This window comes from Pseudopipra pipra, chromosome 6 (assembly GCF_036250125.1).
Source record: "Pseudopipra pipra isolate bDixPip1 chromosome 6, bDixPip1.hap1, whole genome shotgun sequence".
In the NCBI taxonomy this organism is placed as follows: Eukaryota; Metazoa; Chordata; class Aves; order Passeriformes; family Pipridae; genus Pseudopipra; species Pseudopipra pipra.
This window is the reverse complement of record NC_087554.1, coordinates 61,002,227-61,144,432: the sequence shown is the minus strand read 5'-3', so window position 1 is coordinate 61,144,432 and position 142,206 is coordinate 61,002,227. Positions and strand designations below refer to the sequence as shown.

Here is a 142,206-nt window from a genome sequence, read left to right as displayed (position 1 = left end):
CTCAGTGCCTGGAGGTGGAGGGCACAAAGCCTTACATGGTCAAAGAGTGTCCGGAGCGCCTCAGCCAGCTTGGGGGCAGTGGAGATGAATGCCCGAATATCTTCATCCCGGAGCACACTCTCAAACACAGAGAGGGTCATCACGACCAGCTCTCCATCTGCATCAGGCAGCAGCTCCAGGAGGTGTTGGGACAGGCTGCAGATGCTTTCGGCCTGTGTGGAACACAGTGCTGTGCTGTCAAGCCCTGAACAGCTGCCCCACCAAGAACCCTCTGGCAGTGCAACCCCACGCTGCTGCCACAGGGCCCAGAGGCCAAAGGCCTGTCCCACAGGGCCTGGGCAGCTGGAGAGGGAGGCAGGAGAGCTGGGAGCAGCTGTCAGAGCTCCCAAAGCACAGTCAAACCCAAGCGCCTCCCTTCCCCAGCCCCAGGTTACCCATGTGGCTTCAGCCAGGTGTCCCCTTCTCACCATTGAGGGATCCACAGCAAGCACCAGGAGGCCTCTGAGTGCCAGGCGCTGCCTCTCTGGACACTGGCTCTGCAGGTTCCTCGACAGGATGGGCAGGACCCTGTCACGACATTTACTCCCATCCAGAAAGTCCAGGACCTGGAAGGCAGAGAGCAGTGACGGGGTGCCTGGGCAGCAGGAGCCCGGAGCTGCCCAGGGCTGGGCCCAGGCAGCAGCACAGAGGGCAGAGAGGGGGAGGCAGGCAGGCCAGGCAGCGCTGGCCATCACGCTCACCTCCACAAGGAAGGCCAGGGCAGGCAGCTCCCAACGAGGGTGTTCAGTGCTGAGCAGCCCCAGCAGGTGGATTGCCATGAGGGAATAGAAAGGGACCAAGACGTGGCGCATCTCCCTGTCAGGGGGAAAGAAGGAACCATGGAGCCTGAGCAGGGTGGGCAAAGCTCCCCCAGCAGGCTGTGTGGGGTGCCCCGTGCCCAGGGCAGAGATGCCGGGGGCAGTGGGGACGAGGGTGTGTCACCTGGCCAGCAGCCCCACTGCATAGTGCTGGGTGTCAGCACAGAGGAGCGTGTCCCAGCCACACCTGCGCTCCACTGACACCACCTCATTGTCCCACTGCAGCCGGCACAGCAGGGCCTTGATGGTCTGGACCAAAAACCTGTGTGCAGAGCAAAGGCCAGGTCATGCTGGGAGAACTGGCCCCAGCCCCAAGGGCATGGCAGGGAGAGAGGACTGGGATGGAGCACCTGTTGGGCTGGGTGGGGAGGCGGTGTTGCTCCAGGCATCCCCTCCAGAAGCTGTTCACCTCTTCTGGCACCTGCTCTGTGCTCATGGACACTTGGAACAGCAGAGCCATGAGCAGGCGGGGGATGTAATTCATCACTGCATCCTGGCACTTGGGCTCCTGGATGATCAGCCACAGTGCCAGGGTTGCCTGCAATCAAAGCACGTGGAGACAGCGCTCAGTGCGAGAGGTCCATGTGTCAGGGCCTGAATGTGGGAGGGAGAGGCCAGGGGAGAGGCAGGGGGAGCAGCCTGCCTGGTGCCCCTGAACCTGCCCCTCAGCCACATTTGTAGCCCAAGGCCTGAGGCAGGGAGATGCAGGGGTGGGGGAGGTGACGTGGGAAGGAGCAGAGGCCACTTCTAGAAACTCACAGTCACGGCAAAGACATCTCTGCTGTCACCATCGGAGGTGGACATTCCATGCACTGGCCAATCCTCCATCACTTGGAGCAGTACTGGCAGCACCTTCTCCACTGTTGTTCCCGAGGAGCCGATGCTTCTCCACATCATAGCAGCAGCTCTGTGGAGCCAGAGCTCTGGGTCAGGGGGGTCTCAGGCCCAGCACCATGGCTTGGGGAGCTGTGGGGGCCCATGTGACAGAGCCACAGTGCCTCTAGGAGCAGGGAGGGCACATGGCAGTAGGATTGGGGGCTGACAGGCCAAGGCTGGGAAATGGAGGGGCCTGAGCATCCTGGAAGCCTCCATCTGTCTGGCAGACCACACGGGACAGGCTCTCCAGGGTGAGGGGTTGTAAGGGTTGGTGATCCCTGAGGCAGCAAGGCAGCTGGGCCCTGTACCTGTCACACTCTGGGGCACAGCGCAGGAGAGTCATCACCACGTCACGTGGGTGTGCCTCAGCGAGCCTGCAGATGTTGGTGTGCATCGTGACCCCTGGAGCCATGTGGGAGGTGAGGCACTGGTGCATGGCTCTCACGATGGTCGGCACCTGGAGAGGCAGTGGGGGACAGCTGAAGAGGTGCCAGAGGGAGCAGGTTGCCCAGCTTCCCCAAGAAGTGCTTCCCTTCCCACCACACAGTGTGGCCTCAAAGGCTTAGGGGCCAGCAGACCTGGCATGAGAGGCCACGAGACCCCTGGGGCACTTGAGCCCTGGCCACAGGCTGCTTACTTACAGACACACTTCCCCTCTATAAATATCTGTAATGGCAGCTGTCTTGAGTTTCTGTGGCCAGGTCTTTGTCCCTGGGCAGGAGGAGGCTGGACCCCACAAAACCCCAGGGCAGAAGGCAGCCCAGGCCCTGCCACGGGGACCCCAGAGCCCACAAGTGCTCACCTCTGCCACGCATTGGTGCTCATCATAGTGCAGGAAGAACCACAGCACCAGGGTCTGATGCATCTGCATCTCCAAGGGCCTTGTTCCCCCTTCCACCAGTACCTCCATCACAGTTTGGAAGAAGCGAAAGGAGGACAGCTACAAATGGGTGCAGAGGAGAAAAAGAGGAGAAAAAGACCTCAGCACTGGATGCTCCAGACCCACCGGGAACAGGTACAGGCCTGAACATCCACAGAGCACAAAGTTTCCTGGCAACAGCCAGTGCCCGTGGCTGGGGGGTACAGAGCCTTACGTTGTCAAAGAGTGGTTGGAGCGCCTCAGCCAGCTTGGGGGCAGTGGAGATGAGTGCCTGCATGTCTTTGTTCCGGAGCATATTCACAAACACAGAGAGGGTCATCACGACCAGCTCTCCATCTTCATCAGGCAGCAGCTCCAGGAGGTGTTGGGACAGGCTGCAGATGCTTTGGGCCTGTGTGGAACACAGTGCTGTGCTGTCAAGCCCTGAACAGCTGCCCCACCAAGAGCTCTCTGGCAGTGCAACCCCACGCTGCTGCCCCGGGCCCAGAGGCCAAAGGGCTGTCCCACAGGGCCTGTGCAGCAGAACAGGGAGGCAGGAGAGCTGGGAGCAGCTGCCACAGCTGCCAAAGCCCAGCCAAGCCCAAGGGACTGCCTTCCCCAGCCCCAGGCTGCCCATGTGGCTTCAGCTGTGTGTCCCCTTCTCACCATTGACAGATCCATCCAGAGCACCATGCGGCCTCGGAGAGCCAGGCGACGTCTCTCTGGGCACTCACTCTGCAGGTGCCTTGACAGGATCTGCTCAACACTGCTCTGACGTCTCCTTGCGTCCAGATAGTCCAGGACCTGGAAGGCAGAGAGCAGTGACGGGGTGCCCGGGCAGCAGGAGCCCGGAGCTGCCCAGGGCTGGGCCCAGGCAGCAGCACAGGGCGCAGGCACCGTCCCGGGCAGCTGCGGCTGTGAGAGGGCAGAGAGGGGGAGGCAGCAGGGCCAGGCAGTGCTCGCCATCGGGCTCACCTCCACAAGGAACTCCAGGGCAGGCAGCTCCCAACGGGGGTCCTCAGTGCTGAGCAGCCCCAGCAGGTGGATTGCCAGTGGGGAATGGGAGGGGGTCAATTGGCGGCGCATCTCCCTGTCAGGGGGAAAAGCATGGAGCCTGAGCAGGGTGGGCAAAGCTCTCCCAGCACTGACTCACAGAGTCCTGGTCTTTCTCCAGCAGCTCAGGATGGGATGTGAGCACTACGGCAGGTGGCTCCTCCTGTGCACCCACCTCCTGCAGCCTCTTCCAAGCTGCTCGGCCATCCCTTGGGGCCAAGGCCCTCTGCCCTACACCCATGGGGGCTGTGTGGGGTGCCCCGTGCCCTGGGTAGAGATGATGGGGGCAGCGAGATCAAGGTTGTCTCACCTGACATGCCGACCCACTGCATAGTGATGGGTGTCAGAACTCACGAGTGGGTCCCAGGCAAGCCTGCGCTTCCTTGCCATCCAAATATTCTCCCATGGCAGATGGCAGAGCACGACCTTGATAGTCTGTACCAGAAAGCTGTTTGCAGAGTAAAGATCAGGTCATGCTGGGAACACTGGCCCCAGCCCCGAGGGCATGGCAGGGAGACAGGACAGGGATGGAGCACCTGTTGGGCTGGGTGGGAAGGTGATGTTGCTCCAGGCATCCCCTCCAGAAGGTGTTCACCTCTTCTGGCACCTGCTCTGTGCTCATGGACACTTGGAACAGCAGAGCCACGAGCAGGCGGGGGACGTAATTCATGAGTGCATCCTGGCACTTGGGCTCCTGGATGATCAGCCACAGTGCCAGGGTTGCCTGCAATCAAAGCACGTGGAGACAGGGCTCAGTGCGAGAGGTCCATGTGTCAGGGCCTGAATGTGGGAGGGAAAGGCCAGGGGAGAGGCAGGGGGAGCAGCCTGCCTGTTGCCCCTGAACCTGCCCCTCAGCTACATTTGTAGCTCAAGGCCTGAGGCTCCCCCTGTGGTGGGGGAGGATGGACAGTCAATGTGGGGAAGAGAAAAGACCACTTCTAGATACTCACAGCCAGAGCAAAGACATCTCTGTTGTCGCCATCGGAGGTGGACATTCCATGCACTGGCCAATCCTCCATCACGTGGAGCAGTACTGGCAGCACCTTCTCCACTGCTCTTCCTGAGGAGCCGATGCTTCTCCACATCATTGCAGCAGCTCTGTGGAGCCAGAATATGGGTCATGGGCGTCTCAGCCCCAGGGCCGTGGCATGGGCAGCTGTGGGAGCCCATGTGACAGAACCACAGTGCCTTGAAAGGCAGGGAAGGCACGTGGCAGTAGGAATGGGGGCTGAAAGGCGACAGCTGGGAAATGGAGAGTCCTGAGAGTCCTAGAAGTCTCCATCTGTGTGGCAGACCATATGGGACAGGCTCTCCAGGATGAGGGGTTGTAAGGGTTGGTGATCCTTGAGCCAGCAAGGCAGCTGGGCCCTGTACCTGTCACACTCTGGGGCACAGCGCAGGAGAGTCATCACCACATCACGTGGGTGTGCCTCAGCGAGCCTGCAGATGTCAGTGCGCGGAGACATGTGGAACGTGAGGTCGTGGTGGATGGACCAAACGATGGCCGGCACCTGGAGAGGCAGTGGAGGAGAGTTGGGGAGCTGCCAGGGGGAGCAGGTTGCCCAGCTTCCCCGAGAAGTGCTTCCCTTCCCACCACACTCTACTGGCCTCAAAGGCTTAGGGGGCCAGCGGACCCAGCTTCAGAGGCCACGAGACCCCTGGGGGACTTAAACCGAGGCCACAGGCTGCTTACTGGCTTCCAACTGGAGACACCTTTGCCCTCCAAAAACTGCACATTGGGAGCATCAGTCACACTCTCAGCTGGCGTGGTGTCAGTGTTTCCGATGCCCTCACTTGTGGCATCACCCTCTGCCATGAAATCACTTGTTGTGGTTTCGGTGTCGGTCATGGCAGTCTCAGGGTTTGCTGCGTCATCTATCGGTGCCTCATCAGAGCTTGCTGTGCCCTCAGTCGGCATCGGGGTGATGTCAGCCTGTGCCACGAGATCAGTGTTGGAGCCGGTTGTGTCACCAGGCAAAGCGGTGTCAGGCTTTGCTGTGCCGTCCTTCGGTGCCCCGTCAGAATGTGATGTGCCATCAATGGCCATTGGGGCCATGTCAGCCTTGGCCATGATATCAGTGGCTGCGGTGTCAGAGCTGGTTGTATCTTCAGCCAAAGCGGTGTCAGGCTTTGCTGTGCAATCAGTGGGTTCAGTGATATCCTTCGCAATGAGATCGGCCAGTGCGGTGTCAGGGTTGGCCGTGTCCTCGGTCACAGCGGTGTCAGAGGTTGCCATGCGATCGATCGGCTCGGTGCTGCCCTCAGGCTTTTCCTTGAGCTCAGCTGGCCTGGTGTCAGGCTCTGCCATGAGCTCGGGTGGTGTGCTCCTGGGTGTTCTACGCCGAATGCGCATGATTTTCAGCAACCTCTGCAGGAGAAGAAAGGGCAGGGAAGAGAGGGAAGCCCGAGGGAGCGTTCCACCAGCAGTGCCAGGCTGAGCAGGGACAGCAGGCCCAGCCCAGGGGGGGATGGCTGCAGGTACCTGAACTGCTCTGCGGAAGCGGCCATGGGGGCGGTCCTGCTCCTCTGTCCGGTCCTGGCCTGGATCTGTCAAAGAGGGAGCGCAGGCAGAGCTGAGGGGCTGCAGGAGAGGCCAGGGAACACAGCCCAGCCCTGCGCTCCAGAGGCAGGGCCGGCCCTGGGGTGCCCAGTGGATGGAGCAGGGATGTTGAGGAGGGTGGCCTTGGCCCCTCTTCCCCCCTCCTTTTTCCCTGAGCGTGTCCACAGGGGACAGGAAGGGGCCAAGCTGGCTGCAGCCACCAGCCCTGTGGCCCAGCTCCAGCACTCACCCTGCTGCAGGGGCTCCTCAGCTTGCTGTGCTGGGGCCGCCCCAGGGCCTCTCCCGTTCCTCTTCCTCCTGAACAGCCTGAACAGGCTGAAGCGTCTCCCTGCCATCCCACAGTGTGGTCTCAAGGGAACTTGCACGAGAGACGCCTTAGAAAAAACCCTGGTGGGCAAATGTCAAAAAATTGCCGCGAGGGCACCTTCCACAGGGACTGCAGGTGACCAAGTCCCGTGGTCTGGCCTCGAGAACACCTTCCACGGGGACTGCAGGTGACCAAGTCCCGTGGTCCGGCCTCGAGGGCACCTTCCACAGGCACTGGTGATGCCCAGAAAAGCTCCGGGTCACCAAGGCCCGTGGCCTGGCCTCGAGGGCCACTCCCACAGGGAGTGTGGATGCCTCGGAAAAACCTCCGGGTCACCAACTCCTGGGGTCTGGCCTCGAGGGAACTTGCGCAAAAAAGAGCTCTCGGAATTGCTTCGGGTCAGCAACGAACGAGTTGGCTGCGAGGAGACTCCTCACAGCACCGCTCAGTCCCGTCCTGACCAGACGCGTGCTCCGAGCACTGTGGCGCGGCCGCGTTGCCGCCCAACACCTATATCAGGATGTGTCACAAAGGGCCCTTGGACACCCTGCCCTGTCCCATCCCATTGACGATGGTCACTGTGTCACAAAAGGCCCTGTGACACACAGACACGGGCCCTGAGGCCTCCCCCAACCTTGGCCAACTTGCCCCAGGTTGGAAGGAATGCATTCCCTAAAGCATCTGAGGCAGCTGGATGTGAACTTTAGGAATGGCTCCAAAAAGGAGCAAACACTCCCCTCCTGCACCTGCTCATGGCAGCAGAAGGAGCCCCCTCGGGAGAAGTCCTGGCTGGTGGCCATCTGAACAGGGGGCTGTGACACAGACGAGCAACGTGTGGGCAAGGGCACGAATGCTGCTCTGACCCCTTTGGCCACAGCTGCACTGAAATCAGCAGCAACTCATTTGCCTTCAGATGGTCCATTGAGAGTCAATCTCAAAAACTAAACAGAAGCAAAAGAACCTGGCATTGTTTGGTTTGCAAAGGGTGTTTTATTAAGGGATAAGAATTGAATAATTCTGGCAAGGGATAAAAACCCTCAAGGAGCAAAAGTCCCCTCAGTCTTCCAAAAGCACCCCAAACAAGAGAGGATATTGCAAAAACACTGATCCTTCCTCTGCTGCAGAGTGGGGACGGGCCAGGAAAGTTTTGAAGGGCTCAAAAATAAAAAGTCAACTTGGATGATTTGGAATTGAGAGAGCAAGTGCTCCAGCCTTTCTAAGGCTTTCCAACTCATCCTAGGGACACTCGGGTGAGGTGCTTTAAAGTTCAGGCTGTCTTGAAATCTTGCCTGCAGCCATGAGGGAGTCCTGGTGAAGTCTTCTAAGAACTGTGGGTTACCCCTGGTGGTCAGGGTGGGTTCTGCCCTGGTTCCTGTGGACTCCAAGGGACAGCTCTAAGTAAGGAGGAGAGAGAGGACAAAAGTGCCAAGTGACAACTAGTGATGCTCTTGAGAAGGGAGATGAGGGGCTTTTTCTTTTGAGGGTGTCATGATAGCAGAGGAGTGACAACACACAGAAGTGAGAGCAGATCCGCAGAGGATAAAGAGAAATTTTTCTTTTGGACAAGCTCACTGCTGTGGGATGAAGGAAGCCAAGAAGGCAGGAATATTCAAACCAGGGCAAAATAAAACTACCCACAATGATCACAGCTCGTGCTAAAATGCATTTCAGAAGAAACATCAACCCCTCTCCCTCCCAACCCCCAGCACCTCCCTCATCCAAAAGCCCCCAAAGAACTAAATCCTCAACTCTTTGATGAGAAAGGAGGACTCTGTGTTTACTTGGCCATAACTGTTGTTTAAAGGTCTAGAGCTGGTCACTGCTGGACACAAGATCCCCGAGCGTGTGGTGGCTGGATTTTGTATGTTTTGGCAATTTCTAAGGTGAAGCCTGTGTTCCTCCCCAGGCTGACCTGTCCCATCGGAGCTCCAAAAAATCTTCCACACTTCTTTTTTTAGGCTAATAGGGACTGATCAAGGAAACTTAAAAGCCTTGGAAGGAGCCCTCTCAGAAGTCTGCTAAAGGACTCTACAAGTTTTTCTGGCAGAAGGGTTGCTTCCCTGTGAGGAATGATAACATTGCTGAAGCTGTTCCACCTGCTCTCTCCAGAGGAGGCAGTGGGAAGCCCCCTGCTCTGTCTGAGGCTGGAAGGAGCCTTGGCTTGGTGCTCCTGCAAAACTTGGAGCTCTGGAAGAAGAAAAGAGCATGGGCAAGGGGGCAAGGAGGAAAAGGGGGGGCAAACCAGGGGCACTCTGCTCTGGCCTGGGTAGAATAGGAAAGATGAAGGGTTGAGGTGAGAAGAGTGGTCTGGAAAAGGACAAGAAAAGAAAAAAAGAAAAGAAACACATGCCCAGAAAAGGCTGCAAGCTCTTAGCCAGCCTCGGCACCATCCAGCTGCAGTGGGGACATTCAAAAGACCACATCTTAGGCAGAGCAACCTCACTGGGACTATGTCAGCTAAACAGTGCCACAGGGAAAGCAGGACTTCCTTGTTCCCTACCCAGTTCACCCCATCTTGCTGTGAACTTTGCAAAGCAGTTCCAGCTCTTTTCATTCCAACTTTATTAGGTGCCATCAAAGCCCCCAAGAAACGCGCCCCAAAACAAAACCTGCACGCCGAGTGCCAAAATCGTTAATCAGCTGCCATTAATGCCCAACCGGCAGAGCTGTTCCAAGAAGTTTTCAGCGGCCGAGCCAGCCCATCCCGATGTGCTCCTCCCTGCGGGCGGCTGGGGCAGCGCTGCCCTGGGTCACCGCTCTGGCCGTGCAGGCGCCGAGATGCCGCAGGTCGGAGCAGGGGCAGGCTCAGCCCTGGCCGGGAGATGCGGAGCGGCGGGGTTGGAGCCCGGCGGGCGGGGCGGAGGTTTGTCCCGGCCTTGGCAGCGGCTGTGTGTCCCCGCCGCGCTTCTCGGGGCCGGGCAGCGGCTCCTCCCGGCGGCAGCTCCCGGCTCCTGCCGGCCGGGCCTGGGCTAAAGCGGGGCGGGACGGCAGCGAGCCGAGCCGGGCGCCCGCCCGTCCCCAGCCCGGGCCCGTCCCCGCGGCTCCTCCTCTCCCGGCACCGCCCCACACCCGGCCCGCTCCGCCGGCCCCCGGGACAGCTTCGAAGCCGCTTGTTCCGGGGGAGAAACTGAGCCGGGCTCCTCTCGCAATGAATGAAGGCGCCCGAAGGGGACGGGCAGAGCAGGGGCTTGTCCTCTCCTTAGCCCTTTTGGTAAGGGAGAAAAAGAGTACAGGCTCTAAAGTTGGGCCTTTGTTTCCAGGACTGTAAAGGAGGAGCAAATGATTCCATTGATCCAAACAGTAGTTTGCTTGTAGGAGTTAGGCGGAAAAAAAAAAAAAAAAAGATAAACCGAAAACAACCCCATATTTCTTCTGAGTAGAGAAGGTGCAGAGGAGATGAGAATTTTTGAGGCCGAGATAGTTATAAACATTTGGAGGCCAAGAAGCTCAGTGTGTGCAGTCAGGTAATGAGCACAATAAAATCAGGTGAGGAGGAAGGAGAGCTGAGTGTGTAGAGAACAGATCGACATCCTGATCCTATGGCAAGGAGATGGCTGGTGCTTTCTGCTGTCAGCCAGGGTGTGTGGCTGAGGTGTGATGCTTGTGCTTTGGGGTGCTTGCAGGGGTTGATGAATAGGTGTCGAGCAGATTGGTGGTCTTTTTGTTGTTGTTGGGGAGTACTCAGGTACCCTTGGGATAGGCTTGAGGTTGATGCCCTGAAGGTGTTGTCTCTGAGACAGTCAGTGCTGGGAGTGAGTGTGGGACAGAAGGGCCCCAGCCCAGCTGCAGTGATTGAGCTGAGGTGTTGCCTGAGGCAGAGCAGAGTTGGTGGGGGTTTGCTGAGTGGGTGTGTGCCCAGCTTGCCAGGCTCCCGTGGCACTGGAGAGCAAGTGCTGGTGGGACTTGTGCTAAAGCAGTTTTAAATGTGTCCCAGAGCCCCAGGGACAGGGGCAGCCTGAAGTGCCCTTGTCCCTGTGTGTGTGTGCCCACGGGGCAAGGGGCAAAAGCAAGGCAGGAGCGGGCCCGTGAGCTGCAGGGCTGAGGTTTGTGGCGATTGAGTTGCACAAAGATGCAGGTCAGGGGGAGAAAGGTGATGTTTATTAATGTAAGGGGAAGGGGAGGGCTGAAGCTTGTTAAGGTAATGGGAAAGGGAGGGATGAAGTGTAGGTAGAAGAAGGGAAGGGGAGGGGAGGGAAGAGAAGGTTTGGGAAGGGAAGGTTTGGGAAGGGGAGGGGAGAGAAGGAAGGTTTGGGAAGGTACGTGGAGGGGAGGGGAGGGCAGGGGAAGGGAGGGGAAGGGAGGGTGGAGGGGAGGGGAGGGCGGAGGGGAGGGAAAGGGAGGGAAGGTTTGGGAAGGGAAGGTTAGGGAAGGGAAGAGAAGGATTGGAAAGGGAAGGATTGGAAAGGGAAGGGGAGGGAAGAGAAGGTTTGGGGAAGGGAGGGGAGGTTTGGGAAGGTTTGGGGCAGTAAGGGAAGGGAAGGGAAGGGAAGGATTAGAAAGGGAAGGATTGGAAAGGGAAGGGAAGGTTTGGGAAGGGGAGGGAAGAGAAGGTTTGGGGGGAAGAGGAGAGGGGAGTGGAGGGGAGGTTTGGGAAGGATTGGGGCGGTAAGGGAAGGGGAGAGGGGAGAAGGGAAGGGGTGGAGGGGAAGAGAAGGGGTGGAGGGGAGCTGATATTTATTAATCCAAGGGAAAAGGAAGGGATGAAGTGTGGGCAGGAGTAGGTTTGGGAAGGAAAGGGAGGGTTTGGGAATGTTTGGGATGGTTTGGGAAGGGAAGAGAAGGTTTGGGAAGGGGAGGGAAGAGAAGGTTTGGGGGGAAGAGAAGAGGGGAGTGGAGGGGAGGTTTGGGAAGGTTTGGGGCAGGAAGGGAAGGGGTGGAGGGGAAGGGAAGGGGTGGAGGGGAGCTGATATTTATTAATCTAAGGGGAAAGGAAGGGATGAAGTGTGGGCAGGAGTAGGTTTGGGAAGGAAAGGGAAGGTTTGGGAATGTTTAGGATGGTTTGGGAAGGGAAGAGAAGGTTTGGGAATGTTTGAGATGGTTTGGGAAGGGAAGAGAAGGTTTGGGAAGGTTTGGGATGGTTTGGGAAGGGAAGGGAAGGTTTGGGAAGGGAAAGGAAAGGAAGGGGAGGGGAGGTTTGGGAAGTGAAGAGAAGGTTTGGGAATGTTTGGGATGGTTTGGGAAGGGAAGAGAAGGTTTAGGAAGGTTTGGGATGGTTTGGGAAGGGAAGGGAAGGTTTGGGAAGGTTTGGGAAGGGAAGGGGCTGTCCGTAGAGATGGGCAGGCCAGGAGCTGCCTGGCCTTGCCGGCTGGCTCAGTTGGGCCCAGCATCAGCTGAATCTCCAGCTCCGCTGAGAAGTGGTCTCGTCCCTTGGTCTTCCGGTGCTGTTGGAGGGACGCAGGTTGTCTGGCTGGAGATTACTTTGTTACTGCCCGTCTGAAAGCGGACAAGAATTCAGTCCGCATGGTGCAGTAGGACGGGCAGTCGTCTTGGCTGATGGCTTCAAAGGCTGGAAGAGAGAGGAACGGAGCCACGGTCAGAGCCTGGATGTGCGGGAACCCAAGGAGACCCTCCTGTCGGGGCCATCCCAGCCAGTTCTTGCCGTGGCCAGGAGGGAGCAGGGGTCAACAGGATGAGCGGGAAGGTGCTGGCCCCCAGTCCTCCCCCTGCCCCTGAAATGTGTCCCTGCTCTGCCCACAGCACCCCTTGTCCGTGCAGGGAGCAGAGCCCCGCGCAGGCAGGGCAGGGATTGCAGCTCCCTGCCCAGGGTCTGTGCTCCCCCCTGCCAGCCCCCAGTGAGAGCCCACTGTCCTCACTCACCCCTCATGAGGAGCTGCAGGTCTTGCATGTGCCAGGCAGCAATCCCTGGGAACAGAGAGCGTGTCAGGGCCCCAGCAGCACAGCTACCCCCCCACGGCCTCCTGGCCTGGCAGGGCTGAGCCCGGGGCCTTCCCGCATCGGGACACCCAAGGGTGTGGCTGGCACAGGGCGGCAGCAGCCGCCAGGGCACTCGGGGCTCCCCAGCACATCCCTGGGCCACATCCTGCTGCCTCTGGAGCAGCTGGGGCTGGGGCCGAGCTGCAGTGGGGAGGGAGGGACCGCGGGCTTGTGGCTCACCCATGAACCTGACGGCCGCCTCTCGCAGGGGCTGCTGTGGGCTCTGGAGGTAGGGCAGGGCCTGGTGCAGGTGCTCGTCCCTTAGGCTCACGTCCTTGTCCATCTGCAGAGAGTGGGGAGGTGTCTGTGGCTGCAGCAGTGGCAGGGGCACAGGGCCAGCCCCGCACACTGGGTATTGGGGCCTGGGGGCTTGTCCAGCCTGGGGCTGGATCTTTGGGGTCATCCTTACCAGGCAATCGCAGAACTTGAAGTGCTGCTCTTTCCTCAGCAGCTTCTCCAGGTCCCTTCTCTTGAGGAACCTGGCAGCGCAGAGCAGCACTTCCCGAGAGGCCTGCAGAGCAGCAGAGAGCGGGACATGGCACCACAGCCCAGGGCACAGCCCCTGTGTCCCTGCTCCAAGGCCAGGAGGAGGCTGGAGCCCTTGAGGCCCCAGGGCAGAAGGCAGCCCAGCCTTGTGCACAGGGACACCAGAGCCCACGAGTGCTCACCTCTGCCACGCACTGGTTCTCGTCATGCCCATGGATGAAGAGTGGGACCAGGCTCTGGTGCACCTGAGTCTCCAAGAGCTGTGTTCCCTCTTCTGCCAGCACCTCCATCAGCTCTCGGAAGAGGCGAATGGAGAGCAGCTGCACGTTGGTGTTGTCCTGGGGCAAGAGAGGAGAAAAAGACCTCAGCACTGGCTGCTCCAGGCCCACCAGGTACAGGCACAGGCCTGAACATCCACAGGGCAAAGTTTCCTGGCAGCACTCAGTGCCTGGAGGTGGAGGGCCCAAAGCCTTACATGGTCAAAGAGTGTCCGGAGCGCCTCAGCCAGCTTGGGGGCAGTGAAGATGAATGCCCGAATATCTTCATCCCGGAGCACACTCTCAAACACAGAGAGGGTCATCACGACCAGCTCTCCATCTGCATCAGGCAGCAGCTCCAGGAGGTGTTGGGACAGGTTGCAGATGCTTTCGGCCTGTGTGGAACACAGTGCTGTGCTGTCAAGCCCTGAACAGCTGCCCCACCAACAGCTCTCTGGCAGTGCAACCCCACGCTGCTGCCCCAGGGTCCAGAGGCCAAAGGCCTGTCCCACAGGGCCTGGGCAGCTGGAGAGGGAGGTAGGAGAGCTGGGAGCAGCTGTCAGAGCTCCCAAAGCACAGTCAAACCCAAGCGCCTCCCTTCCCCAGCCCCAGGTTACCCATGTGGCTTCAGCCAGGTGTCCCCTTCTCACCATTGAGGGATCCACAGCAAGCACCAGGAGGCCTCTGAGTGCCAGGCGCTGCCTCTCTGGGCACTGGCTCTGCAGGTTTCTCGACAGGATGGGCAGGACCCTGTCACGACATTTACTCCCATCCAGAAAGTCCAGGACCTGGAAGGCAGAGAGCAGTGATGGGGTGCCTGGGCAGCAGGAGCCCGGAGCTGCCCAGGGCTGGGCCCAGGCAGCAGCACAGAGAGCAGAGAGGGGGAGGCAGGCAGGCCAGGCAGCGCTGGCCATCAGGCTCACCTCCACAAGGAAGGCCAGGGCAGGCAGCTCCCAACGAGGGTGTTCAGTGCTGAGCAGCCCCAGCAGGTGGATTGCCATGAGGGAATAGAAAGGGACCAAGACGTGGCGCATCTCCCTGTCAGGGGGAAAGAAGGAACCATGGAGCCTGAGCAGGGTGGGCAAAGCTCCCCCAGCAGGCTGTGTGGGGTGCCCCGTGCCCAGGGCAGAGATGCCGGGGGCAGTGGGGATGCGGGTGTCTCACCTGGCCAGCAGCCCCACTGCATAGTGCTGGGTGTCAGCACAGAGGAGCGTGTCCCAGCCACACCTGCGCTCCACTGACACCACCTCATTGTCCCACTGCAGCCGGCACAGCAGGGCCTTGATGGTCTGGACCAAAAACCTGTGTGCAGAGCAAAGGCCAGGTCATGCTGGGAGCCCTGGCCCCAGCCCCAAGGGCATGGCAGGGAGAGAGGACAGGGATGGAACACCTGTTGGGCTGGGTGGGGAGGTGGTGTTGCTCCAGGCATCCCCTCCAGAAGCTGTTCACCTCTTCTGGCACCTGCTCTGTGCTCATGGACACTTGGAACAGCAGAGCCATGAGCAGGCGGGGGATGTAATTCATGAGTGCATCCTGGCACTTGGGCTCCTGGATGATCAGCCACAGTGCCAGGGTTGCCTGCAATCAAAGCACGTGGAGACAGCGCTCAGTGTGAGAGGTCCATGTGTCAGGGCCTGAATGTGGGAGGGAGAGGCCAGGGGAGAGGCAGGGGGAGCAGCCTGCCTGGTGTCCCTGAACCTGCCCCTCAGCTACATTTGTAGCCCAAGGCCTGAGGCAGGGAGATGCAGGGGTGGGGGAGGTGACTTGGGGAGGAGCAGAGGCCACTTCTAGAAACTCACAGTCACGGCAAAGACATCTCTGCTGTCACCATCGGAGGTGGGCATTCCATGCACTGGCCAATCCTCCATCACTTGGAGCAGTACTGGCAGCACCTTCTCCACTGCTCTTGCTGAGGAGCCGATGCTTCTCCACATCATAGCAGCAGCTCTGTGGAGCCAGAGCTCTGGGTCAGGGGGGTCTCAGCTCGGCACCATGGCTTGGGGAGCTGTGGGGGCCCATGTGACAGAGCCACAGTGCCTCTAGGAGCAGGGAGGGCACATGGCAGTAGGATTGGGGGCTGACAGGCCAAGGCTGGGAAATGGAGGGGCCTGAGCGTCCTGGAAGTCTCCATCTGTCTGGCAGACCACACGGGACAGGCTCTCCAGGGTGAGGGGTTGGTGATCCCTGAGGCAGCAAGGCAGCTGGGCCCTGTACCTGTCACACTCTGGGGCACAGCGCAGGAGAGTCATCACCACATCACGTGGGTGTGCCTCAGCGAGCCTGCAGATGTTGGTGTGCATCGTGACCCCTGGAACCATGTGGGAGGTGAGGCACTGGTGCATGGATCTCACGATGGTCGGCACCTGGAGAGGCAGTGGGGGACAGCTGAAGAGGTGCCAGAGGGAGCAGGTTGCCCAGCTTCCCCAAGAAGTGCTTCCCTTCCCACCATACAATGTGGCCTCAAAGGCTTAGGGGCCAGCAGACCTGGCATGAGAGGCCACGAGACCCCTGGGGCACTTGAGCCCTGGCCACAGGCTGCTTACTTACAGACACACTTCCCCTCTATAAATATCTGTAATGGCAGCTGTCTTGAGTTTCTGTGACCAGGTCTTTGTCCCTGGCCAGGAGGAGGCTGGACCCTACAAAACCCTAGGGCAGGAGGCAGCCCAGGCCCTGCCACGGGGACCCCAGAGCCCACAAGTGCTCACCTCTGCCACGCACTGGTGCTCATCATACTGCAGGAAGAACCACAGCACCAGGGTCTGATGCATCTGCATCTCCAAGGGCCTTGTTCCCCCTTCCACCAGTACCTCCATCACCGTTTGGAAGAAGCGAAAGGAGGACAGCTACAAATGGGTGCAGAGGAGAAAAAGACCTCAGCACTGGATGCTCCAGACCCACCGGGAACAGGTACAGGCCTGAACATCCACAGAGCACAAAGTTTCCTGGCAGCAGCCAGTGCCCGTGGCTGGGGACACAAAGGCTTACGTTGTCAAAGAGTGGTTGGAGCGCCTCAGCCAGCTTGGGGGCAGTGGAGATGAATGCCTGCATGTCTTTGTCCCGGAGCATATTCACAAACACAGAGAGGGTCATCACGACCAGCTCTCCATCTTCATCAGGCAGCAGCTCCAGGAGGTGTTGAGACAGGCTGCAGATGCTTTGGGCCTGTGTGGAACACAGTGCTGTGCTGTCAAGCCCTGAACAGCTGCCCCACCAAGAGCTCTCTGGCAGTGCAACCCCACGCTGCTGCCCCGGGGCCCAGAGGCCAAAGGCCTGTCCCACAGGGCCTGGGCAGCAGAAGAGGGAGGCAGGAGAGCTGGGAGCAGCTGCCACAGCTGCCAAAGCCCAGCCAAGCCCAAGGGACTGCCTTCCCCAGCCCCAGGCTGCCCATGTGGCTTCAGCTGTGTGTCCCCTTCTCACCATTGACAGATCCATCCAGAGCACCATGCGGCCTCGGAGAGCCAGGCGACGTCTCTCTGGGCACTGGCTCTGCAGGTGCCTTGACAGGATCTGCTCAACACTGCTCTGACATCTCCTTGTGTCCAGATAGTCCAGGACCTGGAAGGCAGAGAGCAGTGACGGGGTGCCCGGGCAGCAGGAGCCCGGAGCTGCCCAGGGCTGGGCCCAGGCAGCAGCACAGGGCACAGGCACCGTCCCGGGCAGCTGCGGCTGTGAGAGGGCAGAGAGGGGGAGGCAGCAGGGCCAGGCAGCGCTGGCCATCGGGCTCACCTCCACAAGGAACTCCAGGGCAGGCAGCTCCCAACGGGGGTCCTCAGTGCTGAGCAGCCCCAGCAGGTGGATTGCCAGTGGGGAATGGGAGGGGGTCAATTGGCGGCGCATCTCCCTGTCAGGGGGAAAAGCATGGAGCCTGAGCAGGGTGGGCAAAGCTCTCCCAGCACTGACTCACAGTCATGGTCTTTCCCCAGCAGCCCAGAATGGGATGTGGGCACTATGGCAGGTGGCTCCTTCTGTGAACCCGTCTCCCACAGTCTTTTCCGAGCTGCTCGGCCATCCCTTGGGGCCAAGGCCCTCTGCCCTACACCCATGGGGGCTGTGTGGGGTGCCCCGTGCCTTGGGTAGAGATGATGGGGGCAGCGGTATCAAGGTTGTCTCACCTGACATGCCGACCCACTGCATAGTGATGAGTGTCGGAATTCACAAGTGGGTCCCAGGCAAGCCTGCGCTTCCTTGCCATCCATATATCCTCCCATGGCAGATGGCAGAGCACGACCTTGATAGTCTGTACCAGAAAGCTGTTTGCAGAGTAAAGATCAGGTCATGCTGGGAACACTGGCCCCAGCCCCGAGGGCATGGCAGGGAGAGAGGACAGGGATGGAGCACCTGTTGGGCTGGGTGGGAAGGTGATGTTGCTCCAGGCATCCCCTCCAGAAGCTGTTCACCTCTTCTGGCACCTGCTCTGTGCTCATGGACACTTGGAACAGCAGAGCCACGAGCAGGTGGGGGACGTAATTCATGAGTGCATCCTGGCACTTGGGCTCCTGGATGATCAGCCACAGTGCCAGGGTTGCCTGCAATCAAAGCACGTGGAGACAGCGCTCAGTGCGAGAGGTCCATGTGTCAGGGCCTGAATGTGGGAGGGAAAGGCCAGGGGAGAGGCAGGGGGAGCAGCCTGCCTGTTGCCCCTGAACCTGCCCCTCAGCTACATTTGTAGCTCAAGGCCTGAGGCTACCCCTGTGGTGGGGGAGGATGGACAGTCGATGTGGGGAAGAGAAAAGGCCAGTTCTAGATACTCACAGCCAGAGCAAAGACATCTCTGTTGTCGCCATCGGAGGTGGACATTCCATGCACTGGCCAATCCTCCATCACGTGGAGCAGTACTGGCAGCACCTTCTCCACTGCTCTTCCTGAGGAGCCGATGCTTCTCCACATCATTGCAGCAGCTCTGTGGAGCCAGAATATGGGTCATGGGGGTCTCAGCCCCAGGGCCGTGGCATGGGCAGCTGTGGGAGCCCATGTGACAGAACCACAGTGCCTTGAAAGGCAGGGAAGGCTCGTGGCAGTAGGACTGGGGGCTGAAAGGCGACAGCTGGGAAATGGAGAGTCCTGAGAGTCCTAGAAGTCTCCATCTGTGTGGCAGACCATATGGGACAGGCTCTCCAGGATGAGGGGTTGTAAGGGTTGGTGATCCCTGAGGCAGCAAGGCAGCTGGGCCCTGTACCTGTCACACTCTGGGGCACAGCGCAGGAGAGTCATCACCACATCACGTGGGTGTGCCTCAGCGAGCCTGCAGATGTCAGTGTGAGGAGACATGTGGAACGTGAGGTCGTGGTGGATGGACCAAACGATGGCCGGCACCTGGAGAGGCAGTGGAGGAGAGTTGGGGAGCTGCAGAGAGGGAGCAGGTTGCCCAGCTTCCCCGAGAAGTTCTTCCCTTCCCACCACACTCTACTGGCCTCAAAGGCTTAGGGGGCCAGTGGACCCAGCTTGAGAGGCCACGAGACCCCTGGGGGACTTAAACCGAGGCCACAGGCTGCTTACTGGCTTCCAACTGGAGACACCTTTGCCCTCCAAAAACTGCACATTGGGAGCATCGGTCACACTCTCAGCTGGCGTGGTGTCAGTGTTTCCGATGCCCTCACTCGTGGTGTCACCCTCTGCCATGAGATCACTTGTTGTGGTTTCAGCGTCGGTCATGGCAGTCTCAGGGTTTGCTGCGTCATCTATCGGTGCCTCATCAGAGCTTGCTGTGCCCTCAGTTGGCATCGGGGTGATGTCAGCCTGTGCCACGAGATCGGTGTTGGAGCCGGTTGTGTCACCAGGCAATGCGGTGTCAGGCTTTGCTGTGCCGTCCATCGGTGCCCCGTCAGAATGTGATGTGCCATCAATGGCCATCGGGGCCATGTCGGCCTTGGCCATGACATCAGTGGCTGCGGTGTCAGAGCTGGTTGTATCTTCAGCCAAAGCGGTGTCAGGCTTTGCTGTGCAATCAGTGGGTCCTGTGATGTCCTTTGCAATGAGGTCGGCCAGTGTGGTGTCAGGGTTGGCCGTGTCCTCGGTCACAGTGGTGTCAGAGGTTGCCATGCGATTGATCGGCTCGGTGCTGCCCTCAGGCTTTTCCTTGAGCTCAGCTGGCCTGGTGTCAGGCTCTGCCATGAGCTCGGGTGGTGTGCTCCTGGGTGTTCTACGCCGAATGCGCATGATTTTCAGCAACCTCTGCAGGAGAAGAAAGGGCAGGGAAGAGAGGGAAGCCCGAGGGAGCGCTCCACCAGCAGTGCCAGGCTGAGCAGGGACAGCAGGCCCAGCCCAGGGGGGGATGGCTGCAGGTACCTGAACTGCTCTGCGGAAGCGGCCATGGGGGCGGTCCTGCTCCTCTGTCCGGTCCTGGCCTGGATCTGTCAAAGAGGGAGCACAGGCAGAGCTGAGGGTCTGCAGGAGAGACCAGGGAACACAGCCCAGCCCTGCGCTCCAGAGGCAGGGCCGGCCCTGAGGTGCCCAGTGGATGGAGCAGGGATGTTGAGGAGGGTGGCCTTGGCCCCTCTTCCCCCCTCCTTTTTCCCTGAGCGTGTTCACAGGGGACAGGAAGGGGCCAAGCTGGCTGCAGCCACCAGCCCTGTGGCCCAGCTCCAGCACTCACCCTGCTGCAGGGGCTCCTCAGCTTGCTGTGCTGGGGCCGCCCCAGGGCCTCTCCCGTTCCTCTTCCTCCTGAACAGCCTGAACAGGCTGAAGCGTCTCCCTGCCATCCCACAGTGTGGTCTCAAGGGAACTTGCACGAGAGACGCCTTAGAAAAAACCCTGGTGGGCAAATGTCAAAAAATTGCCGCGAGGGCACCTTCCACAGGGACTGCAGGTGACCAAGTCCCGTGGTCTGGCCTCGAGAACACCTTCCACAGGGACTGCAGGTGACCAAGTCCCGTGGTCCGGCCTCGAGGGCACCTTCCACAGGCACTGGTGATGCCCAGAAAAGCTCTGGGTCACCAAGGCCCGTGGCCTGGCCTCGAGGGCCACTCCCACAGGGAGTGTGGATGCCTCGGAAAAACCTCCGGGTCACCAACTCCTGGGGTCTGGCCTCGAGGGAACTTGCGCAAAAAAGAGCTCTCGGAATTGCTTCGGGTCAGCAACGAACGAGTTGGCTGCGAGGAGACTCCTCACAGCACCGCTCAGTCTCGTCCTGACCAGACGCGTGCTCCGAGCACTGTGGCGCGGTCGCGTTGACGCCCAACACCTATATCAGGATGTGTCACAAAGGGCCCTTGGACACCCTGCCCTGTCCCATCCCATTGACGACGGTCACCGTGTCACAAAAGGCCCTGTGACACACTGCCACGGGCCCTGAGGCCTCCCCCAACCTTGGCCAACTTGCCCCAGGTTGGAAGGAATGCATTCCCTAAAGCATCTGAGACAGCTGGATGTGAACTTTAGGAATGGCTCCAAAAAGGAGCAAACACTCCCCTCTTGCACCTGCTCATGGCAGCAGAAGGAGCCTCCTCGGGAGAAGTCCTGGCTGGTGGCCATCTGAACAGGGGGCTGTGACACAGAGGAGCAACGTGTGGGCAAGGGCACGAATGCTGCTCTGACCCCTTTGGCCACGGCTGCACTGAAATCAGCAGCAACTCATTTGCCTTCAGATGGTCCTTTGAGAGTCAATCTCAAAAACTAAACAGAAGCAAAAGAACCTGGCATTGTTTGGTTTGCAAAGGGTGTTTTATTAAGGGATAAGAATAGAATAATTCTGGCAAGGGATAAAAACCCTCAAGGAACAAAAGTTCCCTCAGTCTTCCAAAAGCACCCCAAACAAGGGAGGATATTGCAAAAACACTGATCCTCCCTCTGGTGCAGAGAGCTGACTGGCCAGGAAAGCTTTGAAGGGCTCAAAAATGCAAAGTCAAATCTGCATTGGATGATTTGGAGTTGAGAGAGCAAGTGCTCCAGCCTTTCTAAGGCCTTTCCTCTCATCCTAGGGACACTCAGGCAGGTGCTTTAAAGTTCAGTGAGGTTCCTTGAAGGATCCAGTCGTGTGCCTGAAGACGCTTCCATGAGTCTGCTTGCCAAAAAATCCTCACCAATGCATACTGAATGAAAGTTTTGGTTTTCCCATGTGTTCAGTTTGGCAGGAGCTAAAATTTCAGTAAAACACATCCCCTAATCTAGTAATGTAAATGAATATATCAACTCCAAAACCTACTTGAGGTGGTGTCCAAGCTGCCATATGCTGTGTGCTCTCAGCCCATCGGTGGTGTTTCACCAGTATCTCCTGTTCTATAGACTTCGCTTTTTTAGGATATTTTTCTATGTCTTGCTCCTTTCAAAAGCAGCAGACAAGGAGCTGTAAAATGTACTCAGACCTTACACTTCTGAGTTTAATGCGCAGAGAACAGTTGGTTTGGGTTGGTTTCTACAGCCCTAATTCTTCAGCCATGTGATAAAGGAGTCCAATTGTGGATTTTTTAAATATACGCCAGTATTTTATCAGCTCTGCTCGTTGCAAGGAACAGTTTGGACACGAACGTTAAAGGATAAAATAAAAACCTCAAAGGGAAGAATAAAATCTAAAAGTGCCTTTGTTATTATTTACATGACTATTTTTTCCTGGCAGAAATATTATCTATATAAAAAAAAAATACCCACAAGCAAAAAAACTCCTTCTAGCTGCTAATCAAACTTACAAACTGTGGGTGGTAGAGCCAGCAGAGCTCAGCAACCTGTGATGCTTTCTGGTTGTTTCTATTCTCCCTTAAAAAATAAAAAAGAAAAGGGAAAGAAATGCTTGTCTGTATATCAAGTGCTCTCAAATAAAGACAGTCTTGCATGGTCAGTCCTAGGAATGCTGTAAGCCAGCCTAAATTACACAGCAACAGGCTTAGGGAAGAGACTGGAAGGTTGGTTGATTTGTTTTGGCTTTTGAAAGACTTTTCCACAGTGGAGGTTAAGAAAAATATTAGTTTGTTCCAAAGCCCTAGAAAATAGGAAGTGAAAATAGGAATTTCCCAGGGATGCTGGCAGTCTGGGGTTTTCCATCTCTCCTGAGAAGCTTGTTGTGTAGCTGGGAGTGCAGCTTTTCTGCAAAAAAAGAGATGAATAAAACCATTTTTGGCTTTACCAAAGGCATCCAAATCCCAGCACCAATTCTAGAAAGGTGGTGTTAGAAAGAGGCACAGCTCAGCATGGTTTGGGATGGAGGCTTCATGTTTTGCTGATATTTTCTGATAATAATTCCAAATGTAAACGAGAACATCAGGGTCTTTCACAAATGAATTCTCAAAAATGCCAGGAGAGGTTTGAAATGGTTTTCCAAACCTAGTACTTTGATGAAAAGCCACCTTATTAAAGGCAAGTCGAGATGTTCAATTCTGAGATTTGGCTGGAAATATCCAAGATTTGTATCCTTGAGAATGCCTCTCCTTTGGCAAGCAAAAGGAGATAAATGATGTAAACTTGATCCACATTTTAAACCCACCACTTCACTGAGACGCCAGCAGAGATGTCTTTTTTATTACAAAACATTTTATTGTAGTTATTTACACCCGTTCCTCGATAAGTGTATAAATGTAAACATTTATTATAGATGTATTTCTCTTATCTTACAGTCCATCCCTTGTTCAGGTTAAATGTCATTTTTTTTTAAGCATACAGGTGGTGAGGGGATTTCAGCTATATTCACAGAATATACATCTGCGTGCAGGGGAGGTCCACCAGCCCTAAGCCAGTGGTATAGACACTGTCCCGTTAGCTCTGCTCCTGCTCCTCGTGTGTACGCTGGACTCTGTGATCTCGTCGGCGTGATCCTCACTCTTCTTCTCCTTCAGGCTGTTGATGAACCTCAGGGTTATCTCATCCCATTCCTCGGGGAGCAGCATGAGCAGGAACCCGATGCAGATGATGATGGTGGCTCCCAACCTCACCACGCTGAAGATCATTTTGTGCTTCACCAGATCCACGGCTGCGGGGAAGGAAACAACAACAACAACAACATCAAACCAGCAGTGGGATGTGTCACCAAAACCAGGATAAATCAAACTCTGTAGCTATTTTTTTTAGTATTGGAAAGCAGGCATTACTTTATTACCTTGTTATTTCTATACGTTTATATACTTCAATAATAATCTATTACTATTATTATCGAGGTGCTTGTGGGGTCACTCCACCAGACACACACACCCACTTTCAATACTTTTCACTATTTTATGCATTTTTAGCAAACAAAGGAATTAATGTTCATTGGCCATAAATTTCATAATTCTCTTCATCAATTAGTATTCTATCTTCTATTGGTTATTGATTGCTCGCTTCACATGGTAATTAATCCGCATTTTCAGTCTTTTTGTTATCTTTTTTCCCAGACAGAGAGTTTCAGCACAATTGCTGAATTGTCTTTGTTAGTTTTTTCCTTGTCTCTGATTTCCAACAGATGGATGATGGCATCAGAGCAGCCTGGCACGTCTCTGTGACCCGTGTGCTGCACTCTGGCTGTGACAGTGGCCGTGTAGCTCTCAGATCTTCAGAATGAGCAGCTCCCTCAGTTCAGAGAACATCTTTGACCTGACAGCACAGTACTGGAAGTGCCATATCTCTTCCATCCCTCACCACCTCATGCAGGCTCTGAGGAAGCCTTGTGGGATCCAAGCCTCAAGGTTTCCATGTGAAAGGGTCTATGAGGAGCAGCTGAGGGAGCCGGGGGGGCTCAGCCTGGAGAAGAGGAGGCTCAGGGTGACCTTCTCACTCTCTAGGACTCCCTGAGAGGAGGTTGTAGGCAGGTGGGTGTTTGCCTCTCAGGTAACGAGTGACAGAACAAGTGGAAATGGCCTCAGGTTGGATATTAGGAAATATCTATTAATTGAAAGAATGGTTAAGGACTGAAACAGGCTCCCCAGGGAAGTGGTGGAGTCACCATCCCTGAAAGTGTTCAAAAAGTGAGTAGACGTGGCACTTCACTATATGGTTAAGTGGCCATGGGGGTATTTTTTTTAAGGTTTGACTTGGAAGTCCAACCTCCAATCTCCTTGGAGATTTTGGAGGTCTTTTCCAACCTTAATGAATCTATGATTCTGTGACTTCTTCTCTGAGAGGGAAGGGACTTTATGGTAACTCTTTATCTTCAACAGTTTGCACCAGCAGAATGTTTCCTTGGGCTGCACAGACCAGGGACTGGGAGAGAGCAGCACGTGGGTCAGAGAGCTGGAGTCGGTGCCTCCCAGACCTACAACCAGCACCAAGAGGGCACCTGAGCCCTTGGGCAGCCTCCTTCAGGTACTGACTGTTCTGCAGCTCTGACCTGCATCCCCCTAAAAATAGATGTTTCTTTGAAAACATGCTCAAATCCCAGGAGCAGCGAGGCTGAGAGGGTGGAAGAGCAGAGGCAGAGGCTGTTCAACAAGACAGGACTCTGGAATAAATTTCCACGTATACCCCCTGCCCTGATGACAACAGATTTCAAGTATTTGGACAATAAACTGCTTGTGCTATCTGTGTGCCTGTGGGCTTATTTTTCCACCACCAGCCATGGTACCTGCATTTCCAGGGACGCTGAGCACTGTGCCGATGGAGATCAGGATGGGGTATGTGAGCACGACACCAACGTTAACCAGGATATTGAAAGCTAGGGAAAAACAGAGCAAATCATACATGATTACAGGGAAAAACACTAGAGTGAGGTATTTCTCTTCCACTTGACCCTACAAGTGTGATATCAGTATCCACACCACAATTACGTAGTTGTCACAAAGTGAGTGATTTTGGTTTTTTTTTTTAGGAGTGTGAAATGAAGGGAAGTTCTGAATGGTGTAATGGGAAGGGCTGGATGGCCTTTCACAAACTGTAATACCAAGGTTATCACACTCATATTTCATGGCTTTTCCCAAGCTTTAATCAGATACAAACAACCTGTTTTTGCTGCCAGAAACCTTCATTTGTTCCCCTACCAGAAGGGTGGTGATCCCAGCTTGCCCTCTTGGCTGAGGCTGTGATGTCCTTGTCTCAGTGGGACATTTCCCTGACAAAAGGCTGCACACCCTCCACCTGGACCACACCCTGAAGGTGACAGCAGCAGGAACTCATACTCTAAAGGACACTAAACACAATTAGCTGATGAATTTAACTGCAAACTAAGCAGACTGGGGCAAGACCAAGGCCTTGATGCCGTGTTGAAGGCAAAATGAAATCTGACAGAAATACAAATATTCAACATCTTAAACTTATGGATTAGTTTTGTTTTTTTTTTACATGACAGCATTACCAGCCAGCTACAATTTCCTTGGGAGATCAAAAGCAAGCTGCAGAAACTTCCAAAAATTTTCTTCTGGTCACTCAGTCCTGCTGCTGAGTCCCCTACATAAAAGGAGCACAGGGTTGCTCCTCCTTGTCTGCTCCATGAGGTTGTTCCCTCATGGCTGGGTTTATACACTTTGGTAGATTGATGGGTGATAAATTAGCCCCGCTTTTTGTCCCTCAGGTGCTCACAGAGGAGCTGAAATTCTGGTTCAAGGCGCTCACAGAGCTCAGCTGTCAGCCCAACCATGTCTCAGGACGGGCGGTGTACCAGGCATTCTCTTTGCTTCCATTTGATAAACGTGTAGTGGAGACAGAAACCTCTTCAATTATGAAATAACAGAGACTTTACTAAAGGAAAGGATGTTGTTATATCTGGAAATTAAAACACCCCCAGGCTGAATCCAACAGATACTGTGCCTGGCTGGAGAATGGCAATTGTGGCTCAGGAAGAGGGAGAGTTATGGAAGGGCTGTGTGAGCCTTGCCCAGCACCTGCAGCACCCACAGAAAGGTGCCCCAGCACTGGGGATCCATGTGTCAGTGCACAAACACCCCACAGAGTGTGCCAGGAAGACACTGAGAACACACAGCCCTTTGAAATGTGATTTAGAGCAGTCAGGTTATTCCAGAGACAGGGGAATTGGTGTGGGACTACAGTAGGGATGAAAAAGTGAACCATTAGTGTGGCTGCTTCATGTTTACTCCCTGCTATTATTATCACTATTAATTATTAATTATAATTATAGCTTATATCTTAATTATTAATTATATATTAATTGTTAGTATTATTTAATTAAGAATAATGAAAAATATAAATCATTTCCAAGGAGTACCAATTTGCACTGGGACCAGACTTAATCTGTGAGAGAGCTCTGATGTTTAGGAGGACAGGGGGGAATTGTTTGTGCCAGAGGCTAATTTTGTATTGGTGGGGAGAAAAGAGCTGGAAAAATGAGTATTTTTTTTTATCACATACCTAACCAGAGGCCAGCTACTCCACACAGGTAACCCCAGGGCACAGCAGAGAAAGGGTACCAGTACTCCACTTTTGTAAAATACAGTATGATTGGAGTGACAGAGATGAAGATGAAATTGAAAAAGCCCAGGGTAGACACAAAATGAGCTGCTTCCCCGAAGTTTGCACTTCCAAGGAACATTTTGAACAAAACCTGCAAAGGAGAGGAGAGAGGAGGGGTTTAGAAGTCATGACAGTTCATGGGAGCAAAGTTCTCCTGCACAAATTCATTACCGACGTGAGCAAACTCTGTAGCTGGGAGGCAAATTCTGATCCCACTACAACAAACTCCAAAATTTACACCCACTTCACCCTCCTCAAGCCGAAAATAAACACAGCCACGCTCAGCCCAACCTGTTTCTGAGACATGGCTCTGCCTTTTCCATCCCTCACTTCCAGAGCAGCCACTGCTTCCAAGCATTCTCAAATGTGCTGAGCTCACACCAGGGCTCCAAGCCCAGCAGGAGCCCAGCATGTGCAGTGCAGGGGTGAGCCCTGAATTCCCACTTGGGGAAAACAGCACATCCCACATCCAGGCTCTCCATTCTGCACGTGGAAAGTCCCTTTGGAACAGTGTTTTTAAATGGCATTGGCATGATTAAAAAATTATCTTAAACTCCTTATAGCATAGCAATGAAGATTTCATTAAAGACTCATAAAGCAAAGCCACCCCGAATATTTGGCAGGTGACAACTAATTACTCTCATGGTGGATTTCCTGACGTGGTGACATCACCTGTTCACAACATGAATGATGCAGGAAATAAAACATTTATTTTACAGCCACACTCTTTGTACTTGTGCATATCTAACAGCTGATAATAGTGAATATAAGAACCCAAACGAACAGTCGTGACCTACCTTATACAAGGCAGATGTGGAGGCTGATCCCACAGCATATGCCACCCCAATGATTGAATCTCCCTGGAAACCATCTGCATATGCCATCATCACAATTCCTGTGATTGCCATGATTGCTGCAACTATCTGCACAGACAAAGCAAAGCAGTGTAAAGCTCAGAGCTACTTCAGCCTGTGGGAAGAGATCCTCACTGCGTGGGGGTCTCATGAGTGTCACTGGCTAATTTCTCTGACTTGGAGCTTTCTTGTTTTCCCTTAAATGGGAAAAATTATGGGAGAGATGTGAAGCATAATGAAAAGTGTGAGCACTGGTAGTGGTATGGATCTATAGCATTGCAAATTCTGCTGGGACCTACTGACAGGACCTGCACCATTACCTGTTTTATCAGCTAAACATTCCCTTTGGAGAGATGGCTCCAAGATCAAGAAATTCTAAGACATTGTGTTCCATTATGCAACAAGAGAAGTATTTAGCAACACCCCAAATTTGACTTCAAATACAAGCATTAGATGGCCAAACTTCCTGGACATTAGTCCAGGGGAATGACTCCTGTCTTGTGGAATGCCAGAGTACCACCGGGAGCTTTTCCAGCCTGTTCTGGCCAGCTTTCTTGGACAGACATGACCTAGTTTCTCCATGAAGCCTTTACCTTTGTGCTTAGGTTTCTGGCCTCATTTGGAAATCTCAGACAGGGCATCTAAGAGGCTTCAGAGAAAAAGAACAGGAATAATTAACTACACCATGTCTGAAACCCTGAGTCCTGACTCTAAGGACCTTAAGGAAGTGATAGCGAGCCCAACATGTTTTATTCTTTGGAAAACTCCCCCTCTCCACCTAATTGCCCTCAGCATGTAAATAAGGAGTGGGAATTTCAAACACAATGAAGACCCAACTTCCAGGGAGTGCAGAGGAAAAGGTGTTTCCTGAGCCAGTGTATAATTCCTGAACCAACACCAAAGGGAGATGGGCACTTGCTTCTTGGAAAACATCACTGAACTCCAATTAAGAAATATTTGGTACTAGACAAACCTAAGCTTCACATGCTTCAGCCCACAGACTTTAAAGGCATCTTGATCCAATCATGTGCCCTTCTGCAGAGAAGCTTGACTTTCAGAGCTCACAGTTTGACCAAGAGTCCCAGAAAACCCATTGATACTCCTACCAAGCACTTGTGAGCCAGACTGAGGCAGTGAACACAAAAATCCCACAAAACAATTTCAGCAGAGCCAGTCCCATGATTCAAGGGACACACAGGACAGGGACAAACACCTGACCCAGGTAAAAGTGTCCATACATGGGGAGACAATGGGAAACTCCCAGAGTAGAGACTACAGGTAGAAATGTTAGGGCTCCTAAATTCATAGGTACCCAGGCCAACATCTTCCCAGAGGAACTCATCTCCTGGTTGCAGCTTTAATTACTTCCCCCTCACCATTATCCCTGTTTTACCAGTACCTGAGGCACACTGTTACCCCCCTGGCATTGCAGTGGCTGTGCCAAAGGCAGTCAAAAACCACACTGCATGTCTGTGTTCCACCTTACTTCCATTTAAAACATCCAAGCTCCAAGATACAGGTCCACAAAGCTGCCATCTAAGCCTGAAGATATCACTGATACCTCCAAATTCATCATGAAATGGCACCTGAAACCCAAGTCCCCCAGCTTAATGATGTGGGCTGGAGTCACTTGTGTAATCACAGTCTCTCAGTGGTTTGATGAGATCTGAAAGGGCTTTAGCAAGAGGGGACCAAGGCAGCTTCCCTCCTCTCCTTCCCAGGATAACACATCCCAGCAGTCAGGCCATCCTGAGAGACTCCACAGAAGTCTCAGCTTTGAAGCAATGCTGAATTACACCGAGGACACCTCAGACATCCATGGCCTCTCCTCTCAGTTTCCAGAAGCCCCCCTTTCCCTACTCCACTGCCTGGCTGGGTTCCTTGCAGGCTGCACTAAACACCTTGCCTTGCACATAATTCAGATGCAGCATTTCAGCTGTCAGCTGGAATATTTCAGCTGGAATGTTTCATGCAGTGTGTCTCACAAGGCAAACCAGAAGAGTCCAGTGCAGTTAACCCCTCCGTCCAAGGGAAAGGATCAAGATCTAATTCTTAGAACACCCATCTCTCAGTTCTTTCCTTGTGTTAGTGAAAATTAGTAGATCCATCATCTCCAACAGCAGAGTCTTCCTATTGGGAAAAAACTCCTTCCCAGTCTGACTACACCGAATTTAGAGAGCCAGTTTCCTAATTTAATCAAATATTTAGAAAGCCAAGAATGCTTTTTTCCCATTTATTTTTCCTGAAACAACTAAAATGATGGACACATATGGGGTAAAACCACCCCATGAGACATCCAATAAGTAAGACCTGACACTGAAAACAGCAAGAACAATGTTTAAGTTCCATGTTCAGAGCTCCTCCTGCACTTCACCCACCACAGCATCAGCAGAGCTGACCTCTGTCTGGCAACCCTCAGGTGTTTGCTTTAGAAACCTGAGAGCATATCCTGTGCTGCTCCACACTGACAAGCAGCAGCAAGGTCACAGGGAAGCAAAGATGGTTGTTGCAGCTGCCAGCTCATTAAACAGGGCTTTTAATTAATGGAGGAGTGTAGTAACTTGCTTTTGAAGCCTCCTAGGTACAGAATGAAATTAGCTTCCCTCTTTTTTTCCTGGGAGAGAGCAAGGCCAACCAACATTTTACTCAGAAACACTTTTTTTCCCCCCATGTAGAGCACAGCAGAAAACGAGGTGTACTTAAGAATCACAGAATCACAGAATGGTTTGGGTTGGAAGGGACCTTAAAAATCACCTAGTTCCAATTCCCCTTCCACAGCCAGGGACACCTCCCACTAGACCAGGTTCCTCCAAGCCCCATCCAATCTGGCCTTGAACACCTTCAGGGACATGGAAGAAACCTGCCCCCAGGGTAAAGTCAATATTTTCAAGGGAGAAAAATGTCCACAAATCTCTCTGTACCTACCTAATAAACACTGATTACACTTCACAGATGAAACCCAACCAAGGGCTCAAACATGCAAACATATGAGCATATGGCTAAATCTGAGCAACACAGGCCAAGAACTACTCAAATATGCAAAGTCTTTAAAATATTTGTGCTTGTTCTGAGCCAAAGCTTAACACTTAGCCTGACATGGTCCACCACTAAACCATGTCCCTAAGCACCACTCTACATGTTTTTTGAACACTTCCATGGATGGTGACTCCATCACTTCCCTGGGCAGCCTGTTAAATGCCTGAACATCCTTTCTGTGAAGAAATTATTCCTAATATGCGTTCTAAACCTTCCCTGGCACAACTTGAGGCCATTAGCTATGTAGTCATGGCTGTATCTGTCCTTCCCAGCTGAATACTCTTTCTCCAGCTGGTGTTTCTCTCTCGTGGTTTGAGTGCTACAACTTCTCCAGTGAGGGCACAAGGCTCTAATTGCAGAACACACACTCCAGGTAACTCAAACACAGCCAGAGCAGCCTTTCTGCAGCCATTAAATGCTTCCATGGGTGGGATTAAGCCATACCATAAGGTGGCCATCAAGTCAGGTTTGTCTTTAGACAGCATATCTAAAAATCCAGCCCCGCAGCCTGGCCAGGGGCTGCTTTCCAGCCGTGCAGGAGCGCTGTGCCACGGGATAGGAGAGATCCAAATGCCTGTGGGCATCCATGGGCAGTCTGGACACTGCCTGCAGCCACACCAGCTGGGCAGGGAGCTGGGAATCTGCTGCAGAGCCACTGAGGCTGCTGGTTCTCTTTCAGGCAGATGAAAGTGGTCTCAGGTGAGACACAGACGTGCCTGATGGCTCCAAAGCTCTGGGAGAGTTGGTAGGAGCTGAGTTCCTTTGAAAAGCTGGCTGAGCTCCCGGGTGCTGAGTGCTTCTACAAAAAATGGCTCAGAGGATATGATTAAGCCCTTATTTCTTTCTGTCTCCTTATTGTCCAAATAACTCAATTACCCTTGCTCTGAGAGGCTGTGGTGAGAGCAGAGGAGGCATTCAAAGCACAAAAGGCTGGGGCTGTGCTGCTTTGTTGTATTTTAGCTCTCAAACAGTCTCCTGTGTGGTTATTAACATCATTAAGTGTTACTCTGGCTGCTGGAAAAATGCTGTGATTTACCTTTGCAGCAATGGGTATCCAGAATCTGCCTCAGCAAAACTCAGTTTCTTTTATGTGCAGAATTTGCTGCTCACTTTTCCTGCTGGGTTTTTCTTGTGTGAACCCCACGGTGTTTTACAGCATTAATACTAATGCATAATTGTAGCAACCTTTTTTTAGGCAGTGAAAAACAAGTAATAACTGAAAATAGCTTTTATTTCTAGGTTTCTTTAAGAGGGCAGGCTAAGAAAACACAAGAGCTATGCTTGCTCTTCTAGGAAGATGTTGCTTTGAGACAAAAATTACCTCAAAGGGTACAAAATTTCCTATTTTTTCAGCTGGGACCTGAGATGACCGAGGGGCAGAGGAGGGAATTACTGTTCCTGTTATTTCTGTAGAGAAGAACTGAGGATTTTAAACCTTGCTTATTCTTTGAATTAGTCATCAGTAGTCTGAGGGGAGGTTACATTCATCCTATGCTTCTGTATGTTAAGTTTTATATGAAACAGGCTTTAGCACTGCAAGGTGGAATGTCCATGTCCTTACCTTCAAGGGCACCGTGGTTGAGGGTGAAACACAGGTTCACCTCCTCAACTTGGCAAGCACAGTGCTCTGCTCAGTGTGCTGGTGGCTGCTCCAAGAGCCAGATGAGATGCCTGTACACCAGAATGCCTTTTCCTTTCATTTCTGAACCCTTCTATCAGACTATTTGTTAAAAAAAAAAAAAAGCTGCTGTGCTCATTTAAAAAAAAAAAAAAGTTTACTTAGACGAGGTCCTGATCCATCACACTTTCCATGGATCTTAAATCCAACAGCTGGTGGCATTTTCTGATCACAGGCATCACACCTGGCCACAAACAATCCCTAAGGAATTTCAAGGCTCCTGATGGTTCACTCAGAATCATCAGGCCTTGAACCATTTCAGAGGAGGAATCTATATCAGCAGAACTGTTGGAAATCCTCATTACTCCTTATCCAATGTTTAACCCAGCTGTATGTCAGGAGTTCTGTGTGTGCAAAATTACAGGGAACACGCTGCTTTCCCCAGATCCAGGCACACAGCATTTTGTTTGAGTTCTCTTTTTCCCAATTTTTGCAGGGTCCATATTACTGCCAGTGAGTCCTGTAACACTTTAGTGCAAAATACAACGTCACACTAAACAGTTGTGCTCCTTTTAAACCAATTTTGGCACATGCACGTGGATATGAGTGTGTAAAAAGTACTAGGGTAGCATAAGAAAAATAGGTAAGACAGTGAAAACAGCTGCCTAGCCAACAAGGAATAAAACTGCTTTGGTCAGAACCTAAGCATTCATCACTAAGTTTAAAATAAAAGTAACTAAACTTCAGCATTGTAAGCCAAGACAGAGTGGGTTTATGTGAAAGTGGAAGTCTTTCTGTTTTAATTTATCATGTTACGCTTTAGCTGTAATAGCTTCTTGAAATTCCCCACCTCTGGAGTCTGAGATCTCTAGGTGATCTTAAGGCTTAGATCTCCATAATAAAAATAAAATGAGAAATGGTTTCATGGCATATCTATACCACAATGCAGCAGTGCTATGGCAGCACAATGGCTTATGGATTTAAGTGCAATCTTACGAAAACAAGAGAGAGTGGAAAACAAGGCACATCATTACCCTTGCTCCCATGAACCTGTCTTTCAGCACAATCCAAGAAAGCAAGAAGACAAAAGCTTTGTTACAACAGAAGAGGGCAGAGACATCTGTGGCTGTCAGCTTCTTTAAAGCCAGTAAATACAGGTAGTTAGTCAAAGTCCACAGAATAGAAAAGGGAGCAGTCCTTTTAAGAAAGAGTTTCAGCGTCAGACCATCTTCACCAAAAATCCGACTGCATTCCCTACGAAAAGAAAAGAGTTTCAGTCTCAGCCAGGATTTTCCTGAGCGTTCACTCCAGCACAACAAACATTCATTAGACTTTTATCGCATTCAATTAAGTGCTTTTCCTACCTACTCCTTTGCACCCATGAGAATCCATTATTTAATTCACATAGAGGAAATAACCCACAATCTTCTTAAAACAGCAATTTCGCAAATAGAAAAGGAGTAACTTACCTGGAATAATCACACTCTGAGCAACAATAATCCCAGGGACTCACACACAGAAATGAAGGTTATCTATAATGCTCTGACAGTTCCCAGACTCTGCCTTCCAGGCCATGAGCACAGGGATTATAATCACCATTTTTTTTACTCTGTAGCTTGCCAGTTTTTTCTTGCATTGCTCCAAACCCTGCTTTTATTCTTACTGAAATATATTCTCACCTATAGCCAAGTAAGCTTTAAGAATTGCCTAAAGATACTCAAAAATACTGCCAGACACATCACCATGGTGGAGAAGTGAGACACCAGGCAGTGGGACCGAGCCAGGCAAACAGCAGTGTGAGAGATGGAAGGAAAAGGGAGGGAAGGAAATTTAATACCTTTATTTTAATATACAGTGAAAAGTTTTGCTTGCTAAGAGACAGTTCCTTGTGGATCAAATTGCAAACAAAATCTCTAGTTTCCCAGGCACTGTGTCACACACAGCTCCAGTGAACTGTTTGCTTCTTAGGATTTCAAGAAAGAGAAGGGTCAGCTCAGCAGACATTGCTCTTGGGGACAGCTGTCCTGTGCAAAGTGGTACCTCATGGGCTGAGAAGAGACAGGACTCCAGCATGCAGGTAGACTAAAGGCACATGGAATCCTGGAATGGTTTGGGTTGGAAGGGACCTTAAAGACCATTTAGGTCCAATCCCACTGCTGTGGGCAGGGGCACCTTCCACTAGACCAGGTTGCTCCAAGCCCCCATGTTAGACGCAACCTGGCCTTGAACATTGCACCCCTCCTGAAACATCTCTACCTTTCTCAAACTGGGAAGGACTTTTTCAGCAACTCCACTGTCTGTATTCTTGGTTAAAGGTATTCCTGAAGATATTCCTGGTACGTTTCCCTTTCTTGACACGAGAGGCTCTCTGGCACACCTGTTTGAAACATGAGAGGTCCCACAAGGGAACACTTCATACAACCCAAACACCAAGGGACTGAGGCAAGGCACCACCAAACTGCAGCATGTGAAGGGGCTGATCTAAATGCCAAGAGGCCTCAGGGCTCCAAAGTGTTCACAGCCAGACATGGCTGTGTTTGGAAGATTGCTAAAACACTCATTACGCAGAACTAATCAGTAAATTCAAAGATTGCCCTGCAACATGAAGTCAAAAACACTTGTTATTTGGGGGGGGAAGTGGTGTGATAATTATCCTGATCTGGAAGACAAAACAGTTTTCAGGATGCATTAACCATTTTTAGTAATTCTTGAGAATTCTGCTGTTAAAAACATTACCTTTTTTACTATTAAGAGTGGAAATCATCACTTGTTTTGAGGGAAGCAGAATAATAACATCTATGTAAAAAAAGAGATCAGCTACATCCTAACCTAAATGATTCTATGAATCTACTTAATAACCACTCGTTCTCTGCTGCTGCTAAGACAACCTGGGGTACAAAGCAGCCATTTCTGGTAATAACAAATTACATTCTCAAAGCCTATGACAGGGTGTCCAACAAGTTAACACTCAGGCAGGCAGATCTGCTAATTATCTCCTTCACTCTAGTTGACCTGGATGCTCTCAGAAGTTAATCTGTTCCCCAAAGATCAGGATAAAATCGTTTCAAATAGAAAAAAACCCAAACCAGCCAGTGGTGTGTATCATTTATCTGAGATGCAAAGCAAATACTCAGTGAAGCAAATAAATTAATGCTTAACTTGACTGCAGGCTTTTGTATCACTGATTTCAACAGAAGTTAGAGGTGATGAGTTCCCCTCTGTGAGAATGGACTCAGTGGCAGCACTTCAATTGTTCCTTGTCATGCAGATATTAGCAGTTTATGTTTAAAAGATGCTTCCCTTTGAGACTTAGGTGGTTGCAGAGGGTGATTTTGAGCTCAAACTACATCTCACCTCAAGACAGGTGGATGCACCATGGCTGTGTCACCACCACTACATGACACCAGAGCCAGGATGGTCCATCTACTGGCAAGAAGAGCTCTGTGTTGTGAACTACAGACCAGTGTGGAACCTGCTCTCTCCAGCCCAGTGGGAATTCTGGTGCACAACTGGATCATTACACGGTTGTAAATCCAATCTGCCTCAGAAGCTGCCAGGATCTTGAAGGAAACAAGCTTGTGCTGTGCTAAAACAAGAGAGGAAAGGTGCCTGGGCTGTCCACAGTGATGCAGGGCACTGTCAGGTACCCAGAATGGGTGAGGTCTTGTTGTCCTGCACACAGACAAACCCAGGGCAGAGTCATGAGGATGGAGTACAAAATGCCCCAACAGTGTGAATCCTCGAAGGAGGAAGGTTCAGTGATTATTATTCTGTGTTGGACTCGGGGCTGGTCAAAGATTTGGGAGAGGCAATTGTGTCAGCCTTGACAATGTCACTGTGAGTTCCCAGGAGCAGTGGGAGGGATGAGCAGAGATTCTCAGCTAGGAAAAGAAATCTGGAAATGTTTCACAGGCCCCGGGCAATGGGCTGTTTAAGCAGATGGAAGAGCCTCCATCACACACAGCAGTGTACAGTGACCAGACAAAACAGGGGCCCGTGGCTCCTCAGCTCTCAATTAAGAAAATACAGCAAAGACTGTGACAGGGTCCTGCCAAACAAGACAGAGACTTGATGAATTCACCTCTGTGCCTAGGAGAGCTCCATGAATAATGCTCAGACAATGAGGAAATAGGGCGAATGCTTTATTTTCCTAGTCATGGCTACAGCAGATTGCCTGGGGCTGTGTGAGGGCTGGGTGCTCAGTGGTTAGCTCAGCCTCTTTGACATGCAACTAAAATTAAACTTGCAGGAGTCATCAGACACGACAGTGATTGAAATCCCGGGCTGAGGAGAGAGGGCTCCCAGGACCCCCCCCACACACACTGGTAGTATCTGCAGGCTGTTGACTTAAAGGCACAGACACGTCTAAGGACAGCTGACCCTGAAACTATGACACAAACTATTTCCAAATGCACAAGGAGTCTATTTAAAACCTGCCCTCTCACACAAATAGTTCTTTTGATTTGCAGGTAGCCCTGAGCCATCAGCTCTGGGCAGCGTGCCATGCTCTCAGGAATTACAGCCCCTCAGGCAGTCGTGTAGCTTTGCCTCTGGCACCCCCTAAATAGCTTGTGTGGCCTCTTAGTCATTCTGACACCAACCCCTGCACAAGAATGGTTTTGTTCACCCCTGCCACACAGCAGCCTTTGGAGTGAAATCCAGCAGCTGGTTTTAGACAGCTCACAGGAAAAACAGAGCAAACAGGCTGGAGTGATGGGAATACCGTGAGTGGAATTACATCACCCGGGCTAGAACTTGGCAAGACCTCCAGTAACAGTAGGGCAGCACCATGGCATCTTCTGTGAACACAAGTCATTTGGTCCTTCTATCTAAATGATGGCATCTGCAGCAATAAAATACCTCCCAGCTCCATTGCAGGAGACAGGCACCAGGCAGAGTGTGGTTAAGCACACTGGTCAATTGTTTTCCAGAATCTGAACATTAGGAAAGAGCATGACCAGCTGCACTGGTCTGGTCAAGAGCTGGAGCAAAAGGAAAGGGAATTCTGTGTAAAACCCTCACATCAGCAGTGCTTGGCTCAGGGGGCAGCACCACAGGAATGCTGTCTCCCACAGGAATGCTGTCTCCCACAGGAATGGTCCATGGGAAGCCTAGTTTTGTGCTGAAGGTCTTCCTCCCTACTGCTGAGACATTCTGGGTTGGAGCAGCTTCAGGCATCGGACATCCACATCTCTCCTCTGAAAAGCCTTTGCAGTGAAGACCTGGATTTGCAGTGTTATTCCATAAGTGGCTGAGGAAGTTGGCCTGAGCTACTGCTGCAACACAGAGGGAGAGACTTGTGGGTGATGACTGCAAATACCAGCTACTGAAGGCTCAGTTTTTACTTCAGGTGATGCTAACTTCCTGTTATCCTGCCTGCTCTTCCCAATGTTTTTGTGTTCATTAAACATTACACCTACCAGCACTCTCCCCAGTCAGTGCCTCAAGGCTGTGGAGTTCCTGTAGCACTGACCTCAGCTGTTACACCATGGATAGATCCTGGCAGGAAGCTGCTGGATATCAGTGTTTGTCCTTGAGAAGACAAGACAGCGGGTGGGGAGGCAAAATTTATTGACATGGAAAACGTCACCCACCTTTTGTTAAAATCACAACTCTAATAGGATCCTAAGTCAAGTCTGTGCAGTGATTTCTGCTGTGGCAAATCGTGGCAGGATTAAGCTTCCTACTGCTGTGCTTCCTGAGCTTCAGACCATTTCATCCACCAGGAATGGAAGTTTCAAGCTCTTTATGTGGGACATGCCTTTTATTTACAATACTGAGGGAATACCAAGAGATGTGTCTTCTGCCTCAAGACAACCAAGATAATTCAATGAAATGCAGCAGGGAGTTCATAACTCTGAGTTACTTTCTAAGACCACGGTATTGAACTTCTAAGGTAAAGTGTGAAAGGTAAGGAACACAAAAGTTATAATCTCAAATATTATGATAATAGAATCACACAATGATTTTGGTTGAAAGGGACCTTTAAGGCCATCTCATTCTGACTCCCTGCCATGGGCAGGGACACCTTCCACTGTCCCAGGTTGCTCCAAGCCCCATCCAACTCGGCCTTGAACTCCTCCAGGGATGGGGCAGCCACAGCTTCTCTGGGCAACCTGTGCCAGGGCCTCACCACCCTCACAGGGAAAAATTTCTTTTCAATATCCAATCTAAGCCTGCCCTCTGTCAGTCTGAAGCCATTCCCCCTCCACTCCCTTGTCAAAAGTCCATCTCTCTCGTAGCTCCTTTAGGCACTGAGTGGCCTAAACTTTTCAGGAAGCCAATCTAAAGTTGGAGATTGGGACTCCTGTCCTTCCAAGTGGGATTTATGAAAAGAACAGTGGCTCTTTACAGCTTTGCTGGCCTGGGGCAGTGCTCTGCAAGTCACTCACATGATCACTGATGTCTGCCAAGATATCACAGACGCTGTTTGCTCAGATCCACTGGGAATATCTGCTGGACAAGATGTCATATGTCTTTAAAGCTGCTAGAGAGTAACTACAACCTCCAGGAACACAATGATAAATCACCTCTGGACCCTGAGGCAAGCCTGGAATTGCTACAGGAGGGGTTTATTGACAGAAATTAGCTACTCCACAGGAATAAAACAAGCAAATCTTAAAAGCCTTGTAAGAGGAACAATACCAAGATTGCAAACCAGGCAAATATAAAACAAATTATGTACCTTTGAAAGTACCCCTGTTCTGGGCAGGAGGCTGGGTTAAATGACCTCCAAAAATTCTTTCCAAATTAAATCTGCCTATAAGTCTCTGAATTTAAAAACTACAAATGATGCTTTTTAATCATTTAAGTCATCAAAATATCAAGAGTTCATCCTGAAGAGATGTCTATCCCATATCCAAACTGAAAAAAGTTTGGATAGTTGTCAAGTTGTAACACAGCACAGACCAAATTGTTGGTCCCCATGATAAAATCATTATTTGCCAGCAGTCAATTCCTCCCTGGGATATGATTTCCTGATATATCTGGAATAAGAAATACCCTGGGAAGATGCCCATCATCTCTAACGCTGGTCTCCTGATTTCCACACATTCACAGACCTCCATGTGTGCAGAAATTCCTCTGGGTGTATAAGTATTCCAGATTTAAAAGCTGAATTCCTAACAGCTGGGGAAATGTATCAATTATTTAAGCACAGTCTTTTTATGCATTGCCCCAAATATTATGCTCAAAATTTTGCTCTGATGGAGATGTAATCCACCAACTAACTGCAGAGGATCTATCTGCAGGGATGTTTATTCACACCTTCTTCCTTATCTGCTGTGCAATTGTTATTACTTTACCCCATACCCAGAAGCCAAGCTGACACTGTTAATGTTCTCACAAACACTCCAGCAAAGATCTGAATGAAGGCATCATTAATGTACAAAGCACTGAGGTTTGCAGGGAATCACTTAATTAAGTGCAACTGCTCAATTTCAGTCACGCTGATTTGACAGAAATGATAATTCAGGGCCAAATTACATCCCAGATCCTGGCCAAAGCAGCTGAGGGAAGAATTTGGCCCTGCCACACTCCAGCCTGACAGTCACAAATTGAATTCCCTGAGTGCCCAGTGACAGCTGTGCTGAACCCTCTGTCAGCAGGAGCCAGTGATGAGCTGCACACTGGTTAATACCTGGTGGGACAGACAATTCTGCTCAAGTCACTGACATCGTTTTCAAAGCAAGTCTGCACTGGAATAACAGTCTGGTTATAACAGAATCAGGTCCCAGCTTGCAATTACCCTGTGGGTTTCTTCCCTTCTTGGGCAAGGTGTGTTATCTCTCAGCAAGCTGAGTTTTGTTCAGTTCTTTAAAGCAGCTCCTGCATCCCTGTCAGATCAGTAGAACAATGGAAGTGGAGGAGGAAGTGTGAAATTAATTGTCCCAGAATGTCATGGTACTTCCAAGCCCCGAAGACAGATTAGATGTGGTTTTCTTAAGAACTGGTGAAGCTCAGCCAGCTCTGTCCTGCTGCAGTACTGGTGGTTGGACTGGATGATTTCTTTGGGTTCCCCCCTAACCTTGTATTTCTGTGATTTCCCAGGAGCTACTGAAGAGGGATTTATAAATTTCCACCCCTGCAGCCTAATGTTGGGAGTTAGTGCTGTGGACTCCTTGGCACTGGAGGTTCAGAGTTCAACAGCATGCATCCATGTGGCATAAGGAAAGGCTGGAGTCAGAGGGATGTCTTCCCCTGACTCACAACACAGAGGAAGAGGTATTTTCACGTGGAGCCTGACAGAAGACGGAATAAAATCTCCACATCATTTCCTCAGGATGACAGGCACTCAGCTATGCCAGCTTATCCCTCAGAGCTACAGGGGGAGGAAACCAAGAGTCTGCAACCTGCTTTACCTCTTACCCCACACAAAAGAGAGCAGAGCAGGCTACCTGGATGCTCTTCCTCCATATTGTGATCCAGCAGGAGGAAAGGCCATTTTTTTTCCTGCTCTACTTGCTGAGGATAGAGAGCAAGCCATGGTCTTCCTCATGGAAAACATCCCCTCAGCTCTGAGCATCTTTCTTCTCAACTATGAGTTGGTTTGGTTGCACTTAACACTATTGTTCTATCACAAATGGGCCAGAAAAGATTAATTAATGGTCTGATCCAGACAAGAACACAAAATATAGAGACATTAGTTAATATAACAGCAGTATTATAAGCAAATTATTGACCTTTTCAACTCATTAAAAAAAACCCTTTGGCAATCAAAGTATCCATTTATTCAGCATATATCACTCATCTGTCAGCCTTCTGAGCTGTTAATGAATGAGGTTTTCTGCAGCATGACCTTTATTCTGCCTTCTGACACCAGGGGCCGAACTGAGCAGAGCAGTGATCTCAGTCCTCAGGAATCGGGTTGTTTTAAAGGGGTATTGCCACGACAGAGCCTACCTGAATTTTTTGATTGGAGACTGCTTTTCCTGTGCAGTTGCAAGGTGCCCGGAGTAATAAATGGGAAAAATCATAATGTTCCAGTTTGTTGAGAACCAAGTCATGAAAAAAGGACAGTCAAAGGTCTCAAAAGTGATTTTGACAAACTGCGTGGTCCCGACCCAGGAGGAGGAGACGGACAAAATGATCAGGAACCTCCAGATAAGCTTGAGAAATGTGGATGTGCAAGACTGGCATCGTGTCTGTCCTTCAGCTTCTTGGCTGCTGCTCTCTGTGTGCGTTTGTGTTCCTTCTTCTCCTGAAAAAAAAAAAAAAAAAAAGAAAATAATAGGAACAGAGTTGCACATTTAATGAGTGCATTCAAAACACTTAGTAAAATCTCCCCTTCTAATCCAGTCACAAATCACCCCTTGCCTTCTCCCTGTAATTCCTCTATGTCCCATAAATACTGAAATCCTGCACCAAAATACTTTAATGATACCACCTCTGTCACTCCAAGGAGGCAGGAACAAAACACGAACACAACACCGAGGCCTGAGGTAACAGTGTCACAGTTAAGCTGTTGTCACTATTTGCTTTATCAGCCCTTCTTTCCCTCTGTCAGCAAAGCTCCAAAACAAAACACATCTCTTGGAACCAACAACATTATGAAGACAATTGTGTGCATGTGTGCAACAGAAAAGCTCTTCTGAGCCTGCACTTCCAGAGCCAGGAACAAATTCTTATTATTCAAGATTTTAACTCCAGAATCACTTTTTTATTTGCAAGCAGGGAGGGGAAAAAAGGAAACAATTTGCTGGTTTTATATATCCAGGTGGAGAAAGGCTTTTTGCAATCAGTTAGTGTATTTAAATTCTTGAAGTTGAAAAAGGAAACTGGGCAAAAGTGAAGCTTGGCACATGCCTAGAAACAAACCTCTACACACAAACAAGAAGGAATCAGAAGTTATTTCCCATTTAATGTAGTGCTTTTCAGACTTAACCTGCAGACCAGTGTAGAGTTCCCAACAGAAGTGGAGAGAATTGAATCTCACTGCCTGGTGACTTGTTCTCCAACACAACTCCCAGAGAGGCAGCCCATGAACCCTACTTTGATTTCACAGACCCCATCTGGAAAAAACAAGGAGCACTAACACTGTTGCCTCATGAGCTCATGGGGCACCACTGAGCTCCAACTATTTACCCCAAATCACATAAGTTTGATAGAAGAAACAGGAAAAAAATCTTCTAAAATCCATGACCTGAAGCTATTCTTAACTGTTCCTATCAATTATCACTCACATCAACACCTGATGTGATTTATGTAAGAAATAATGTGATTTTAAAAGGAACTATAGATCCACTACAGTGGGGGCATCCACTGTCCTATATTCAACTTATATGTGACAGAGGTATCCTTTCAGACTCAGGTTTACTTTCCTTTTATATCAATGTTTCTACTACAGCCACAGAGAAATGTCAAACTGAGGTTCCAAGTTATTACTTTAGACCAACATTACACCTAAAAAAAGATTCATCATAGCAGGGAATGCATTTGTAATCAAGAATTCTCCTAACCAGGACATGGATCTTTTTGTAGTTGTAATTGTGTGATGTGGTTTTTTCCTAAAAATAATCTGTATTTGATGGCTCCATTGTTTAGTGGTGAATCAAGAATTTAAATAAAATTACAGGTTTATTAAAAACATACAGAGGATAACCAGGCACTGGTCTGAAAAGGCAAACATCCTTTTAGCATTCTTTTTGGCTGCTGAGAGAAAACAGATATTTTTATGGTACTAATAATGAGTGACATGTTCCATTAAAAGGTAAATTACAGTTTATTTGCAAGTTAGAATGGCTTTGAAAGAATATATTATGTAACATCCACTTGCAGGATTTCCTACTAAGCAAAACTACCCTGCAATTAGTCCTTCTTCAGCTAACAGTTCAAATAATCACATAATGATGCAAAAATAAGGCACTTTTATCTGTGCTTTCTATTTTTCAATTACCAAATAACAATGTAATTGCTGTTCCTACACATGACACCAGCATTAGCATTTGACTTGGATTTCCCATTCCCAGGTCTGAATGACAGGGAAAGGCACGGAAATACACACTTGTTGCAGGACCTGCCTTGGATTTAAAGACCTGTGTAAATTCTGGGCTGAGTAAATGTACAGTGGGGAGTTTCTGTAAGTGTTTAAGGAGTGGGATTCATCACATGTGATGGAGCTGGCAAATATTTGTGTACTCAGGCTAAACATATTGTCTAGAAGCCCTTTAATGACAATGGAAAGGCATGGTGAGAGGGTAGCTGATTCCATCCTCACATATATATCCAAGCTCACTGAAGACACTTATCTCTCTCTAGACTGGATATTTACATTTAATTTACATAAAATTGAGATTGATCCCCGGCCGAAGTGCCATGGAAGCTCGACAGCTGCTTTCAAAATCCATGGGATGTGCAGACCTAACTCTTGGCCAAAGAATCCAAAGGAAAAGATAAGAAATACCTTTAAAACTAATGACAGGTCTTGAACTCGAAGACACATGGTGAGGAAGCACACAGTTCATACTACAGAGATTTGAGGATTTCCAAGTCATGAAGCTGGGGCTGGAGCAAGAAAGGAATTAGCACTTGTGTTCAGACACAAAATGCTATGATAATGAGGAGGAAATAAACTGATCAGCCCAAGTGGTTGGTAAGACAGCATTTTACAATTAGCAAGGCAGCGGAAATTCTTGGTGTGTGCACTGAGATCAGACTGAAGCAAACCAAGAGACTTACCCTGGAAGAGCATAGAAACAAGCTGAGTATTCAGAAAGGATGAAATGGCAGATAAGAACACAGGTCACACTGCAGGGGACACGAGGAGATGACACTGGCCAACAGCAAACTGTGTGAAAGGCAGGAAGCAGAAATACCCCTGCGTGGTCATCTGGTCCTTAGTATAATTCTTACCTGTGATGTCTCTGTGACAAGACGGCCACAGAAAAGCCTTTTGCTTTCATTTTTCAGAAAGTGAGATGAAGAAAATCAAAACCTGCAGCTTTTCATCTGAATTCTTTTGACTATTTGGCAACTACATCCTAAAAAATAGTATTCTTTTATTTGTTTTCCTACCTGTTGGGTCAGTCCTACTTATACTTCACTGATGAGGAAGGGAAGATCAGGATAAAAAGGGAAATTAATAAATGCAAAATAAATGTTTAGAAGAGTATAATGTCAAGGCCTAAACAAGTGGCCTAAAGTCCTTTCTCAGAGAAGATGGATTTTGATTTTGGATGTACCCCAGTGCCAGCAGGCACAGTTACTTCAGCCCGTTGTCTGCAAAGATGAGATTGATTTTCTGGTCTCTGAGCTATGATCTTTACTGCAAGATGCTGCATCATCCACTCCGTGCAGCAATAATCACCTCCAACACTTTTCTGAGACTTTCCATGAAGAGTGTACTCCTGGAGTACAAGATCCCTCCGTTTCCCACAAAAGAGGAAAAAGGTTGACTCTTGCTGCCATCGGCGGTGAAGGGATGAGAGGAAGGTTCATCTTCCCCAATTCCAGAGTGCAAGGGAGATCCAGCCTGTTCTTCCTCCCCCTTTTGCCCACAGCATATACAGAGTATTCCAAAGAACTTGGACAATTAAACTACTCTTTCCAACACGCTTGGACAGTCACATTATTCCACTCGTGTAACATCTCTCCTCCTCAACAGCAGCAGACTCAAAGGCCTGTGGTCCTGTCTTGTAATTGCTCCCATCCCATCCCTGCTGCTGATAGATGGATGGACACCATGGTGAAGAAGTCAGTGTTCACCATACCTACAGGTTCATTTGAGCTAAACTTCTGCTGTAAAAGTGGGTGACACGTGCCCGATGGAAGCCCTGACGTGCAGCTGACGGATGATCTGAACTGTGATGGTCTTCCCTAGATATCCTTCCACCTGCTGCTCCTTCTCTTCCTCTTCACCAGACCATCCACGGAATGAGCTGAGCTTGTCACTGTCTTTGAGAAGGAACAGGGCTGGCTCTTAAAAGTCCTGGTCTCTGGCCAGGCTGAAGCTGAGGAAACACAATCACTTTGTAAAAACTAACTGTGTGCTAATGTTAATCAGCTTTCAAGATCTTCTGTGCCTTAGGATGTCTCAGATACCTTACACATTACATGTACCTGCTGACTCCCAGGCCTTTTCCTCCCATCCATGCTTCCTTCCCTCCTAACCCCAGTTTGCACCCAGGCACGGGAAGGACTTGCACGTGGCTTCGCTGTTCTCAGCACCATAAATCAATGTCAGCATGCTCGGGCTCTGCCCCATCCTTCAAAAGGCAGAGGAAAGAAGCCCCTCACAGGCATGCTGGGAATGTTCCTACCTGATCTGCTCTGCCTCTCGACTCTGCTGTGCCGACAGATTCCCGAGGGACTTCGATTCTGCAGCTCAAGAATGGGAGCAGCAGAATCTTCAGCAACAGATAGAGGGGAGAGCTGCCTAGTCATGCCTCTGTGTCTGCTGGGGCAGTTGCCTCCTGGCTTGCATTGGATGACAGATGATCGTGAGGCACCTGAGAAGAAAGAGTTTGCATCAGTTTGGCTGTAAAGTCCCTGGAGGAACGCGGGGCTGTCAGTGAAACGCACACAAACAGATCCGCGGGAGGAGGGAAGCACACGGCAAAAATCAAGGTTCCAGCTCTGCTCAGAATAAAGTAAATCAGTGAGTAAATAAATACTTAACTCTCTCCCCCCTTATGGATAAAAAGGTGCTGTATGAAAACCAGTCTTTCCCCTGAGGAAATGAGAGCCCCATGCTGCTGTACATTCTCAGCCCCACGGCTCCATCCGTGGGGGCTGCACAGTCAAAGGGATTTGTACTCACGTGGGCCCCTCTCCTGAGCACTGGCCCTGAATCAGGCCAAAGGAGAGGTCACCATTCCCCCTCAGGGTGGAAAGGAGGGCTGAGGAACCACTGCCTGCTGGGGTGCTGAGAGCCTCTCCAGAGGAGAGCTTCCTCTTTCCATCCTCCAGAACGATCCTTTGAGACTCTTGCACGGAACGAAGCCACAGTCACTGACAGAACTTTTGGATGAAGAGTTCTGCTGCAGCGTTGAAGACACCAATTTTAAGCCTTTACATGCATCAAATCAGAGTCTCCACATCTTCAGAGGAGTTGCTTTTTCTTCTTCTGCACCCCCAAGGTGCTGCACTGGAGGCTCTATCGAAGCACGAGGCAGCAGAGAAGAGCCAGGTCCCAGAATCATCAGCTGTACCAGATGAAAAAATTTTCCAGTGAGCAGGACACAACCTTTGAAGAGTAAGAACTTGAAGGACTGGGTTGAGAATCAGCAAACAACAGCAAGGAGTGCAGTGCTGGAATCCAGCAGTGTGCCTGGATATATCTTGGATGTATTCCCAAGTTTAGTGAAGGTGTCTCTGTAAGAAGTCAACACACGAGCGGCACAAGAGAGTCTTCTTCTCCAGCAGAAAGTCAAGATTATAAGCCATCTTGCTAAGTATAAATGTGTGTTCATGGCCAGGTGAGATCATCCACGGCTGGTTTTGAAGCTGCTACTCCAACTGGTGACCATCTTATCTAAACTTCTGGAATATACACATACCCGGGGCAGCCACTGACCTTGCTGTGACTTGGAAGGATTTAATATGATAATCCCAACTATTTCACGTTGAAAAGAATACAAAACCAGACACAAACCCCATGTGTAAGGTGCCACACATGCAACAAATACAGCAGAAATCTCAGAGGGAGAATTTCTTTGTTGCAACATGAGTCATCCAGTACAATTTCCGAAAATAACTCCAAGCCCAACAACATAGAAGTATATTCCAAAGCAAGGACTGTATTCAGGATTCGAGAGATTGCATGAATCTTGCCAGAGGAAGGTAGAGTTCAAATAACCTTTGATGGACTTAAAGCCACATTGGATTCACCACGTCTAACTACAAATATTTCAAAAGAAGATTTAAGATTTACACATCTTTTCGAAGGAAGAGATCTATAAAATAGGGAATTACACAGAAAAAAATCCTCTCTCAGCCTATTTAGAGCCCCCAAGGTTAATTTTTACCCACTAAGTAGACAAGTGACTGAACCAGCAGCTAACCCCCTCCAGATGATCTTTCTCAAGATGCTCTTCCCTTTCTCCTCTGTCCAGTATGACGTACCCCTGACACAAGAGGGACACCCAAGTTTAGGTTCCTTTCCACCTTGCCAGGAAGAAGTCACACCTTGCCAGGAATTCCTGCAAATCCAATCAATGCAGTAAACAACCCACATTCTGTGACAGCAGACCCACAAGTCGACCTTGAAATATTAAGACCTATATGATGTCTAAGCACTGTGTTGCCCCTTCTCATTTTTTGGTGAGCGTTACTTTCTACAGAGCTTTTTAGAGCCTGCTGGATGTTTTCAGACCTTTAAAAAGCCATTCACCTTCATATATTTACTTTTTAATGGAGAAAATTATGCTCCAAGAGCCACACAACTCCTCCCGTGACTTGGTTCCACTCGTTTCAAACTCCAAGTGTTACTTCTCCGACTAGTCAAACAAGGATAACATTATCTACTTCCTAGGGCTTAGTAAACATCTTGTTCAACTCTGAGGTTGAACAGTGTGTTAGAAATGGCAGTCCTTCGCCACTCACCTCACCAGAACACCTTAATTTGACAGCTGAAAGTCAGTTCCAGCCTCCACGAGGTTAAGCCAGTCAGTGCTTTTGGGGCTAAATGTTCAAAAAGGCATGTAGGGTTTTTCAGGTCCCCAGCTTCAAGAAGTTTTGTTTTCAGGTAGTGTTTGCTGACTGCCTGTCCTCAGAGAAGCAGCCACTGAGGTGGCTGGGCCCAAATCACTCCTCACTTGGATATTCATCATTTAAAGAGATTGCACAATGTTGAAAGACACATGTTATGTCTCAATTCAGGTTCAATTTAGAACAAGATCAAGATTCACATTACACTCAGCAGAAGTCTAGCAAGGGATCTGCAACCAAAATTTGAAGGAAACCTATTCTTCCTCACATTCTAAAAGAGCTCTGAGCTATTTGTATCTAGTACAGCAGAGCAGCATGAATCTGTGCACTGAGAACCTCAGCAGTTGAGACCAAAACTGTAATTCAAGACATTGCATTTAATGGAAAGTCACTGCTTGATTTACTGAAATCTTCTTCCCTCATACTTGAAGCAATCAGACAGCAGAGCTATTTATCAATGTGTCATTGTTACAGCTAGAAAGCCTGGGACAATCTAATGCTGCTGAATCTGAACGTATTTTAAGGATATCCTTTGACAGGGGAGGTGAAGAGATGTGTGCTGGGCTGACTTATCCAAACCTGGAATCAGCAGCAAGGGCAACAAACCACCAGTTGCACATTTGAGCAATGAAACCTCCCAGGTGGGCAATGTGACTCCACCTTCCTAGAGGAGGGGAACTCAGGTAATTCCAGTTCTCTGTCTCACCCAGAACTATGAGCTATCAAGCAGAGATCTGCTAAGACCCTCCAAATTCGGAGGGATCAAGAGCAGCAGTTTCCACTGAAGTTCCATATAACTCCATAAATCCCACACATATGTGGGGACCTTGTGGTTTCAGGCAGTGAGACCATGTCTTCCCCGCAGAGGGAAAAAGCAGGGTGCTGCCATGACTTGCCACAAGCAAATGGAGAAGCAACTGTGCCCTAAAATGGTACCATAATACACCTCCTCCGCAGCAAATGGGGTTGGATTCATTTGACTTATTTCGGATGTTAATCTTAGGATGAGAAAAGCATTGCCCTGGGACTACCTGCATCTCCCTGTGAATATACAGGGAATAACAGAATTCTGGGATGGTTTGGGCTGGAAGGGACCTTAAAGCCCATCTTGTTCCAGCCCCCTTGCCATGGGCAGGGACACCTTCCACTAGACCAGGTTGCTCCAAGCCCAGTCCAACCTGGCCTTGAACAACAATCCTGAGCAGAGATGTTAACACTGGGTGGGACTTTTTACCCAACTTGTGGCTTTAGCAGGATGAGCCACAGGCTGAGAGTGAATCTACATTTTGAGCATCATTTGATATTTTAAGAGAACAACACTGGAAAAGATTAGGAAAAAAAACAAATAGGAAAAACTTTGCCAGACTGTCAGATCTTGCTTCTGGAAGTGTTCCTTGGGGGTTATAACTGAGTGTCAAAGCAACACTGTGCCAATGGGATTGACAAAAGACAAAAGGGAGAACTGGAAAGTACCACATTTGATTGTATCAAGCACATCTTTATGAGTCAACTCCACCTGGATTACTTTTTGTTATTGGATAACAACAAATCCCTGCTCTTTCCCATGTTTTTTTTTATGATTACTTCTAGTTTATTAATCTGTTTCAGCAAATCTTTTTCCTTGCCATGCAAATGTGGATTCTTTTTAGCACAGGAAGCAAGTCCATTTTCTGCACATGGAGACCAGAGGGAAACCAGCAAGGGGAACCCGTGGCTTTCCTTACGCTTCTAACGAAGTCTGTCCTGTCTTGCATTAATTATTATATACATACCCCAGTGTGCTTTGATTTAGCAAGGTAATTATGCTTGTGAGTAGCCTAAACCACATGATTAATATCACTGAAGTCCAGCCTTTCAATGTTCTTTAACACCATTCTCAGACAGCTGTGGGAGGAGGTGACCACCATGTGCTGCTGCCATCGTGCCCATTCAAGCCAGGAACCAGTAGCACATGCTGGTCTTTTCACCATCCATAGGTAGTCCCTTACACCTCTTAAAAGATGTGGTACCTGACTTGTGGCTTCTTGTTCATATACAGATTTTCGATAAGAAAATGCATCCTCACCCACCTTGACTAGAAAAATCCCTTTGCTGTTTTCCAGGGGGGCTTGGAGGGAAGGATTATGCTTTGAGGTTCAAAACCAATTCTCTTCAAATCATCTTCATGTGTATGACAACTTTAGCATGTGACAGCAGTGCTTGGAATAAAAAAAAAAACAACCCACACCATTTCACTGGGACAATGTTTCTGGTCTCAAAGTTGCTACTAAAAATGGATCATAGAATCATAGAATACTCTGAGTTGGAAGGGACCTACAATGAACATTGAGTCCAGCTCCTGGCCTTGCACAGGAATCCCACTATGTGCCCGAGAGCATTGTCCAAATGCTCCTTGAGCTCTGGCAGCCTTGGTGCTATGACCAGTTCCCAACCAGCCTCTGGGTGAAGAACCTTTTCCTAATATCCAGCCTAAACCTCCCCTGACACAGTTTCCTGCCATTCCCTCTGGTTCTAGATCGAATGGATTGCCAGTTAAATAATCAGTGCAACATGAAAATGCAGTCCTGGACATAAGTTTTATGGCCAGATCATCATAGAATTGATAGTTTCATTTTCCTTTCTCTTTTATCCAACTGCCCTGACGGAAATTTAAAACCTCTCAGACAGGTAACTGAATTCCCTTCTGAAAGCCATCTGTGCATTCATGACACTGGATTACTGACATGAAGTATTGGCTTATTTAGAGACAGCAACATCTGGCTTGATGTTATGTGCCAAAATACATACCATTTCTTTGATTACACAACTAAATTGATGGTTATGTAGGTGATGTAAACAAGCTGGACAGTTTTTTCCTATTACATTCCCAAAGCCTTGCACAGCAGTGGTCATCTCTAGTCAGGAGAGAGACCACCTTTTCCAAGAGGCCACTCAAGGCGCCTACAATCTACTGAATACTCACTCAGCATCAAAACAGGCTCGTTCTACCGTGTCCTCAAAATCCCAGCTCCTAATATGCCATTGTTTCTGCGCTGACAAATCAATGTCTCCCCGCCACTGCCAGGGAAACAATAGCTGGGCTTTGACAGATGGATGGAGGTAGGAGCCAGCCTGGTGTTGTGTGGAAAGTACGTCAGTTGAGTGTTCCTGCTAAATTGGGCCCCGGTGGCAGAACTGGCGGCGTTCCCTTTGCGCGGCGGCGTTACCTGCTGGCGTGGCGATGATGGACCCGCTCACACATCACCAGCCCATTGTCTCCAGCAGCCTGTACACGTGCTCATGTTGAACAGGCAGCTCACCACCGTGAGGGCTGGAGGGTTTTGTGATGAAATTCTGGTCTCAATGGCACGCAGCAAGGAGAGGATGACGCGGATTTTGCGGTCAGGGAAGTATCGGATGCACGCGGCCCTACAGGAAAGGGGACTGAGCTGCACTGCTGTTGGCAGAGGCGAACAGAGCTGCTCCTGTCCATCTCACAGCAACAGAACCTCATTAGGTTGGATTAGCCATGGCTTTAATTGGATTGTTTGCTACTGTTAGCACACAACTGGGAGCAGGGCTATCCAACAGTATCCATCCAATGGCGAGTTAGGTCCTTAGCTTATTTTATCTCAGCTGCTGCCTGTAAAACCAAATTCTACCCCTCACTGCACTGGTGTAAACCCACAGCAACTCCCCAGCTGCCTGGGCACACACTGCCATACCCGAGGATAACAGCTGACCTGGGAAGCTAAAACTGAAGGACAAACTCTCCCCAACTTTCAATGTGTTCGGAACCATCAGTTTGACCAAGGACATGAAGATGTAATTACATTTACTAAACCCAAGCAAAATCAGGAAAACAAGCAAACACGCTTTGCAGGCAGTGTGTTACACAGGTGTGAAGAATAAACATCTCTTGTTCAGTGAAAAAAAAATCATTTCACCACGTCTCAGACCTTTGGACATGATGTTCTTCATTTAAACACACCCTTCCAAGACGCTGCAATGATCTGTGTGTATTATTAATGCACATATGTCCATTCAGAGTGCTGCCTTGTTCGTTTATTATTTGCTTGTTCTGGAAGTTTTTATGTTTGAAGGGGATAAGAAGGTTACAATAATTTTTTTTTTGTCCTAGGGGAAAAAAGATTTTCAAATTATAATGAAAAACAAATGACTCAGTGATGGCACACAGCATTTCTCTTGTGCTATGATTAACTATTGTCAAGAGCAGAAAGCAAAACACAGGTATTTTTGTTGTAGTTTGCTGGTGACATCCATCAGCAATTTCTGCCAATTATCCCCTCAATGTCTGTACACAGCCCTCACTTCAGATCAGCAGACAGCAACTTTGCTTACAATTAGGAATCTCAACAACTTCCACGTGCCCTCCCATCCTTGCAATAAAGTGAACAAAGAGGAGCAAAGGAAGTCAATAATTAAATTTCACATCCTGTAAATCACTTAGTGCCTGACCAAGGGATGTGTCTAATTAACCTTCCGGAGGAGCAGTTCCAGCCTAATTGTCAGGGGAGGGAATACAAGTTAGACAGGCAAAAAAAAAAATCCCCTCCATAGGCACCCGTGATGTCTTGTTCTTTGATACCAAATCTCACCTGTGAAGTTCTCCACCTCCCACTTCCCTGACTGCAGCCGAGGCACTGTGCTCCTGAATGGAACAGACACCTCCCTGTTACACCATCCAACACCTGGGGAAAGACCCCCCTCACATCCCACCTCTCACATGGGGAAAAGGAAAGCTCTGTCCATAGTGGCCACTAAGTGCCTGAAAGATGGTCTCACAGCAGAGACAAATGACAGAGATACCTATCAGGGATGGCCAGAGTGTATCTGATTCTGCCTTAGAGGAGGGATGACACAGACAACATCCTGAAGTCACCCTCCATCCCTGCATCTCCATGGCTTTGTGATAGTAACAGTGTTAGGACCAAATCCCAAGGTGGAACTTGTGATTTAAGGTCCAGACTGCTGAAAAAATAAGGACCTTGATTCCCCTTATAACTACTATCTGGAAAAGGAGCACAACAATCTAAATCAATATCTAAACAGAAAGAAAACCAGGCAATAACTGGATAGATTGAGGATGAGCCATTAAATCAAAAAGATGTGCTCAACTCTGCCAACTGCAAAACCATAACTCAGCTTTGAGCAAAAGGAATACAAAGAACTCGTGAGAAGGAGCTGAGTGCATCTGCATCTCACTCTGTGAGATATGATGGGTGGAGACACCTTCCACTAGACCAGGTTGCTCCAAGCCCCATCCAACATGGTCTTGAACACTTCCAGGGATGGGGCAGCCACAGCTTCTCTGGGCAACCTGTGCCAGGGCCTCACCACCCTCACAGCCAAGAATTTCATCCTAACATCTAATCTAAAACTCTTTCAGTTTTTAAACCATTCCCCTTGTCATTATCTGCCCATGTAAGAAGTTCCTTTTTCTCTTTTTTATTAGCCCCTATAGGTACTGGAAGGTTCTCTAAGATCTCCCTGGAGCCTCCTCCAGGCTGAACAGCCCCAGCTCTCCCAGCCTGTCATAACACTGTGACTTAATGACATAACCCTGAGATTTGACACATGCATGTTGAAGAGTTGAGGAGCTTCTATTTATGTTCAATACAACCAGGTCATATGGGTGTATAGTTATACATGACTATTCACCTTTTGCAGATAAGAAAAGTGGAAATAATTGCTAAATGAGTTGCACAAAGGCACCTGTTCATGCAATGAGTGATTCTCATGTCCCCAGATCCCCACAGCTTTGATGCTGGTCTCTGAGATGGGCGTTCCCATGTTAATCGCTGTAAGTTTGATGCCATAAGTTTTGATGCAAACCTGATAAATGCAAGTCTGTAAATGCATCTTTCTGCACATCAGCTACATGTTCTTCTGCTGAAGAACCTGCACTGAGATGGATGCTTTTGTGCCAACCAGGGAATATTATCTGCACAGTCTGCACCCAGTGCTGGGTCCTAAAGCCCCTGACTGGGGCCAGCAGCACAAAATGAATCCAGGCTGCAACCATCTCTTATGTTCTACAGCTGCAACTATTGAAAAACAACAATAGCAACAAAAAAGACCTTTTCAGGAAGCATATGAGGGCTCTACTGGCTGTAAACAACCTGCAGACCACCTTTTCAGGAGCCCTGATACATGAGTATAATGGCCCCTCTGGAGGACCTCCCAAATTCTGTCTTTCTGAAGTAAATGTCTCCTCTTTGTATTGCTCTGGATCAAGACTGTTCCTCAAAGCATATAAATCCAATTATTAAAAAAAACCAAATCCCCATTTAAACCTTTGTTCCAGCACAGATAAAAACCATTGGAAATATTTTTTTCTCATTTCAGCATAACTCAAACAAGTGTGTCGCTGCCTCTGTTCAAGCACTGACAAAGAGTTCCATTGATCTGACACCAAAAATAACACACCAGCACCAGTGTGGGAGTGTCAGAACAGATCCTGGGAAAGAAGCTTATTTGAGAACATCTGTGGTGGAACTGGCAGCTGGAGTATGCATTTTGAAACACAGTGGCTACACATATTTTAAAGTTACTGGCCAGGGCAACATATTCAGAGTTTGAAGAAATGTGGAAGGAAGTGTCACAAATGAAGAATGATTTTTACATGTTGAAATCAAAACCTCTACAACAACTCCTACACAAAATTATCTACGCTGACCTACAAAAATAGATCCAGAACATCCATTTGGAGTGGAATGTTTTGGACTGAATTACGCTGTCGGAAAACGTTGCTGGCGTCTCCATTCGCCTTGAAAAACAAATGCTCTGTCAATGCCTCATAACCCCAGAGTTAGAACACTCCAGCCTCCAGTGAGGCTGTGAACACCTCCTCCTTCAGCACTGAGCTCTTCCCAAGCAAGAACCTCTGATTATTGCTGATCCTTCCTTACCCACCCGGACACTGTGTCTGGAATGAAGCCTGGGAAGGTCAGGACCAGGCACACAAACTCTCTCCCTCTGCTACTCCTGCAACTCCTAAAGAAGTCACGTGAAAGGCTGTAAGACCCTTCCACACCATGAATGTTACAGAGAGCAAATTTCTGGCTGAGGGCTGCTGGGGAAAGCCAGGTCAAGCTGCCAGGCAAAGCCCATGCCAACAAACAAATCCACATCTTGGAGATGGATCCAATCCCCGACGGATCCAATCCCCAGTTCCTGGGAAGAGCAACTGAATTTCATGAGCTTTGGCTCAGCCTCTGGGGAGGATGATGGGGGTACTTCACTTCCACACCAGACTCCTATTGAGGAGGAGGGAGCTGGACTGACAGGTGTTTTTATTCAGGTGAAGCCAACACATCCATGTCTGAGGGAAAAACCCCCAGGGCTTATGACTCTTTTTCCCCTTACTGCAGCTGCAGAGCCAAGACTTTATTTTAAGCTCTTGCTTACATAAACAGTCCCTCTGAGACCACCTCAGAAAAAGCTCCTGAGTGAGTCCCTTGGACACACATTTTAAGGGATATTCTTTGCTGCAAGGGACCTATGGGACTTTATTTTATCCAGGGATATACTTGACCTGACACCAACTCCAGACAACTGCAGGATTCACTGGCCTGGGATCAGACCACCTTCCCACCACTTCAGCACTGACCGAGCAAGATAAAACACAAATCATTTAATTCAGACCTCTGCACCATCCCATCAAAGAAAATCTCTCCTAGAAACTTTGTAATAAATTGTATCAGATGTGACTCCAATCATTTCAAAATTTATGCATTATACTCCAAAACAGAAGTTTATCGGTCTATAAAAAAATCCTTTGAAAATGAATCCTGTCGCTGCTAGAATTTAGTGACATTTAAAAAAAGAAACAGACATTCTGAATTAAACTCTCACTTTTACTTTTACCACTGTAAATCAAGAGCAGTTTCAATGAAAGCCATGAGGCTGTTTTGCCATGAAGTTGTTGTGAAAGGGGTTTAGACCCAGGACAGTCCAGAAATCACTCATATGCATCTCATTAATAAATAACCATGATACAGCTTCTACTTTCAAGAAACACTGCAGTAAATCCGGGCTGGTTCACGGGTCTCCTCAGATCCCTGAGTAAAAGCAGTCAGCTCACTGACAGACAGCCCAGCAACACACTGCTTGTGTTCATTTCCTACACAAACTATTGCCTCTCCTGGCTGAGAGGTACCTCCAGGGAGTGATTCATTCCTGCTCCCTCACATACCAATCTTAGGAGGTGAATCACCTCTCAGAGGTGTCCAGCTCTCCTGCTGACTCCAGGAAGCTCCAACAACTTTCTCAGTACTTATCAAGGCTTACATTTAGATGCATGTGGATGAGTCCAAACCTGACTGTCTCAGACACTGAGCACATGCTTCAGTCTCCTTGCCTGACTTAGAGTCCAGCTAAACCCATTTGAGGAAGGATGAGTTAAGGAAACATTTTCCGAGCAGGCAGCTGGGGCAAAAGTAAGTATTTATCACTGTATTGCTGCATTTTGCAACCCCAGGAGGTACTTCCATCAGTTTTCTCTGCTGCCCTTGAGGTAATAGCTCCCACAGGTCTGATCCCTGCCTTTCCATGATGGCATATTTGAGATAGTTGTCCATACCACCCACCTGGGGACACACAGTCCCCTTGCTGTAGCTGCTGCTGGGGAAAGGGGGATGGCCAGGCTGAGGTGAAGGCACGTTCTCAAAAGTATTTGGTGGCTGTGGTGTCAGCTTGGCACACACCTCACGTCCTCCAGAGCCACTCACCCACACACCAACCCTTCTCAGCAGCTGTCTCTGCTCCATTTCTTTCCACGTGACCAGCACTTTCTGACCACTTATCCGCAAGCGTCTGGGTGTCTCTTCACTACTGAGGGAGTCTTCTTGCCTGGATTTCGCTCCACTTTCCAGGAGTCAGCAGTTGCTGTGGTTCTACCAGAAGTCATCTAGGAAGCCACAAACCTCAACTGTGTGAAAGCTGCCAACAAAGAGCTCACTGCTCCCCTGCTTCTCCTCTCAGCACACAGGCCCAGAGCTCCAAGCTGTTCTGGAATCTCTTCCATGTGCCCTCCTCATGCTTGCCAAGGAAAGGGAAGACAGACACAGTGCTCTTGGGAAGCTGGCTGCCCTATCCCATTAGGATTCTCTGGGAATACCTGCTGAAGAAAAAACAACAACTGGCTGCACACACATTTAATGTATGGGTCCAGTATTAATTCAGCTTGGTCAGCTCCATCCCTAGCAAGGATGGAGCTTTCCATTTTCAGCCTGCTGGATGTGACAAGTGCTGTCATGTAGTCACTTCCAGTCTATTGCCCGTTTTTCCTAGTGCAGTTTTTGACACTGCTGCTGCAGCCCAGCATGGAGAGAATGGTTAAGACTGGTCTAACAGAGGCACCTGACAGCAGCTGGATGGGTTAAGCTGAAGGCAACCACAGCTTGTGAGATGTGTGGGGCAGGAACAATCTTTAATCCTCTGCATTCACCAACTGGCATGACACGAGCCCAGTCCAAGCTCTCAGGAAACAAAGAGCAGCAAATCACCCCATTTTACCAGCTCACCTGCCCATAACACTGCTCCCAAAAAAACAGGTGAGTGTATGAATTACAACATCACACATCCTAAAACCTGGTGTGCCAGCAATAAGCAGGCAGCTCCTTCAATTTTCCTTAAGGCATTTTTCCTTCAAGAAAGAAACACCAGGCAAATACCAAGTCTGCAGAATTCTTCATATCACACATACAATTACAAGAAAAATGACACAAACTATTGCCTGGTCTATCAAAACCCAGCCCTGTTGGTAATTTAAGCCAGCCTGAGCCAGGTAGATCAAAGAACTGGAAGTCACGCTCTGCTGACAAGCACTGGACCGTGGCTCTTGCTTTGTTTTGCTCTTGGATGTAGCACTGGGTTTAACTCACAAAAAGGAATCACATTTCCATTGCTGGTCTGCTCAGACCAGAGGCGGCACACACCTTGCCATTTTACTGCTCCAGAGTTCTTACCAATGTAGCTGGTGGGAAAACAGGTCGTTTCTAGCACAACAAGCAACTTCAGAAAGTACCACACAGCTCTTTAATACATCTGACAGTGAATATCATGAACTTGAACAGCGCAGTTAAACCCCGAGACTTCTACAGGCATTTTAAAACAAAAACTTGAACCCGAGCATTGGGAATATTTTTAGAAAAGCTTTCCTATGAATCCTTGGTTTATATGGCACATAAACTCTCTGTAAGTTTTCAGCTTTATTTCTGTTTCACTGTCAGTGCAGTCAAATCTCATGCTGGACAACATCCCCACATTTCCAGTGACTCTGAAGTGTGATGTGAAGTTGGTGGGGTCTCTTAAAGGAATGAGGCTGTTATGTCCAATCAAGACCATACAAAAGAATTCCCAGTTTCTCTCTTGTGGCTTTTGTATTAAGGAATTGCTTCAGAGCTTACACTTCTGAAAATAAGGGGGGAAAAAAGGAGTTTAAGGGGACAACTGCTATCTTGAGCTGAGGGACAGCAAGCACAAAAAAGTTGGTGCCTCTGCCTTTACAGCAAACCCAATAAATCTAGAGAACACTACTAAAATACACCAGAAACATCAATGACATTATATGGACCTAATTTCACATAATTTTAAAAAACAGAATTGAAGTACAACAACTTTATCAGTTGTTCACGTTTCAACATCAGTTCCTTCAGCAGAAACCATTCACACAGCAGCTGAACACAGGCAACAGAAATTTAACTGCACTTATCCCGGATGATATTAAAGTGCTCAAAAAGCTATCTGAGAATTACTTTAAAAACACACACACACACACAGACACACACACACACATTCCCGTTAGTCTGCATGGAGCAGGAGGAGCACGCGGAGTGAATTCCTGCCTAGGATTAGATGTACAGGGGGGGGAAAAAAAGAGCATTTACCGTCTGGCACAGGCGAATTTAATTCTGAAACATTGAAAGAGGGTAATGGTGCCACTCTTGCCGAATGTTTCTTCATCCTTTGGAACTGCTCTCCTACTCACGCTCCGGCTCTGTTCTGCATCGCCTCTGGTCCCGAGTACTACAGCAAACACGGGGCGAGGGCTGGTGGCTGGATGTTGTTCTGGAGATGCTGCAGGAGCCTATGAGTAGTGATTTGCTGTTTCCCTGGGAAACCATTTGCAACACGTTCAAACAATGCTTGACCTCCGCTAGCACCTTCCCCTCGTTCGATTGTTAAGCGCGGCAGATAAAATATGAACACACGAAGCGACCGCGCCTCGGAAACTTGAAAGGTCCTTTGCAGGAAAAGAGGGATTTCACATGAAATCTCTGCGCTGTGCTGGGAATGCAGGCAGGGGTTTCTCAGACAACTGCAAGGGAATTATGCAACGCGATTTTCTGGTTCCTTACACTGTGACAATGTACGGATGATTACAGTAATTATTTTAAATAAACTTTGAATAATGGAACTCCTATAGAGTCTATAAATCAGGAAAGCCTGGGGCAAAACAGCCAGTGACACCTAACTCTGTGTCTGATAACAAAGCAGTGGTATTGGAGCAGGCTCTTCTAATGCCCTCTAAAAATTGTCACAACCAAGAGATAAATATATACAGGCTATGGCTACATTTCTTCCTCACTTCCCTTGAGTCACCTAGGACAAGTTTTGTCCCTCTTTCCTTGACATCTTCTCTCTCCTCTACTTCTCTTTTATTACAATTATTAATGTTATTGGAAGTTGATCATTTGGAGCAATGGAAAATTTCACTGAGCAAACCAGTGTCAACCCACCTGCACAACTTCTGCAACTCTTAAAAGATCCCATCCACTCATGGAGCCAGCACTGTGCCGGGAGTTTTCTTGGCCAGGAGGTGTTACCAACACCTCTGAAGATCCCCAGCTTCAGAGCTCTTCACCAAGAGGCCTACAATCAAGTCTTATCCAAGAATTTGTAGGGAGAAAGCTTTACCATTATATGCAAGGTACCTGCTATAGGAACTACAAGAAATAAAAAGGCCAGAAAGGCAGCTCAGCTCTACCAGAATCTGGTAGCAAAGCTGCTGAGTTTTTAAGAGGCACAAGTATAGGCCTTTTATCTATAGCCTTTGTACTTCTGTTATCAACTGGGAGTGGGCATTCCTGGCTTCTCCCACCAAAGAGGGAGAAGCCATCAGCTGTGAGGAAGGCCAAGGACCAAGGGTTGGACTCGATGATCTCGGAGGTCTTTTCCAACCCTGTCGATTCTATGATTCTATGATTCTATAAGGCCAAAGTGGTTTGAAAAGGATGGAGAATCGCTGACCTGGAATGTCCCATCTTGGGCTTCCTAAAGCACCCTGCTGCAATCTCCCATGTTTTACACAGTAACATGAGCTGTGCTTGGGTTATGTGCACATGGAGTGATCCTTTTTCTCATCCACAAGGAGTCAGGACACATGGAGAAGCAGAGGGGGGAAAGCAGAATCCCAGCTGGATCATCCTTTGGACAGAAGAGGCTGGCATATGTGGAGAACTGTCCTATGGCATCCTAATGGAAGAGGCAGCCTGTGACTCCACTGTACCCAGAGGGGGAGGAAGGGATTCTTGGATCCTTGGGGTAACCATCTAGCAGCACTGGGCATTGTCTTAAACACCTGACCTTGCCCTGCACATTCCTTTAATGCTGCTCTTATTCATCTCTGGGGGACCAAGTTCTGCCCTCTTCTGTTGGGATGTGGTGACACAGTAAGGAACAGACAGTGGTTACCCCATGGAAAGGAAGGACAAAGTACCTCATCACCCCTTCTCCCATGGCCACCCTGCCCCAGTGTCACATACCTGGAACACACTATGGAAGAAGCACAGGGAGAAAAAATGGTTACAGCTGCCTGGTTTTCCACCCAGCACATCCTCTCCTGGAGGGCTTGGAGCTCTCCTTTAGGATCTTTGTTATATCACTGGTGACTCATAAGGCTCTCCACCATGACAGTCTATTCCACAGCATACCACTGCATTGCCTAAAGCTAAACTGGCTTTTACGGCTTATCTGCATGCAGAGGGTTTCCAGCACCGTGTAACAACCGCTATTCCAAAGAAAATTATCTCCTCCAATTTGCAGAAGGAATTTTATCCTCCCGTCCAAAGTGCTGAGAGTCAGCAGAGTCTGTGATGGAGTAATCACCACTCAAGTAATTGTTGGCTCCACAATCACAAGGCTCTCTGTTAATACGTGTCTAGTCCTTGAGCATTTATATAACATAAACAACATAATAATATAACCCAGAGATTGCTTTTAGAAAGCCATTTCTGCAAATAATGGAATCATTAACGAACCTTAACAATGGCGGGGATGAAACGCATGAGACAATGTCAAGCAATTCCAGACGTTTCTTCCAGACAATTTCGGCACTAACAGCAGAACGTGACTGCATCTAAGAGTTGCTGCTTCTTTTTATTCAAGGGAGAATCAGCCATTGTTTCAACACTCTAAGTCAGAAGCCATGTTCTATTCCTCAAAGCAATCTTTCAGATCTCTACCCCAGAGCCTCTGTTTTGCACAGCTACAAGGGAAACAAAGAAAATGCAAAGCTGTTCTAAAATACATGGGATTGGTACCTAGAACTCCCATCAGGGTCTGCAGCTTGAAAAGCATCGGTTTCTCTGGCTAAACAAGTTTTGGCCATCTGTTTCTGCTCCTACTATGAATAGCTGATTGCATTTCTGTACAAGATGCTGTTCATATGGGCCCTCTGATCCTTCCTCTGTGCCCTTTATCTCCACCCTAAGTGTGCTGAAGAAAACAACAAAACCATATGGAGGGGAAGAGAGAGAAGGAAGCTCTGTCCCTCTCTCTTGAGGTACAGCAGACACCAATCCACCCATAAGTGCACTGTGATGACTGATTTACCAGGATGGCATAATAGTTACTCCAAGTAACTATTGCAAGGCTGCAAGTCAATGTAAAATCTGCAGTCCTGTGCCATCTTATTCACTGATGTTCATGCAAGGCACCACAATGGGAAAGTTTAGGGGTTTCCCCCAAAATTCAAGACTAAACTAGTTTCCACGTACCTTTAAAACAGTTCTTTGTATGTTTTTCCTTGCTTCAAGTTCTGTGCTTTCAGTCTGGAACATGTTAAAGTTTTCTTATTCTCAGGGAGTGGAAGCTGTGTGATACCTGGAATTCTGGCTCATGACTGTGAGCCCCAGATCACTGTCAGCCACAGCCTAGAATGAACAAACACCAATACAATCCAGTGCTCCACACAACATAAGGTTCTGGAGCACAAATCTGATGATGGGGGGCTCAGCCTGGAGAAAAGGAGGCTCAGGGGAGACCTTCTTACTTGTTACAATTCCCTGAAAGGAAGTTGCAGCCAGGTGGGGTTTGATCTCTTCTCCCAAACAACACGAAATAGGACAAGAGGAAATGACTTCAAGTTAAGCCAGAGGAGGTTTAGGCTGGCTATTAGGGAAATCTTTTTCGCTGAAAGGGTTGTCGAGCCCTGGCACAGGCTGCTCAGAACAATGATTGAGTCACCATCCCTGAAGGGATTTAAAAGACATGTGGATGTGGCACTTGGGGACATGGTTTAGTGGTGGCCTTGGCAGTGCTGGGGGAATGGTTGGACTTGATGATCCTAGAGGTCATTTTCAAGAGCCCTAAATGATTCTATAATCAACCTACATATCCAATTATTTTCACTCTGGAGTCCCTATTTGCCAAGGAAAACTGCAGTCTGAATTACAGCAGTGTAAAATATAAACTACAAACTACAGTGCAATTATAGAGTGTAAATGATAGCACAGGCTGCAGGTTCACAACTCCACATCTGCTCCTAGTTAAGGAACTCACCAAAGATCTCCAGACAGACATATCCACGCCCTTGCAGCAGCTTTATTGTAAAAGAAAACAACTGAATAGGTGTGGCCCAGCACAGATTTCTCATCCCAGCCAAGAGTCCCAGCAGCTGGACGTCTCTGAAGCACACCCTACTTGCTTCCCAGCACCCTCCAAACTGAACTTTATCCTCCTTGCAGACACTGCCTGCAGCAGTCCCTGTCCCCTGGCTCAGTAAATATTAATCCAGACGAGGGCATGGGGAAGCTGCAAGTTTGCTGACTCACTAACCAGGCAGCAAACCAGTGCTGGCAGCAGAGTCAGAGCTGGAGAGTGCTGAATCACAGCCTCTAACAAGTCCTCCACGCTCAGCTGAGAGGGGCTGATGCCGTCAAAACATCCTCTGCTCTCTTGGCTTGCACCATCTCTGCTGGCAGGAGTTGTTCATACATATTCAAGGGACCTGCTGCAAAATTAAAGGCTGTTTGCTCTTCTCCACTGAAGTTGCAACCTACATCAAAGCTGCAGTTGAACTCCAGGTAAGCACAGGTTTCTCTGAGGCAGAGAAGGTGACAAGTGTACTGTGGCCCCAGGGAGACCAAATCATCACAGCTGAAGGAAAACAGCTGCTCAGGTACATGGAACACTGAATTTCTGCACTGATAATGGGATTCATCTCACTTGACTTTGACCTAAGTCTGAACCAACTATACCAACATCTTTTTGGGGTGAGTGGTGGGAAACTTATAACTTCAGAAGACAACTCACAACTATCTCTCTTACAGGTGTATATACCTGATATTAATAACTCTCTGAAGGCACCCACTTCTTCCCCCAGGCTATGATGGCAGTGAGGTGACTTGATCACATGTGGTCATTTGGTTTTTAGACACCCTGGCTAAGGGAGATGCTCCCAATGGGAAACAAAACACACCAGGAATGCCTGGTAAAGACGTGAAAGGACTTTCTTCAGCTTCAATCAATTTTGGAACAGTGCTCGGATCCAAAGCTAAAGTGTTTGTTTGTTTTGAACACCACTAGTTACAAGATCCATATGAAATCCACTTTGCATGTGTCCCTGCAGCCCCCAGGTCAGTCCATTCCCAACCACTGGACCGTAAGACTCTCATAAGTATGACTTTTATTGGCTCTTCCAGGCTGAGCATGTGTTTTAAGATGACAAGCTAAAAGGCCATTATCTAGTTCGTTTTATCCTGCTGGAATATAAATGAGATGCAAGATGCAGAAGAGACAAACAGTCAAACTGAGATCAAAGCAGACATATCCTACAAAAGGAATTTTTATGTGTAGCGAAGTCAAGAGTTTAGTTTGAACTTTTGCCTTGCTTCCAGCAAAATCAGACACATACAGCAAATGTTACTTGATTCAAACAACAAACTCAATCTAAAACAACTTCCAAGGCTCGCAGAGAAAAGAACTGTACATGTACTGCTGTGCCCAGCCATGTCATATGGGTTTTAAAGAATCAAATTCTGGATTCCTTACTCTGTCTTAACTCTCACAGGCTTAAAAACTGTTGGATACCCCTGCCCAACAACCAAGAAATATCAGCTCTGGTCTGCAAAGCACTCCAGTAACACCTACCATGGAGGAGATGGTTCTTCAGTCCCACCAGTGTGTACCCACACATCATGTGGAGTGGACAGAACTGCACACAGAGGGTCATAGAATCACAGAATCCCAGAATGGTTTGGGTTGGAAGGGATCTTGAAGATAATCTCGTCCCAACTCCCCTGCCATGAGCAGGGGCACCTTCCACCAGACCAGGTTGCTTCAAGCCCCATCCAACCTGGCCTTGAACACCTCCAGGGATGGGGCAGCCACAGCTTCTCTGGGCAACCTGTACCAGGGCCTCACCACCCTCACAGGGAAGAATTGCTTCCTAATATCCAATCCCTGCCTTCCGTCAGTGTGAAGCAACTCCCCCTTGTCCTGTCACTATCTGCCCTTGTCCAAACTACCTCTCCAGCTCTCCTGAAGCCCCTTTAGGTGCTGGAAGGGACTTTGAGGTCTCCCTGGAGCCTTCTCCTCTCCAGGCTGAACACCCCCAGCTCTCTCAGTATGTCTCCATAGCAGAGGCACCCCAGCCCTCAGAGCATCTCTGTGACCTCCTCTGGACTCACTCCATCAGGTCCATGCTCTTTTTGTGGTGGGGTCCCAGAGCTGGACACAGCACTGTAGGTGTGGTCTGACCAGAGCAGAGAATGGGGGGAGAATCACTCACCATGACCTGCTGCCCACACTGCTTTTAGAGCAGCCCAGGACACATTTGGCTTTCTGGGCTCTGTGTGCACATGCCTGGGGCATGTTGAGCTTCTCATCCATCACCATCCTCAAGTCCTTCTCCTCAGGGCTGCTTTTAATCCATTCTCCCACCAGACTGTGTTTGTGCCTGAGGTTGCCCTGACCCAGTGCAGGGCCTTGCCCTTGGCCTTGTTGAACTTCATGAGCTTTGCACAGTCCCACCTCTCAAGGCAGTTCAGGTCCCTCTGGATGCCATCCCTTCCCTCCAGCCTGTCAGCAGCACCACACAGCTTGGTATCATTGCCAAACTTGCTGAGGGCTGATGGCACACTCAGTCCCACTGTCCATGTCACTGAAGAAGAGGTTAAATAGCATCAGATCCAAAACTGACCCCTAATAAGCAGGGGTGATTTGTTTGAGAATGTTCATATTGAAGACATTACAGTCTCATACATTTTGCTCACTGAGGCACAAACTGAACTTTATCCAGATTCTCTGACACTCTGCAAATGCCAAGAAGTAGAGTACTCACTGCCTGCTAAATTCTCACCTAATAACTGCAAGAAATGCCTACTAAATCTGAAGACATTTTAATACCCTTGGGGGTTGCATGTTTATATACTGATCTCTAGTTGATGTTAGCATGGGTTGCTATTTTCAGTAAATCAGCCCAGGAATTCACTCTTTAATGCTCACTCTGTTTTTGTAAGAGGAAAAAACACACCATGATCTATTTTTAGGCATCCCAAGCAGGCAAGTCCCAGAAATAAGATAAACAGCACCAGCCAGACATCCTCTCAAAGATGACACTATGAAGATGTGCAGCGGTGCTGCAGGGAGCTCCTTGATCCTCAAGGAGCTGCTGCTGACCAGCTGACAGCTCAGCTCTGCTGCTGGCTCCCACAGCAAGTGAAACCTCTTCAAAACACTGACAGCCAGTCGTGTCTTTGCTACCAGAGGCCAGATCCTCCACCACAGAATGGTTTGGGTTGGAAGGGACCTTAAAAGATCGTCTAATCCAATGTCCTGCCCTGACCAGACACAGCTTCAACTACATCAGCTACATCCCATGCTAGTGCTATAATGTAGTGGAAGTCCCACCTTGACCCTGCTTTGTCCAGCTCCTCCACCTCTGCCTCTGGGACTGAGAGTATGAACCAGAAAGCAAACCCAAAGTATCTGATGATTCCCCCACCCCAATATCAGCACCCCCTCCCTCCGCAAGTACTCAACTGACTTGAAAGTTAGCAGCACCTTCCGCTACACTGCTTTTGGAAAGCTTCTTATTTACTGTGTGATTTTACAGACCTGACAACTAGAGCCTCACTGGGAAGCACAAGGATTAAATTTTCAATTAAAATAAACACCTCAGATTTTCCTTAATCATGCAAACTTTGAAACATAAACCATCCACTGGGCAATGATCAGGACACACTGATGTCTCCAGAGCTGGCAGAGCAGCTTCTTAAGCTTTTTATTCTGCTGGAATAGGAAAATACCATACAGCAAGGAATGTTAAACTTCTAATGCAATTAAAGATGTAAAGAGAAACCATGAATTGTGGGCATGGAGAGCTGTTCTTCAATTTTAATAAAAGTCACTCAGAGTTTCATGGAAACAGCAAATGTATCAACTTTGATGCGCCTTCAATATTTTGACATTATAAGAAACAATACATGGATGGGGCTTGGAGCAACCTGGTCTAGCGGAAGGTGTCCCTGCCCATGGCAGGGGGTTGGAGCAAAATGGTCTTTAAGGTCCCTCCCAACCCAAACTATTCCATGATTCTGTGATCTGCTCATTTGAGAAGCAACACTGGCAAAATTCCAAGGCCATGAGGTCATGCCACGAGCTTCTGAAAAACTGTACCAGAGACTGGGCACCAAAATTCCTCATCAAAAGTCACCTCAAATGTCAAACTCTTTCCACATTTAAGAGTCTAGGAGAAAGGTTCCTACTTCACCCTGGCCACTCTGAAACTCCCTGGCAGTAAAACACAGCAAAAGTAGACAACCAATGCTCAGCCTGCTCAATAACAAAGCGTAAATCGAGTATCCACTTCAAATATCCAATACACCCTTTCCAGACAGGATAATAAAATCAGACGCCCAATACTCACATTGTTGTTTTTTTATCCCAAGGAAAACAGCTTAGATGTAATTGCATGTCAGATAATTATTTGCTTTCCTAGTGTTTTATTAACAAAGCTGCCAGGAGTGAAATAAGCTGTTTCCATTTTCTGCTTCTGCAGTTATGAAGAGCCTCTTCTTTACCACGAGAGAGCATTTGAGTAGAGAAAACTTCCATTTTGTGCCTGTCATCGTGACTGCAGAGCATGTCAGTGTGACAGTAAATCACTTCTCATATTTGCTATCTTTTGGGTAGCCAGCAGTTATAATTAGGTGGCTTAGGGCTTTTTTTGATGCCATAAATTAGAATTGCATAGCAGGTTAGATATCCAGGGCTGGTTAGTCCCAAAATTTAGCCACCCACGTGTTTCTGTCTAAGCAGGTACTGTGGGAGAGGCAGGAACTTGCACCATCCAATGCCACAATCCCCACCACCCCAGATGGCATCAGAAAGTTCACTGGATGAAGAAATGTAACCAATTTTTAGGACAAATCACAGCATGAGATGTAGTTTGTTGTCATGTTAGTGGTGATGCCTCACATTTCCCAGCCTCTCTGATTTTAAAGGCTGGGTGCAGGATTCTCAGAGCCTTTGAAGCAAGATCTGAAGCTTCAGGGAAGATGTGAATAATGACCAGGGTAATCAGAAGTCTAAAAAAAAACCCCATACCTCTGTGTGAGGATGGAAAGAACTGAGGTCAAATGACCTCAACAAGACAGAGGCGAGAGAGAAAGTCATAGAATGGCTTGTGCTGGAAGAGACCTTGAAGATCATCTTGTTCCAGTTATTCTCATGTGAGTTTTCCTGCTCAAAAGAAAGGATTCATTAGGCACGTCCGTGTAGACAAAGCCAGGACTGAGAGGCTTTGATTGCATTAATTGGAAGTTCAGTGGGACAGGAGGCCAACTGTTAAACAAGGAGAACAGTGAACCACTAAGTGAGATGATGCCAGGTAGAAAATTCCCATCACTGAAGGTTTTCAGGCTGTCCAGGATGCATGAGGTGGAGTTGGCCACCTCAGAGCATGGTGACAGAGTTTTCCAAAGGCTGGTCAGGTGTTGGAACAGGCTGCACAGAGTGGTGTAGGAATCACCATCCCTGGAGGGATTTGAGAGCCATGTGGATGTGGCACTTGGGGACAAGGGTTAGTGGTAGCCTTGGAAGCGCTGGGAGAGCGTTTGGACTCGATGATATCAGAGGTATTTTCCAACCTAAATCATTCTGTGACTCCATGATTCTCTCAACCTGTATTAACTGAGCAACACTGAGCTGATAATAAAAAGGTGCTAATAATAAACACTAGGTATTTAATAATAGCTGAGCTGACGATAAAAACTAGGGTGAAGGAAACATACTGAGAGCTCAGAATGGGTGTCAAAAGTAGGATGTTCCGTAGAATTCCTAAATAAGCATCCTGCTGCTGCATCCACATCATTGCAAGTGGTGTTTTGCAACCTGTGTGCAACAGGCAACACAAGACCACTGCTAAGGACAGGCATGAAAAGAGAGAAAATATGTCAGCAAGTACTGTTTATTATTCTTTTTTTCTGTGGCTTCTTTGGAAGGAATTTAGATATCTAAATGCCAAAACAGCTTGATACTCACTAGCATCAGACACTTGGTTACAGAAGATTCCTGAGGCAGATGTGAAGTCTTGGAAAAAACTCCTATGGCAGAGCATCAGGGCTTCACATGGAAGGAATATGAACCATCCACTGTGTCCCAGTTGACTTCAGGAGCTGACACTGAACACACATTGTTGTAGCTTTTGAAGGAGAACAAAGCGACCAAGTCTTGACTCAGTGGGTGGTTTTGGTTTAAGGCCCTACAATAAGATTAATTTCCAGTAGCTCTGAGAGTTAACTCTAAAATCTACATCCCCTTCTTGGTTTCTGCTATTTTATTTAGGAGTACTTTTATTTTCCAATTTAAGTGCTGATCTAATGCCAGTGTGGCTTTGCTTCCGCAAAATTCCAGCTATATTTATTTACTGGTGGTGAATTAACAGCCCAAAATCTCAGCTGCCAGACATCACCTCTACTCCACTGCTGCCAGACCTTGGAGTTAGCAGGTAAATAGCTGTGGTTATAAAGGCTCAGCACAAAACATCTTCCAGCAGCCTCAGAGCCCTCTGAAATCAGTGATGTGAGAGCCAAAGTCCATCTGCACTCATCAGCAGGGCTACCACAGAGGATGCTCATGTATCCCTGGTCCAGCAGAAAACAGATCCCATGCAAGTTTAACTTCCTCTCTTTTTTCTTGCCTCGTCATTTGGGTCCACTTTTTAAAAAAACCCAAATACAACCAGATGACAAATCCAGCTAGTACTAGTCTGAAAAACAACAAATGCTGACGTTCGAGAGAATTCTTTTGAACAATAACAAATTTGTGAAGTTTCTAGGATAAATTCTCTACAAATTCTTTGGAAAAACAGTAAAATCCTTGCACTGTAGAAATTAAAAATTTTGGTACTCAGAAATCTACAACCTATTGTGAGCATTTCTTGTCTAATCTTCACATAATCCTCCCTAATACCTTTCAGTCCAAATCTCTGTTACGTGCAACATCTTATTAGCAAGACAATGAAGATAACGCAAGAAAAGTAGACTGAGCAGCATTAGGGGATTTGAGGGAGGATTAAACAGTCGTGACACAATGAAAATGTCGAAGCTGAGTATTCACCATAATTAGTCTGGTTCCTCACACCCTCCCTGGGCTGGTTACTCAAGTCCCTGGACTGTCCCGTTGGACTGTGCTTGGTGTGACAAGGGGAGGAAGAACCCAGCCATCACCTCATGACTGGGGGCAGTTTCCAACATAAGAAGAGGGACAAGGAGTCTGTTCTTGACTTACATGAAAATCTGAGTGTGGAGGATAGATTTAGATTAGATATTAGAAATTCTTGGCTGTGAGGGTGGTGAGGCCCTGGCACAGGTTGCTCAGGGAAGCTGTGGCTGCCCCATCCCTGGAAGTGTTCCAGGCCAGGTTGGATGGGGCTTGGAGCAACCTGGTCTGGTGGCAGGTCCCTGCCCACAGCAGGGGATTTGAGTGAGATGGTCTTCAAGGTCCCTTCCAACCCAAACCATTATGTTATTCTATGTTATGCACCAGAAAATCGGTAGTAAAAGTGAAACAGGCTCTTCCTATAGATATCCCCTTTCTGTTTCTTTAGGATGATGATGCCTTTTAGTAATGTGGCTTTATGGGCACCTGAGGCATCTCTTTCCCAGAAAGGAACTGGCAGGCCCATGAACAATGAACCTCTTTCAGGGATATTTTGACAGCCCACCCTCCCCACACACATCCCTATTGTGGGCTAGAGAACCAGGTACACGACCGCAGCAACATGTTCTGGGCCCAGCCCCATTCAAACCCACTTTACCTGATGGAAATGGGAGCTATTTTTATGAGGATCCTCCTCAGGTCCTCACATCATGTAGGGAACTGACTGGTGGTTCAAAACAAGGTGGTTCAAAGTGAAATTGCTCCCATCAAGGCTACCCCTGAGATCTCTGCTGCCTTCCAGTTCCCAGGAAAGGGATGTACTCCTGCTTTCTCTGGCTTCCCAACCAAGGCTTTGCAGGAGCTGAAATCTGGAGCACTGAAGTCCAGCAGCCATCCTCAGATGAAAGGCTAGTATGCTCCAGCCTTTAAAAAATCCACCCTTAATCTGAAATAAATTCTTATTCAATAGTTAAAATCAAGCCTATTTACTGCCACAGAGCCCAGTATTGATCTGGCACTGGTTTAACTTGTCAGAGGTAAATCAGAGCCCGCAGCAGGATTCTGTTAAGTTATTGAAGAGCCCTTCTCCTCATTAGGAAACACACTGTGCTATCAGTACTCCGTTCCCAGCAATTAATCCGGCACCCAAGCGTTCCCTCACAACCCCTGCTAACTGTTGGCATCTCCAGGCTCAAGGTGACCCTCTGCTCACAATCCTTGTGTGACAGCATGGATCACGAGTGGGCAGGAACGGGCAGGTCTGGGCAGAGCAAGTTCCCTGAGAGACCCAGCAGGGGGAAGCACAGCTTTCCACAGCTTGTGGAACACACAATCAGAGGTTTACTTCTAACACCTCGTGTTAAATATACTAGGAGATGTTGCCCACTCTTCCAGAATCTTTCAGTGCCTGGGATCCATGTCAATGAAAAGACAGGGGTTTTTAAAGACCTTTTTTTTTTTTTTTTTTAATCCCCTGATGACTCTCTCTGGCAATGTTTTGCCCCCTGGAAGTGTTTTGCCCCAGCAATGCAACAGATCAGGGCACAACAGATGATTTCCAGCGTTTCTGAACAGGCACCACATCCTGCCCACTGCACTCGTGCACGGGAGGTCTCCTCCCAGTAAGTGCTGTTTGGGAAGCAGAGGGACCATGATTAATCACAGAATAACAGAATCACAGAATGATAGAAGGTTGGAAAAGACCTCTAAGATCATCGAGTCCATTCATTAACCCAGAACCACCGTGTTTACCACCAAACCGTGTCCCCCAGGTGCCACATCCACGTGCTTTTTGGACACTTTCAGGGATGGTGATTCCACCACTGCCCTGGATAGTCTGTTCCCATTCCTGACCACACTTTCTGTAAGAAATTGTCCCTAATACCTAATCTAAACCTCCCCTGGTGCAAGTTAAGGCCATTTCCTCTTGTCTTGTCACTTGTTACTTCGGAGTAGAGACCGACCCCCACCTGGCTCCAAACTCCTGTCAGGGAGTTACAAATCCTGGTTCTTAAACTTATATGGTGCCAAGTGCCATGTAGAGCTCATACAGTAAGGACTGGTCACCCCGAGGCCTTAACACACAGCTGGGTGTGTTCAGTGTCTCAGAAGGTGGGTACATTTGTTGGCACTCACAGCTGCTGTGGGCTCACCTCCCTGGCACATCCCACCAGCTCTCCTGGGCTTGGCCTCCAGCACGGTCAGAAACTTGGAGCTCTGGGAACTGGCACTATAAAACAAGGCTGGCCTGTGACTAAACTGGTTACTTTGGGGGATTAAAAATGCAGGAGTCCAAAATCAGGCAGCAGTGCAACACTGAAGAAATGTGGCCTCTGAGCAACCTGGTCTAGTGGAAAGTGTCCCTGCCCATGGGACTCTTTAAAGTCCCTTCTAGTCCAAGCCATTCTATGATTCTATGAAAGACACCACCCTCCTCAGCAGGAAATTAAAAAGGCTGCAAACTTGGGTGTTTGTGGCAAGTTTCCCAAGCCTCAGGCAGGGAATGAAAAGATCCAGATAAGGGCAAGGAGAGAACAAAAAATCCCACTTCCAGGTGTGGTGTCCTCCCTCAGGTGTACTGGGTGTTGGAGAAGGGAGATGCAGCAGTACCAGCACTGCTGGATCCTCCATGGGAGCATCTGGAGGAAAGGGTCTTTTGGGAACAGCACTCCAAGGACAATGGGAAGGCAGCAGAGGCCCTGGCAGAGCACAGAGACTCTTCTGCTTCTTACAGATGTGTCTTGACAGCAAGAAAACTTTGCATTAGTTTCTCATGCACATAAAATGCCTGTAGGCCTCTCTCTGCAAGAACCGGGTACAAATGGAGATTCCTGGGAGGGCTCAGTCAGACTGAGAAACTTTTTTACTCTCTCCACCAAAACTTCAAGAGTCTGGTGAAGGAAAAAAAAAAAACAAACAGAAAAAAAGGGAAAAACAGATCTCCGAGTATCCTGCTCACCCAAGCCTCCTCAGCTTGCAGGCTTGCAGTGCTGTGGTTTACCCAGCAATTCTGATCTGTATTTACTGGGCACAAAAACTGCTCTAATGATGCAAACATCCAGTGAACTTACTGTGGGGAAACGCAGATCTCCCTGTACTGCTCGAGCTCTGTTCCAAGTGGAGCTGACTGACCTCTCTCACACTCTGCTCTCATTTGAACAGCAGCTTTTCCCTCAGGGATTGTCCCACAGCTGGTTTTACTCTGCAATATGCCACCCAGGATGGCTTTCCCTGCTCCGAGGGACCCTATTCCAGGAGATCTTCTCCAGCTATCATCTCCTGGGGTTTGTAACAGAAGTGACTCAGCATTAACCTGCCTAATTGCTTCAAAAGGAGGTTGCAGAGGGTTTCATTCCACTTTTTCTTCTATCTTTCCTTTCTCTTTTAGATATATTCCCTTGCGGTGTCTATCAACTGTCTACTGAGTACAAGATACCAAGTTCCAGGCTCAGGAACTCTCAGCCCCCACCAGACCAGATCCACCATCCCCAGAAGGATGCAGCAGGAGAGGGTTGGCAACAGAGGATGCAAGACAAAGCTTCCAGAAATCCCATAAGTCAAATTCATCTTTAACCTCCTCTTCCTGTAATCCCTGCTTGCTTAAAGTAGCTCTGTAAACACTCCTCCCAAAGAGGGAAAAGCTGTGCTGGGAGAGGGCATGGGAAATATAGAGTGAAGCAGCTGCTCTTCCTCCAGCAGAGCTCCAAGCAGTGGAGGAGGGTGCCAAGTCCTTCTCTTGGCATAGGAGCACATGGGAGGCTTTGGAGGGAGAAGTTGAAGGCTCTTGAGCTAACAAAGAAAAACCTGTTTTGGATGCTCTGCATGCAAACATCTTCCTTCTTGATACTCGCTGTGTGTTTGGGTTTTGTAGAGCAGAGCCCTGGGTTACACGGCTGCAGAAAAGAGAAATCCAGCAGCCACATCCTCTGAGGCTTTTAATCATCCTCTACCTGTGCCTTCCTAACCAGGGGCACAATTTAATTACAAAAGCTGTGCTAGGAAAAGCTGCCAGAAACACAGTCAAAAGCCCAAAACTATTTTTCATGGTGGCAGGTAAAGCAACTATTTCTCTTTGCAGTGTCAACAAGCATCTATCAAACCAGCCCCTCTTTTGTCATTCCTTTCCTTCGTGGCTCCAGCTGCAGCTCCCTCTTAACTCCGCTCGCGGGCAATCAGCACTTGGGGCTTTTTGATAAAGCACAAAGCAAATTGAAAGACAAAAATTATGTCAGTACTCTGGCGAGATATGGCCATTTCTCCTACTTGCAGAGCCCGTGTTTTTCCAGCTTATCCCGGAGCAAGGAGAACCCACAAGGAGACCTCAGGAGAACAAATCCACCATGAGCTACAGTGGCACAGGTAAAGCAGTCCTGGGGTCTGCTCCTTTACTGTCTTCCTACCGTGTTTATAGACCTCCCTAATCTAGAAAAGACTAATTGTTTCCCTGCCCATTTCCCAACACCTGCCTGGCTCAGCAGCCTCGGAGGCGTGCAGGTGAGGGCAGGCTGCAGAGCTGCCAGGAGATCCATCCTTTGGTTCCCAGCAGTGCATGCTGAGGGCAGAGCATGGATCAAAACCAGGCTGCAAAGCACCAGGCAGGGTTCCCAGCATCAACCCAGTCTGTCTCAGCCTTAACACAGCCTTAGCTGTGCTGGCCACAGGTGAGTCAGAGCATGGCACAGGCACATGCTGGCTCCTTGTGTCCCCAGCCAGGCCAGGAGTGGTGGTTAATTTGGCTTTAGTGAATGTCTCCACTCCAGGAAGGAAAAATATAGGGCTGTATATAAGCTGTATATGTAATGCTGTTTTCCCCAGCATTAAAAGCTGTATTTTGGTTGTTTTACAGCAGGGGACCAGCTCCTCGGTACAGAAAGCAATCCATATGATAATCTGCACCTCTGAAGTGTTTCGTTTTGCACTGGTGGAATTCTGACTGGAAATTGTGATTTCAGCTATCCTTATCACTGGGGCAATGCCCATAGAATCACAGAGTAGTCTGGGTTGAAAGGAAATTTAAAGCTCATCTAGTTTCAACCCCCTGGCCTGGGCAGGGACGCCATCCACGAGGTCAGGCTGCTCCAAGCCTCTTCCAAAACACAAAGAGCAAGCAGCACCCCAGCTGAGTGCATTTTCAGGAGCACAACCAAGCTGTCCCTGTTCTGATTTTCATCAGTTCTTTGCTTGTCAAAAACCAAAGCCCAGGAAATCTCTCTGTGGGTATTTCTAGTTGTGGTCATTAGTGTGGTAACTCAGTGCTACACTCTCAGCTGGGCAATCTGATTCCATCTGAACACTAACCTGAGAGCTGCCTTGCTATTTTTCATGTGCCTAAATTTCAGAATTTGTCTTCCTACAAAAAAAAAATTCTCAGTCTCCTGACTGAACCTCTATTTTTATTCCCACGGACAGCAACACTTCCAATGACTGAAAGAGAATGGAGCTGGCACCACATTAGGGTGATTACAAGAGACAAAGTTGTGTGGTTACCTCCAGCCAAAAGTCACCAGCAGCAGATCTGCAGACAATCCCCTTTGAGCAATGATCAGATCGGGGAAGCAGTTCCAGCTTCTGACAAATGCCTACAAACCACATTCCACAGAAGCCAAAGAGAAATGACAGATGATTCAAGAACTTGCAGTCTTTCGCTGCAGAGATGTAAGTGAGTCTATGGACACTCATTGAGAATCTCATATTACCTTTTACACATGGAAGAAGTCCAAAATCCCTCTGCTGCTCGGTAAGGGGCTGACCTGGAACAAGCTTCCAACCTCTCCACGACTCAGTCTCTCCACAGTGGTGGAGCCCAGGCTCTTCCATCCATACCCAGGACCCAAATAAAAACGTGACCTGATTTTCAGGACCCCTGAGCATCACAAACCCCCATTGAAATCAAGGATAACAACAAGATTCAGCACCTCAGAAAACGAGGCCATGCACGCTCTGAGGTGGCTGGGCGCAGATTTAGAAGCGCGATTGGAAATCTGGCCTGCTAATTTTACTTTCCAACAAACTGCCTCTTATTTATAGCTCAGACTGTATCAAGTATAGCACGTAGTATCCACCCAGGAACTGGGGTGAAAGGCAAGAACGAGGACAAAAATGCAAGAGGTGTTTAAAAGGCTTTAAAGAAGAGAGGGGGGAGGGAAAGCAGCAGTTTTGTTTGAGCAAAAATACGCCGGATATTTGAGAAGAAGCAGAGTTGAACACACAGGGAAGGGAGTGGACCAGTGGTCAAGGCATGCTGAGGGTGCTCAGAGATACAGACCACCTGATAACTTGGGCAATGCTGTTATCCAGAAGGCAAGACTGAGCCAGGGAAGGTGGAAATTGGGTATCTGCAGAGTACCAAATGTTAGTGATAGCCCTGAACTTGCCCAGCAGCTGATCTGAAGCCTCCAGGAAGCTTTGCTGATGAAGCTGATGCTTACAGAACTAGGCATGGGTTTGGAGGAATCCCTGCATGGGTCTCACATCCTAAATTCCCTTAAGTCTCATTTCCAGGTTGAGGCCTGAGCAACATCCCTCTCACAGCCCATAGAGTAAACATGAACAGAGAGGCAAACTTTGGGCTCCTGTGACCAAACATTTGTGTCCCCGGGACCATCCTTCCCTTTGTAAGACAAAGTAAAAAAACTTCACATAATGTAAATTTTAAAGGATTGACTATTTATGACATGGAATTACAGCCAGGTGTAATTTAGACTAACCAGGTACGAATAAGTGAAGCAACTGTAATTCCACACTCGCGTCTCCATGATGGTACCAAATTCAGGAACATCAGATCATGGAATCTTACAGTCATAGAGTCATTTAGGTTGGAAAAGACCTCTCAGATCATCGAGTCCAAGCATTAACCATCGATTATTTTTAATATGTATTCCCTAGGGAAGATGTTTTGCCTTCCAGCTTCCTCTCCAGATTCACTTAGGGTTAACTAGTTGCAAAGAAACCTTGGAAGCACAAGCACAGCAGGTGCCTGGTCTGCCTTTCCAGAGGCGGCTGTGCTCCAAGATTCCTTCTCCTGCCCATTCACACGTGCTTCCATGCATGGGTGAACCCTGCGGTATCTCAGGAGAGTCCATAGCTCCCTCTTGTGTCACCAAAGCACCGCTGGCACCTGCATCTGTGAACCCTCCCGGCCACCCTTTGCGCCTGGACACCTCCCCTCCAAGCACAAACTCGCTCCACTTGCACCACAGATTCCCTGGAAACCTGCAGCGCCTCCAACTCCAGCTGCAGTTCTCCTGTTTTTCACGCCTCCTGCTCGCACAAGGCGCTTTCCAGGCTTCAAGGTCACGGATCAATACCTCCAGGCAGTGCCAAATGGAGCCGGGAGAGCAGGTGAAGTCAACTTCCCACACGTGCTCTGGGACAGACACTGGATCTGGATATATTTTAAGGAAGGCAGGAAGAGCCTGTAGTGACAAAGTGTTGTAATTCTGCACCTGATGAAGCCGCTGGGTTTGAGGATTCAAAGTACATTTGAAGCCAATCTGGGAGAATAGAGTTTCTTACATTTTATGAGCCTAAATTATTCACTATTCCAAAGAAAAGTGCAGTTTAAAAAGTAATATTTCAAGAGCTAGGAACAAATTCAGAGAGAGAGGAATCAAAGATGCCCGAAAACACCCTTATTTGAAGGGAAACGTGCTAAGCATCCTGCTTTTTGCAGCACAGAGCTGTCAGGCTGCCTGACCACAGCTACATTAAAACTGTATTTTCACTGGCACTCCCTCAATGAGGCTTTTCACACACTGTCCCTTTCTAATATTCCTCTTCAAACCCAGAGGAAGTGCAGCACCAGCTGAATCAGAGCCAAGATGCCATTTGTATCCATTTTTGCCCATTTCCTCTCAGTTCTGAGCACCAATTAAGTGTTACCAGTGTGTATTAAATGGAATTAGCTTGTTGTTGAAAGGCGGCAACAGAAGGAGAGGAGATTTCTACGCTGTGCTGTTCTGCACTGAGCAGCTGGACTCTGATGGACATCAACCAGATGTTAGTGCCCACCAAATAAACCTCGTGGATCACGTGGCCACGCAGGCAATGAACCCTGCAGGAAGAACTCCTCCTCAAGGTGACCCACCACAGAACAAGCAGGGATCACCATGCCAAATACACCTGTAAAGAATCAGGAGCTGGCAGGACAGCAGTGGGTTTCTGCCTTTGATCTCTGCTGCATCAGGAGCTGGGCATTGCTGGGATGCTGTGCCTTCAAAAGCAGTGATGGAAGACATGGAGGTGCAGGATGGGACCGATCCCATTACCATCTGAAAATGGTTGTCCTGGCTGCAGGAGCTGCTCCCTGGCACGTCATGGAGGCAGCAACAAGTGGAAGCACAAACAGCCTCCTTGCTGAGGGGAACCTGGGACAAGGGTCTGGAGGGACAGGCCAAGGGGGGATGACTTCACACTGAGAGAGAGCAGTTTTAGATTAGGTATTAGGATGAAATTCTTGGCTGTGAGGGTGGTGAGGCCCTGGCACAGGTTGCCCAGGGAAGCTGTGGCTGCCCCATCCCTGGAAGTGTCCAAGGCCAGGTTGGATGGGGCTCTGAGCAACCTGGGCTAGTGGAAGGTGTCCCTGCCCCTTGTCAGGGAGTTGGAACTGGATGATCTTTGAGGCCCCTTCCAACACAAACTATCTTATAATTCTATGAAAAAAATGACTTCACTAACAAGGCCAGACTTTCAACTGATATTAAGCGACTTTATTTTGCTTCATCCTGTAGAAACTCTTATCAAACAGGGATTATTCTTGCCAACTCTTTATTACCACAAGCTGTTTGTTATAGCTCTGGAGCATTTGGAAATTTCATCCTATTTCCAGGGCTTTATCACCTTCCAAAACTGCTCCTTTTAAAGCCAATGTTTCTCATGCTGGCATTCAGCCTGGAGGTGAATTTCTTTGGAGAGTTTAACTAAATCTGTTCAGTATTTTCTTTATGATTATCAGGGTACACAGCAGTATAATCTTCTGGTGACGTATTTAATACAAAACTGTGCTTTTTGTTTTGCTTTAAAAGGAACTCTATCACGGAAGACCAGTAGGGGTTTTGGTGAGAGCAAAATCAGGACCCTGAATTGTACAACACCAAGAGACAAAGCTGGAAAACTGCAGCACCAGCTCCAGCTCTCTCTCTTCCAGTAAGTGTGTTTCACCCCTGTGCTGTGGAACAACAGAGGCAAAGTGATGCAGGCTCAGAAAAATACTAGAATGGGAAAACACAGTTATTCCTCCAGGAAAGCCAGGTAGTGTCTATAGGAAATTTTCTCTTTAAACAGTAATTTTAAAGCAGAACCTTTTGGGTGCACATGCAGCATGTTGGGTCACTGCCTTTGAAATGTATAATCATGAGAGGAGAATAGTGCAACCAGGGAGACACAGCTATAGTTTTCTCTGGAAATAGTAACTGAATTCCCAGATTTTGTGGCAATTAAAATATTAAATTTATTTAGAGAGAGTAATTTTAATGGAAGTTTCTGACTTCACCAAAATGTCAAAAGGTTAGATAATTATTTACCTTTCCTTTTCCCTTTGGAACTTTTAAAGGGTGACTTTTATTTTACTTTCTTTGCATAGTGCTTAGTCTTAGCAAGAAAAGTGCTGTAAACTGCTAGCATTAATTATTCATGCACCATGTTACAGTTCCCTTGAGAATTCAACTGACATTGAAAATTGAAGTAGAAGTTTAGCTTTTTTACAGATTTAGGACTTTTCACTGGTCACTTACCCACTAAAATACTACATGGAAGTTGCCTGGCTCTGAGGCTGAACACGGACACAGACTGGGTGAGCCAGAGCACACAAGAAACACTAGATGTGTGCTTAAAGAGTGGAACACCAGGACTATAGCTCACCAAGACCAGCTCTGCTGAAGGCTGAGAGCCAGCTCTGGGGAAATATTTAGTGTGATGATTTGAGCAAATTTATATGGTAGTTAATAGACCATCGAGTGTGGACGTTTGGCCAAAACTCCAAAGTAAATGAACATAACCTCTCCAATAAGAAATTTTTCAATGGTGATATTACTGGTTTGACAGACATCACACTTTACACTTAAACAGCCAATCTCAGCTCCTACAAATCACCATAAAAGTGATGTGAAACACATTTTACTCTGCTGTCTGCCAGCTCTCCAAGACCTGTTGGTGGCCACCAGTGCTGTGAGGGTACAGAGCTAAACAGCTCAGCAGCTGAACCACCTTCACAATTCTCTGCTCTAATCCATCCCTGCTGCAGTCCAGAACCACACCAAGCCTGTAAGGGGTCTTGAGGGCACCACCTGCAATTTAATTTCATGTCACTCCCCCCCATTCCTCCCAAAAAAAACCTTATTCTTCAAAGCTACAGCTCTGAATCCCAAAACAGGACTAAGAAGACACCTCCAGAGGTCACTTGATCCATTTCTCCAGCACAGCAGAGGATCCACTCAGCCTTGCAGGAGGATGATGTGAGCTCAACCTGCTATTTAAACCCTCCAGAAAAAACTTCAAAATCTTCTGGAGACTTTCACTGTCCTGAGGAGGTAACATAACTCTGCCTGACTGCAGCTTAAGCCTTTAACTTCCTGTCCTGTTCCCTCCATGCTCCAAAATACTGGGTGTGCATCAGATTAGAGCCATGGTAATTCTCTCACATGTGGCCATGGGCAGGCTATAGCTGCTCCTGACAGCAGCAAGGGAGGGATTTTCAGCTGTGCTCCAGAAACACTGAAATAGATGTGTGCAATGGTCACACTGTGGGTTTTTAGGGCAAAATCCAGGAGGGAAACTTCTGCCCTTACATAAGCAAACAGCCTATTAAAGTTTGACAAATGTAGCTCAGCTCATCCCAAAAGGTAAATTAATTGATGAGGGAGGGACACACACTGAGTAAGATTTACACAATTTGAAGATGGATTTTCCTGTGTGTAAGACAGCCCTGCAAGCAGTGCCTAATCTTCTTGGGCTGGCTATGCCCATCCAAACTTCTCCAGGGAGTCCCACAAAGGTTGCCTGCGGAAAGGGCAGTAAAGCTGTGCCACACAGGACAGCTCACACCGTCCTGCTGAGGAACCTTCACTTCATGGGCCATGGAAGGAGCTGGGTTCCTCCAGATGGCCCCTTCGAGATCAGGTCTGAAAGGGAATCCTGTCCTCACTCATTTTTATGTGTCTGATCACAAGCCTCCAAGACTCCCCTTTCATCCACAGGCAGCTCCCAGAGACAAGGTATTTCCTTGCCAGGATGATTCCCACAAAGTCATTTAATTATACCGGAAGTCTCCAACATAAAATCATAGAATATCCTGAGCTGGAAGGGACCCACAAGGATTGAGTCCAACCCTTAGCCCGGCACAGGACAACCCCAACAATCCCACCATGTGCCTGAGGGCATTGTCAAAATTCTCCTTGAACTCTGTCAGGCTTGGGATTGTGACCACTTCCCTGGGGACCCTGTTCCAGTGCCCAAACACCCTCTGGGGGAAGAACCTACTTCTAATATCTGACCTAAGTCTCTCATGACACACCACTCCCTCCCAATCCAATGACATATGTGTGTTTAGCAAATAAATCCCGGGAGTCAATGCAACTTCCCTTTTGACTTCTTCAAGGAAAATATTGAGATTCTGTGTTCTGCTTATTACCAGGGGGTGATGCTTCACTCTGCCTTTAATCATGAAGGCTCAAAGGGACCTCTCTATGCAGGAGCACTGACATGGATAGGTGATCCATGGAAAGACCCTATCCCATGGCAGTCAGCGTGGAGAGCTCACCTGCACAGCAAGCACTGAGCTGAGCTCAGCTGCACGAGACACTGACAGCTCCTCTGTCCTCATAGGAAGCCAGATCCCTGGGTAGTAAATGGATCAACCCACACATTGTTGTCTTAAGCACAGACACTCCGACAGCCACATCACCCAAATTAGGTGTCTGTTGTAACTGGGACGTTCAGCTGGCAGATGTACCTATGGTATTTACCTGCCTCATATGGGAATAGGAAAAAAAATCAGACAGCTAATTCCTGAGAGCTGTTCTAAGATCCACCAGCAGAGAAAGCCAAAAACAGTCCAATACCACCACAGCTCCCTTGCTTGGGAGGCAACTGAAGGCTGATAGGCTTGTGGAGATCAAGGTACCAGTAAAGTTATAAAGCATCACAGACCCATTCTTTGAAAATACAGCTACTGAACAACACTAACTACCTACATCAATCCACTAATGTGCTCACTGACCCTCTGTTTATCAGTGCTCTAAACCATCTTCACCAAAGTCAGCGTGAACAGTTTCTTGTTGACTTTCCTGACATTTGGGAAACCAAAGTCTCTATTGTTTTCCTTCCAGTTTTCCAGAGTGAGCAGCTCTGGTGCTTACGAGCCCTCTAAAAGCCACCATGTCTGGCAGTCCTGACCTGCTCTGCTCCAGGGGTCTGGCTCAAAAGCCTTTCAGCTCCTGGATTCGTTTGCTTCACTGATCACTGAGCAAGGCATGAAGCAGGAGAGGATGAAACAGTGCCAGGTTAGGAAACTGTGATGCTTCACATGGTTCTTAAACAGACATCACAAATAGCAGCTAATAGAGAATGACAAACACAACTATGGACTGGGATAATTTTAATCATTTAGGTTTTGTTTGTATGCAAAAAAAAAAAAAAATAAATAAAGGGATTAAGAAAACATTGCCCCACTGAAAACAACGGCAGTTCTAGTATTTACCTTGCTGGATTTAGGACTTGGCCCCAGATATCTGTTTTTTCTGCCAGCCAATATCCCACAGCAGGCAACACACTCTTGGGCAAAACATAACTTTAGATTCTGGTTTTCAGGAAACTTTGGGAACGAGAGGGAAGACCAAAAGCCTCGCTACAGCTTACACATCAGCCAGAACAACAACCAAATTATTGTGGGGCTCTCAAACCTACCACATGAGAGGGCTCTGTGCCAGAGGTGCCTGTTTGGAAACAACCTCAGTGAGTACCACAGCACAGCCAGGTGAGCACAGTGACCCTTGGCTCACGTGCCTGTGGGTACAACCAGCACCATGAAGAACTGAACCCACTGTCTCCTTTCTGTTTTTCCTAGAAATCAGACTCATGCTTTAGGGCAACATATGTCAAAGCCAAATTTTTGTCTAGGGAGAAGAGCCACGAAGCTCAACTTCATTACCACTTGTGTTACAGGAGCTGACCCTGCAAGTTCACCAAGAAAAGCTGTTCCTGAGGTGAAGAGGCTGAGTGTAAAGAGATACAAGAGAAATAATTATGATGGAAAAGAAAGAAGGTCTAACTGTCTTTACCTTACACAGGAGGGAAGTGACATAGTCGGGAAATTAAGCCTCATGCACCCCCAAAGATATCCATGCACTTTGTTCTCATCAGCTGAGATACCAAGTACAGTTGGACAGTGGAGTCCACACACCCTTTCCAAGGATGAAGGCAGGTCAAACCCAGAACTGGGCTGAGACCTCACTGCTATACAGTGACTTCATCACAAACCTGTCCTCTTCTTCCTCCTGCCTTAATGATTCAAATTAAAAAAAAAAAAAATCAGCAAAACACTTAAAAAACCCCATACTAGTCAGGCCCAAAAAGAGATTTACAGTTTAAAGGTCAGTGTGAAACTTAAAATTGCCAGAACAAAATAACTACAGCAATAGCCAAGTGAACCCTGTAAAGGCTTGAAAATATCCCATCCTGACCCTCAGCACTGCTCTCCAGTGCATCTCATGACAGGGAAGTGAGATGAACTGCCTTTCCCTTGGCCATACACCCTTTATTAAAGTAAGAGGGAGCACACACTCCCTAGAAGGCTCCAGAAGCACTAATCACAGCCTCCAGTTCCAAAGGAAATCCAAATACAAACACCCTGTATTAGGAAAGATAAAATCCTCTGTACTGGAGGCATCATTGAAATAATGTGATTACAGTAATTAGGAGCACATCAGTAGGTAGCTTTGCAAGCAAGAATCTTTCACAGATGTCTCAAGGGACATTTCCTAAGCCAGGCTTTGTTAAAAAAAAAACACAAAACAGCTGATTTGGGAGCTATGCATTGTGAAAGCTGAAATGGGGCTGATAGTCAGAAGATAATGGAACTTTAGGTCTGAAAAAGGAATAGTCTTTAGTGTGAAACACTCCAAAATCACCAGACACTTTGAAAACTTGCCCACATCCAGTCTTCTGCTCCCTGCAAAGCCATAATGAGCATGTTCCACTCCCGTGCCCCAGTCCCACATACCAACAGCAGAGCACTGAGGACACCATTAATCCATCCCCTCAGAGTCCTACACTGGCAGGGATCACAGCCAGGTCAGGAAGAGGCAGCACAACCCTCTGAGCTATTTGCTGTTCCACTCCAGGCCCCAGCCTGGCAGATGCCTGCAGCCAGGACTGGATGCATTTTTAAATGAACTTACAGAGCGCTCAGCTCAAAACTTTATGGATCAGTGCTTCAGTGAGGAAAATCACTGCAGTTGGGGGGTGTGCATTCAAACCCTCTTGTTTATTAATTTCAGTGCTTAACTCCCTTCCATGCTGATCCAATGATCCGAGCAGCCTCCCCACGCATGATATCCGTGTTGTTTTGGCTCTCCATGCCAGGGGCAGGCACGGTGGGTGCCAAACAGAAGGCAGGAGATTCATTTTTTGCTATTTGCGGATATTGCGAGTTGACACGAACAGCAGCTGACAGGGAAGTGCAGGAGGAATTAAGGTTTCAACTGCTTTGAGGGAGGAGGGGCAGAGAGAGGAGGATCACCCAGTTGGAAGTGTCTGGGAAAGGGATGGAGCCGACAGGTCAGGGAGAGGTGATTGGCAGGAGCAGAGCTGGGAGAGTCTCATGATACCCACGTTCGGGTCACGCTCTGAGTTGCAGAGTCAGAGATCATTTCCCAGTCTTCCTCCTCTCTTTTCCCCCTCCTCTTCTGCATCATTTGTCAAAGTTTCCTCCCCAGCAGAATTTGATGCCAACGTTTTCAAAATCTGTGCTGCCTCAAACCCCTGCCAGCAATCCAAGGGCACCAACCAGAGCCCTACAGGAGGAAAACACTAAGAGACTGCTCTGACTTCAGCACCAATTTACCGGTTCCAGAGACTCAAATGAGGTTTCTGAGCTCAACAAACATGAAATATTTCAGGTCCTTTTGGCATTTTTCTCCGAGCTTTTCCATCTGTGGAAACACAGCCAAGCACATCGGGAGCAGGCTGACATATCACAGCAGCAGCATCTCCTCTGCCCGCCGTGTGATCCACCATAACATGTACTCCAGGAAGTAAAAGAAGGAAGATCCCAGGGTGATTATCCTGGAAACAAGAGCCAGGCTGCTGAGGATCTTGTGCACAGTGGTGACCCAGCTGAGAGATGTACAAGTTTGCATTTAACAAGGCTTAGGCCTGACTTAGCTCCATGTGGGTGTCCCAGAGCTGTAGAGGCCTTGGACTTGTGCATCCAGGCAAAGGCAAAGAATGCGGCTTCAGTTTGGAAAAGAGAAAAGAAAAATACTTTCTAGTCTGTTAAGAAAGCTTTTGGGGCTCTTGTTTGTTTGTTTGTTTGTTTTCAGAGGGAATGGTCTCTGTTTTTCCATTATGGCCATGAATCCCATCTGGATCTAACATTACAACTGGCCAAACCCACCAGGTCTCTGCTTCAATGCCTTTCATGTACAGCAGGGTTCAACAGCATCCCAGGGCAGATGAACTATGCTCATCCCTGCTCCAAATGAACTCCAAACTCCAAAGCAAGGGCAGTTTAGGCAGGCTGTATGACCACACATCACATCTGACAAACCAGAACCCCACTGTGATAGCCATGGTCACACAAACCCAACTGGGAACACTTTCTGATTCAAAGTGTTTTGCATCAAGGGAGAATGAGTATTCCATAGCAAAGTTTCCCCAGGGTGTCTGATGAAAAGCAGGAGTTTCAGGTCACTTCTGCTGGCATAGAGTGAAAATACAGAGTGAAAACATTCAGGAAAACTCACTTTTTTTTTAAACAGAGCCACTTCCTGTGGAAATCACCTGGCTTAGCACTTGTGTTCCCACAGACAGTAAGCACAGAGACACAAAGCAGAGCATCTTGTCAGGCCTGAGAAACAGCTCCATGGGTTTGCCCTTGGGTATTAAGACTCGCTGAGGAGGTTTGGAGGCTCAACAGGAGATGAGATTTTTAAGCAGAGATCTGAGAAATGAGCAAAAAGGATGTGGCTGCTGTCCCTCCTTTGTGCAAAGAGCAGTGGAGGGGAAAGTGTGAGTGTCCTTTGTGAGAAGTTGTCTTAAACAGGCAGTGAGGAGCAGCACTGCAGAGCGAAGACAGCCAGGAGGTCACAGGCAGGACATGGAGAGGTCAGCAGAGCCCTTGTAAGGCAGGCACACAACTCACATCTGAGGCAGTGGGAAAGAAAAGAGATAAAAAGAACAAAAATACAGTAGCTGCACCTCGCCAGGGCAGGGAGCTTTGCTGCTGCAACTGGATTTTCTTACTCATAGAGTTGTTAAGTTTCCCTCTATCTCTCTCCCACTTGACAGAGCTGTAGCAGTGATGGATTCCAGCTCTAGGCACATCATTTGTGACCAGGGTTAACCATGATCTCTGCTATGATATTTTTCTTCCCATGTGCTGCTCACATTGCAGAACACGACCTTTCTGCACCACAGTGCTACATCCCTTCCTGAGCATTCCCCAGTTTCTTGCAGCTTATTTGTGCATGATGGACACAACACTAACATATCTGGCATTTGGTGACAAGTTTCCAAGCATTTTTCTCTGACAAATCTGAAGCTGAACCCATCTGGAGACAAATCTCAGGGCTGACAGGGTGTCCCTTATTGTCTGTGCAGAGGTTAAAGCTTGTTCTGGCCTCCGATGGTGACTCTGAAGAGATAAACAGCGACAGCTCCCAAACTGCGGAGCAGAGCCCCTGTGCAGGCTCTGACCTGGCTCTGGCTGCTTGGTGCATCTCTGCTGCCACACAACAGCCACGGAGTGGCAGACGAGGCATCCCGAGAGCACATCACAACCCCCTCAGACAGCTGACAGCCTCACACAACTCCTGCAAGCACCAGCCTCCCTGCCCTCGGCACAAGGAGTCAGCACCATCCCAGCCTTGCTGTGCTGCCCAGAGATAAAAAGGATCGTTAGCAGCCCTCGGATAACTCCAGATTTTGCAAAAAAAGCACCTACTTGCCCGGCCAGCCTTGTACAACTCCACCCCAGAGATGGTGACATTCTAGCAGCCTCTGTGTAACTTTGTAAAGCCAACACAGAGCAGCTCCGCTGTAATTAAACAGCAGCGAATTACCACAGGGAGCCAGAGTTTTTGGCAGCAAACCCCAAACTTCCATTTAGCTGAGATACAGCCACTCTGTTCTCCAGAGAGCAAAAGGCAATGTGACCTTCAAATCATAGAATCACAAAATCACAGACTGGCTTGGGTTGGATCATCCTAAAAACCATCCAGTTCCAACCCCCTGCCATGGGCAGGGACATCTTCCACTAGACCAGGTTGCTTCAAGCGTCGTCCAACCTGACCTTGAACAGTTTCAGGGATGAGGCATCTCTGGACAACCTGTGCCAGGACCTCACCACCCTCACAGTCAAGAATTTCTTCCTAAGATTTAACCTAAAACTCTCCTATCTTAGTTTAAATTTGTTCCTCCTTGTCCTATCCCTGTCTACCTATGTAAAAAGTCACTCTCCTTTTTTTATAAGTCCCCTTCAGGCACTGGAAGGGGCTCTAAGGTCTCCCTGGAGCCTTCTCTTCTCCATGTGAACACCACCAGCTCTCCCAGCCTGTCTCCAGAGCAGAGGGACTCCAGCCCTCAGAGCATTTTCATGGACTCCTCTGGACTCACTCCAGCAGGTCCACATCTTTCTTATGCTGAGGGTATAAGTAGGGTCCACAGGCAGGGTCAGCAGCTCCCCAAAGGCCCACAGCCCCCCACCACACTGCAGGGTGGGGCTGGGCTGGCCATGCTCTTGTGGCCCTGGTCCTCAGTGCCTTATCCCCCTCCTTTATCCCACAGCACCTCCTCCAGCACAGATCCACTGCTCAAAGTCACCCTGTCTGAATTGTGCTGAAGCCACATGTAGCTCAAAAGCTGCAGGCTGACCACACTGATTGCAGGATTCAGCCCTACATAAAACCCAGGGAAAGGTTCCTCACCCAGAGGGTGGTTGGGCACTGAACAGGCTCCCCAAGGCAATGGTCACAGCACCAAGGCTGATAGAGCTCAAGCAGCATTTGGACGACACTCTCAGGCACATGGTGTGATTTTGGGGGTTTTCCTGCGCAAGGCCAGGAGTCTAACTCCATGGTCCTTGTGGGTCCCTTCCAGCTCCAGATATTCTGTGGACTGAGCCCCTTTTCCTTACTACACTGAAGGTGATTTGCACATATAGGCCATAACCCAAATACCCTGGCTTTCCACCTGGAGTCAGCAGAAAGAGCTGGCTTCAAATAAAAGCCACATTATCTTCTGGGAAATATCTGTGCCATAATATGCATGAGCCAGAAATAGACACTTCAGTTGAAAAGAAACTGCCTCCGGTACCAGACAGCTACTGTCAGCTCCCTGCTCCATCCCTCCTGCAGTTCTCTCCCTTCCCACTAGTACTTCCCTCCTTGGCTGTCCCATGGCAATAGGAACAGGCTGAAACGCATTTCTCACCCAAACAAACTTGATTATATGCTTTAAATCGCTGAACTATAAATATTAGGCGATCTGCATGAAATCTTAGCTAGCTCCTCTTTCAGCACTCGTCTCTCCATGGGAATCCAATAGATGCCTGAACTTCTCCTTTCAAGTCACGTAAAGGGAAGGAGGGAAGGCAGGCTGCTCGTCTCCACACAGCCACCATGAGAATGCCAGGGAAGAGCCAGATTGCAAATGTCAAAACAAGCGACTGGTTTTGAAATACGGGGGAAAGTTCACCCTAATGATCCTGGCGCTCATGTGCTCCACGTAACGTGGAAGAATAAGAAAGCAGGAGAAGCATTCTCCAACTTCCCTTCATTTGGTGGGGCGATGGCAGACGTGATTTGCCTGCAAATCCCGTCCCTGTCAGCCCAGCCCGATGAGCCAGCAGCCTCCTCACAGCACAAACCACTGTCTGCAGCAGAAGGGAGCTTGGGAGGGTTTTGTTTCGTGTCTGCCTCTGCTACAGACGCCCTCACAACTCTGTCCTAATTTATTCACCTCTCTGCAACTTCCTTGTCCGCTTTTGCATGCTCCTGGGGCAGGATCTGTGTCCAAAAGTCAAGCAGGGGAACGGTACTTTGGCACAACACACTTCACGTTTCAGAGGCAGCCTCTCAGGTGCTGCCACGACAGAAAGGAGAGTAAATATTTGCTGTAATTCTTCAGTACCGTGGGGTTTGGGCCTGTCAGATACTGATGCAAAAACAGGTCAAAAAAACTGGAAGCCCCATAGGCTGATAGTCCCCCAGATTTGATCTCGTGTCCCTGTGGGAAGCCACTGAGTTGGCACTTCCAAAAGGCCCTGGCAGCTGAAAACATCTCTGGCAGCAGAGATGGGCCAAACAGGAGAGCCCAGAAGCCAGGGCTGGGTTTTGTTCAGGAGATGAATATCAGCTCTGGGGAGCTAAACTGGGAGCTGAACAGTGCTTCCAGTGGGAAGGATCACACCTGCTGAAGGGTCACACCATGCTGCTGCCACAGGAGTGGTCTGGAAAGTCATGCCTGAAAACCGGCCTGTCCCTGGTCAGTCACATGACAAGGAAGAAGAAACTGTTCTGAGTGCCAGAGAGGATAACACAAGTCCAGGTATTTGAGAAGAAGTGACTCAGTGACCACTGACAACGAGGTCACTCCTATGTCTGGGATCAAATAATCTACAGATGGCCGAGGCCACTCCTTGCACAGCTCATTTTTGGGGGTCAGGGTCAGGGTCAGGGTCTCACCAAGGTAGGCTGTGAACTTGAGGGCCTTGAATCCAAGGCTGAGAAGATCAAGAAGCTTTTTAGCCCAGCTAAAGGATGGGGAGATCTGAAAAAGTGATGCCTTGTCTACATTGGGGCAGTAAAGAGAGTCCTCAGTCACAAACCACAGCAGAGCCACAAGACAGGAGGAAGAGGACACAAGTTAAGAATGGGAACTACTTCACTGAGTAAAATTCCACCCCATTTTTGTTGTTTCTTGTGAGCCCATTAGCTCCTCAAATCAGGAACTGATCTGGGCTCATACAGCTCTGCAGAAATAATCGCTTTCCAAAATTATTTAAGCTGATAGGAAGAGTTAAAAGTTTTTCCTTTTACATATTTTTACTCAATTTCTTCACTTTTCACCTAAGCAGCACCTTGCATTTCAAAACAGGACTTCTGAATATATTTAATTTATTGATTAATAGCATAATAAATTAGCCTTTACTTACTTTTTGCTTAATGACCTAGCAAAGGCCTCAGAATTTGGCTTAATAACAGTGCTGCAAGATACTTCAACTGATGAATTATGGCATAATAATTAACATCCTTGCAGTTGTCAGGCAGAAAGCCCAGTGATGTACAAAGCCTCTGCATACATAGCATATAAATGATGCCAGTAACCCACAGTTTGATGTGCTTATTGCTGTCATATCATAGATGATATTCAACATATCTGTAAAATACCCAGAGACTATTCTTTCTATCACTTATAGAAGCTGTAAACATATTTAAGCTCCAAAACACCAACAACATATTTAACACGAACTGCTAGGAAATGAGCCTTTGCACAGTTTCGTCTTGAGAATCTATTAAAAACACAGATTCAAATGTTGCTTCCAGAAGAATCTTCTTAGCATAAATCAGAGCGCTGTTCTCAGCTCTACAATTCTCTAATCACAGTTGATCTCAGCCTGACCTAAGCCAGAGCAATTAACAACAGTTAAATGGCCTCTCTGATTTATGTGACCTGGTCTGGCTCTTCTGAGAGCACCCACCAGCTCAGTATAGATGCCCACTCCCTGAAAGTCCCACCCAAGCAGCCCACTGAGGGCTCATCTCTTCCAGCTTTTAAACAAATAGTTAAAATAGCCTGTAATCATGTGGGAAACTCCATTTTCAGGAAGAAAGAATAATTCTGGAAAGAGAAAAACAATATAACAGCCTTGGACACGTCCACCTGAAAACACAGCCTGGGATTTAATTCCCTACACGTGGCAAACTGTGAAAGGAGAAGGCAAGCTGCTGACCTCCCTGAGCATCAGTAAATAACAGGGCAGGAGATTCTGGTCACTCCCTGTACTCCAGCACTCGGGTTCTTTGCAAGGAATACTCTTGGGAGTTGAGGGCAGCTGATGATGCCCAGAGCTATAACTTACATGGCAAAGCCAGGGACTTCCCTGACCAGCTTCTCCATTCTGGTTGTGACAAGGATTGCAGGAAAATCCAGCAGGACCAGACAGTCCTCACCTGGCACAGCAAAGGTGCACCTGGGTGTTTCTATTCCATCACTAAACAGCCCAAGTAAAGCCAAAGATGGGCCCAAGTTCCACCTAAATTGACAAAGACCACAAGACCTATTCAGTCAATAAGAAAAACTATCCCAGCAGCCTCAGTGCAGCCCAAGTTGTCTGGATATAGCTGTAAATATTAGAGTAGAAACTTCTCCAAAGCCCTTCAGTTTTGAAACAGGCACCTTTCACTCAGAAGCCAACATGTCAATCAGGTCTGTTTGAAAACCTGCCCCTAAACAACAGATGATTGATCCATCTTCAAAAAAAGCACAGCTTATAAACCCCATCTCAGCTCATTTAGCTGTAAAACATTTGTGTATGTGCAGTTGCTGTGCTGCCTCATCAGAAGGTGTGCACCTCTGAAAACTCTGAATGCTGCTCCGAGGAGGAGTCAAGGGCCAAGGGGCTTTTTGCAGGCACTGTGCAAGTTGCCTGAGATCTTCTGATCACTCATCTATCTTCTCTGGGGAAAAGAACTTGTGAAAGTGTCTGTGGGGAGGGGGAATCTAGAGCAAAGAGACATTGAAATCCATCTGTTTCATCAAAAGCAGCAAAAGATAAGGAAGGCAGTAACACACTTCCTAGAAACCGGTTCTGTTAGAGTGTTAAGATACCAGTCAAAGCTTCAAGACAGGGCTGAAAGAAGTGAAAGCTTGAGCTCTGCCTTTGAAACATATTTTTCTGACCAGGTTTTTGATCACCAAGTTACTGGAGTTACTCCATGACACTGGTGTAAGTGCCCACCTTGACCCAGGAGAGCGGAACCCACTCCCAGCAGCAGCAGGGCAGGAGCAACTGCCTGTGCCCACAGCCACCTTCCCCTGAAGAAAGGCTTCAATTCAAGAGTGAAATTTCTGTAAAAACAATTACATGGAAGCTTTGCAGGAGCTCAAGCTGACAGGGGAGCTGTCAGCCCTCATGACACCCAAGCACAAGAGCTCTCTCTGACTGCCAGGCTGTCTCACCAATGTGGAAACAACCACCCAGTCCTTGCTTTGCCCACAAATAGGACTCTTTGGTGTCAGCAGGAATCACAAGCTTTCAAGGGCAGAGCGTAAACCTGCTGCACAGACTCCACCAGGTACCTGATGCAACTTTGGCTTAGCCACTACTAAACTTGTGCACACTGGAAGGCATGGGGCACATCCGAAAAGGCTCAGATTTGGCACAATTCAGCCTATTTTGAATGCTCAAGACTGAGCTGAAATATCATATCATAGAATTCCAGAATGGAGTGGGTTGGAAGAGACCTCAAAGATCATCCAGTTCCAACCCCCTGCCATGGGCAGGGACACCTTCCACTAGCCCATGTTGCTCAGACCCCCGTCCAACCCAGCCTTGAACACTTCCAGGGATGGGGCAGCCACAGCTTCTTTGGGCAACTTGTGCCAGAGCCCCACCACCCTCACAGTACATTTCACCCTAATATCTGACCTAAATCTACTCTCTATCAGTTTGAAGCCAGTCCCCTTTTTTTTGTATCCCTTCGCGGCCTTGCAAAAAGTCTCTCTCCATCTCTCTTGTAGGCTCCTGTCAGGTGCTGGAAGGCTGCAATAAGGTCACCTCGAAGCCTTCTCTTCTCTGGAAGCTCTCTGATTTCTTAACAGAAGTCTTAGACATGAAAAAGATGTTGCAGCAGAGAAGATGATCCAGTTTGAGTAGCATTTGCTTCACTGAGCATTTAACACCAAGTGATGCTTTGCCTGCACATACAGAATTGAAAGCACTTTGGTTTTAGGCTGGGGTGGTAGAATTTCAGCCTGACAATGAGAAACATCATAGTGATTTAATGACCACATCATTTTGGCCAACACAGCAGTTTGCTTACATTCTGTCTGTAAAAGTGAAGCAGATAGTCCAAAGTTTTTTTTGTTATGGTTTTTAAAAGCATAAGTTTTAAATATATCACATGGCAGTGTTCAGGCCCAGCAGTGACTTTACAAAGACAGCTTTACAAAGCCCACCTTGATGACTGGAGATGTAGTCAGGAAACAGTTGAAAAAGCCAGAAAAAAGGAAGATAGGAAGAAGATACCAGAGATTAAAAGGAGGGAAGAGATATCATAGAGGAGTCACTAAAAGGCAGGTGAGAAACAGTGGAAATTGTCATGGAAGAAGAATAGAGGATAAAAGAGGGAAATTGTAAAGGAGCAAAAATGCCAGAAAGGGTGGTCAGGCACTGGAATAGGCTGCCCAGGGAAGTGGTGGAGCCACCAAAAGGTATGTGGATATGGCACCTGGGGACATGGTTTAGTGCTAGGTTTGGCAGTGCTGGAGGAACAGTTGGACTCATTGATTTTAGAAGTCTTTTCCAACCTAAACAATTCTATGATTCTGTATCTCTAAGAAGGGCAGGACAGAAGGATGAATGACAGCAAACAGGGATGTTCTAACTGCCAGGATAAGAGGACCAAGCCATAAATCCACTGAGGAAAATCTTTACATTCTCTAATGAGGTCTCAGAGGAGATTATCAGTGATTGTCATCTGGGAAAAGTGTGAGATTATTCTGCAGGTTCAGATGGGCTGACATGCCATGGTTTGAAGGCTTTTGAGAGCTCTAAGACCTCAAGTGGCTTTGAACTAAGGGGGGCAGTGTCTTTGAAGGGAGTTGTTTTGGCAGGGAGCTTTGTAAGAAGGGACAAATTGAAGACCCAAAGGAATGTCCCAGAGAACTGACAGGTGATCAGAGACCTCACAGCTCTATCAGGTGCACTGCAAGAAGTCCATGGAGAATTCTGTGACCATGATCCAGTTCCTACAAACCTCTTAGCAACAACGCTGGCTCAGGTGTATGTCGGGTTCAAAGTGGAAACAGTCACCAGGCAGCAGACACTGGATAGTTAAAACTGCTCAGAGAGAAAACTGCAAAATATTTTCATGCTGCAGCACAACAAATGACAGGAGTCATTTTTCAAGAAGAAAATCCTACTCTGCAGACAACAGGAGGCTTATCATGTGCTATTAAGTGTAAAAATTAGTGTAAGGTGGGCTGCTAACATCATCACTCAAATCCTTCCTGGGAGATATGCTGTAGTATAATAGAATTTCTCAAACCCGAGATAGGAAGAGCAGACAGTCTCCTCTGCATGAAGATTAGCTAAAAGGATGGCTTAATCTTTCTTTTCGGACTGCTTAAATCTATGCTTGTCTTCAAGAATCCAGAAGGCAAAGTTAAATGTAGATAAGGTCACTGTCAGCATAGGCAGGACCAGGGAAAAAAAAACCACAAACCCTTGAAAGTGTCTCTATTAATCATAAATCACTGAAAAGTGCTCAGCCAGTTAAGGTGGCACAGGCACAGAGAAACAGCAGAGACCTTTCCTGGCTGAGTTGTTGGAGTTGGTATGGAAAGGTTACAGAAAGAGACAAGCTGGAACACCATGGCCATGACCAGCCAGAGTCACAAAGGGGTTTAGCAGCTCCTCTGACTTTCCAGCTTGACCAGTGGGAGTGGAGAGTGGAAAGCTCATAGAGCATCTTCAGACACCAAAGGATGAGACACCATCATCAAACCAAAACTGAGAAAGATCCAAGCCCACAAGGAACAAAAGGACACAGACTTGGCTGAACTTGGCCATAAACTGAGCTGCCAGCCCACAGTCGCTCCCCCTCTAAATGAGTGAGGAGATGTTGCCTAAAATTTGCAGGAAGCTTGAGAACATCCCCAAGGTCACACGAGGAGCCTCTGGAACAGCAGAGAATCAAAACCAAACCTCAGACCCGTTTTCAGTTTTAACTCCCAAATCACCCTTTGTCTCCTGTGCAATGGATGGACTCCAGATCATTCACAAGCTCTAAATAGAGTACAGAGAATGGAAAATAACTTCCAGGGATGACAATATTGTCCCTATGTAGCTAACAAGTATTGATTTTTTCCTCAGCCACCCCGATGCAGATGAAAGCAGCACAGATTTGGTTCTTTTGCTTAATCCCCTGAATCCAATCAGTGTTACTGATGCTATCACCAGACCCCGAGGACTGATAACCCATGTGCTATTTAAAGTCAGAGAGGTGCTCACATCTCATTTTATTTGGGACCAGTGGGAACTGCAGGTTATGCAGGAAGTTTTAACTTTTCTTCCTTTTTTTTTCTTTGTTTGTTGTTGACAAAGCTCTCCCATGTGAAGGGACAGATCTCTGTAAAAACAAGCTGTTCTCAGAGCAAGAGAACAGATGATGCCTTGTTCTCCTACAGATTTATCCCTTTTCTACACACGCACAGAAACCCTCCTTCCACTTCTGCCACAGTTCCATCTCTCCAGGAAAGAGAGATCTGCAGGGTGGTTGGGCACTGGAACAGGCTCCTCAGGGAAGTGGTGACAACAGCAAGGCTGCCAGAGTTCAAGAAGTGTTTGGACAACGCTCTCAGGCACATGGTGGGATTGTTGGGGTTGTCCTTTGCAGGGCCAGGAGTTGGATTCGATGATCCTTGTGGCTCCTTTCCAGCTCAGGATACTCTGTGATTCTGTGGTTCTATGATTTTTTTTCCAAGAATCCCCTTGTAAAGCTCCTTCCCTGTCATTTCAAGCTGAAGGAGCTCAAGTGGTCACACTCAAGCTACAGCCAAAGTTTTCCACCTCTGACCGAGAAAAAAAAAAAGCAGTGGGGGAATAATTAGTCTATGTATCATTTTTTCCTTCTCTATAGGCAGATCTTCCCTCCTTAACTCAGATGCAATGAGCACAGAGCACTCGCCTGTGGTTGTCCACATCTGCTGGGAAGATGAGCCTTCTTGACTGAGATGAAAAATGAAGATGGTAATTCAGGAACTGCCAAGATTTTTGAGCCATGTTTTCATTAAGCAACAAGCTCCAGAGTCTGCAGGTAGGAGAGTCACAAGGCCTCAGTCCAAGCCTCACAGCTGAAGGCAGAATTAAACTTTGGGAATTTTTACAATATTTACAATTCTTTGCTTTTAAAGCCATCCCATGGGAAAATCCATTCTGCCAGCTCACACAAAGCAGAATCTCATTTGGGGCTTTCTGCTTTGGTTCAGCTTTGGTTTTGTGCTGCCAAATTGAGGCCATACAGTCTTGATATCAAGATTGCAAATGATAGAGAATTACAAAATGGGCAGCTATGTCTGTGTGACTGCACCATACACATCCACCTGGTATCCCCCATATCCTATATAGCCTTATGTACCAGCCACATTCATTGTCTCTCTACAAAAACCCTCCCCGAAACCTCTCGAAATGACTGCTAGCCCATTTCTCCCTTCCAATCAAGGGTAAAAATACAGCCAGGTTCACCCTGGAAGTAAATACATTTAGCCCCTACAGACACCCATTGCTGCAGCACCTCTGCATTTCTACAACATCCTTAAGAATCACAAATCCGAACCACAGCAGCAGCAGAGGGAGAGCCATCAAAATTCCGTGCCCATCGCCACACTTCTTTCCAGCAATTGTAAATCTATTATCAAACATACCCTCAGACACAATCTGGGACACGTGTCTGGCACACATGGTATCAGGCTATAAATAGATAGACACAATCATACTGGATGCACCAAAGATTATTTGATTAAGCTGAGGTTCTGTCCCGTTGAACAGCCTGTGATCAGTACAGACACCTTGTAGGAGCTGGCTGGGATCAGCACAACCACCTCCCAGGAGCAAAGAGATGCTGAAAGGCTGCAGTCACACCCCATGCCCTTGTAGTCTCACGTTCTTTTAGCCCACATGACCAGGGTATTTCTAGCAAGTGGAAAACTTCCGTAAGCAGTAATGTAATGAAAAGAGTGTAAGGCCTACTGGAGACTCCACATTTTTCACTGGTCTGTACTAGTTTTGTTTGGGGAGTCAGGAGTAAGTAGATGCTCACTGCTACACTCAAAAAATACTTGGCTGGCAAGCACCACTAGAGACCATTTGAGCATTCACAGCTGGACTTCCTAGAAGGAAGGCAGCAGCAGTATAAGGTCACACTACTCTAAATACACATTATTTTCACTTTATCCAATATCTCTGCACAAAACACAAATGTTTAGCATCAGGGGAGCTGCATTACTCTTTTAGAGCTGCCACAGCTCACACACTGGGCATGAAATCGGAGCACATTCCCACAGCAAGAGGGCAATGGGTCCTGCATTGCTGAGGTGACATGCAAAGCATTTCAGACCACACCAGTCCCGGACTCACCAGAGCAGCAAAACACAGGACAGCAAAATGCACCTTTACATGCAGACAAATCTAAGCACGTGTGCTGAACCCACTCCTCATATTACACCTGTGTGCTCATCACCTAAAAAACACTGAAAGCTCAGCTCTCCAGTGCTTTGGATTTGCCATGGTCACCCAAACCCTCAAAAACCAACGCTGCATTTTTATTACAAATTAGATTCTCCACACTTCAACCCTCCTTTGTTCAGGTGCAACAGGTTTTGTGAACCACAGGTAACAATCACACACAAAGACTCATGAAACTAGTTTGTATTCCAGGCAGAAGAGGAGCATTCAGAGCCTCCAAACCCCATGTTGGAAATCCAGAGTGGAGCTCCCATCACAGAGCTGTTCCCTGCCGCAGCTGACAGGGCAGCAAGCTCCCTGCCTGAAAACAAAATTAATTTTATATAACCACACTACCTGCTGGTGACATGTGAGACCTGTGGTGGCTGATGCTGCCACAGTCACTGCTGGGGTGCTCAAGACCTCATCTGAGTTCTTGTCCTGTCGCAGCAATGACAGCACTGGGACGCAGTCAAGCTGAGCCATGGCAGCTCGTGGATCAGTTTTCCACACCCAGCCCAGCCAGGCTGCAGAGATCTGACTCACACCCTGGGGACAGTTTGACGAGATGCTGGCTTTGACAGAAAAGCCAGTTTCAGGTGTTTCCATCTCTTCCCTTCCTGGACAACTATTGATGCCACGCTCTCCCCTCTGACTGCTTCCTCCCTTCAGCTGCACCCAGCTCATGGGCCCATTCCATTACCTGGATCACTGAACTGACCAGGATTTAAGCAGTGCCAAGCCCAAGCAGAGAGCTCTTTCTGGGAGACAAGGTCAGATTGTGCCTCCAAAGGGATAGAGCAGCAGAGGCAGCACCACAAAAATCCATGGGTGGTTTGAGAGCGGCCTTTCCTCTGAGTTACCAAAATCCATTTCTGAGGCAACATCCACACAATACGGATACTGTTGACTATCCAGCCATGTCAGAAGTACCACCTCTTGCTTCCCAGCTGGGAATAGACCTATTTTAAGTCCATTTGCTTCTTGAACCCTGAATACACATGAACCCTCAGTACGCATGCACACAACCCACAAAAATCTTAAGCTCATAACTGACAGGGAAATAACTGTGACAGAGTAAAACAAACAACTTGGGAAAACCAGAAGTGATTCCAGCAGGAATCCTGGTTTCCTCAGTTTTGTCTCCTGCAATCACTTAGTTTTGGTACCCAAGATGATGCAAACTCAGACTGAAGAACTTCAGCAGTAGATAAGGACCTCCTGCTTCTTCTTCTTCTTCTGTCTAGAAGGGTTGAGCTCATACTGTAGACTTTTCCAGAGCCAGTTGCTGAGGAATTCTTTCCTTACTCTGCCTGCTGCATGCCCAGAACTAGCAAAAAAGACAGTGTCTTGGAATTTTAATTCAGCTGAGATTGCAAGAGTTTGTATCTCTTGAACCTTTTGGATGGCCCAAGAGATTCAAAACTGTGGAGAGGATGAGACGAGCACCACACACACACACACAATGACAGCAACATTATTGCCTCATATCCTGAGAAAATGAGGTTGAAAGAAAAATTATAGCAACTAGTGTTTGGAATCTCTGAATGCACAGCCAGCAATATAAAGAAGAAGATGGAAGGGTTAAAGGCCAAACCAGTACCTATTAACAGCAAAATGAACTTGCGTGAACCAACATCAGCTTCCACCACCTGTAATCCCTGCAGGAATGTGTTAGAATTGGCCTCCACCTTCTTACCTGGGAGCAGTGAAAGAGGAGAAGGGAAAGAAACCAACATGATTGATGCAACATCACTGGGCTTGTAGTAAAAATATTCATCACCCTCAGGAGAGAAGTTGGAGCTGGCAAGTGATACAGGAATTTCTGTTCCCTGGAGGATCCCAAAGCAGTCAGTAGTATCCAGCTCATTCCACAGTATTCCTCGCTGGAGATAAGTCCATTATTAATAAGTTGCAAACCTTCTGCAGGCAAAGCTTGCTTTTAGGGAGAGTTACTGACTTTCATTAGCCAAATTGATATATCATCATTAAATCCGACACTTGAGCACTTCCAGCTAAGAAGGGCCAGGGTTATTTTAAAATCCAGAAGGAGATGTTTCTCCAGCAAGCCACAAATGTCTTCAGGTTAAGTGGCTCACTGCAAAGAACAAATTCAGCTGGAGAAGTTTCTGTGTTTCAGAGTATTAGTCTTCCTTAGTGATTAATTACTTAATCGAAGGCTTAGTGAAATTTTATTTTTAAAATTGCATCCAAAGAGTTTTATGGCTTTGTTGTGTCCATAATATGTTTATGCAGCTCAACAAAGGCTATGTCCCGTTCCCTAAAATAATAGGTTGTGTGCTTTCTTTCTAAGGACAATAAATTGAATTAAACTTTCTGGGGAGCTGAATTCTCTTGAGAATTTTCATTGGGGATTTAATTTGAAATATTGATTTTTTGCAAGTAGCTCTCAATGCTTTTGTTAGAAGTTGAAGAGAGAAACAACATTCTGGAGATAGAAATCCATCTGTAGGCAGTCACAGGCTAATTTGAGTACAGCTCTGAAAACGAAGCCTTTTTTCAAAAATGAAGAAAAAAATATCTGGTTAAAATATTTGGCAGGGGCAGAGCTACCTGGTCTGGGTGACATCAGTCAGCACAGGTGATGTGTCCCCCACTTTAAAATCTCCAGGAAAGATTATGAGGAGCAGCTGAGGGAGTTGGGGGTGTTCACCCTGCAGAAAAGGGAGGCTCAGGGAGGACTTCCTGAAAGGAGGTTGTAGCCAGGTGGGTGTCATTCTCTTCTCCCAAGGAACAGAAGACAGATGAAGATGACAACAAGTGTTAAACTCGGAATATTAACACAAACTTGGAGCATTACAACAGCATCAGTCTGCCCTTTATTTGTAAAGCACCAAGCATAGAGGTCCCACCCCAGTGGAGCTTTAGCTTGGTCCATCAAACAGTTCTAAGCCAAAAGAGGGTTGATTCAGACTAGATATAAGGAAGTTTGGGGTTTTTTGTTTTTTGGGTTGTTTTATTTTTCCACAATGAGGGTGGTGAGGCCCTGGCACAAGTTGCCCAGAGAAGCTGTGGATGCCCCATCCCTTGGAGCATTGCAGGCCAGGTTGGACAGGGTTTGGACAGGGCTTGGGATAGTGGAAGGTGTCCCTGCCCATGGCAGGGGGTTGGACTAGATGGTGTTTAAGGACCCTTCCAGCCCAAACCAGTCTGTGATTCTCTGATTCCATGACTGACAGCGTGAAGGACCATTTCTCCTACCAGACACTGTGGCCCTGTGCCAGTCCCTGCTCTTGAGGAATGAGTGCAACTGGAAAACAATTCAAAGACCAAAAGCCCCAGTCTATATATGAGGTAGAAAATAACCCCCAGTCTCCAGCATTACACAGTCACAGTCCTTACACAACACCAGTGCTGTGCAACCACCACAGACACTCCTTTGCAATGGATTCACTGTGTTCTACTAATCCAGAACTGGCCTCTTTAGCAGCTGGCAGTAAAAAGAAAGCGCCAAGTCATCTATTTCCACATTTGGGGATGATGAAAAGCACTTGAAAACGCTCAGCACTTCTGCAATAATTATAACAAGCACAGTACTTGTTTTGGGAAAGTATAATGTATTCTGGGGAGCAGAATCACATCAAAGAGGAAGCTTTCAGACACTTCAAGGAGCGGAATATGGAGACATATATAGAGAGATATAATTATCACCACGGTCACAAGTCCCTCTTAGGCAAGGATCATAGGAAGGAGAAGCAGATAAGTGAAGCACTGTGGACACAGAGCTGAGGCTGTAAGTTGATATAACATCAGTTCTCATTACCTGGATATGGCACAAGCTGGGCTGCAGCAGTGCTGCTCACTTTGCAAGGTTTTTTCACCTGAGGATGAGCTGTAACTATTTGAAACCCCCAACCATCCTCTTGGGACAGTGCTCCGGAGCTGTTTGCTTCCTCTAAAGGACTCAAAGCTGGTCAGCAGCTCCAACAGAACTTATCACAGCCTTTTCAAAGGTCTCCCTCCAACCTCCAGTTTGCTGCACCTGGATACCTGTCTGGGTGTCTGTGCATGTCTGTCTTAAAGATGCCTCCAGCCAACATCTAATGGGTGTGAGGGCATGAGAGACAAAATGTCATGGCTGCAATTTGTTTCTGCCAATGGAATCATAGAGTCAGAGAATGGTTTGGGTTGGAAGGGACCTTAGAGATCATCCAGTTCCAACTTTCCTGCCATGGGCAGGGACACTTTCCACTATCCCAGGCTGCTCCAAGCCCCGTCCAACCTGGCCTTGAACACTTCCAGGATTGGGGCATCCACAGTTTCTCTGGGAAACCTGTGCCAGGGCCTCACCACTCTCCCAGTATTGTCCCAGGCTGGCCCATTGCAAGGGAAAGGTGATTGAAATCAGTAGAAAAAACAAAGGGATTCAGGTAATGTAGCTGCTGGCTAAGCCAGGTTTGGGAAGTCTGGCCAAGTTTTCCTTGTTTAATTGTCAATCAAACCAGGGACTTAGCTTAACCAGTTCAGCCTCATCAACAACTGCTCACAAAATCCACATAAAGAAATATGCAGCATGTCCCAGTCGCAGATGCAAGGTGGAATTACATGAAAAAAAATCACTTGTCTTTCTATTTTGGCAGAATCTAAAAAATAAGAGGATATTGTCTCATTTGGATGGAGGGGGAAGAAAAAAATCTGGTGTAAAAGAAAAACAGCCAGTAACACAAAACTAAAATGCACTTGAAAAGCTCTCTTGACATGCTTCTTTTTTGTCTTTTGACTTCCAGTCACTGCTGGACATTCTGGAGTCCCCTTGGCTCTGTCTCACATGGAAATAAGAAAATCCAGCACAGTAGAGCCAGAAAAACCTGGCTCTTAAGGATTCCCCACTCCACACTGGCCTCTTGAATCAGTTCTCTGACTTCTAATACTAACTAATTGCTCAAGCAATTTATAGGATCTTAATACTGATCATTAATTTTTATTGCAATTAGACTTAATTTGTAAATTCAAATAATCCCATGATCTGTGCAATTTGCTTCAAATGGAGCAACGGGTTTAAAAGCTACTTAGAACAAAGAGAACCTCACCAACACAATCTCAACTGACTTCCAAGAAATCATGGTAAAATACAGCAAGGAGAGAAATTCTTACACCACCTTTTTCCTCCACCTGAAGCCAGGATCTATTGAAAACACGGTGCAGTTCCTCAGATGCATTTTCTCTGCAACATTTCATACAGTAACCTGGTATTTTCAGAGAAGAAGATTAAGAACTGAGGTCATTTGCTGAACACCGAGCCTGGCAGCTTTATCTTGTTAGTTAACCACAGAAATCCTTCTCCTGGCAGGGTGCAAGGACCCAAAATGTGCAGCTGAGATAGGGCAGTGTGATCTTATTTGAATAAGAGGAAGGGGAGAGCGAGCACAGAACAGCATAATTTCCACAAACAAAAAGCTCAGTCCACCCCCAACCCCTTCCTTCAGACACTCAAGGTGTTTCTTTAGGATTTTTATTCAGACATTATTTTATTTTTTTTTTAACATTAAACCTTAGCTGTAGAGAAGAGGATATGATGATGGCACTGTCCCAAGCTGCGGGCAGCAAAGAGGACCTTCTTCCCTCCTTCCTGACTGGCAGCTCTGCTGTTTCTAAAGGTTTTATGGTGACCAACTCCAAGATGAGTCACACCTCTCACTCTCACCTGATGGTTCCCCTTCTAAGGGCAGGAAGGTAAATCCTGCTCCCCAGACTCCTGCCAGAACTCTTATTAACGTTTTGCAATTTTCCCTTTTCTGGAAGACTGAGATGCTACTGCATGTTGTGCTTGTGAGACCTCCTCGACTTGCACAGTTAGGGGTGCATTTTGTTCTGTGCCTACTATTAGGAAAGGTCTCTCTGTGCCTATTAGGAAAGGTTTCTCCATGCCTACTACCTTAGCAATCCTGTTTTTGCCTCCAGCCACCCAATTCAGCTCTCCTCTGCACAGCTCACGTTGTTTAAAACTGTGAGTTTGTAAAGATGAAAGAAATAAAAAAAAAAAGAGCATTTGTAGTGTTTTTCCCCCCACTTCCTGTGTTTCCTTCTGCTGTTTGAGGGAGTTAAACCAGCACAGCACCAAGTCAGAGGCACTCAGAGAATGTGCAGACTAAAGAGGGAGCACAGAGCTCAGTCCCTGCAGTCTGACTCGCAGTGTCTCAGGCTGATAATGCAGCAAAAGTCATCTCAGCATTTTTAATTTTGGTTTTTACCAGAAGTGCCTTCTGAGGATGAGAACTGACCCTTTAAGCCCAGGTGTTGTGCCCTGGGGACTCTTAAAGCACCCTGTGTACCAAATCCATTAAAATTTGCCTGGGGAACCGAGCTGCCCATTCCATCCTCTGTCATTCCAAATGCCCTCAGCCCTCATCATCAAACACGGGCACTGCAAAGCCCTGCCTGGCTGGTACCATATGCAGGACAACATTCCCTATCCTTCTCCACCTTCCACTAGAGCAGGATCCATTTCACACCATCACCAGCAGTGGGTACTCCACAGTCTCCTTCTCAGTCAGTCCCACCGTTTCATATGTTTTTCCCTACTGAGTCCTGGGAAAATCTCTCCTGATATGAAGCCAAACTCCCTTTCATCATCCTAAACTAAATTTCCTCTTGCCCTGTCCACCACAGTCCTGGAGAACAGTGTGTCCTGTCTTTCTTTCACGCATTTAAAAGCTCAGAGCTGCTCCTCAGTGCTGACTCACCTGGACTTAAAAATCCTGTAGGTCGTGTTCACCAGTCCTCTGACCCAGACAACCCTTTGACACTCCTGGACAGGGGTGCCAAAAAGTGAGCCTGATGGTCCCCAAAACCTCCACAGCATTCCCATGACATGTGATATCAGAAAGCTTTATAGATTTGCCTGATTAACCCGATGGGAGGTGTCTGCAAGGGAGGGACATGGAAAAGGAAGAAGAAAAGTTCAGTGCAATTCCTCATCTGTAACACCATAAAATCAGAAGTTGTTCCATGGCATATCCTCAGAACATCCCAGAAGGACAATGAGTCACTGAAGCAGCACAGGCCAGTTTTGATAGATGGTATCTCCACAGCATCAAAGGAGCCACAATGATTACTGGTATCATCACACTCCTAAGATAAACAAGGCCCTAATCAGAGGAGAAGAGAAATGGCCACTGCAATAGCAAGCTGACTGTTCTAGGAGGAAAAATAAATCCAGGTTTTTTACTTCCTCACCTCAGCCATCTGTCAATAAATAAGTCTTTTAATTGGGAAGCAGCAGAAGCAACTGCCTTTGACCTGATGGCATAAATTGTCTTTCAAATCAACCAAGCAACATTATTCCCTTCCAAAGCAGAAAACTCCTGTGTTTCTCTTCCACATTCTTAAAATGGCTTAGTCATCAAAACAGACAAGCCTTGGGTAAAGCCATGTAGTTTATCAGCATCTCAGAACCAGCTGGGGGACTGGCAGAAGGAGCTGCTCTTTGGCAGTGCCACTTTTGGGCCTGTCACCAGCACAGACACTGTCCCTCTGTGGAGCCACCAGCACCCCCCCACCTCCCCTCCAGATGCCAATGAGATCCAAGGAACATATTTCTCATAAAGACACAGATCTGGAACCAGTCCAGACCAGCTGGAGCATCTGCTCTGTATTTGCATCACTTCACAGGATCTTTCCACTGGCTTCTTCACTGCAGAGATGCAAGCAATTAAAAAACCTCAAGCTCATGTCTTGGTTCTACTTGTCTTATCTTGGCTCTCTGATTGTCACTGAAATAATCACAACAAAACTTGGAACAGAGACCCAAGCTCTGCTCTCAGAGAAATCCTCTGCAGGCTCAGAATAAACTCTGGGCTTAAGAGCTTTGCTGTACCAAGCCCTAAATAATGGAGGTGGGAAGGGAACAGAGTCCACAGCTCCTACAGCACCATGGAAAGCTAAGAGAGACTTTGCATGAACAACTCAGACAAGGCAGAGAATCCAAATGTAACCATCCTGGCACATTCTTAATCAAATCATATAAACCACTGCAGAACATGGCAATGCTGCTGCAGTACAGGCAAGAGCATGGAAACAGGGGTACTGGGAGCACACCAACCCTGCCAGAGGGCTTCACCTGAGCATCAGCATCATAAAAGCACCAGCAAGAGACCAAAAGACCCTCTCTCTGCTTATTGAGAAGCAAGAACAGAACAAGTGAAAGAAGCCAGACGTTTTCTAGTCTTGGGTCACAATCCGTGCTGATATGTTTATCAGCTCTGGAGGGGGGGGGGGGGAAAAAGAGAACAAGTTGCTCATTTCAGTTTCTCTTTTTGACCATATCCTGGATGACAAAGTCACAAGTTAAAAAAATGAGGACACCTACATTTTAGCTCTCAAAGAAAGGCAGAACTGAAGCATCGCTTTTCCTGCCTTCATCTCACAAGAGCTTCCAAGGTATTTTCACCTCACCCAAGTCCTGCTTCCCATCCACCACTGACCAGGTCCACTCCTCCAATCCAAAGCACATCATCCCTGACAGTCCCGAGACACTTTGGATTTCAGGATTGCTCACCCAGGTCTCACGTTTCTGAGGTGAAGCCAATCAGGCACATGTGACCAGCCATGGAAAAGGGGACTTGAAGACGCAAAGCAGAGGAGGATTTACATGGATTAAACTACAACAGGGCCTTCCAGCAGGCAGGCTGGAACTATTTAGCAAGGAATATTATACGGGACAAGGGCTTCAGAGGTGACTTTCAGAGGTGACTTAGGCATCCACTAAGATGAAATCACGTGAGGAAGTCATGGGAGAGGAAAGTAAATTCTGCTGAAGCATCAGCACCGATGCAGGACACCTCTACCAGATCCTCTGGTGGAATGACTTTACTCTGGAACCAGAAGTCAGGTGGTGTTTTAAGGCTGCAGCATTTCCAAGCCTGAACGCTTGCTGCAGGGTTTTTAAAGTAGCACTGGGCCAGAATTTCAATAGAGATTCACAGCCAGCCATCCCTAGCAGGGATTTGCCAGGCTCGAACTTCAAAAGAACAGTGAAGAGAGGTGGCTCCTGTCTCTGAGGACACCTCACTGAGCCGAGCTCTGACATCACCTGGGCCAAGGCTGCCGTGGACAAACTACCCCAGCATGTACAAAGAAAACACCTCGGTGAAAGGGCACAGGGCTTAGTTTGTCTGAACAGAGAAGAACAAGGAAAAACGGAAATAAAATTCTAAAGGGGAACACACCACCCCCTTAAAAAAATAAAAAAAAATAAAAAAGCAAATCCTCCCAAATTTCCTCCCAGCTACCAAAACAGCCTGTCAAAAATACTGCAACAGTTCCTCAATGAGACACTTGCAGCTATAATTTCAAAACACAAAATCCCTCGAGCAGAGAGGCTACAGGAACACGGATCATTAATGGAGAGGGTGCGCCGTAGATGCAATTCAACCCAGACTGGGCTGTGCTTAAGTAAAAGGAGGTCATTTTTATTTCCCGCTACAAAGGGGGTTATACTATTATTTTTGCTTTCTACTGGCAGTGTGGGACAAGTGCAGAAGTGACTCCTGTTTCAGTCTGAGCTGTGCAGGTTGCAGGGGACGCCAGCTCCAAGGCAAGAGGCCAAGTGACAGCCACGGGGCCAAGAGCTACCGGAGATGACTTCAGCCCTTCCCGTTAGATCTACAAGCTGGAGATAATTAACTGAGGATGGAGTGTGGGCCAGGGCACAGAGGATTCAGCTGCCCTGGGGTTCTAATGCTGGCTAGCTCGTGCAAGGGTGGCAAAGCCTTTCACATCCTTGTGCCTCCTGGCCCCCTCCCACCCAGTACAGAGGCTGAAGAGCTCCTCTGTTTTTCCACAGGAAGCATTGAAGCCGTGTCCCCAACCTCTGCAACAGCAAAGAATTAGTTAAGTAAGAAAACGGAGCTTCAAACCTTCAATACAGAGAAAGCCTCGCCAGGAAAACACCTTCTCCAGCTCCATCACTTAAAAACCCCCAGCAGCAGAGAGCAGTTATGTAGCATTTAAAAGACCAAACACCCCAGCAGGCTGAGATCAGGATGAGAAACCTCTGTCTCCACAGGTAATTTTTCACTAAGTTATGAGCAGGCAGAACTGTGACTTTGAATGAAAGAGCCAACTCAGCTTCCACTGGAGCTCCAGTAGTGCTGCACCAGCATAAATTTTAATAAAATACCAATATAAATGTAGTCTTTTTACCCCTTGAAATGTTGCTGTATATAGAATGAGACTCATGGGCCTTTAAATAACAGTCTATTCAAGCATTACAATGAGCTATTTTGCCCGTGTAAGTAGATACTTTATTCCAGAAACCTGACAGCAACTCGGAGCTGCCTTTCCCTGCTCTGAACCATAAAGCCACTCCACATCCCAACAAACTGATTTGTCAGGTCTACTACTACTACAGGTTCTTCTCTGGCCTGTTAGTCTATGCCCTCATCACCAAACAGCTCACAAAGAGTATGTTTTTATTCTAAAGGAACAGCCTCTTCTTGCCTGTCACAGCACAACTTTCAATTGAGGACAGTGTGAGAGATGTGTCTATTCTTTGACGTGTGCACACTGAATTCAGCTCCAGACCAGAGCCAAAAGCCCCACAAAGACCCTCCATTGCCTGCTGCAGCTGTAAGCAAGGTCTGTACTATGCAGATGCATCTTTATAGACCTATTTAATTTTATTACCTTTAAATTATGGCACAACCACACTGACTAGAAAATTTAGGCAGTAACTAACATTACTATTCATAAGCCATTTGTTTCTAACTTGGTCCAAAAGGCTGCTTTCTTCAGGAATTTTCACCACATGCCTTTCTAACCCAAGTAGAACTTGGCTTGCAAAGTCTACCATAAATCAGGCACAGCAAAACAGAGGTGAGATACCTTTTTTGCACAAACACACTCTAAGAGGTACAGCCTAGAAAACCCAGAGCTGCCCTGTTTACAGCTCCTAGGTGAGGGCCAGTATTTCGTAATTCAAAGACTTGCGGGTTAAAGGATGAAAACAGCCATTTCCAAATGAAAGTATCAGCTGGTTTTGCTTCCTGCTGACATGTTTCATCTGTGGGATTTACATGTTATGGGATGCAGTAAAACGGGGCTGAGCGACACAAGACAAGCTGGCATCACCCCCATTGGGAATGTGCTGAAAATACAGAGCAAAGGAAAGGAGGAGAGAGCATCACTGAGCAGAACATGGATAACCTCTCCCCCTCAGATCAGGCACACCAGTGATCTCCACTCAGAATGGGAAAGTGAGATACATTACATAAAGGTGTGGGGTTTTTTATATCCTGTCTCGTTTTTCTCAGCATCCCTTGGGCTCCTCACAGTACCAGCATCAACTGAAACAGCAGCAGGAAAAAAGCTTCTCCTTACTTTACCCCAAACGTGGCAGGGAGGGGAAGTGATGTAAGGGCAAACAACTTTGTAGGGAAAAAAATACAAGAGGAAAGTCCTCAGAAAGCAAACTGAAATTATTGAAGCAACACTGCAACTGGAGCCCATCAGCAGGAAAAGGGACAGGGCCCTCCAGCTGGAAAGGTCACCTGGATCAAGCACTACCCAGGGCAGACAAAGGACGCAGCTGTCCTGAACATCCCTATGGCAGAGAGCAGCCCTGGCACCTTCCCGTGCTGTGAAGCAGCAGATTGATTTCAGGACAGAGCTGGCTTTTGTGCAGACATCACAAATCCACTTCAGAGACCTGAAGTGGAACAGCTTGTTCTCCCATCCATGTTTTTCACAACTGTGCAGCCTCGGGAGCTGTCAGGCTGTGTTGTGATGGATGGCCTTGTGTCCAACACGGGCCTTCTGGAGGACAGCAGGAGCCACGCTCTGTTCACCAGGACAGCTGCAAACCTGGGGAAGGGATGACACAGAAGGGTGGCTGTGGCCCTGCCTCCTGCCCACTTCCACCTTGTGCTTCGTGCCCTAAAGGCAGGAGCACTCAGACATCCCTTCTGAGCCTTTATGCCTCTGAAACAAGGAGTCCTTCGAGCAGGTGAAGCAGCTCCACGGATTTTGGGGAAGACAACCAATGTGAAGCAGCAGTATGGTAATCACTGCTCTCAGTGTATTCTGCTCCTACAAATATAAACTGAGCATAACTGGCATAGAAATATGGTTGGTCTCAGTTTACCCTCTTGGTCCAAGGTACAACCAAACAGGTTTACCAAGACTGATGTGGAAAACTACCCTCAGGGAACAGGCTCCCCATGGAGGTGGTGACAGTCCCAAGCCTGACAGAGTTCAAGAAGTGTTTGACAAGGCTCTCAAGCACATGGTGGGATTCTTGGGGTTGTCTCACATAAGGCCAAGAGTTGGACTTCGATGACCCTTGTGAGTCCCTTCCAACCCAGGATATTCTGTGATTCTGTGATTCCATTCCACAGATCCATTCCTGCAGATCTGAGCACTGACCCATCCTTCCTGAAGGGTGTCCTAAACATCTGTTGTTGCAGCCTCATATCAAACAAATATTTCTTGTCCTTGCCTTTGGGGAACATGCACAACAGCTTATTCCCTTCTGGTAATGTTTTGAAGACAGACACTGCACATGATCTCAGTCCTGCCTGTCCTGTACTGGACAAGCCTTTCAACACCTCACACTCAGCGACAAAGGCTCACCCATCTCCTTCCAGCAAGGCACTGGAGTGACCTTGACAGGACACGGGAATTGTGATGCTGGATCTAGATGACTGGCCCAGACAGTTTAAATTTTACTCTCCAGCAGCTGGGATGTAATTCTCATTTGCTGAACGAGAAACAGATTGCAGCTTTTGCTGAAGACAAGCCTTGCCAAGGGCTGCCAAGCTGGGAGGGACACTCCATCTCCTCCAGGTCACTATACTTTTCCACAACAAAACACTTATTGGAAAGATTTCTTGCAATTTCAGGCCCACTGTGAGCACCAATTTTATTTCTATTAACTCCCAGAATGTCTCAGAGCATCACACCTTTATGATGAGGCTCCTCCCTTCCCTTCCAGGCCTTCCAAGCTGTCCAGGTGATGACTGTGACAATGACAGAGTAACTGAAGTTGGAGGAATCCTCCATGGGCTTGTCCAACCTTCTGCTCAGGCCAGGACCACACATCAGTGAGGTCTGGTTGCCCAGGGCCTCACCCAGTTGAGTTTTGAATGTCTCCAAAGAGTTTTCCCAACTGACCTCGTTTCAGCTCTTACCTGCTCTCGTGGTGGATTCTACCCACCCTGATATCCAACTGGATTTTTCTTGCTGCAACATCCATTCATTGCCTCATGTCTGAAAAGGGTGTGACTCCACCCTCTATAAAACACAACTTTAACTATCTGGGGACAAAAACTACAGGCTGTGCCCTGGCCCCCTGCCCACTCTGATGGCCTTCACTGCATTTTACATCTGGCCTTGCTGAAAATTCCTACAAACGACAGGTTTTGAGCCCCACACTCCCACAGCACAGCCCTAGCACCAGGAAACTGGTCATTCCCTTTGATCAGAATCTCTTCTCTGACCTGACAGGTATTCCTCATTTGTCAGTTCAGAGGAAGCATTCCCACAAGAATTCCATCCCTCCAACAAACTTGCCATCTTCTGGCATCTGTCAGCTGGAAAATTCCCAGCTGGCTGTTGAGTGATAAAGCCACTGCTCACATCTGAGATCTGTCCTGCCTCAGTTGGCTGCCCTTCACACTGCACTGCTTGTTGCCCAGAACATATGGATAAAAATGCATTTCTGACACGGGTTGGGAAAGGAGGGGAAATGGTAGCACTGAGTCAACTGTATGGACACCTTCCAGTGGCAAACCAGTGCCTTCAAATAGTGATGGATCATACCCAAGCAGAGAGCCAGGTTCTGATTGCTCTTGCACTGAGGAAACAGTACCAATAAAAGCACAAAAAAAAAAAAAAAAAAAAAAAAGGTAATAATTTGAACTTGGCTTAGGCCGTGTGGACTTCCTAGTGGAAAGACTCAAACAGAAAAAAGAAAATACATCAAGGTAAGTTGAGAGCACACATCAATAAGTCAAGGCTGAAGGAACAGTCAAGGTTTAACATTTTTACCACCTAAGAGTAGAATGTGACCACTATAAGCAGCTAATCTAAAACATGTTGATCTTCAGAGAAATATTCACTATTCACCTTCACACTCATTACAGGATCAGATACAAAGCAAACACAGAGACCTGTGAGTTAAGATTGGCAATCCAAACCTGTGAGGGATATGCATTTGGTGCACTGGCATAACCTGAACCCTGCCCTGCAAAAACCATACGAGCAGAATGAGGCAACACTTCAGCAATGTGACAGCAGATCAAAACAAATTGGGAAATCGGGGTTAGAATGCCTTAGTTCTCTGATTCCTCTCCCCCACTTTCTACCTGCCCTAGCTCCATACAATTTACTCACTCTATTTACTTACTTACTCTGCACAGCAACAACAGGAGCTGTAATCCCGTGGCTGATGAGGTAAATTTTCCAAACACAATGATATGCCCAGAACCTGGAATTCTAGCATTTCATTCACAAGATCAGCTGAAGAAATCCGAAGCATTTAGGTGGTTTCAGAATAAGAAGCCTATGAAGAGCATAAATGCTTCTAAATCCCCTTGTGCTGACCTTAAGTACTTAGATAACTAAGAAGTAGAGGTAGGTAAGGGCTAGAAAGGTGGTATCAGCCTCAGGCTGAGATGCTCTGATTTGCTCTAGAAAAACCCCAAGAGTAGACCTGGACTGGAGTAACCACTGCAGGAGAGTTTATCAGAGACTGAGCTGGCCCAGAAGAGCTTCAGGTCTGCAGGATACAAGGCACAAATGGCTCATTTATGCTCATGAGCATGGAAAAAGTCCTCAAGTCACCTGAGACATTTCAGAGTGCACCAGAGTCCTTCAATCCTTTAAAACCAACACATCTCACACTCCACAGGCTGCAGCACTGTGCCCTTCATCATGGTATGAAAATGGGATGTGCATCTGTTTTACTATCAATTAGAAGCAGAAAACTACAAGTCACACTTAGAGTGGCAGGAGCAGAGCAAAGCCTTCTGAATCCATCACTTACTCTGTGCAAAACCAGCCACGATTTTGCAAAACATTCAGTGGAATTACCTAAGGATCAAAATTAGTAAATGTTCCATGAAGACCTTGGATTATTGTGCTGTTGTGTTGTGTCAACAAGATGGAGATATAAAGTATCAGAAAAAACACCCTTCTTAGAGAAAAATGAGGATTATGCTCTCACCTGCCCCATTACTACACCTCCAAGTAATCAAACATGGATATAATTTTGCTGTTCGTTAAAGTGAAACAGTTCAGCACAAAATAATGGCTTGTGCTCCAGCCCAATGTGACTAATCCAGCAATGCACACACCAAGCAATCTACTTCATTACTGTTTCAATAAAAAATGATTTCACGGATTCTTTTTTCTCCCCTCCTCTGAGACGTCGGCATATTGGTGATTACTTAGGATTATAGCAGTTCTCATTCCATTAAGCAATCCAATTCACAAGGCAGCTCTGATTTAGACATGCAATTCTGCAAAAGGCTTGATGCTTCTGGATGCTGGAAATACGAGGCCTGAAGAATGGGAAGCAGAGACTGGAAAGTTCCCGTTAACTGGAATGCCTACGCAGCCTGAGGATTGAGATCCTGGGAACAGTTCTCTGCTGCCATTGACAGGCAAATTCTGCCCAACTCCATGGAACTGAGCAAGGGGGATTTGCTTTTAACCTGTGCAATCACCATCCAACAGAAGCATGTTCCTGTCACCCAGGTGTGAATTCCAGATGTTGCACCATCCACCACGGCAATAAGCAGCTCAGGTTTGTATGAGCAACAGAAAGGTGAACACTAAAGCTCTCTGCCTTCACTTCAGGCCACAGTCAGCCAAAACATTCCCACCATCCTGAAATCACTGCAGATCCTCATGGAAAGCATCATCTGCTGCGTGGACACTTGGCCACACACCAGAGGGAGCAGCTTGGTTATCACCAGTCAGCCAGAACAGCACAAAAGGTCTGAGGAAAGCAGCCCCTGAAATAAATCCCAGGCCACCAGGGAGTGTTTGTAACCACTGTTCACTGCTGCCCAGATCTTCCTTCCACTTTTCAAATGCTCCAGCTCATTGAGAGAGGTTCTTCTTGGATGCATGTAAATCCCTGCACATCCAATAAGGGAACCATAAAGTTCCCACTAAAGGGTCAGGCACAACAGTGCTTTTATGCCCCCTTTTATTTCTTTTTTTATTTCTTTTGTTTTCAACAGCAGCTCCTCCAAATGCATTTTTTTCTAGCAAATGTGTCTGTTTTTCACCAGCCCAGCTGGGCAAAACACAAAGGTTTGTGCTGACCTTAGTATCTCTTTTACAGCCTACAGGAGATTATCTGCTCCAACAGCTAAAGAATCTTCCTAAAGACAGACAAAAATTCATCTTTGGTAAACAAACATTCTTTTAGCATTCCAGCCAAAGCAGAAGTTCGCTGCAGAAGGTGGATTGATTATGTAAGGCATTGATTCCTGCCTCACATATTTTTTTACTCCATAAAAAAGATGGTTGAGAGCCAGAAATTCAGCAGCTGCAGTAAATATAATGCAAGAGAAGTTCCTATAGCTGGCAATCTGATCCCAATTTTGAATTTTCTTTCTTTCAGAAGCATAATTATGTACCAGGAGGTGAAATTAAAAAAAAAAAAATCTACTTAAAACACCCCAAATCGTTTCACGCCAGTATAAAGTAAAATTTAAGAACTGAGAAGAGATCAAAACAGAATCTTTGCCTGCATCAACCAAAATTGACGTCAACACTGTTAAGGAGAAAAGCACCCCAGCAAAGCAAAGCAACAGTCTTAATTTACTGCTGAATCTTTCAGTTCTCTTTCCTTCCTTTGCCTTCCTTGGAAAGCACATGTTTTATTTATGATTAGAGGAACTTATCCCTGAAGGGCACATCTCACCAAGCTGATATTTTAGGGGACAAAGTAAATTTAAGATGAACTTTGTCTGCTTCAGATTGCCAGAATGTTAAATGAGCCCATGTATTCCTATCCAGTTCTCTCAGTTGCTGTGTCTCAGTTACAAAGGAAGGAAAGGCTCTGCTGCTGGGATTAGGAATGGTTTACTTTCACTGGATATTTCCTTTCACCATCAAATACTCCTTGAAACAAAGTAATAATGACTCCAGAAAGACAAGAAAAGCTTCTTTTATTGATAAACAGTTCTGCAAAGCTCTGCAAAAGAGCTGAGAAGGAAGGTAAAAATCCAAGTTCTCATCTCTGTCCGATTTCATCCTACCAGAATTTCAGGAGACAGATCATTGTCAAAGGTTCCTTACCCATTTTAAAACAACAAACAAAGAAAAAATAACCCACACAACACCTCACACGCCTCTAACTCGAGCACTCAGAGTTCTTTATTCAGCTGACCTAAAACCTTTCTAGGTTATCCCAGTCTTCCTGGAGCCGGACAATTTTGGAATGTCAGCCTTGAACCATGCACCCAGCCATGGAACATTGGTGTTCCACCACTGGAGATCACACAAGATCCTTCTCCTCACCCCAACTTGCAGGTTACCAACAGGAGCAGAGGACATGGTCTGTTGAACAAGCTCAGGCTTATATTTAGCTCAAAAGCACAGACTTAACAAGTGTTTGTAGTTAGATGGAGAGGGAATAAGCTCCACTGGAGGATGGACATTTGATTCAATTGGCACAGTTTGCACATCTATTGCAGTGGGATCCTTTATCACCAAGGGCCAGATCCAACCAAATGTTACAAGGTTTTAACTTCTTTTGCTCCACACCAGAGGGATGGATATGGCAGGAAGGATGACAGTGTGTTGCTCAGTACATCACTTTGTTTGTCTCCTGCCTCCAGCAGATGAAAGCAATCCTACTGTTGCCTGATAACTAAGTAGTCCAAGGAAAAAAAAAAAAAAAAGCCAAGGATTAGTCCTATGAAACTGCCCTTTCTGGAGCTAATCAAATCTTATTTGCACTAATTTGATCCTTATTAGATTTTTCAAGGAAGATTTTCCCCAGGCCATCTAAGAAAAATTCCCTTTTTTCTTCTTCATTCTCATGCAGTTTGGAGGAAGAGAACACATTTACATACAAAAAACAAACTATCTCAAGATTTTCCAGCAGCCCTGAGGTGCTGTTTGCACAGAAAATCCTCTACATGAAAAGAGAGAAGGACTGAGAACCTGCTTGTGCCCAAAGTGCAAATTGCTGTTTAGCTCTTCCTCCGTGTGTTTGTTCATCCCATTAGAGAACTCTTACCACTTGCAAATAATTTAAGGCCCTGTCAGGACAATGCTGAGTCAAATGCTTCTCTGTACAAGGTAATTCTCTAAGTAACCCCCCCAGCTACTTGCATCAGACTTTACCTCCAACCTTTCCAGCTTTATCACATCAGGCTGAAGTTCTCCTGGCTCTATCAGAACTAAGTTATCACTTGGGTGTCACGAAACAGCCTGGAATGACAAAATGGAAATGCCAATCAGAAGCTACAAGAAGCTTGTCATGGTTGCTTCTGGAGAGCGAGGAGAGCCCAAGTTTTCCAGGTGTGATCTGTGGAGCTGAATGATGACAGCTCACCATAGCTCAGACTTCTCATCCCAGGACAGGGCACAAATACTTGTGGAATAACACAAGTGAAGAAAATATTCCAAGGGTGAAGAAGCAACTCAGCTCTCCAGACATGAAGGGCAAGGAGAGGAAAAAGGGCCTCATTCTGTATCCTACTACTCTGCAGGGAAGTGTGTGCTCACACAGAGGCAGGTGCCAAAATTAAGCCTGTGGAATACATTCTGGATACAGTAATATCTGTTCTGCCCCGCCGCCCAAATCCCTGTGCTGAGATAAAAAGGTGAAAATTAGGGAAAAAAACCAAACAAACCACATCACAACGCTGTCTCTCACCACCAGCAGTGATTTTGTTGGAAACCCACAGTGCTGGGCACTAATTAAATACTCCTTGTTAATCGGTCATTCATAAAAAGCAGCTGTTCTGCAACAGAGACATAGAAACGTTGGAGGCATTCCAGGGTCCCTTCCCATGACACTTCTCACTCAAAGTGGTACCAAGGCCAGCATCAGATCGGGTCAGCCATGGCTTTATCCAGCTGAATTTTGAGAGCCAAGGACGGAGTTTCTGCCGCTCCCTGGGACAGCCTGCTTCAGTGCAGCACTGCCTGTGCCAACAATTCCCCAAATGCACCTCCCAGGCTGCAACCTGGAGGACAAGGACATTGACCTTTATCACCCTTCCAAACAGGCTTAGGAGTTCACTGCTATTTTTACCTCCAGCTGAGGCAGCAAAACGCAAGGAACAACTTTAGAGCTTCTCAGAAGATGAGGTTGTAGCTCGTAGCTACTGCAAAGGTTTATACCAATGCAGAGCCAGTCAAACAGAACAAGCCCATGGAGCACTGAATTTTTTCAGGTTCCTTAGCTCTGAATGAGTGTTGAGCAACAGAAGGCAGGTTTTAAAGCTCTCAGTAGCATTTTGTATCATGGTCAGGAAGGCAAGCACAGAGACTCCAACAGATTGAATTCAAGCATCCCACTAGTATTTACTTGCACAGGCACACAGTGAATGGTGGAGCCAAATGACCCCAAAACAGGCCAAAGCATATGTCTGTATGGCCACACAGAGGCTCTAAAACACACTCTCTAAAACGAAAACTCACAGTCCAGAGCAGACTCGATGCAATTCTTGCAGCTCTCTTTCAGCTGTCGCATCTGGGGCAGGCAAACATCATTCAGTTAATGAAGATATGAAGCTTGGCAGCCTGGATCAAGGAAGACCTACTAGAGCTGGTCCTATTCCTATCCCTGCTGAGGCAGGTTTGGGACTGTGCCCCACCCTCCTTCCTATCTTGCCCTCTCGTGCCCCAGTAGAGGAGATGATGCTCTTCTGTATCCCAACATGGTATCTCACTCTCCAATTGGAATCTTCAGGTACTTCCACAAAACAACTTATAATTCATCACTGCAACAGCAGAACATGCCAAAGGTTCCATGAAAAGCACCAGGTATTTTTCCTTCAGTTAGTTATTGGTATCGCTCGAAGTGCAAACTTCTTTTTTTCCCCCCTCTCCTAAAATGAACATTTCTTAGGCTTTGAAGCATGAAATAAGTAAGCCCCATAGAGAATGGTATTTTTAGCTTCCAGGATCACATGATGTGCCAATGGTTTCTGTCAGGATCATCAGTCTTGCAAATTTAAATTGATTGAAGTAATAAGAGTGCTTGGCAAACATACCAAGCTGAAATGTATAAAAGGCCCAAACCCCTAATCAGACAGCAGGAAGTAAATGCAGCCCTCTTTATAAAACTCCTAAACAATTCATATTAGCTGGAAAAAAAGCTTGCTGTGCTGCAAAACCATAAAGCATTTTTAGTCTTGTTTTTTAATTCTATCATAACCAGTTAATTTTTTTGTCATCTCTCTGTCCTTTCTTTCCAAGTGTTTATATAAATCAGTCTGATCTGCATTAAGAACTAATTAATTCAGGATCAAACAATAATTTACACAACAAACAAACAGCTGGATGCTTGCAGTTATCCTTGCATTATTCTTATCCTGGATGGATGTGCAATGCAAAATAGGCAAAAATACATGATGAAATACTCTTACAAGGCTGGATTTACACTGATCAAAGGCAAAACAGCCAAAGAAAAACTTCAGAACGTCTCAGTTTTGGTGTGGTTTTATTGTTGGGTTTTTTTTTATTCATTGAGATCAGACATGAGAATAAAACCCTAATGGACAGACTTTTCATTCCCATGGCAAGACATCCATCACCATTCCAACTTTGGCTGGAGGTCCACACTTGCTAAATACCCACAAACATCCCTCCTACAAACACTGGAGAGGATTAAGGGCAAGAAAAAGTGAAGTAAGCAGGGATGACAGAAGAGCTTGTATTGGTCAAGGTTAATGAAATTACAAATGAAAATTGGCCAACTTGCATTGTCTTGTAGAATTTTAGGTTTCTGGTTTATTTCATGCTCTGGGATAAGATGCATTGGCTGAAACATAAGATGTGTTTAGGAAAAAACAGAGAGCACATGGGCCAGGTTTTCCCAACTGCACCAGGATAAATCTCCAACAATTCCAGTAAAATCTGTGGATTTTTACTGGGGTAAAAGATCTCCCCTGACTGCCACTGTTATTCATGAAGTACACTGGCAAAAATAACTAGAATTTATCATCAAGGCTGGTCTATTTTTATATTTAGAATATGAAATCAAATCTTCATTCAGAAATCCAGTCTGTCAACCAGAGCACACAATTGTGGTTTAAAGTGTTAAAAGGAGGTGGCTTCTGGGCAAGCTCCACCAGTGTGAGCCTGACCTCGGGGACACACCAAGGAGGAGGTGCTAAAAACAAGCCTGTAACTCCAAAGCAGTTTGCATTTGCTAACATGACTATAAATAATTGTTCTCCCTTTTCCATTGATTAGTATCTATAAATGTTCACTTTGAGCTTGCAATGACCTTCCCCTAAGCAGGGGACTGACCAATTTGTGTCCAGAGATGGGAGGCCGGGAGCAAGGCACCGCTTCCGAGTTCACAGCAAGCTCCAGGCATAAAACTTCATGTTCCCTTGCTGAGATCCAGAGGCCCTGAGTCCAACTACAGCCAGAGACTAGCCTGACTCTCCAAGGGTTTCTCAAAGCTTCGAGGAAAATTAACTGACTGCTGTATATGGTTTTAAAACATAAACAATAAAACTATATTACATGCATGTCTTTGTTTGTGTCTTAAATGTTGGGCTATAGAATAATGTGTATATGTATGTAAGGAAAACACAAAAATAAAGGAGGTCAGGTTAACCTTAAATGTCCCTTCTGGCCTTAAAAACATTTATCAGTCACAAGGCTTTAGGAAGACAGAACCAGCTGATCCAGCAGCCAGGCAAACTCAGTCAAGGCAGCCTGACCAGATAAGAGCTCCCTGGCTCAAATGTTGCTGAAATCCAAGGAGCAGCAGACAACCAAAGCTCACGATTCCCAGCAAGCAGACTGACTCCAGAGGAAGCATTACATCAACATGGTTGCCTGTGATAATGCCGAGTTTCACCCAGAAACTTTGGAGGTCCTTCTCAGCTTGCCAGGAAAATTCCAGCCCTGGTAGGATTGCTTTTCCCTGATGGTACCATGAATACCTGCAGCAGGCAGGCACCAAAAGCAGCAAAGGTTGAGCAGAGTTTACACCAAAGGCATTTTAAACTTCTACTTTCCTGTTTCCTCTCAGCAGACCACAAAGCACAGACATGAAGGAGACCTCTGGAGCCAAAATACTGGAGAAGAGAATTCATTGAGAAATGGTTCCAAGGTACAGCTGTCCTTATGAAAATTCAAAAATATGTCAGATGATCAGTGATATCCAGGAGGCTCACTTCAGGAGTTATCAAAACAACTTCTCCCATATGCTTTCCAACCAGACACAGTTGGAAATTTGGATGCATTAGATCTGCATGAATTAGATTTGGATAGACTAGCAGGGAAATCCCTTGGAGGAGAAAACATAGAGCTTTAATTTATTTATTTATCATGTTTTCTTTAATGTGTGTCAGGTTAATGAGGAGTAAAATCATTAACAGGCATCCACAGAGCTGGAAGAGTGCAGAATACATTCCATTTCCCCTTAGCTGCCATCCTAGGAAGTTCATCTGCAAGTCCACAAGAATTCATGGAATCCTACAATTATTTGGGTTGGAAAGGACTGTAAAGATCATCTCATTCCAACCCCCCTGCCATGGGCAGGGACACCTTCCACTATCCCAGGTTACTTCAAGCCCCGTCCAACCTGGCCTTGGACACTTCCAGGGATGGGGCAGCCACAGCTTCTCTGGGCAACCTGTGCCAGGGCCTCACCACCCTCTGAGTAACAAATTTCTTCCAAACATCTAATCTCAATCTCTTCTCTTTTAGTTTAAAACCATTCCCCCTTGTCCTATCACTATCTGCCCATGTAAAAAGTCACTCTCCCTCTTTTTTACAAGTCTCCTTTGCTTGTCAAAAACTCCCCCTTCCTTTTCAAGTCAACCACAACAAAAAGTCAGCCCCTACAAACAGCAGACCATACTTCTGTTCAAAGGTAGTTTAAATTCAAAGTTACCACAAAGCACTCTAAAGGTGATCTCTGTTTCTGCAGTATTTCTGTATCCAAGGGCTGGGCAATGCTCTGATTCTGGTTATATCCCTGTGAACCTGAAATAAATTCCCATGCTGGAAAGGAGTTATTCATAAGTCGTTACTTCAGACTGATCCCAAGCTCACAAATGGACACATTTCCAGCTTGGAGGGGAAGGTGACAGCTTAACAAGGAGATATTTAAAAAAGCATTTTCAACTTGAGCAAACTGTGTATTTTGCATTTAAAAACTAACCCGACTGTCCACAGGAGCTTATGTGTCAGATGCTCAAAATCTGTGCTATAAATAGACTCCAGCAGTCTTCTGAAAAGCACCGAGACAGAAGAATTGCCAAACACAGACAGAGCACCTAAACAGTCAGTGATCTAATTTTAATTTTGCTCACACAAGGTATACACTGGTGTAACCCTGTATTTTTTCTTAAATGGAGAAAGGATTCATCTACACACAAGATTACTAACCTATATTTATTTCTATTTTTAATCCTTGTGGTTAATTATTTATGTTACATGGCATGTTTAAGATACGAACATATTGCTGCTCTAGAAAAAAACTGATAGAGTAGGCTTTCTTTGCCTTCTCAGATAAAAGAATATAACAAAGATACAATCTTCTCTAATTTCACACAACAGTCTTGTCTTCCTGTGATCACTAAATTAGCAGTGCTGCTATTGCTTTGACATACTATATAACATTTAAAGTTATTAGTCAGCTGTTTGCTTTCCTACAAACAACTCAAACAAACAGACTCCACAAAGCAGCAGACAAAACCTGAACGCACCCCAAGCAATCTGCTCTCCCAGCTTGAGTCTTTCTAGACTGCAAGTCAGGATCTGCAGAGATGATCCTGGAAGAGGGCAAAATAAACAACTACAGGCTGATGGATGAGTACCTGCAAATAAGCACAGGCTAAGATCAAAATTAACTCACTTTATGCACCAGTAAGTACAGTGGATTTGCAAGCAGATGCAGACAAGACAAGATGCGGCAGTGGGGGGAAAAAGACCCTGGGCTGACTTGTGTAGCCCTGACTCCAGGCAACATTCCCATTCAGTGGTTTTTTCTGGGTCAGGACTCCAGCTCTAGAACCCTATTTGCAGCTGAATAACCAACCCACAGACAGGTCTGCCAGCAAATCAGTGCCTCTCCCTGAGCCATGTACCAGACAGCAAGGCTCTGCTTTTCGTCAGCTTCTTCTGCACTTCCCATGGCATCCAAGTCACAAAGGGTTTGTCACTGGCATGCAAAACTAAAGCTCTGGGGCTCAAGCCAACGAAAAAAAACAGATGGTTCTGAAAAAACAGTCGTCAGGCAGCTTGTCTAGGCAGCTTCTCCACACAATGCAAAATGAGACTGTGGCACAGATGAATGGTCATCCCCCTTTGAGCTGCGTGAGGATTTTGGTGCTGAAACCACAGTTAGGCCACCAGGAGCACAGCACTTCGCATACAAAGCACTAAGGGGGGAAATAAAAATCTTTAAAATATTAATTAGTCACACTAACAAGAGACACGCTGATGTTTATGAGCTCAAAAAAATTATCTCCATGAGTTTTCAGAAATAAATATGGTGGTGACCTATCCAGCTGGGGCTTGGCATGTGGCAAGTGATGGAGAGTTCGGATTGCTGGGCCCTTTGCCTGGGTGGCCACAGGGAGACAATTCCTCCCAGATCCCATTTCAAGGAACTGGGGCTGGGAAGGAGGTTCTCCCCTCAAGGTGGGAAATAACACACAGTATGGCAGATCTGCCAGCAGCCTGCTCCAACCTGACTCCAAGAGTCACTGCTCCCTGTTCAGGAAATGTCCTGTACAGCCTAGTCACAGATTATTCAGGCTTTTCATCTGTGGGCTCGATGTTTTGAATTCAAACCCCTTTACCACTCAGACCTCCCGTGGGTACAGCTGCAACTCTTGGCCCAACTCAAAAGCACTGATGAAGTGGGAGATGTTTGGCTGGTGGACCAATCTGCTGTTCTAGGGATATTCTTCACTTCCAAGGCCACAGGACAGAAGGCAGCAGGCAAAATGGCCTGAATTGGACAACCTCAGTCTCCTAAACACTCCCACAACATACCAGTTTATCAGGACCATTAAACATGTTTCTTCTGGTATTTAAGCAGTTTCTGCTTCACTGTTCCTTTGGTCTCTCATACTTTGCTACGTAGGTGAATTTTTCAACCTGTGCCAAGGTCAGGGTGATGTCTACAACTCCAAATGGTACCTGAACCTTTGCTTGCCATACACCACATCTAACAATGTCACCATCTGTGAGCAATATGCTGAGATGACTTCACTTCCAAAACACTGGGAAAATGCTGGAGAGAAAGATAACAAAGTAAGTTACAAAGATCATTTCAAAGTCACTGATAACTTTGCCAAAAATTTTGCCTCATTATCTGCCTGGCTTTTGCCTTGATCACCTCCTAAACGTAAGGGAAAAGCAGAATTTTATCTTAATATATATGTTTAAATTATTAATAGAGCAATGAAATGCTATATCTTAGACGTGCCTCTGCAGTCACTGTTCTGTGAAACAGTAAATTCTGAAGAGTAATGAGGTGGCAACAAACCAAGGTCTGTCTGGAGCTTCTGGGATGCATTTCATATCAACAATTTGGTCTGGTACATCCAGGATGAAAAAGCACAGTTCTGGGAACTTAGTGGAACTTTTAAACTTAGTTTAAATACGTTGCAGAGATCTTCCTAGATACATAGAATGGCTTGGATTGGAAAGGATCTTAAAGACCATCTAATTCCAGCCCCCTGCCAAGGGCAGGAACACCTTCCACTAGGTCAGGTTGCTCCAAGCATTTTGGACAACCTCATGTGGGTAAAAGAAATTGGAAAAGGTTGGAAAAGCACAAACTTGAATAAAAAAGAAATAGGAGCTGCTGGATATAAAAGGCAGCCTGTGTCCTCCATTCCCATCAAAATACTGCACCAAACAATTAAACAAGGCTACGCGTAAGAAAACCAGGAAAATTCCTTGAGACTAAATCCCATCAGACTAATTTTATTCCTTTCCATGAGAGAATAAGGGGTCTGTAAACAGTGAAGGACAGGAGACATTACAGATGTTGATGCCAGTACAGCTGCTGACACTGCCCAGCACAACACAACAGGGAAACAATTTCACTAGGGAGGAAAAGTGCCCAAGAGCCAAACCTGGTTGTTATCAGTGGGTTCCTGTCAAGCAGAAGGGTTTTAATTGAAGGTCCTTTTAATATTTGTCATTTTTTTGTAATAGGGAGCTTAATCATTGTGTCTAAAATTATAATTAACAGGAAGGCTGCAACTGTATTTTAAGAAGGGTGATTGCTACAGGATTGAGTTCAGGAGATAAAGAAGACAGGAAAGTTTCCAGAAAATATGGTTACACAGAATGAGTGGAAGAATTTGGTTTACTCAGCAAAGATGAAGGAAATTGAGAAAAAAAAGGGCCTGAGATCTATAAGAAATTGCTGCAGAGGAGGAGACCAGTCACAAGGTGACAAGGACAAGTATTGGGTCTGAAATACACCAAGAAAGATTTAGCCACGAGAAAATAACAGAAAATGAAGCACTGGAACAGACTGCCTAGAAGGATGGACAATCTCCACCACTGATGTTTTCAAAATGGATTAGACATGTATCCATTCAGAATGATCCAGGTGACCCTGCTCCTTAAGACATTAGTTATTTCTCCATACCTCTGCCAGCTCTGCAATCCTCTTATTAGATGATCACTGCTCAAACCACAGAGCTCACCGATGAAATTTCTGTAAAAGTGGCCAAATCCTGAAGGCTGTAGTTGGCCAAAACTTCTCCTGACTCTGGAATCTGCATTGATGGCAAAAATGTCAAAAACCATGTCAGGTTCTGCCACTTTTCACCATGTAACTTCATCTGAGGAACAAATCATTATTCAGCCTGGGTAACATCTCACTTGAGAAAGAAGATTAAGGCAGACTGACTCACAATTTGGACGCCTGTTCATGATTTTGCAAAGTTTTAGGACTACCTTTGTGGCTTTACACTTGCATCCGATCTCCACAATTACTTTTAAATGTTCTGCTGTAATAGAATAATTAGAGGCAATTATGGAAGGTCAGGGAACGAGCAGGAATAATATATTCTGTGAGCTCCTTCTGCTACTTCATGATGTGGAGCTTTATTAATGTGTCAGGGACACATCCCCCAGCCCACTTCAGAAATGCCAAGGCTCCCTGGGGAATGGCACTGAAGGCATTCACAGCTTTCAGATGTCTCTTCAAAAAGATAAAGATGATGACTTTCAAAGGAGTCAAAGGAAATAAGAAAACTTTTCCCCAAAAATCAAAAGGGGGAATGCATAGCATTAAGAATAGGTTCTGGGGCAGAAGGATTAAGGCATCCTTTCACCGACCCTGAGAGGAAAAGGTCAGCCTGAGTCCAAAGGCTGCATTCCAAATTAATCCTGCTCATGCAGATCCAAGCTGCTGGATACAATATTACCCTCTTCATGCCCTTACATAGTGAAGATTAGAAGCACTGCTGTACTTTGACTTCACTCATCAAAAAGGGACAAAGTTTGAGTGAACTTTTGCCACGGCCAAAATCCCCAAAACTGGTTGAGGAGGAAAACTCAAAACTTTCTTCTCTGCTCATCCATCTCACAAGTCAAAGCCAGGGAAGTGCAAGTTCAAATTCATTGGCTAATTGCCCTTTCACTCTGATCCATTTCGTGCACATGACATTTTACTTTCTCTGCTGCTTGCACTTTGATGCTGTGGTGGAGCACACACAGACATCTTTGCATCTCCACTCCTGAAAGACCTTTCAGAGGGCAAAGGGATAAACTTCTGATACTGCGTCACACTTCACATGACGGGCACATTTCTAAGGGATACATGGAGTGTGAATAAGGTGCTAATTATATCTGTAACAATCAAAATCAAAAGATCACCAAATAATTTATGCAATCTCTAGCCATCTAGTGATGTGCTCCCAATCACCTGTTCATATTTCTGTCTTTATAGTAAGACTAATCATCCTGACTGTCCTGACATTAAATTATTACTCTGCTCAGAAATGGAGGGAAGAAACATTTCTCTCTTGGACATGCCCCGGAAATGAATTCCCCTGTTGTTGACACCCTTCTCTGCCATATTTCCACTGACAAAGTATGTAGGATCACAGATAACATGCAGCCTTTTGTCTTATGGTTAATAATCAGGCAACATTTGCAAAATTCAATTAAAAAACATGGTAAATGCTGACATACCTTCTCCTTAAACTCTTCTTTCTGTATCCTACTATCCCAGAGCAGAAGGGATATTACAGGTACATCCCCGTGGTCTTTTACAGGTAGAGACATCAAGTTGTGGCCCCATTCACAGCCCATCACACACAACAGGGTTTCTCAAGGCTAACACATCCCAGAGCTGCCATGGCACCACCATTTCAAATGGGGAGTTGCCTGACATCCATGCCCATGGCTCACAGCATGAGCAGAGCAAACCCACCTCTGCCCAAAGACTAAACATTCCTGGCACAAAGATAAAGTCAGTCTCTCCAGAGCCTTTGGCTCTGCCAATAAAGCAAACTCATCTACTGCCAACTGGATCCCTACACCTCCACCAGAAACTCTGCTCCAGTATCTGATCCTGGTACAGAAAAGCTGAAGGGATTGAAAAATGCCTTGGGAGTACTCTCTTTCTCAAGCTGTCGGAAAGGAGGGTGCCAAGAGGATGGACCAGGCTCTTCTCGGTGGTGTCAGACAATGGGACAAGGGGCAATGGGCAGCAACTGATGCACAGGAAGTTCCACCAGAACGTGAGGAAGAACTTCTTCACTGTGGGGTGACCGAGCGCTGGAACAGATCACCCAGAGAGGGTGTGGAGTCTCCCTGACTGGAGACATTCAAAAGCTGTCTGGACACAATCCTGAGTGTTGTGCTTTGCGGGACCCCACTTGAGCAGGGAGGTGGGACCAGACAACCTCCATGGGTCCCTTCCAACCTGACCCAGTCTGTGATCCTCTGCAACCTCTGCCAAAGCAGAAAATGTTGGCTCTAATTTGCTGCGACAATCGTCATTCACTTAAGAGTTGGGATTTATGACCCCTGTGGGTCCTTTCCAGCTCTGAATACTCTGTGATTCTGGTTTGGATTCTGGCATTTCCCAGTTCCCTCCTGCACAGGACACCATCCAGCCCTCTCCTGGCAGTGCGAGGACCACGAACAGCACAGCAGAACATCACTACCAATACTTGACCCAACCCCACTCATGTAGCCCCCGACTGACCTCGCTATGCAGTTTATGTTTGAACAGCACAGACAACTGAACTAGTTTCACTGATAACTGCCAGCATCATTCTTCTCAGAGCTCTCTCATTAGGGGTGTCAGGCTGGTTTTCCTGACGTGCTCCCAGAGGTCAAGAACCAGCCCAGAATACCTGGCTGCCAGCACTTGGGTGCTAAACCTTCCTTGAGGTCTCTGCTCTCAAGCAATCTCTACAAATCCATAAGGCAAAAAAACTGGGGGAAAACTTCACAAACCGCCTTCTGTAGGTTTGCAAACATTATCTCATTATCAGCCACTTAGTTGCACTTATGCTTATGAAAGGAAGACTGAATTTTGTATTTTGCTCTGCCTTCCAGCACCATTACATAAATGAGTTTACACCAGTGGGGAGAGCCTAATAGATTTTGTAGGTCAGTGCTTCTGGCAGATATTTCTCTAAAGACTCTTTGGAGTTCAAGGAAAAAAACATTTCAACTGCATTTTCGAAGGCACAGTCCAGTAAAACTTAATAAGTGTGGGGAAAACACAGGAGGAGGAAAGACCTCGATTGATTTGTCTTAAGTTGATCTGAAAGTGTTTCGAAAATTCAGGGCAGGCGAGGACAAAATAAAAAATATTCTAACAGAGAACAACTCAAAAATAAAAATAGCAGCAGTGGCTAAGAACAGTTCTTCAAAGGGATGTCAGACTTTACAATACTTTGCACAGCGGCAGTGACTAAAAAGGCTTCATGTTGTTGCCACATGGTGATATTAAAAATTAGCATTCATTTTGGGGAACATAAATAACTAACAAAAACGCGGACAGCAGAATAATAAAATGCAACTATGGGATGGGTGTTTTAAAACCTATTTATAAAGCCCTGCAGCACATTTCCTTGTTCAGTGCAGTCACTACAATGTCAAATTCTAATTTTCAACACGGGTCAGAAATGTCATAAATGGCAACACAATGGATGGCATGAGTGACAAAAACAATTTCTAAGAATTTAGCCTTTAAAATAAACAGAACTGGTGGCATTTCTTTATTGCCTGTTTTAAAGCTAAGAGTTATACTGGGTTTTAAATTTGCTAACAAACTTTCTTGCTTTATATGAGCCCTCTTGTGCACAATGTTTTCTTTCCCTGGGCTCTTAGGGAGCCTGAAATTACTGCAGGAGCCTCTATCTCTCTAACCTGCAGGAAAAAGAGGGAGAAGCTTACTTTTCCTTCTCTGGGCTCCATGACATACTTGTAAGCCTAATAACATCCTTGCAAAGTAGATAAAATATTAAATATTATCAGTGCATTACACCAGCAAAGAAATAGGGGGCCAATAGTCACTACCAGTTTTCTGCAAGCACAAAATTAACATTGGATTTATTATTTCAAATAAGAGGAGATGATCATCATGAATATTTGATAACATTTTCTGTAGCCTTAATAAAACAAGCCCATTCTCTCCATTTTTTAAAGCTGCAAAGGGTTCACAACCATTGTCTGTGATGCTCCACAGACCTCTACCAGCAGCTGTGGTTCTGCAAAGTGATCTTGTATTCACTGAATTTCAGACCAGAACTTGAAACTGCCCTGTGGAACTGTTTTATGTTTTTTTTTACTGCATCATCTCAAAGCCCCAAACAAAGGCAGGTGTACCCTGTGAGACTCCTGGCATCCCACTACATCCCCTGAAGGAGCAGCCAAACAGCATGAAGTCAAATCCTCTCTTCCCAGGCTGTATCTTATCTCTGTGCTGGAAGGAATTATGGAATAAAACATGTGTTAGCTCCACAGGATGTTTATTCACACTGAACAGGCCAATGTTTTGTTCTCTTTCTCCTCCTCTCTCTCCACATATACTGGGGGGTGGGGAGGACCTGACTCCAAGGTTTCATGGGAGTTATTCCTCAGCTGAAGAGACGTTTCCAAAGAGCCAGGAGCAACAGAGAAAAGAAATCCTACAATGGCAAAATGGACAAAGTCACTTCCCTACAAATTCATGGAAGGAATATCCACTAAGAGCTAGTGAAACACACGTACACCAAGAATTCCCCAAGGCACAGATCAGCGATGGGTGGAAATGCACCAGGAGCCTCTGTTATACTCTTCCCTGCACATCACCACAGTCTGACGCTGGATGTTCACTAGATGTGGCTTTGATGAGATCCCAGAAACTGTGTGCAGTCCGTCTCATCTTCAGGAGTGAGCTAATTCTACAGCTTTCCCACCACGGGAGAACCAAGGGCCCCCTTTTTTCCAGCTGGCCACGTGTTTACATAAGGCCCACCAGGGCTTCATGCCTTTCACTCTCTCTGACTCCTGGTAAGTTTGCTCAGATTTTACAGGGAGAGGGAGTAGGGAGAGGGATATGATGTTCAGCATAGGCCTTGTTTCCTTAAGAAACCAGGTTAAAAAAATCAAGGGCTGACGAGTTACAAGACGTTCTGTAATTTGCTTTTAAAACACCCCGGGATGAGGCGCAAAGTCCTAACAGGGCATACGAGGATGTGTTTGACAAGGAGCAAGTGCTTACATTAAGGGAAACAACATCATCCTTAAAAAAATGATTCCACGGTGAAAGAGAGACCCAGTAGCAACTCCAAAGAGCAGGAAAAATGATTCCATGATAAAAGACAGACCTGGTAGCACCTCCAAGGAGCAGGAACCTGATCAGTCACAGACCTACCAGCAGACACAGGACTATTCTTTGCTTTCTAAATCATCCCTTTCTCTCTCTTGCAGACCTTAACAGAGTGCTACAAAAATACCATAAATTATAGAGTATGAATGATGTCAAAGCCCGTTCTCAGAGGAGGGCTGGGAAGAGCAATCATGTATTCTTCAGTTTGGGAACACACAGACACAATTTTTGTTCATAACTTATAAAAAAAAAAAAAAAGGTTCTGCACATCAAAAGCACTGAATACATTTCCTTTCAGATCGTCCCGTCAACCAGCCCAGTCCGACGCCACAGACACAGGGAGAGGAGGGAGGCTGAGACGAGACGGGAAAGTCAGGACCAAGGACAGTGGCTTAAGCCACTGAGATAAACAGGGAACGCAGAAATGCAGCAGAAGAACCAGGATCTACAGAGTCAGTTCAAACTGCACTGTGCAATTCCAGCTGGATTTCAGAGACACCTGCTTCTGAACACCTGAGTATGACAGGAGAGGATTGTAGCCCCACAAATGAAGTCCTATGAATCTTGTCTTTGTGTGCAAGGAGGATATATGGCAATTCAGGCTGCTCTAAACTACAGTTTCTGTCCACAGTACCAAGTAGGGAAACAGAAAAACTTGGGGATCACAAATAAAATAAGATTACTCGCTTTAGGCAGCCATCCACCATCCATCATCTACAGGGAGGGTGTGAAGGACAACAGTCATTAAGGCACCAGAAGATTCACCCACTCTAAGCTGATCTTTTGCCAGGTAACACACCATTAGAAATGCTTCACCATGAGCAGAAAAAACCCACAGAAAATTATCAGAACCTTGACATTGTTCTCCAAAGCTGTGCTTATCAGGAAATCATTTTTTAAAGGGCTTAATTTTTGTCTACAACTAAGCCAAGAACATATTCAGCTGTGAACATCCCGCACCTGGAAGCAGCTTTGGAACTAAAGTAAATCTGAACCCAGCCAGCTGAGATCTGTCCCTTACTACTACTACTACATTAAATCTGAGATCCCAACTAAAACAAGAGATCTTTTTAATAAGAGACATCAGTTAATAATGTGCCCAGTGACAGTGACAGATTTCCTCTACCCTCCATTCCCCCACACGGGGCAAATCTGAGAGCTGTACCTCCCATTTCCTCTGACTCCTTAAAGCAGTAAACTCCACAAAGTGCTATGAAACTTCACTATACCGTATAAGTATTTTACACCAACAGTAATTAAGGGGCACATTTTCAAGGAAGTGCATCTAAAAGTCAGGCACATCAAATCTGAGGGCGCTGCAGCCACGCACACACTCACCAGTGGCACTTCCAGCTCTGCCTAAGAGACTTTGGCTCTCAGAAGAGCCACTGCTGCACCTGTGTGAATACCTAAGTTGAAGGCAGTTCTCTGGAGTCTGCCCACATGCAGAAATCTTTTTCTCTGGCTGACTTCTCTAAGCCCCCAGCTGGGGATGCCTGTCTTCACAGGAATGCTCAAAACAGTCGCTCTGAATTCACTTCAAAGCAGACGAGCACAAAAACACTGCACAGACCCCTGCTAGAAATAGAGTTGGCCTAATTTGTGATCTAATTAACCTCCTTTCCAGCACTGAGACATAAAAGATGCTTTGGAAAACCCAGCTAAGCTTCACTGCTTTCAGATGCTGCAGTGCACCTACAGGTGAAGGAAAAGCCCAGCCTTTTCGGTTGACTCAGTGAGGTTTGCATCCCAGAGCAGGTGGCCTTCAGAAGGAGTATTCCTGGACACACAGCTCCATGAAGACACCAGGCCAGAGGACAGTTGTGCACTTCACTGCACCCTGAAGTCAGTCCAATGCTCCCCTTTGTGCCACCCAACCACAGACAAATCCATGTCCTCTGCCAAAGGGCCCCCAGGGGCAGGGACAGAAGGCAGGCCTTGCATGGATGAATCACCTCGACAGGACACACATGGCTCAGCACACCCACAACAGCCCAGCTAAGTCCTTCTGCTGAAAAACATCTTTTGTTCCTTCCTCCAAGGTTTGTTTTGCAATGCATGTGAAAAGTGGCACTTCTTCAATGACATTCCTGCCCCGGATTCTTTACCCTCTGAAGAAATGTTCTCAAAATGCTTAAAATTTTCCTTTTATCTAATTCCTCACTTTTTGTTTTTCCCCATACCATCCCACCCTGGAAAGAAGCAAGAATTGATAGAAAATTAGGAAAATTCATCAGGTATGGGGTAAATGCTAAGTTCAATCATTTTCCACCTCCTCTTTGTGTCAGCAGGCTCACTGGATACTGAGCATTGAGTAAATGCTTTCTCACACATAGAACCAATCCTCTCCAGGTAGAATTCCAAACCACAGTGCAGGAACACCACAAAGAGTTCACCTTCCTGCCATTCACGCTGTCAGCATTGAAGAATTTCCTCTGGTGAAGCACTTTGAAGCATCCCACTCGCACTCAAGCTGCTACAAATCCTAGCCCCTGTAACGTATCACACAACAGGTTATTTCTGGCACCATGCAGAGAAAAACCCCAATCTGCACCCACACAATTCCAGGGCTGCACACTCCACATGGCACGCTTTGTCTCAGAAAGGAGTTAAAAGTTCCAGGATTCAGATATATAAAAGAAAAGGGTCATAATGACTGCACCATCAACTGCTCTATAACTGTGCCATCTCACTTAAGATGCCAAATATAAATCACACTGTGAAAACTAATGTGATCACTTTTCTCTCCCCGACAGAGAACACATGTTCCAGCCTTGCTTGGTGCTTATCTTACTCAGGCACAGCAGCAGATGATTTCAGTGCTGTCCTCAGACATCCAGGTATATGATGCCCATTAGCTGGAAGGGGCCTGCAGAGCTGTGCTCCCACGAATCCCGTGAAAAATCAGTCCCCAACGGGGAAGTATTTTTTTCAGTGCAGTGCACAGCATCTCCAGCTACCCCATTAATAATAGAGGGAGGTGTTAGCCCTCATCAAAAATGTCCCCCAGAAGACCAAGCCTCCACAGGAAGACAGAGAGCTGCACTATTGTATATAGTATATAAAAGCAGGCAATTGCTCAAGCAGTGCTTTTTCAGTGCCATAAACAGCCACTTCTCAGGCATAACACAAGCAAGAAGGAACAAAACTGGAAGAGTTGCCAGGTTGGCTTCAAGCTACAATGTCTTTCTCACTCTGGATGGAGGGATCACTGCCAGGACTATGACTGCTCTAGTAGTATATCTGGTAGACTTGTTTTGGTGAAGTTGTACTGACCCATGAGCTGCCATGCTGGTACTTGTCTCTCCCTTCTTCCATGTTCAATATGAAACTGGAAACTTAAACAAAAAACAGGCATGGGAACTCTTCTTGTATCAGTTAAAAACAGCTTTGAGACAAAGAACAGCTTTAAGATTGCCAGAAACAGCAGGAAACATCATCTTCTACCCCTAGATCTTAATCCTGCTCCCTTGCTTTAGCTCATACAGAAACCAGAAGAGGAGCAAATCACCTTCTACTTTCTACAAAAGAACAGCAGAGGCACCTTTCTCACTCCCTCACTCCTCTACTCCTGCTCCAACCCAGCTGAAGGCAGGAAAGGGCAAGTCCATTTTATCAAGAGTATTTGCAAGGGACGTTTAGGAAGACTCAATGTGTTTTTAAAGTAATAACAGAAAGATCTGTGGCAGACACACCAAAAGCCTGTCACTTGAACACATCCTAAATAAAATCACTGTTGCCACAAAGTGCCCAGGATGCTCTCACTTACAGCTCTGCCATGGCTGTGAAAGCCATACCCTGGCTATGAGCTCACGAAACCTTGCAGCTTCTATCTCTGTGCAGTGGAATCTGCCACTCTGCAGAGGGGCCAGCCCAAAGTGAAGGCCACCGGGGAGTCTCACTTCACCTCACCACAACCAAAAAAAAAAGGTTTTCAGTCTCACTACGTAGAGCTGGTCCACTTGGTGAATAATTTAACTGGTCAGTTAAGCACTTCACTTTTCCCCCCCACACCCCCTATTTGCACATTTGCCACAGAGTGACACTGACCTTTTTCTTCCAGGCATTTTCGTTATTCATTATTATGTGATCATCCAGCAGCAGGTTTATGTGAAAAAATTCCTGCCACCAATCCTTCAACAAACAGTAAAGCTGCAAGTTCACTTTCATGGGTGAATTCCCATGCAGGCAGTTGAGCAAAAGCCCATCAATTTCCAAATGTGCAGAAGAAATAATTGCAAACCTTTAAAACCACTATTAAAAAACAGGAATGCGAGCACTGGAAGGATAAAAGTCTGCCAGAACCATCTGTCACCTTGGAATGTTATTTTACAACATTTAGGCGAGACCAAATATGCAGCTGCCTGCCTGAGTGGATGGGGAAGACAAAGTCAGGGACAGAGTGCTGGAAGGACGGTCAAAATGAGGGATATCCCTCCTGTGCACTCCAGAGGAGAGAGCAGGACCTCATGGCATGCCCAGGTCATTTCCTAATGTGTTTCCTAATGCTGTGTGCAGCAGCCACACTTTCAGGAGAAACAAGAAAAGAAGGAAGTGTGCAGCTCCACGCAGCCATGATGGTGTCAAGTTGAGTGAGGTTAAAGCCACCTCAGGTGATTGGAGCCAAGTGAGGCAAAGCAGCAGGAAACAGGAGCTGTGCCACCCGGGAGCATGAGGCACAGCCCATCCATCACCCACAGGGCTGGGCAGTGAGGAAGCCTTTCTGCAAGAATCACAGAATCACAGAACCACAGAATCATTTAGGTTGGAAAAGACCTCTGAGATCGTTGAGTGCCACCTTTGATCATCGCCCTGACAACTAGACACTCAGAGCCATGCCCAGTCTTTTCTTGAATGCCTCCAAGGATGGTGACTCCATCACCTCCCTGGGCAGTCCATTTAAATCCTCCACTACCCTTTCCATGAAGAAATTCCTCCTGATCTCCAACCTGAACCTTCCCTGGTGAAGCTTGAGGCCATTTCTTCTTATTCTGTCACTTGTTCCCTGGGAGCAGAACCCCCCCTGGCTCCACCCTCCTGTCAGGGAGCTGTAGAGAGTGAGAAGGTCCCCCCTGAGCCTCCTTTTCTCCAGGCTAAACACCCCCAGCTCCCTCAGCTGCTCCTTATAGGGCTTACCCTCAAGACCCTTTCCCAGCTCTGTTGCCCTTCCCTGGACATGCTCCAGCCCCTCAATATCTTTCTTGAATTGAGGGGCCTCACCAGTGTCCAGCACGGGAGGACAATCACTTCCCCAGTCCTGCTGGCCAACTATGGCTGGTACAGACCAGGATACCACTGTCCTCCTTGCCCCCCTGGGCACACTCTGGCTCGTGTTCAGCCTCTGTCAAGCAGCACCCCCAGGTCCTTTTCACTCTTAGTTTTCCAGATACTATTCCTCCAGCCTGGAGTGCTCCAAGGGGGTTGTTGTGGCCCAAGTGCAGGACCCAGCACTTTACCTTGTTGAAACTCATCCAGCTGGCCTCAGCCCATCAGTCCAGCCTGTCCAGATGCCTCTGCAGGTCCTTCCTACCCTCCAGCAGATCAACACTCCCACCCAGCTGGGTGTCATCCATGACTTTACTGAGGGCACACTCAATCCCCTCATCCAGATCACCAGTCAAGATATTAAACAGGACTGGGCCCAACTCTGAGCCCTGGGGAACACCACTGGTGATGAGAGAAGGGCTGGAGCAAATGAGCCCAGGAAGGGAGGGCAACTGAAAAGCAGGCAGAGAGCACATGTAGAAAGCTACCAAGGTGCTGCAGGCAGCTCTTCCACCCTCAGCACCAGCCCAGGTACAGCACCAGACCTGCTGTGCAGTCACCAGTGGAGGCAGAGATCGCTCCATCAAACTTTATGGCTTGTTCTGAACAACCTCAGGCAAATTAGCATTGCTCCCCCCGCTTTACTGCCTCAATTTTCCCTGCCAAATGGGGGTAATTTTTCTCAAAATCTTGGCATACTTCTTTATGAGGCACCTTTAAAGCTTGGGAAATAATTCTTATTTAAATACATAAGACTGAGTGAGATTTTTGGCCATTAATTTCAGCCTTCTGCTAATTTCCAGCCTTAATTTATTCATGGCTTGTTCATACCCATTTGTCTGTGTGCCAACATGCAGTTTCAGTTTAAATCACTCTTCTTTCCTACATTCCCTTGTTCATCCTCCCAGGATGTATTTGGAGCAGCAGCCCTGTTCCCACCCTGGCCAGCCTACACAAGCCAAGCTCTATCAGTCCCCTCTTCCAAGGATAATGTTCCTCATTGCCCTGCTCACAGTGGTGTTCTTCCCAATCTGAATCCATCCCTCCTGCCCACAGATGTGCAGAACTGCATTCCAGTGCTGCAGTTTCACAGCTCGACTACACAGAGATCTCACCCCAAAAGCTGAATCAGTCCCTGAGGAAAGGCCAAGGACTGAACCAGCTTCCTCTCCTCCCAGCTAATGGGACCCCTCATCTTCCAAGACACTTGGAGTCCTGAGATGAGGGGAGGTCCTACGTTCCAGCCACAGGTTTAAGGCTGCCATGCTGTCCCTTCCAGCACAAACAGAAATCCACACAAATGGCCCCATTCCATTAAAGAATACATACCTGGTCTTGCCAAAACTAGTCAGCAAAGGAGTATTTACAAGATCTGTTGTGCTGAAAGAAATTACTTCATAAGTTGTTGCTACCAGTGCTGATACATAGCCACAATTTATTTTACCTGAACAGAGAGACAAGCCTGTGAGGAGAAGCATCTACAACATCCTGTGCCATGACATGCATTTGTGCCCAAGGGGGAGGAAAATATTGTTAAACTGGCAGTTTAATTCAGCCCTCACTGTTGCACACCCTCCAAGGGAATAACCCACTATGGACAATCTCTGTCCAGCAGGGAAAGGAAGGGCTTTAAAATAAAGCTTATTTTGGGTTAGCCCTGCATCTGGTGTCCTTGCAACTCAAACGGCACCAGGTGGCACAGGGGCAGCTGCCACAACTGGAGCTAAAACAGCCTCGAGACTTCAACTCACACAGAGACTGATTCAGACACCACCGCCTCCCTCCCAGATCCCCCAAACACAGTTCCATGGAACCAGCCCCATCCACCAACAGTTCAAAGCACCTTTGCTCGACTGCCCCTTTCCCAGTCTCCCATTGTGTTTGCTCTGCACAGGGAAGAGCTGGAGAAGCAGCTGGGAGCCTCCAGTAAACAGACAGAGACTTTGTTCCTCTCACTGGAAGTGACAAGCCACCAGGAGGGCAGGGTGTTCAGTAAGCAGAGATGATCTGGGTTTGCCATGTGATTTGTACTGCAGCAGAGCTGCTGGCACAGCTGCTGTGATAACCAGGAGAAAATTCTCTCCAATGTTTCAGAGTTAGCTTTTCCCTCCACAGCCTTTTACTCCACGCAGAGAGCAAGAGCCAAGTTGTCAAGCCAGTGGTGCTGGCTCAGCATGCCACGTCTTATTAAGGCAAAGCAATTAAGCATGGACTTAACTTTAAACACATCATCAAAGCCTGGTGGCTTAGTGCAAGTTCAGACTTAAGAAGATGCTTAAGTTCACATTGCTGACTTGAGGCTGAACCTGCCAAATTAAAGCACAAAACCCTGCTTGAGGTGTTCTAGGGGAGTAAGAAAACACGTGGCTTATTCCTGACAGTGACTGTGCTAATAGTAAGGACAGGTTCAGCATTTCAGCCCAGGTGCCAAGCACTGCTAAGGTCACACTCTGGTGTCAGGGCTCTGCAGCTCGCTGGCAGACACGTCTGACCACGCGGCTGCACCACAGGGGTGGTCACCTCCTGTCACACTGTGAGCCCAGTGTCACAGTCCCACTGCTGCAGAGCCACGTGGCAGCACCTTCTCCTTCCAGGAGCTTACACAACTCCATGGTCTCAGGTCAGGCCTGAAGGAGAGGAGAAGGGGAGATTGTATCAGCACAGGATCGTGTCCAAAGGAACCTGTTTAAAAATCTGGCAAGCACCTGGTGGAGATGGGCACTCATGATCTGCTGTGGTGGGAATCAAATCCTCCAGACATGAGAAGCTCTCCAAACATGATTAAAAAAAAAAAAAAAAAGGTGCTGCCCCACGAGATGAACCGCTGTTTTTTCAGTACATTGATGCTGTGCTTGCCCAGGCCTGAGAAAACAGCACTACAGAAATGCAGATCTAAGATGCCAAGAGCATTCTGCAAGACATAAGACTTTGTGGATGCTGGAAAGGCTCCATCAGAAAGACATTACACAGACAGAAACTTGACTTGGAGGTGGACTTGGTGAAGTTGATGAAGATCAGAGATGGGAAACTTTGACTGGATCAGTTTTGATTCAGCGGAAGGCACAGGAAAGGTGTTAGGACAGACTTGAAGGAGAAGAACTTTGTAGTGTGAAAGTAAAAAAGGTTTCAGTACTGAGATGAAAGGCAGATGGGGTGGCAGTTGGAAAGGGTGAAAAAAAAAGAAAGAAAAACAAAAAAACAAAGCCCACAAAGAAACAAACTCATACATACCTTTGAGCCTGCAAACATTAAATGTGATTGTATTACCAGCAAAAAAGTCAGAGAAGAATGAGAAGTTATGGCAAAGAGCTGGAGAGGGAACAGAATTTCCCACTGTTCATGGTCACTAACATGGAGCACCATCTACAGCCCCAGAACAGAGGCTGGAGCATCTGATCTACGCCAGCACCATGTCCTGGAAATTATGGAGTAACTCCAAAGAAATTGACTGGAAGAGAGACACAGCCCCTCTTTCTTCCCACAGAAGTACAGGTTGACTGGGACCAGGAAAAGTCCCTTCCACTTCAGCACCAAGTGAGGGAGGGGAAAAAAACATATTATCCTGTGACTTATTAGGCAGGATATAGGAATTTTGCAACATACATGGATGTAAATACCAGACCAAAATACATGTCTCTGCTTTTTTAGATGATTTACAGGGAAATAAAATAGGTATTTTCCTTCTCTAGTAACTTTTTAAAGGATAATTAAAAATGGTAAAAGTACCAAAAGACTCATCATGTGGACACTCCAAGTCTGAAGTGCACACAAATATAGACGAAGCAAAAGTCCTAGAAAACACTGCAGTTCTCTGTGATAGCAGCTCCTGAACACCACAGTCCTCTGACATTACATTCCATGGCCATTTGTGACCAGTCCTCAGCCTTCACACACAGAAACCCAGGCATGGTCTCCTGTTAAACCACAGAATACTTGCTGATCTACTGAGGGAGGAATGTAAATCACCAGCACAGTTCACAGAGTCTTGGGGGCTTTTTGTCATTTTCCAGGTCCCCCCCCCCCCAAGAGTGAGCAGAAGAGCAGCCACCCAGCCCTGCCTTCAGCTTTCCTCAGTAAATGTTCCTGTCCCTAGCTGGGCACCACAGGCTGGGGACAAGGAGGAGCCTCAGGAAAGGTGGTGACCATCGGCAGGTTGTCACCACCCAAATGACATCCCCATCTGGTGCCTGGCCAGCCCTCTGGTCAGACCAAAGAGGTGACAGCACAAAGCCATCCTGCAGGCAACAGCTCATCCTCAGGCACCCTTCAGACCCAGGCAGGAGTGAGGTGACAGCGTAAGCAGATGATTGCACCCGCCACAGGTTTGGGCACAGGGACAGGACAACAGCCCCTCTGCCACTGGGGAGGGCAGGGACACAACTCACCTGGAATTCTGAGCACACTGCACCCCACCAGCACACTGCTCTCCAGACAAAGGCACCAGCACTGTCCAGCTGCACTAAAACTGAATTTGGACAGCAGTGACAACAATCACGCCCTCACCTAAATAAACTGAGATATGAAGTCTATTAATAGTTGGTTGTACAAACTCCCCACCCTGCGTGTTTACATGTTGACAGTCCTGCTGCTGTGTGAACAATCAGCCGTGGCAAGAACTGTCAGTCAACAGAACTTTGAAGCAGCACCACTCTTGGCTAAAGCCAAGGCACAGAAATGGAGTAAGAACTCCAAGCCAGGACCTGCAAGAGGAGGCCTGTGTTTAACCCAGGTAAGGACAGAACATCTTTGTGAAAACTGCAGAACATTAAAGTACTTTATAAACCCAAAACTCACAGTCATGAGGATAAAGCAGTCACCCACCAACTGTAAACACTCCAAAAATTATGAGGATGGTTCCAAAACTTATGAGACTTATTTAAAAATCATTTGTAGCTCAGAAAGGGTTCATGCTTTTCATTTACCCAAGGGCATTTAATTACTGGGATACCTCTGAGTTATGCACTTGCAGTTTTCCTCTTCAAGCATGATGACCACAAATGTAGCTTATTTTCTTCAACCAGTAAAACCTGAGCTACTAATCCTTTTTGTTTTTCCCTCAGCACCCAATCATCAAAGGCACAAAAGGCTGGGAGACTTGCAACAAAATCCCAAGAGTCAGCACTTCTGAAAGCCTTGGCCTCTCCTGACACATTTTATCTAATTTTAAGCAGATGCACTTTTGTAGCATCTGCAGAACCTGGTCCTGGGCTGAAAGAGCTTCTCTTTGTCCAGGCAGGGCTCTCCTGGCATTGCCACTGCACCACACAGAGCACTTGCATTGCCAATACTGAATTCAGGTCTACAGATTGATGGAGAGTGGGAGTGTTGCTGCAGACTGAAAAATTGCATTCTGACACCAAAGCAAACTTGGGACAAAGTATTAAGCCAGAATCCTCACCCTTCTCTGGTAAATCACACTGTAGACATCGTCTGGAATTGCTGCAGAATTTGGGACACTGGTTTCACCTGGGTCAGACTTAAATAGTCCCTGGACTGACATACAGCCATTCCTCCAGATTGTTCTGAGCTTCTTCTCAACTCTTCTGACTACAGAAAAACCAAGTGACCTCACCAAATAAATGCCCATAACACCTGCCATGCTGTGAACATGCCACAGATAACAGCTGGATAAAACCACAGGGCTTGACTGTTGGATTTTTCAGATCCAACAGTGATGAACATCACACAAAGGAATCATTATTTCTTATTTTAAGTGTTTTCAGTGCATGGCTTTCCTCCATCAGAAAAATTCCCCAGATGTGTTTGTCTCACATTTAGCAGTTTCTTAACTGTGTTTTGGTTTATTGTTGCATTGGAGCTGGAGAGCACTGCACTGCCTGTTCTGGAAATCAATTCACCCCCCCTGATTCCGAGGAGAGTTTAAATATTCAGAAGAAAGTCTGTTCCTTAGTGCTCACCTCACCAAGGTGGGCTTCTTGCCTTTCCTTTCCCCCCCACTCCGCCACTTTGCCTCAATTCCCCTTTTGTTTTTTAAGCTGTGGTATGTTGTAGCTTTTGCCAGCTGCAAAGCAACTATTAACACAATAAACCCCGATTGCATATGTTTCCTGGGTGGTAAAAATTGATAATTTCTTTCATCAGCCAAACTTTCTCTGTCGAACAGAGCGCTGGGACTGCCAGAATTCCAGAGAAACCCACTGAGGTCCTCCCAGCTGCTAGAAACCCGCTGCTACCAATTAAAAACTTCAAAAGCAAAAGATAGGGAATTTCTGCAAGGACCAACTGCTTTAATTTCTGCTTCTTCGTTTAAGGGAAGTAGATAAATAAACACACACACACACACACACACACACACACAAGAATACCCCAAACCAACACCGAACTCCTAAATCACAGGAGTTTCGTATTAAAACGGGACGAAGGGAAGCCCCCATCGGTAACTCCCCACTTTTCTGGAAAAATCTCATTAGTTTGGGGGGGAGGATGAATAATTCAGGAGCTTCGCGCCGAAGCGCCCGCCCGGGGGGGACCCACCGGGAGCGAAACTTTCCCGGTGCGGCGGGCGCGGGGCACCCGGAGAGCGAACCCCCCCCCCCCCCACCGCGGGGGTGGGGGGCGAGGGGGGGACGGAAATTTAAAATAAACCCCAAAACAACAGCGAGAGGCCCCCGCTGCCCTCCCGAGCCGCGAAGTTCCGCGGCCAAACGCCGCCGCCGCCCCACTCTCCATCCGCAGAGCCGCGGGGGACAGCGGGGACCCCACACGCACCCCGAGGGATGGGGGGGAGGCATTCTGGGGGGGCCACGGGCTCTGCCGACGCTTCCCTGCACACATACACACACCCCCCGTGAAGGGCCGGGAGAGGCGGGAGGGCGCCTTACTTTTCTGGCTGGAGTATCCCGGGTAATATCCATAGTAGCCGGTGATGCGCAGGATCCGGTCCTCGATGGTGGCCACGCCGTTGGGCGCTGCCTTCCCATCCATAGGGGGAAGGAGCCGCGCGAGGGGCGGCCGGGCGGGACGGCGAGCGGAGCCGGGAGGGCAGCGGGAGCGGGAGGAGGAGGAATGGGAAGTGAAGGAGGAGGAGGAGGAGGAGGAGGAGGAGGAGGAGGAAGGCGGCGCGGGCACGGCCGCTGCAGCTCGCGGTGCCGGCGGGGCGCTCGCTCTGCCTCCGCCGCCTGGTGCAGGACGGGCTCCGCAGCGCGGCTCCCGCCCTCTATGGATGGGAAAGGCAGCGAGTGGCTCCTCCGGGCCGCAGGTGGGGTGGGAAGCGGGAGGGTGAGGGTCAGATCCTGCCCCCGGCGCGCTGGGGCGTCTCTGTGTCCGTGTGAAGGGATGCCGGTGTCACCCTGTCCCCCCCGGACCCTCCGCGGGACGCAGGGGGATGGGGAGGTGAGGGGGGTTGCTCCGGAATGGGCAGCGCTTCCACACGCGCTGGGAAACGGGGTTTGGTGCAGGAGGGGAGGGTGTCTGGAATCACAGAGCTGCAGTTCCTCAGATCTGACCCCCTCCCAGGGGCTGCACGTGTTTCAGAGGAAGGAGAGAGGACAAATTTGGCCTCAGAGGACTCGGGGAGGGAAGGTTTCACCACTCTGTGAAATATGACTGTGTCTATGTCATAGAGTCATAAAATGGTTTGGGTTGGAAGGGACCTTAAAGATCATCTCATTCCAACCCCTTGCCGTGGGCAGGGACACCTTCCACTAGACCAGGTTGCTCAAAGCCCGATCCAACCTGGCCTTGGACACTTCCAGGGATGGGGCAGCTTCTTTGGACAATCTGTACCAGGGCCTT

The 142,206-nt window shown here is 47.4% G+C and overlaps 4 protein-coding genes across 7 annotated transcripts in view; all 4 read right to left on the bottom strand.

Moving 5' to 3' along the window:
* Positions 1-6,668, bottom strand: part of LOC135416407 (maestro heat-like repeat-containing protein family member 6) — an 8,579-nt gene extending 1,911 nt beyond the window's left edge. The window contains exons 1-10 of the mRNA XM_064659537.1: positions 6,435-6,668; positions 6,128-6,192; positions 5,339-6,013; positions 5,020-5,156; positions 4,596-4,743; positions 4,182-4,369; positions 3,956-4,093; positions 3,568-3,682; positions 468-605; positions 36-212 (exon numbers count right to left, since the gene is read on the bottom strand). Of these exons, the coding sequence (XP_064515607.1) occupies positions 36-212; positions 468-605; positions 3,568-3,682; positions 3,956-4,093; positions 4,182-4,369; positions 4,596-4,743; positions 5,020-5,156; positions 5,339-6,013; positions 6,128-6,192; positions 6,435-6,540 (1,887 nt within the window). The 5' untranslated portion in view covers positions 6,541-6,668. The remainder of the gene's footprint in view (positions 1-35; positions 213-467; positions 606-3,567; positions 3,683-3,955; positions 4,094-4,181; positions 4,370-4,595; positions 4,744-5,019; positions 5,157-5,338; positions 6,014-6,127; positions 6,193-6,434) is intronic.
* A 4,685-nt stretch (positions 6,669-11,353) lies between these two features.
* LOC135416748 (maestro heat-like repeat-containing protein family member 6) lies at positions 11,354-20,018 on the bottom strand. Its single transcript, XM_064660068.1, has 14 exons — positions 19,785-20,018; positions 18,689-19,542; positions 18,369-18,505; positions 17,945-18,092; positions 17,531-17,718; positions 14,354-14,491; positions 14,113-14,227; positions 13,840-13,977; positions 13,408-13,584; positions 13,115-13,270; positions 12,856-12,957; positions 12,627-12,729; positions 12,330-12,374; positions 11,354-12,018 (listed from the first exon to the last, which is right to left on the bottom strand). The coding sequence occupies exons 1-14, from the start codon at positions 19,888-19,890 to the stop codon at positions 11,927-11,929; spliced, it is 2,499 nt and encodes an 832-aa protein (XP_064516138.1). The 5' UTR covers positions 19,891-20,018; the 3' UTR covers positions 11,354-11,926.
* Positions 15,229-17,113, bottom strand: LOC135416531 (uncharacterized). The gene is made up of 5 exons (XM_064659745.1): positions 16,919-17,113; positions 16,610-16,747; positions 16,178-16,354; positions 15,898-16,035; positions 15,229-15,552 (listed from the first exon to the last, which is right to left on the bottom strand). Exons 1-5 carry the CDS (start codon positions 17,027-17,029, stop codon positions 15,229-15,231), a joined length of 888 nt encoding a protein of 295 aa, XP_064515815.1. The 5' UTR covers positions 17,030-17,113.
* Positions 20,019-22,633: 2,615 nt separating the features above from the next.
* Positions 22,634-141,591, bottom strand: SLC35F4 (solute carrier family 35 member F4). 4 transcript variants are annotated; one of them, XM_064659533.1, is made up of 8 exons: positions 141,294-141,591; positions 45,256-45,444; positions 40,901-41,198; positions 33,034-33,253; positions 27,289-27,414; positions 26,390-26,582; positions 24,654-24,743; positions 22,634-23,087 (listed from the first exon to the last, which is right to left on the bottom strand). In XM_064659533.1, the coding sequence occupies exons 1-8, from the start codon at positions 141,394-141,396 to the stop codon at positions 22,846-22,848; spliced, it is 1,461 nt and encodes a 486-aa protein (XP_064515603.1). In that variant the 5' UTR covers positions 141,397-141,591; the 3' UTR covers positions 22,634-22,845. The 4 variants fall into 4 exon arrangements, with proteins under 4 accessions (XP_064515603.1, XP_064515604.1, XP_064515605.1 ...); XM_064659534.1 differs by lacking the exon at positions 141,294-141,591 and adding an exon at positions 58,537-58,870; XM_064659535.1 differs by lacking the exon at positions 45,256-45,444 and having other exon boundaries at positions 141,294-141,590.
* Positions 141,592-142,206: the final 615 nt, after the last annotated feature.

What these genes read in the sequence shown, in the direction of transcription:
- SLC35F4 (XM_064659533.1), bottom strand. Translation starts at nt 141,396, where the DNA reads ATGGATGGGAAGGCAGCGCCCAACGGCGTGGCCACCATCGAGGACCGG. An exon ending in GGGATACTCCAGCCAGAAAA is followed by an intron (nt 45,445 to 141,293) that starts GTAAGGCGCCCT and finishes CTTTCTTCTCAG; the next exon opens with GTGCCTCACGATCATCTGTC. An exon ending in CGAGAGGCAGAGCAGATCAG is followed by an intron (nt 41,199 to 45,255) that starts GTAGGAACATTC and finishes TTTTTTTTTCAG; the next exon opens with GAGAAGAAGGAACACAAACG.
- LOC135416748 (XM_064660068.1), bottom strand. Translation starts at nt 19,890, where the DNA reads ATGGCAGGGAGACGCTTCAGCCTGTTCAGGCTGTTCAGGAGGAAGAGG. An exon ending in TGAGGAGCCCCTGCAGCAGG is followed by an intron (nt 19,543 to 19,784) that starts GTGAGTGCTGGA and finishes CCTCTTTGACAG; the next exon opens with ATCCAGGCCAGGACCGGACA. An exon ending in CTTCCCACCCAGCCCAACAG is followed by an intron (nt 14,492 to 17,530) that starts GTGCTCCATCCC and finishes CTCTGCACACAG; the next exon opens with GTTTTTGGTCCAGACCATCA.
- LOC135416531 (XM_064659745.1), bottom strand. Translation starts at nt 17,029, where the DNA reads ATGCGCCGCCAATTGACCCCCTCCCATTCCCCACTGGCAATCCACCTG. An exon ending in CCCTGGAGTTCCTTGTGGAG is followed by an intron (nt 16,748 to 16,918) that starts GTGAGCCCGATG and finishes TCTGCCTTCCAG; the next exon opens with GTCCTGGACTATCTGGACAC. An exon ending in TCCAACCACTCTTTGACAAC is followed by an intron (nt 16,036 to 16,177) that starts GTAAGCCTTTGT and finishes ACCCATTTGTAG; the next exon opens with CTGTCCTCCTTTCGCTTCTT.